At 48.9% G+C, this 115,609-nt stretch overlaps 1 protein-coding gene across 1 annotated transcript; it reads right to left on the bottom strand.

Moving 5' to 3' along the window:
• Positions 1-7,362: 7,362 nt before the first annotated feature.
• On the bottom strand, positions 7,363-113,321 carry ATP6V1B1 (ATPase H+ transporting V1 subunit B1). Its single transcript, XM_060247215.1, has 14 exons — positions 112,996-113,321; positions 66,935-66,990; positions 58,672-58,770; positions 50,121-50,214; positions 33,880-33,957; positions 32,575-32,714; positions 30,313-30,414; positions 23,484-23,581; positions 21,364-21,487; positions 19,337-19,487; positions 16,006-16,088; positions 13,317-13,421; positions 11,188-11,317; positions 7,363-7,759 (listed from the first exon to the last, which is right to left on the bottom strand). Exons 1-14 carry the CDS (start codon positions 113,102-113,104, stop codon positions 7,593-7,595), a joined length of 1,536 nt encoding a protein of 511 aa, XP_060103198.1. The 5' UTR covers positions 113,105-113,321; the 3' UTR covers positions 7,363-7,592.
• Between the last annotated feature and the right edge of the window lie 2,288 nt (positions 113,322-115,609).

Genomic DNA, 115,609 nt, shown 5'->3' with positions numbered 1-115,609 from the left:
CTCACATTCAAAAAGCCAGCAAGTCACCCGCCACCCAAAACCACATAAAAAGTGGAGAAGGGGTGGCACGGTATGCCAGTAGTATGGCAGTAGAAGTGGAGAAAGGGTGGCAGTAGTCTGTGCGGAAAGGATCTCAGGATCTTAGTGGACCATACGCTGAACATGAGTCAACAGTGTGATGCGGTGGCTAAAAAGGCAAATGCAATTTTGGGCTGTATCAACAGCAGTCTAGTGTCCAGATCATATGATGTGATGGTATCGCTTTACTCTGCTCTGGGAAGACCTCACCTGGAGTATTGTTTTCAGTTTTGGGCACCACATTTTAAGAAGGATATAGACATGCTGGAACTGGTCCAGAGGAGGGCGATGAAGATGGTGAGGGGTCTGGAGACCAAGTCCTATGAGGAAAGGTTGAAGGAGCTGGGGATGTTTAGCCTGAAGAGGAGGTGGCTGAGAGGTGATACGACCACCATCTTCAAGTACTTGAAGGGTTTTCCTATAGAGGATGGTGTGGAATTGTTTTCTGTGGCCCCAGAAGGTCGCACCAGAACCAATGGGTTGAAATTAAATCAGAAGAGTTTCTGGCTCAACATTAAGATGAACTTCCTGACCATTAGAGCAATTCCTCAGTAGAACAGGCTTCCTCCTCTGGAGGTGGTGGGCTCTCCTTCCTTGGAGGTTTTTAAACAGAAGCTAGAGGGCCATCTGACAGCAATGAGGATCCTGTGAATTTATGGGGAGGTGTTTCTGAGTTTTCTGCCTTGTGCAGGGGATTGGACTAGATGACTCTAGAGGTCCCTTCCAACTCTGATTCTATGATTCTACGTGCTTCTCCAGGGGTTAACGAGGGCTGCTCTGGGTGTGGCAAAGTCCCTGGTGGCTGGCTGGCTGCCTGTTCTCCTAATCCAGGGATTTTTATGCAGCTGCACCTACTATTCAATGGACAAAGTAGGTAGGGAGGAGAACCCTCAGAAAGGTTCAGGAGGTGTGCTTCTGTGAGCTCCTGCTGAATCCGAGGCCTGGTCATGCTCCTGTAGAAATCTATGGTGCAGCCTCATTTGGAACACTGTGGGCAGTATCTCTAAAGGACATTACAGAGCTGGAAAAAGTACAGTGGAGGACAACCAAGATTATTTCGGGGCTGGAGCACCTGGAGGTCTGAAGGATATTCAGAGAGGTAGCTGAATAAAGCCTGCCCCTGCCTCCCGCCTCTGGTATTTCAAGGAGATGTGCCATCCAAGTACTTGCCAGAGTCAGCCCTGCTTAGCTTGCCTGAGCTATCCAAATCAGGGCTGACTTTATTGTTTTCATTGTTAATCTGCTTTCAGCCTCAGCAAGAAAGATGGATCATGAATTGAGAAAGTACATAAAATGTGCCGCACTTCAAGAGAAGCTGTTGGTTTCTCAGCTCTAGCTCCCCTCAGTGGGTGTCATTTCCTCCCTAGTATATCAGTTCCCCTTCACATTTCCCACAAAATGCCTTTAAGAGAAAAGTGATCCTGGGAGATTTATGAGAACTGGGGCTTAAAAAAAACAAAAAGCAACATTGCGGGGCTTCTGCAAAGAACACAAGAAGAGCCCTGCTGGGTCAGACCAGGGAGGGTCCATCTAGTCCAGCCTCCTGTCTAACACAGAGTGGCCAGCCAGTTCCTCTGGAGGGTCAACAACAGGGCAGGGAGGCTGAGGCCTTCATAAGAACATCAGAAGAGCCCTGCTGGGTCAGACCAGGGAGGCTCCATCTAGTCCAGCCTCCTGTCTCACACAGTGGCCAGCCAGTTCCTCTGGAGGGCCAACAACAGGGCAGAGAGGCTGAGGCCTTCCCCTGAGAAGAACATCAGAAGAGCCCTGCTGGGTCAGACCAGGGAGGGTCCATCTAGTCCAGCCTCCTGTCTCACACAGTGGCCAACCAGTTCCTATGGAGGGACAACAACAGAACAGAGAGGCTGAGACCTTCATAAGAACATCAGAAGAGCCCTGCTGGATTAGACCAGCGAAGGTCCACTTAGTCCAGCCTCCTGTCTCACACAGTGGCCAACCAGTTCCTATGGAGGGACAACAACAGAGCAGAGAGGCTGAGACCTTCATAAGAACATCAGAAGAGCCCTGCTGGATCACACCAGCGGTCCATCTTGTCCAGCATCCTGTCTCACACAGTGGCCAGCCAGTTCCTCAGCAGGGCCAGGGCAGAGAGGCCGAGGCCTTCATAAGAACATCAGAAGAGCCCTGCTGGATCAGACCAGTGGTCCATCTTGTCCAGCCTCCTGTTTCATACAGTGGCCAACCAGTTCCTCTGGAGAGCCAACAACAGGGCAGAGAGGCTGAGGTCTTCATAAGAACATCAGAAGAGCCCTGCTGGATCGGACTAGCGGTTCATCTAGTCCAGCTCCTGTCTCACACAGCGGCCAGCCAGTTCCTCTGGAGGGCCAACAACAGGGCAGAGAGGCTGAGGTCTTCATAAGAACATCAGAAGAGCCCTGCTGGATCACACCAGCGGTCCATCTTGTTCAGCATCCTGTCTCACACAGTGGCCAGCCAGTTCCTCAGCAGGGCCAGGGCAGAGAGGCCGAGGCCTTCATAAGAACATCAGAAGAGCCCTGCTGGATCAGACCAGTGGTCCATCTTGTCCAGCCTCCTGTCTCACACAGCGGCCAGCCAGTTCCTCTGGAGAGCCAACAACAGGGCAGAGAGGCTGAGGTCTTCATAAGAACATCAGAAGAGCCCTGCTGATCAGACCAGGAAGGGTCCATCTAGTCCAGCCTCCTGTCTCACAAAGCAGCCAGCCAGTTCCTCTGGAGGGCCAACAACAGGTCTTAGAGGCTGAGGCCTTCATAAGAACATCAGAAGAGCCCTACTGGATCTAATCCCCCTTTATAGCTGCTTCTTCCTGTGGCCCTAGTGGAAGAGCAGTAATCACATGGATCTCCTTTGGGCCCTGTGAACAGGAGGCGGCTGCTGAGAAGTCTGGTGTTGGCATTCCTGCTGCTTCCAGACTTCGGAGCACTTTCACTCTTGCTATACCATCTGACTGGCCTCCCAACACTGACTACCGTCTGGACTGGGGAAATCGGGCCGATAGAGTTGGCATCATTGGTCACCAGGCTGCAAATTTAAGTGTCCACACTATCCACGCTGTTACCGGTCTAACAGCTTGAACTGTTTTTAACTTTTAATGATGCTCTTGTTGTTTAATTGTTGTATTGTCTTATTGATTATCTATTGATTGTAGTAGTGTAACTGTTGGTTTTAGCTGTTTGATATCTTGGAATCCACTAGGGTTGCCAATCCCCAGGTGGGGGCAGGGGATCCCCCAGTTTGGAGGCCCTCCCCCCGCTTCAGGGTCATCAGAAAGCGGGGGGAGGGGAGGGAAATGTCTGTTGGGAACTCTGTTATTCCCTATGGAGATTTATTCCCATAGAAAATCATGGAGGATTGATCCGTGGGTATCTTGGGCTTTGGGGGGGCTGTTTTTTGGGGCAGAGGCACCAGATTTTCAGTATAGCATCTAGTGCCTCTCCCCAAAATACCCACCAAGTTTCAAAAAGATTGGACCAGGGGGTCCAATTCTATGAGCCCCAAAAGAAGGTGCCTCTATCCTTCATTATTTCCTATGAAAGGAAGGAATTGAAAAGGTGTGCTGTCCCTTTAAATGTGATGGCCAGAACTTCCTTTGGAGTTCAATTATGCTTGTCACAGCCTTGATTTTGGCTCCACCCCCAAAGTCCCCAGATATTTCTTGAATTGGACTTGGCAACCCTAGAATCCGCCCTGAGCCCATTTTGGGAAAGGGCAGAATATAAATCCTCAGAAATAAATAAAAAAATAAAAAATAAACTCTAGACTTCCGAGCACGTTCACTCTCATGCAGCACCGGCCCGAGGGTGCATGGGCAGACCCCCCTCCACAGTGCTCCCCCGCCTCCCCCCCTGCACCTCCTCCTCTCTCCCTTCCCCACCCCAGGTTTATTTCAGTGTCCAGAAGGGCGATCGAGTGCCACTCCGGGCTGTGTAAAGGGGGTCCCCCCCCCCCGCCGCTGATCAACTGATCAGCAGGTAAAACCGTGCTGCTTGCTCACTCAGTGCCCGGGCAGGCCAGTGGCAGCTCGAACGAACCGTGTCCGGAAAGGGCACAGCGGCTGCTCCCTCCTCCCCACTTCCTTCCCATCCAGGAAGTGGGGAGGAGGGAGTAGCCGTGGCGCCCTTTCAGGACACTGTTCGTTTGAGCTGCTGCTGGCCTGCCCGGGCAATGAGTGAGGGAGCAGCACGGTTTTATCCGCCGATCAGCTGGGGGGGGGGGTGCTTTATACAGCCGGGAGCAGTGCTCAATCCCCCTTCCAGACATTGAAATAGAGCTGGGGTGGGGAAGGCTGAATTCAGCACCCCCACCCTGCTGGCGCCCTAGGCAACCGCCAAGTTTGCCTAGTGAGTAGGCTTCCCAATCCCCAGGTCCCAGAGGGGGATCCCCCGGTTTTACAGGCTTCCCCCCTCCCCCAGCCAGCTGGCCAGCGGGGGGAAGCCCCGCCCCCACAGCTATCATGCACCTCCATGAACGATTCCCATAGGGAATGATGGGGAATTGATCTGCGGGTATCGGGGGCTCTGGGGGCGGGGCTGTTTTTTGAGCTAGAGGCACCAAATTTTCAGTATAGCATTTAGTGCCTCTCCCCAAAATACCCCCCAAGTTTCAAAAAGATTGAATCAAGGGGTCCAATTCTATGAGCCCCCAAAGAAGGTGCCCCTATCCTTCATTATTTCCTATGGAAGAAAGGCATTTAAAAAGGTGTGCAGTCCCTTTAAATGTGAGTTCCTTTGGAGTTCAATGATGCTTGTCACACCCTTGTTCCTGGCTCCACCCCCAAAGTCTCCTGGCTCCACCCCCAAAGTCCCCAGATATTTCTTGAATTGGACTTGGCAACCCTCCTAGTGAGTGAGCTGGCCCTGCTCTCATGGACTAGTTTTTCAGGGGAATAACAGCCGCAAAGGTGCCCTTCAGCATCCGCTGCCCCAGCTTGTGTGCATGCTCTCTGCTGCCCCTTCTCAGCTTCTGTACACTGCACATTGATGTGTATGTTTTTAAAAAACAGTCACTCAAAAGGTGGTGCTAGGTTGGTTTGCCTCTGTCTTGTGACCTCTCCCTGGACCACAGGAGTTGATATGGACAACCACGCCCACTGCAACACACTGGCTTTCCACGAGTTCCTTTTGAAAGCTCGGCTCGCATGTTACAGTGCAGGCATCTTGCCTGTATATGTACACATCTGTGTTGTGAGGAAGAGCCAAGAGACATTCAATTCGGAATGAAATGGGGGAATAGCACCTGGATAAATGCGGGGTTTGCATCGCACGTTATGCTGTTCATGCGTTGAATGCAACATGAGAATAACTTGACACGCATAGAAAGAAAAATCAGGGGTATGCTGTACATTTAAGCATAGAGATGTATCTTGGGAAAGGGCAGAATATAAAACTGGTAGGCAATGTTCCCTCCAAGCTATAGAGTCTTGTGAGCAAAAATTCTACTTTGTGAGCTACTGGCATTCAAGTTGTGAGCGCCTGCATCGATGAGTGTGCTCTGGGGTCATCCTTCCTGAGCTAAGACAAAAATGTGTGAGCTGGAGGCTAAAAATCTGTGAGCTAGCTCACGCTAACTCAGCTTAGAGGGAACACTGGCTGAAGCCCCTCCCCTCCCCAACCCCACTCTCTCTCCTAGCTCCACCCCCAAAGTCTCCAGGTATTTTCCAGCACAGACCTGGCAATCCTGATCACTGGCGACCAAGATCAAGTTAATTCATATCACGTTATTCTCTATTACTACGTGTGGCTGAGATAGTTGAACACTAAAGAAAGCTGACATGAAGAAAGCAGATTCATTTGAAACGTGGTGTGGGAGGAGAGTTTTACAGATATGAAGGAATGCCTCTCTCTCTCTCTCTCTCTCTCTCTCTCTAATTTTCTAGAGTAAACCAGCCCTGAACTCTCTCTAGAAACTAAAATGTCTCAACTGAGGGCATCATATTTTGGTTATATGAGAAGAGTCACTGGAGAAGACAGCTGCAATAGAGGAAGATGCGCCATGAGATGAGGGAGTGACTCAGGAAAGGAAACTGCAGCCCCCGCTTTGCAAGACGTGAGTAACAGGACACGTTGGAGGTCATTGATTCATAGGGTCACCATAAGCGAGAAGTGGCCTAACGCCACTTACCACCAGGGGTCATTTCATGGAAAAAGAGGTGCTGGAGCTCATTAGGACAACTCATTTGCGTAGGCCACACAACCCTGACATCAGCGGATGGTGCACTAAATCATATCACCTCAGCATCTCCCTTCAAATGCTTCTTGAATCAGAATGGTCATAATAAAACTCCCATCGTGCTTTTTCAATGACTTTTTCCTATGTGGCCACAGTAGGAAGATTTCCATTTGTCTGCTGAACATATGAACCTATGAAGCTGCCTTCTACTGAATCAGACTCTTGGTCCATCAAAGTCAGTCTTGTCTCCTCAGACTGGCAGCGGCTCTCCAGGGTCTCAAGCTGAGGTTTTTCACACCTATTTGCCTGGACCCTTTTTTGGAGATGCCGGGGATTTATCCTGGGACCTTCTTCTTACCAAGCAGATGATCTGCCACTGAGGCACTGTTGCTCTCCATGAAGCTGCCTTCTACTGAATCAGACCCCGGGTCCATCAAAGTCAGTCTTGTCTACTCAGACTGGCTCTCCAAGGTCTCCAGCTGAGGTTTTTCACACCTATTTGCCTGGACCCTTTTTAATTGGAGATGCCGGCGATTGAACCTGGGACCTCCTGCTTTCCAAGCAGATGCTCTAGCACTGAGCCACTGTCCCTCCCCTAAAGAATGGTGATGTCAGGGTGTGTGGCCTACATATGAACATATGAAGCTGCCTTCTACTGAATCAGACCCTGGGTCCATCAAAGTCAGTCTTGTCTACTCAGACTGGCTCTCCAGGGTCTCCAGCTGAGGTTTTTCGCGCCTACTTGCCTGGACCCTTTTTAATTGGAGATGCCAGGGATGGAACCTGGGACCTTCTGCTTACCTACCACTGAGCCACCATCCCTTCCCTTTATAAGTTTTGGTTGTTTCTCCATTTCTGTGTGTGTGTGTGCGTGGGGGGCGGGGACATTAGAAAATTTGTCCGCTCTTAAGAGTTTAGAAAAATCCTCACAGGGTGCTTGAACAATGGCGCCCAGAACCAATTATTGAGGCAGAGCTGATCACCGTGTCTAGCATCCACCCTCCTATCGACCCCAGTATTTAATAGGGGGCTAAGAAAGAAAGACCGCAATGAAATTTAGAGGTTCCGGAGCTCTCTTCCTGTGAGCTCCTGCACAAAATGAGGTCTGGTTGTAAATTCTGGGAGAAGCTCCCCGTGGTAGCAATGTCAGTTTTATTGGATTATAATGCACCAGAGACTCTTTAATTGCAATGTGACAGAGGCCAGGCGGTTCTGGAGAGAGCTGTGCAGCAAGGCGAGTGGGGGGGCGAAGGCTGCAGCTACTCTCTGCTGGCACAGATGCGATCGTCCTTGGAGGCCGTGTCTCCCGTCTTCTGCTCACGGCCTGCAGGACAGCCGCGGGGCTTTCACAGGGCAGTGTTTGAGCGCTCCTGCCCCATCCCTTTGGCCTCCCGGGGGTAGTATTCAGACAAGATGCTCTCCGGGATCCGCTTCAAGAGCTCTTTGGGGAAGATGCGGAGCAGCTGCCAGCCGATGTCCAGCGACTCAAAGATCGTCCTGTTCTCGTAAGCCCCTGGGAGAGGAGGAGCAAATCAGCCAGTATCATAATGCCCCTGTTTAAATCGATGGTGTGGTCCCATTTGGAATACTGTGTGCAATTATGGTCACTGCACCTCAAAAAGGATATTGAAGCATTGGAAAAAGTCCAGAAAAGGGCAACTAGAATGATTAAAGGGTTGGAACACTTTCCCTATGAAGAGCTTGGGGCTCTTTAGCTTGGAGAATTGTTGACTGCGGGGTGACATGATAGAGGTTTACAAGAGTATGCATGGGATGAAGAGGGTAGAGAGAGAAGTACTTTTCTCCCTTTCTCACAATACAAGAACTCGTGGGCATTCAATGAAATTGCTGAGCAGTTGGGTTAAAACAGATAAAAGGAAGTACTTCTTCACCCAAATGGTGACTAACATATAGAATTCACTGCCACAGGAGGTGGTGACGGCTACAAGCATAGCCAGCTTCAAGAGGGGATTGGATAAAATATGGAGCAGAGGTCCATCAGTGGCTATTAGCCACAGTGTGTGTGTTTGTGTGTGTGTGTGTGTATATATAGGCCACTATGTGACACAGAGTGTTGGAATGGATGGGCCATTGGCCTGATCCAACATGGCTTCTCTTATGTTCTTATGAGAACACAAAGGGGTTGAGATGGCAAAAACATGGGATCTGGGGTTTCACCTCAGGTTGCCAACCACCTGGAGTTCTGGAGGGGCTTTCCAGGATACAGGGATCAGTTTTCCCTGGAGGAAATGGCAACTTCAGAGGGGTGACTTGAGGTATAGTTTGGTGTAGTGGTTAAGTGTGTGACTCTTATCTGGGAGAACCGGGTTGGATTCCCCACTCCTCCATTTACAGCTGCTGGAATGGCCTTGGGTCAGCCATAGCTATCGCAGAGGTTGTCCTTGAAAGGGCAGTTTCTGTCAGAGCTCTCTCAGCCCCACCCACCTCACAGGGTGTCTACTGTGAGGGGAGAAGATAAAGGAGATTGTGAGCCACTCTGAGTCTCTGATTCAGAGAGAAGGGCAGGGTATAAATCTGCAGTCTTCTTCTCTGGGCTCCCTCATTTCCCCAAGCCCCACCCTTCCCAGTTACCACCCCCAAGTCTCTCTTGTTTTCTGTGGGCCCAGAAGGTAGGACCAGAACCAGTGGGTTGAAATTAAATCAAAAGAGTTTCCCGCTCAACATTAGGAAGAACTTCCTGACTGTTTGAGCGGTTCCTCAGTGGAACAGTTTTCCTCCTCGGGAGGTGGTGGGCTCTCTTTCCTTGGAGGTTTTGAAACAGAGGCTAGATGGCCACTTGACAGCAGTGAAGATCCTGTGAATTTAGGGGGAGGGGTTTGTGAGTTTCCTGCATTGTGCAGGGGGTTGGACTAGATGACCCTGGAAGTCCCTTCCAACTCTATGATTCTATGTATTGAAGATTTCTACAGAGAGGTGCTTTCAGGCAGCCCAACACCACATCCCCCCTTTCCCCTTTCATAACCCCCCCTTGCCCTGACCTAGATGGGCCAGGCTAGCCCAGTCTCATCAGATCTTGGAAGCTAAGCAGGGTCAGTCTGGCAAGTACTCGGATGGGAGACCTCGAAGGAAGCCCAGGGATGTGATGCAGAAGCAGGCAATGGCAAACCACCTCTGAAACCTCTCTTGCCTTAAGAAACAAGTCCATCTCTCCAGCTAGTGGTGCATAACGCTAGAGCTAGCTAGAGCTTCTGGCTGCCAGACAGTCTTAGGATCTCCTGGCCATACACAATGCCATACAGTTGTTAGAAAGCCACTATGTAAGTGGTGATAAAGCATTCACGCTATAGTCCTTAATCAATGTTTGGACATAAAGTGCAAAGTTTCCAAAAGCAATCTTGCAAGGTAGTCCTCACAGTGCGTCGGTCACCGGAGAGAAAAAGCCTCAGACGTATCGGAGACCAGTCTTAGGATCTCCTGGCCATACACAATGCCATACAATTGTTAGAATCATAGAGTTGCAAGGGACCTCCAGGGTCATCTAGTCCAACCCCCTGCACAATGCAGGAAACTCACAAACACCTCCCCCTAAATTCACAGGATCTTCATTGCTGTCAGATGGTCATCTAGCCTCTGTTGAAAAACCTCCAAGGAAGGAGAGCCCACCACCTCCCGAGGAAGCCTGTTCTACTGAGGAACCGGTCTAACGGTCAAGAAGTTCTTCCTAATGTTGAGCCGGAAACTCTTCTGAATTAATTTCTACCCATTGGTTCTGGTCCTACCTTCTGGGGCCACAGAAAACAATTCCACACCATCCTCTATATGACAGCTTTTCAAGTACTTGAAGATGGTGATCCTATCACCTCTCAGCCGCCTCCTCTCCAGCCTAAACATGCCCAGCTTCTTCAACCTTTCCTCATAGGACTTGGTCACCAGACTCCTCACCATCTTCGTCGCCCTCCTCTGGACCCATTCCTGCTTGTCTATATCCTTCTTAAAATGTGGTGCCCAAAACTAAACATAGTACACCAGGCGAGGTCTCACCAGAGCAGAGCAAAATGATACCGTCACTTCACATGATCTGCACACTAAACTTCTGTTAATATAGCCCAAAACTGCATTTGCCTTTTTATCCACCGCATCAAATTGTTGACTCTCACCTCCTAGTGGTGTATTATACTAGAGCTAGAACTTCTTGCTGCCAGACCATCTTAGGGTCTCCTGGCTATACTACACACAATACAATACAATACAATTATTATTATTATTCCCAATGCTAAGTGCCAAAGGCCACGAGATTGTGATACTATCACCTCTCAGCCGCCTCCTCTCCAGGCTAAACATCCCCAGCTCCTTCAACCTTTCTTCATAGGACTTGGTCTCCAGACCCCTCGCCATCTTCGTCGCCCTCCTCTGGACCCGTTCCAGAGTTCCCCAGTCCTCCTAGGGTTGCCAATCCCCAGGTACGGGCAGGGGATCCCTCGGTTTGGAGGCCCTCCCCCCACTTCAGGGTCATCAGAAAGGGGGGGGGGAGGAGAGGGAAATGTCTGCTGGGGACTCTATTATTCCCTAGGGAGATGCATTCTCATAGGAAATAATGAAGAATGGGTCCACGGGTATCTGGGGCTCTGGGGGAGCTGTCTTTTGAGCTAGAGGCCCCAAATTCTCAGCGTAGCATCTGGTGCCTCTCTCCAAAATACCCTCCAAGTTTCAAAAAGATTGGACCAGAGGGTCCAATTCTATGTGCCCGAAAAGAAGGTGCCCCTATCCTTCATTATTTCCTATGGAAGGAAGGCATTGAAAAGGTATGTGGTGGTCCCTTGAAATGTGATGGCCAGAACCCTCTTTGGAGTTCATTTATGCTTGTCATACCCTTGCTCCTGGCTCCACCCCCAAATTCTCCTGGCTCCACCCCCAAACCCCCCAGCTATTTCTTGAATTGGACTTGGCAACCCTACCTTCTCCCCGTACCCCGCCACATACCTTGCGCAATGAACTGCTTCTCAAACTTCTGCAGGAACTCCAAGTACAAGAGATCATCCGCCGACAGAGCCTCCTCCCCCACCACAGCCTTCATGGCCTGGACGTCCTTGCCGATGGCGTAGCAGGCATACTAAGTGGGGAAACCACAGAAGAAAATGAGTCACGATTCTGCCCTGGGCAGTGCTGAGAAGAAGCTTGGCTCCCCTGGAGACGACAGAAACCAGAACATCTGAAGTCAACAAGGCCTTCTTATGCTCCAGGGCTGCCCTTTACGATATGGTCACCCCCAGGCCTCGTTTTATGAGCATATGAAGCTGCCTTCTACTGAATCAGACCCTTGGTCCATCAAAGTCAGTATAGTCTTCTCAGACTGGCAGCGGCTCTCCAGGGTCTCAAGCTGAGGATTTTCATGCCTACTTGCCTGGACATTGGAGGCGGAGCCAGGAGACTTTGGGGCAGAGCCAGGAGACATATGAAGCTGCCTTCTACTGCGTCAGACCCTCGGTCCATCAAAGTCAGTCTTGTCTTCTCAGACTGGCAGCGGCTCTCCAGGGTCTCAAGCTGAGGTTTTTCACACCTATTTGCCTGGACATTGGAGGCGGAGCCAGGAGACTTTGGGGAGGAGCCAGGAGACTTTGAGGAAGAGCCAGGAGACGTTGGGGGTGGAGCCAGGAGACTTTGGGGCGGAGCCAGGAGACATATGAAGCTGCCTTCTACTGCATCAGGCCCTTGGTCCATCAAAGTCAGTATTGTCTTCTCAGACTGGCAGTGGCTCTCCAGGGTCTCAAGCTGAGGTTTTTCACACCTATTTGCCTAGACCCTTTTTAGTTGGAGATGCCGGGGATTGAACCTGGGACCTTCTGCTTGCCAAGCAGATGCTCCACCACTGAGCCACCGTCCCTCCCCATTTTGAATAGGAGCTCCCAGGAGCAGAGCTTCAGAACCTCTAAATCTTATTGTGCTCTTTCTTTCTTAAAAATAGATCCAAGTGGGCAGCCGTGTTGGTCTGAAGCAGCAGAACAGGAGTCAAGTGCTCCATTGTTCAAACCACCTCCCCCCCGTGAGAATCTTGCCGAACTCTAAGATTTGACAAACTTTCTAATATTTTTCCCCACGAAAAATGGGAAAGTAACCAAAACCTATAAGAGCCAGTTTGGTGTAGTGGTTAAGTGTGCGGACTCTTATCTGGGAGAACTGGGTTTGATTCCCCACTCCTCCACTTGCACCTGCTGGAATGGCCTGGGGTCAGCCAGAGCTCTCTTATCTGGGAGAACCGAGTTTGATTCCCACTCCTCCACTTGCACCTGCTGGAATGGCCTTGGGTCAGCCACAGCTCTCTTATCTGGGAGAACCAGGTTGGATTCCCCACTCCTCCACTTGCACCTGCTGGAATGGCCTTGGGTCAGCCACAGCTCTCTTATCTGGGAGAACCAGGTTGGATTCCCCACTCCTCCACTTGCACCTGCTGGAATGGCCTTGGGTCAGCCAGAGTTCTCTTATCTGGGAGAACCGGGTTGGATTCCCCACTCCTCCACTTGCACCTGCTGGAATGGCCTTGGGTCAGCCAGAGCTCTCTTATCTGGGAGAACGAGGTTTGATTCCCCACTCCTCCACTTGCACCTGCTGGAATGGCCTTGGGTCAGCCAGAGCTCTCTTATCTGGGAGAACCGGGTTTGATTTCCCACTCCTCCACTTGCACCTGCTAGCATGGGCTTAGGTCACCCATAGCTCTGGCAGAAGTTGTCCTTGAAATGGCGACTGCTGTGAGAGCCCTCTCAGCCCCACCACCTCACAGGGTGTCTGTTGTGGGGGAGGAAGGTAAAGGAGATTGAGAGCCGCTCTGAGACTCTTCGGAGTGGAGGGTGGGATATAAATCCAATATCTTCTTCATCTTCTTCTATAAAGCAGACAGATGGAAATCTTCCTCATGCCATGATAGGGTAATGTTTTATTATGACAATTAAAACTCAAGAAGCATTTTAAAGTAGATGCTGAGCTGATATTAATTTAGTACACCTTCCAGTGATGTCATTGGTGTGTGGCACCTCTTTTTCTACAAAATGAGCCCTGCCTCCCTTTTGTTGTCTGATTCAGTGTAAGGCAGATCCAGTGTTCACCCTGGTGCTTACCAGTTGGTTGGAGACATCTCCGTGGTCCTTCCGGGTCATTCCTTCTCCAATAGCTGACTTCATCAGCCGGGAAAGTGAAGGCAGGACATTTATGGGTGGATAGATCTGGCATGAAAAAGAACAGAGAAGGCTTAATAATGCTTCTCCCTCCTGGCTTGGAAATGGCATTTGGGTTGGGGCAACCACAGAGAATGAAAACAGCAAGAGAAAGAATTCTATGGGAAGAACCCCACAAAGTTCCCCACGAGGAACAAACTTGGAAGGGAAAGAGAACTTGTCCTTTTCGGAACAGTTTTGATGTTTGCAGAGACCTGGCACTTGTTTTTTTTGGCCACTGTGTGACACAGAGTGTTGGACTGGATGGGCCATTGGCCTGATCCAACAGGGCTTCTCTTATGTCTGGGGCAGTGATGCTCTGTATTCTTGGTGCTTGGGAGGGGGCAAGAATGGGAGGGCTTCTAGTGTCCTGGCCCCACTGCTGGACCTCCTGATGGCACCTGGTTTTTTGCCCAGTGTGTGACACAGAGTGTTGGACTGGATGGGCCACTGGCCTGATCCAACATGGCTTCTCTTATGCTCTTATGTGACACAGAGTGTTGGACTGGAGGGGCCACTGGCCTGATCCAACAGGGCTTCTCTTATGTTCTTATGTGACACAGAGTGTTGGACTGGAGGGGCCACTGGCCTGATCCAACAGGGCTTCTCTTATGTTCTTATGTGACACAGAGTGTTGGACTGGATGGGCCACTGGCCTGAGCCAACAGGGCTTCTCTTATGTTCTTATGTGACACAGAGTGTTGGACTGGATGGGCCACTGGCCTGATCCAACATGGCTTCTCTTATGTTCTTATGTGACACAGAGTGTTGGACTGGATGGGCCACTGGCCTGATCCAACAGGGCTTCTCTTATGTTCTTATGTGACACAGAGTGTTGGACTGGAGGGGCCACTGGCCTGATCCAACAGGGCTTCTCTTATGTTCTTATGTGACACAGAGTGTTGGACTGGAGGGGCCACTGGCCTGATCCAACAGGGCTTCTCTTATGTTCTTATGTGACACAGAGTGTTGGACTGGATGGGCCACTGGCCTGAGCCAACAGGGCTTCTCTTATGTTCTTATGTGACACAGAGTGTTGGACTGGATGGGCCATTGGCCTGATCCAACAGGGCTTCTCTTATGTTCTTATGTGACACAGAGTGTTGGACTGGAGGGGCCACTGGCCTGATCCAGCATGGCTTCTCTTATGTTCTTATGTGACACAGAGTGTTGGACTGGAGGGGCCATTAGCCGGATTCAACATGGCTTCTCTTATGTTCTTATGTGACACAGAGTGTTGGACTGGAGGGGCCACTGGCCTGATCCAACAGGGCTTCTCTTATGTTCTTATGTGACACAGAGTGTTGGACTGGATGGGCCACTGGCCTGATCCAACAGGGCTTCTCTTATGTTCTTATGTGACACAGAGTGTTGGACTGGATGGGCCACTGGCCTGATCCAACAGGGCTTCTCTTATGTTCTTATGTGACACAGAGTGTTGGACTGGATGGGCCACTGGCCTGATCCAACAGGGCTTCTCTTATGTTCTTATGTGACACAGAGTGTTGGACTGGATGGGCCACTGGCCTGATCCAACAGGGTTTCTCTGATGTTCTTATGTGACACAGAGTGTTGGACTGGATGGGCCACTGGCCCGATCCAACAGGGCTTCTCTGATTTTCTTATGTGACACAGAGTGTTGGACTGGATGGGCCACTGGCCTGATCCAACAGGGCTTCTCTGATTTTCTTATGTGACACAGAGTGTTGGACTGGATGGGCCACTGGCCTGATCCAACAGGGCTTCTCTTATGTTCTTATGTGACACAGAGTGTTGGACTGGATGGGCCACTGGCCTGATCCAACAGGGCTTCTCTTATGTTCTTGAAAAATATGTGTTGATCCATGCCAGAAAATATGGTCTCTGTGGCTCCGTTCTGGAATGATTGTTTACTAATGAGAGATGGAGCAGAGGAAGGACATCGAAACTGTCTTGAAGTTCCAGAAAGGACAAGTTCGCTTTCTCTCCTGAGTTTGGGCTTCTGTGGAAAAAACTTCTCAGTGCACAGCTCTAGAGCAGGAAGTGGGCTTTGAACCATTTTTATTGAAGCTGCATTTCCTTACACTGAAAGAGCTCTGCAGCATGTGAATTTAGAGATATCTAAGAAGACACTGACACAAAGTCCTGGAAGTTTGGCTATTGTGACTTCTACATGAATTTTGGCACTGTATTGTGACACTGTATTATATTGATAAGAATATACTGTTTGCATTGTGATTCGGTGCAATTTGTTTCCATTTTCTCCAGGGTAGCTGATCTCTGCCAGCTGGAGATCAGTTGTAAAAGCGGGAGATCTCAAGGTCTCACCTGGAGGCTGGCAACCCTATGGAGCCTGGATAGCTGTAATTCTGGGGAGATCCGGGCCCCACCGTATAAGCTGTTACTCCCTGGATGGAAAGAGAAGCCAGGGCCCAGATGAAAGAGCTGTCTGCCCTAGACCTTGGGGAGACACTTCTGGTTAGAGCAGAAGAAGCTGTGACCTCAGGGCGAAAAGAAGGCAGAGATCGATGGATGTGTGAAGGCGCAAGACCAGGGGACCATCCGTGTTGTCTTTTGGGGTGTGCTGGAAGGTTGTAGATGCAGAACCCTTTACCTGTCTGTTGTGGAGCTGACGGTCCACATAAATTTGCCCCTCTGTGATGAAGCCGGTCAAGTCAGGAATCGGGTGAGTGATGTCTGAAAAGCATCAAAGGCATTTGACTCATTAAAAAAAAAATATTATACTCAGTTCTCTTCCATATCTTCGGGACCGCCTCTCCCCATACGAACCGCCCCCCCTCCAGGCTGCTCAACATCTCCTCATAGTCCCTGGTCCTAAGGACGCCTAGCTGGCTTCAATGACGGCCAGGGCCTTTTTGGTCCGGGCCCCTTCCTGGTGGAATGAGCTCCTGTTGGAGATCCGGGTCCTGCAGGACTTATCTGCAGGGCCAGTAAGATGGAGCTCTTTCACCAGGCTTTCAATTAATCCAGCAGGTGACCTGAAAGTCAACTCTTCCCCCAGCATTTCACCATTATGGTGTTATGTTGTGCTGTTAGCCATCAGCCGCGTGCTGTTTACCACCTATGTCTGTAAGACTGTGTGCTGCGCTGTTCCTCTTTTGTAATGTCTGTTTTTATGATGTTATTTTAACTCCGTTGTTTTATCGTTGTAAGCCACCCTGAGCCCGCTTTTGGGATAGGGCGGGATATAAAAATAAAAATAAATTAAGTTACCCCTAGGGTTGCCAATCCCCAGGTGGGGGCAGGGGATCCCCCGTTTAGGAGGCCCTCCCCCCGCTTCAGGGTCGTCAGAAAGCGGGGGAGGGGAGGGAAATGTCTGCTGGGAACTCTGTTATTCCCTATGGAGATTTATTCCCATAGAAAATCATGGAGAATTGATCTGTGGGTATCTGGGACTCTGGGGGGGCTGTTTTTTGGGGTAGAGGCACCAAATTTTCAGTATAGCATCTAGTGCCTCTCCCCAAAATAACCCCCAAGTTTCAAAAAGATTGGACCAGGGGGTCCAATTCTATGAGCCCCAAACTGTTGCCCCTATCCATTATTTCCTATGGAAGGAAGGAATTGAAAAGGTGTGCCGTCCCTTTAAATGTGATGGCCAGAACTCCCTTTGGAGTTCAGTTATGCTTGTCACAGCCTTGCTCTTGACTCCACCCCTAATGTCTCCTGGCTCCACCCCCAAAGTCCCCAGATATTTCTTGAATTGGACTTGGCAATCCTAGTTACCCCATCCGCAAAAACAAGCAGGCTTTTAAAGCAAGAACCAGTGACACGGAATTCCACCCAAAGAGTAGTAAAGTCGCTAATGGGACAGCGACGAAAAGAGAGAGAAGAGGTTTTGAAAAAATGGAAGGAGCAGAGCTCTAATTTGACAATAGCAACAACAAAAAAACCTGCACAGAAATCAGTCTGGGTGGGAGGACGGAGGGCCGTGATGTCACAGAGTCCACCACCCTCCAAAGCTGCCATGTTATCCGGGGGTACTGACCTCTTTAGCCCGGCAATGGGTTAGAATTCTGGGAGATCTCCAGCTCCCCCCTGGAAGCTGGGAACCCTAGAAGTAACCACTGGAACATCTCCCTTGTCATAACCTAACAGATGGGACTGCAGAGAGAAGGCCTTTGGTGACGGACAGGAAGAGACGGAGGGTTCAGAATGAGGCTGCTTCTCCTTTGATCCTGCCAGGGCTTTGATGGGGGCCGCAAGAAATGGGAACTGAGACCCTCCTGGCCATTTTCGGTTCCTCCACAGCTCTCCCAGTTCCCAGGATGGATAAGCCATGAGCAGGGCTTCATTTGGAGCAGGGACTCCTTTGCATATTTGGCCACACACCCCTGATCCTCCAAGAGCTTGCCATAGGCCCTGCACTAAGAGCCCTGTGAGCTCCAGGAGGATTGGCTACATCAAGTGGTGTGACCTAATATGCAAAGGAGCTTTTGCTACCAAAAAACCCCCCTAGCCATGACTGAGGCTGCAAACTGACTTGAGGTTGAGCATTGAAGGTATTCTTGAAGGGAAGCGGATATTTGGAGGGTGCCTGGCAGATTTGAGGGCACAAGCCCAGGGAGGGGGTGGGGGTTTGGGGAGGCGACAGACTTCAGCAGGGTATGGACATATGAAGCTGCCTCATACTGAATCAGACCCTCGGTCCATCAAAGTCAGTCTTGTCTACTCAGACTGGCAGTGGCTCTCCAGGGTCTCAAGCTGAGGTTTTTCACACTTCTTTGCCTGGACCCTTTTTAGTTGGAGATGCCAGGGATTGAATCTGGGACCTTCTGCTTACCAAGCAGATGCTCTAACACTGAGCCACTGTCCCTCGAATAATCCCACAAAGTGCATAAGAACATGAGAGAAGCCCTGTTGGATCAGGCCAGTGGTCCATCCAGTCTAACACTCTGTGTCACACAGAGGCCAAAAAATCAGGGGACATCAGGAGGTCCACCAGTGGGGCCAGGACACTAGAAACCTTCCCACTGTGCCCCCCCAAGCACCAAGAATACAGAGTATCCCTGCCCTTGACATAAGAACATAAGAGAAGCCCTGTTGGATCAGGCCAATGGCCCATCCAATCCAACACTCTGTGTCACATAAGAACATAAGAGAAGCCCTGTTGGATCAGGCCAATGGCCCTTCCAGTCCAACACTCCGTGTCACATAAGAACATCAGAGAAGCCCTGTTGGATCAGGCCAGTGGCCCATCCAGTCCAACACTCTGTGTCACATAAGAACATAAGAGAAGCCATGTTGGATCAGGCCAGTGGCCCATCCAGTCCAACACTCTGTGTCACATAAGAACATAAGAGAAGCCATGTTGGATCAGGCCAGTGGCCCATCCAGTCCAACACTTTGTGTCACATAAGAACATAAGAGAAGCCCTGTTGGATCAGGCCAATGGCCCCTCCAGTCCAACACTCCGTGTCACATAAGAACATCAGAGAAGCCCTGTTGGATCAGGCCAATGGCCCCTCCAGTCCAACACTCCGTGTCACATAAGAACATCAGAGAAGCCCTGTTGGATCAGGCCAATGGCCCATCCAATCCAACACTCTGTGTCACACAGGGGCCAAAAAAACCAGGTGTTCTCCTCACAGCCCAGGTGCCATCTTCCAGAGCATCCATTCTCTTCAGGGGCTGCTGGAAATGGAGACTGGCTGTTGGCCAATATGAATTAACTAGGGCTGCCAATTCCAAGTTTGGAAATTCCTGGAGATCTGGAGGTGGGGCAAGGCAGGGCCCTCTTGCATGCTGAACAGATGCTCTGCCACTGAGCCGCAACGCTGGAACTTTGCATGCCTCGGGCCTTTTCGTGCCACATGGCATGTATCCTTGACATCCCTCCCATATGTTGACATGGGTGTCTCATATCCCTCCCAAAGGAGCTGCCCCCCCCCCCAGCACAGCCCAGCCCTTCCCTGGCCTCTCCTCACCATCATTGGGCATGGTCAGAATGGGGATCTGCGTGATGGAGCCATTTCTGCCTTCCACACGTCCGGCGCGCTCGTAGATGGTGGCCAGGTCGGTGTACATGTAGCCCGGGAATCCCCTCCGGCCGGGGACCTCCTCTCTGGCAGCTGAGACCTAGTGGGGGGAGGAAAAGTGGGGTGGATCCTCAGGATGGAGGGGCTGATGTCTCTTCCCCCAGCTTCCTGGCCCACGGCCATGGATTTCTTTTTAGCTCATGTCTCTTTTGAGACTGAGAAGTCTCCTCTGGCTTTCATTGCAGTCAGAACAGAAGAACTGTCGCTGAGTCAGCATCCCACAGGAGTTAGGCTTACGACACCTTTGATGTCTATAAAACATGTCAGAGAGCTTCCATGTCCAGTATAGCTTTCAAGACCAGGGAGAGGGCTGTTATAGAATCATGGAGGTGGAAGGGATCTCCAGGGTCATCGAATCCAACCCCCTGCACAATGCAGGAAATTCATAAATACCTCCCCCTAAATTCATGGGATTTTCATCGCTGTCAGATGGCCATCTAGCCTCTGTTTGAAAACCTCCAAGGAAGGAGAGCCCACCACCTCCCAAGGAGGAAGCCTGTTCCACTGAGGAATTGCTCTAATGGTCAGGAAGTTCTTCCTAATAGAATCACAGAGTTGGAAGGGACCTCCAGGGCCATCTAGTCCAACCCCCTGCACATTGCAGGAAACTCACAAATACCTCCCCCTCAATCCACAGGATCCCCTTTGCTGTCAGATGGCCATCTAGCCTCTGTTCAAAAACCTCCAAGGAAGGAGAGCCCACCACCTCCCAAGGAGGAAGCCTGTTCCACTGAGGAACCGCTCTCACGGCCAGGAAGTTCTTCCTAATGTTGAGCTGGAAACTCTTTTGATTTAATTTCAACCCATTGGTTCTGGTCCTACCTTCTGGGGCCACAGAAAACAATTCCACACCATCCTTTATAGGACAGCCCTTACAAGTACTTGAAGATGGTGATCATATTACCTCTCAGCCGCCTTCCTTCCAGGCTAAACATCCCCAGCAACCTTTCTTCCGAGGACTTGGTCTCTAGACCCCTCACCATCTTTGTCATCACCCTCCTCTGGACCCATTCTAGTTTATCTATATCCTTCTTAAAATGTCTTGGCCAAAACTGGACACAATACTCCAGCTGAGGTCTTACCAGAGCAGAGTAAAGCGATACCATCACTTCACGTGATCTGGACACTATACTTCTGTTGATACAGCCCAAAATTGCATTTGCCTTTTTAGCCACTGCATCACATTGTTGACTCATGTTTGGCGTATGATCCACTAAGACCTCTAGATCCTTTTTGCACAGACTACTGCCAAGACAAGTCTCGCCCATCCTATAGCCATGCATTGGATTTTTCCTACTGAAATGCAGAACTTTACATTTATCCCTGTTTAGATTCATTTTATTGGTTTCAGCCCAGTTTCCCAGCCTGTTTCTGTCTTGCTTGTGGGTTCCTGGAGGCATTTGGCTGCCCACTGTGGACTTACCTGGGACGAGGGTTTGATCCAGCCGAGCGCTTCATACATTCCATGCCTGCCTGATACCAGGACATATGAACACATATTAACATTTGAAGCTGCCTTCTACTGAATCAGACCCTCTTTGGTCCATCAAAGTCAGTCTTGTCTTCTCAGACTGGCAGTGGCTCTCCAGCGTCTCAAGCTGAGGTTTTTCACACCTATTTGCCTGGACCCTTTTGAGTTGGAGATGCTGGGGATTGAACCTGGAACCTTCTGCTTACCAAGCAGATGCTCTAACCACTGAGCCACTGTGCCTCCCCTAACTGGCAGCGGCTCTCCAGGGTCTCCAGCTGAGGTTTTTCATGCCTATTTGCCTGGACCCTTTTTTGGAGATGCTGGGGATTGAACCTGGGACTTTCTGCTTCCTAAGCAGATGCTCTACCACTGAGCCACCGTCCCTCTTGGCCATGTCAGCTGATGACCTCCCCACGAGATCTGAGCCAAGCAATGCACTACTGACCTCGCGCAGGGCCTCTGCGTATGAGCTCATGTCCGTCAAGATCACGAGGACGTGTTTCTCACATTGATAGGCCAGGAACTCTGCCGTAGTCAAGGCCAAGCGGGGCGTGATGATGCGTTCGATTCTGCAGAGAAGCAAAGCTGTCAGCCGGGGGAGTAGGGCAAAATCATGACTGAAGCCCCCCCCCCCCCAAAAAAAAACCCCAACAACTCCTCCCTTTGCAGGAAGAAGAAATTGGATTTATATCCCACCCTACACTTTGAATCCCAGAGTCTCAGAGCGGTCACAGTCTCCTTTACCTTCTCCCCCCTCCACAACAGACACCCTGTGAGGGGGGTGGGGCTGAGAGAGCTCTCACAGAAGCTGCCCTTTCAAGGACAGCTCTGTGAGAGCAATGGCTGACCCAAGGTAATTCCAGCAGCTGCAAGTGAAGGAGTGGGGAATCAAACCCTCTTCTCCCTGAGAAGAGAGCTATGGCTAACCTAAGGCCATTTCAGCAGCTGCAAGTGGAGGAGTGGGGAATCAAACCCGGTTCTCCCAGAGAAGAGAGCTCTGGCTGACCCAAGGACATTCCAGCAGGTGCAAGTGGAAGAGTGGGGAATCAAACCCGGTTCTCCCAGAGAAGAGAGCTCTGGCTGACCCAAGGCCATTCCAGCAGGTGCAAGTGGAAGAGTGGGGAATCAAACCCGGTTCTCCCAGAGAAGAGAGCTCTGGCTGACCCAAGGCCATCCCAGCAGCTAAAAGTGGAGCAGTGGAGAATCCTCCAACTCAGTTCTCCCAGATAAGAGAGCTCTGGCTGACCCAAGGCCATTCCAGCAGGTGCAAGTGGAGGAGTGGGGAATGCAACCCGGTTCTCCCAGATAACAGAGCTTTGCCTGACCCAAGGTCATCCCAGCAGCTGCAAGTGGAGGAGTGGGAATCAAACCCCGTTCTCTCAGATAAGAGCGCTATGGCTGACCCAAGGCCATTCCAGCAGCTGCAAGTGGAGGAGTGGGGAATCCAACCTGGTTCTCCCAGATAAGAGAGCTCTGGCTGACCCAAGGCCATTCCAGCAGGTGCAAGTGGAGTAGTGGGGAATCAAACCCTGTTCTCCCAGAGAAGAGAGCTATGGCTGACCCAAGACCATTCCAGCAGGTGCAAGTGGAGGAGGGCGGAATCAAACCCGGTTCTCCCAGATAAGAGAGCTCTGGCTGACCCAAGGCCATTCCAGCAGGTGCAAGTGGAGTAGTGGGGAATCAAACCCTGTTCTCCCAGAGAAGAGAGCTATGGCTGACCCAAGACCTTTCCAGCAGGTGCAAGTGGAGGAGGGGGGTATCAAACCCAGTTCTCCCAGATAAGAGAGCTCTGGCTGACCCAAGGCCATTCCAGCAGTTGCAAGTGGGGGAGGGGGGAATCAAACCCGGTTCTCCCAGATAAGAGAGCTCTGGCTGACCCAAGAATCAAACCCGGTTCTCGCAGATAAGAGTCCGCACGCTTAACCACTACACCAAACTGGATCCAATTTTCTCTCATGGATATTGGAAATATGTATTGGTTTTGTATGTCCTCTGCAATGTTCTAAAGTTCCAGTCATTATAGGGTTAACACTGTGCCTGATTCCCTGTTGTTTGCATGACCTGGGAAGAAGATCCTGACTGCTGTCAATCAAGGTCTAGAAGTGGGAAAACCCATTTTGTCTGCTTGGTCAGTTAGTCAGGTGACTTCCTTTGTTCAGGCAGAGAGGTCAAGAAGAAGGAGGAAGTGGTCTTCCATTAAGCACATGATCTTCTAGTGTGAGGATGTAGTTCTATAGTGTTTGTTGTTTCACCTCCCAGTACCCTTTCCCTGTAGAAATAAATATCTTTGCTTTTTCATGTTAAATGCCTCTCAATGATTATTTGATCCAGTGATCCGTCGCACTGTTTGAGATAAAGAAATAGAATTTCAAACAGAATTCCCTAACAATGGAGCCCCTATTATATCAACTCTGTGCTCCCTTCAGTCATGGTCTAAGGGCCTCTCGCAAGTGCCTGGCCCCAGGATAGCTTGGTTAGCTGTCACCAGGGGAAGGGCCTTCTTAGTTGTGGCCCTCACCCTGTGGAATGTACTCTCGGATGGCACCTGTGCCCTGCTGGACTCACGTGGGGTCATTGGCGAGGTTGAGGAAGAGACACACGTTCTCCATGGAGCCATTCTCCTCGAAGTCGGATTTGAAGAAACGGGCTGTCTCCATGTTCACCTGCCGGGCACAGAAGAGAAAGAAGAGTCTTAAGAGAGGAGGAGACGTCTCTGAGCAGCTCTTAGCTGTTTCTCTCAAATGTTTATGCTACAATAACGTTTGTAAGTCTTAAAAGTTCCACTGGTCCAGTTTACCTCTGCCTCTCCTGGAGTCACAGAAGGTGTGCCACTGGTAGAAAGAGTTTTGCTCCGTCCATGGATGGCGAGCCCGGATTCCTTTATGTGTTGGTCCATCAGAGTCAGTCTTGTCTACTCAGACTGGCAGCGGCTCTCCAGGGTCTCAAGCTGAGGTTTTCACGCCTACTTGCCGGGACCCTTCTTAGTTGGAGATGCCGGGGATTGAACCTGGGACCTTCTGCTTGCCAAGCAGATGCTCTACCACTGAGCCACCATCCCTCCCATGAACATCTGAAGCTGCCTTCTACTGAATCAGACCCTCAGGGGTCCATCAAAGTCAGTATTGTCTACTCAGACTGGCAATGGCTCTCCAGGGTCTCAAGCTGAGGTTTTTCACGCCTATTTGCCTGGACCCTTTTTGGTTGGAGATGCTGGGGATTGAACCTGGGACCTTCTGCTTACCAAACAGATGCTCTGTCACTGAGCCACTGTCCCTCCCCAACAGACATATGAAGCTGCTTTCTACTGAATCAGACCCTGGGTCCATCAGAGTCAGTCTTGTCTACTCAGACTGGCAGCAGCTCTCCAAGGTCTCAAGTTGAAATTTTTCACATGTATTTGTCTGGACCCTTCTTAGTTGGAGATGCCAGGGATTAAACCAGGGACCTTCTGCTTACCAAGCAGATGCTCTACGACTGAGCCACCATCCCTCACTGAGCCACCATCCCACTTTGGTGCTGGATCCAGGAGAGGGTGGACTTTGAGGAGGGGAGGGGCTTCAGCAAGGTACAATACCGTAGAGTCCAACCTCCAAAACAGCCATTTTTTCCTGGGGGGGGGAAATCTCTTATTGCCTGGAGAGCAATTGCAATTGTGGGAGATCTCCAGGCCCCAGCTGGGGTTGGCAATCCTACAGCATGTGGCACAAGGGGTTTCCTGGGCCAGAGGGCGTGGCTTCAATACTACATCATCCTCTTTGCCCCTCCCTCCTCCAAATGAGCTGACAGAATGGGCAAGAGAAACACATACATTCTAGCCAGGTTCATTTGTATCATCCGCCTAGTGGCTGAACCATGACTAAATCAGGAAATTCCTGCTTCCCACTTTGCTTCCGCCATGAATGGATGAAGTGGTTTTTTGGCAGACCGCTCATCTGCAGAGCTGACACGTGGCTTGCTGTTGTGGGTTAACTCACAGTTCAGCCTTACGAGAGGACTTTAGTGCGGTAGCGGTTCAGTTAGGAATCCTGAAGTCCTGGGTTCGAGTCTTGCTGCTGTCATGAACTCACTGAGAGGCCAGAGGGAAACGTCTCCATCCCTCTCAGCCTTGATGGGCAATACAAAGGTAATAACACTGTCCTACCTTACAAGGTTGCTGCATGCTGCGCTACAAAATAATGTACGGGAAGGACTTCAAACAATTCTGAGTGCTATGTTGAGAGCCAGTCTGGTGTAGTGCTTAAATATGCAGAATCTTATCTGGGGGAACCGAGTTTGATTCCCCACTCCTCCACTTGCACCTGCTGGAATGGCCTTGGGTCAGCCATAGCTCTGGCAGAGGTTGTCTTTGAAAGGACAGCTGCTGTGAGAGCCCTCTCCAGCCCCACCCACCTCACAGGGTGTATGTTGTGGGGAAAGAAGTATGGGAGATTGTGAGCCGCTCTGAGTCTCTGATTCAGGGAGAAGGGCGGGGTATAAACCTGCAATTCTTCTTCTTAACTCCAGTGAACTTGCAACTGCTGTGGGCCAGAATTTTCTTAGAGCCAAGAGGACGTGCGGGGGAAAGGGGATTCTTGGGCACTTGTCTGCCAGCTGCATAAGATCCAACCTCCATCTTGCAGGATTTGGTCGGGGGGGGGGGGGGCTTGGGTTCCCAGAGCACCTTGGCCATCAGCCAGTCTGGAAAACTTCTGGAAATTTTGCTTCTGGGCGTGGAACTGGTGTCCCTGGGTTTGTGTGTGGGGGGAGGTATTTGTAAGTTCCCTGCATTGTGCAGGAGGTTGGACTAGATCAGGGGTCACCAACCCCCGGGCCGTGGACCAGTACTGGTCCATGGCCTGTTAGAAACCGGGCCATGCGTTGTTCCGCCAGGTGTTTGGATAAGACAGTGGACATCTATTTATCGATCGGCTGTCCCCCCCCCCCATCTGCTCTGCTGCTCTACTGTACTGTGACGCTGTATTGCGGTACTATTTTGTGCTACACCACCTTGCTGCCATGACAGCTCGCTGAATCATCTTGCTGCACTTTGATGAATGTTGCAATTGGTTTTATTATGATTTTATTGTGATTTTATTTCTATTTGCTGCACTCCACTCTGAGCCCCCAGTGGGGGGATGGGCGGGATAGAAATAAACAAGTAGTAGTAGTAATAACAACAACAATAAATGTCATTATATATTACAATGTAGTAGTAGTAGTAATAATAATAATAATACGACATTGGATTTATATCCCGCCCTCCACTCCAAAGAGTCTCAGAGCAGCTCACAATCTCCTTTATCTTCTTCCCCCACAACAGACACCCTGTGAGGTGGGTGGGGCTGAAAGAGCTTTCCCAGAAGCTGCCCTTTCAAGGACAACTCTGCAAGAGCTCTGGCTGACCCAAGGCCATTCCAGCAGCGGCAAGTGGAGGAGTGGGGAATCCAACCCGGTTCTCCCAGATAAGAGAGCTCTGGCTGACCCAAGGCCATTCCAGCAGCTGCAAGTGGAGGAGTGGGGAATCCAACCCAGTTCTCCCAGATACGAGAGCTCTGGCTGACCCAAGGCCATTCCAGCAGCGGCAAGTGGAGGAGTGGGGAATCCAACCCGGTTCTCCCAGATAAGAGAGCTCTGGCTGACCCAAGGCCATTCCAGCAGCTGCAAGTGGAGGAGTGGGGAATCCAACCCAGTTCTCCCAGATAAGAGAGCTCTGGCTGACCCAAGGCCACTCCAGCAGGTGCAAGTGGAGGAGTGGGGAATCCAACCCGGTTCTCCCAGATAAGAGTCCGTGCACTTAACCACTACACCAAACTGGCTCTCTATTGGAGCTATGGCTGACCCAAGGCCATTCCAGCAGCTGCAAGTGCAGGAGTGGGGAATCCAACCCAGTTCTCCCAGATAAGAGAGCTATGGCTGACCCAAGGCCCTTCCAGCAGGTGCAAGTGGAGGAGTGGGGAATCCAACCCGGTTCTCCCAGATAAGAGAGCTCTGGCTGACCCAAGGCCATTCCAGCAGCTGCAAGTGGAGGAGTGGGGAATCCAACCCGGTTCTCCCAGATAAGAGAGCTATGGCTGACCCAAGGCCCTTTCAGCAGGTGCAAGTGGAGGAGTGGGGAATCCAACCCGGTTCTCCCAGATAAGAGAGCTCTGGCTGACCCAAGGCCATTCTAGCAGCTGCAAGTGGAGGAGTGGGGAATCCAACCCAGTTCTCCCAGATAAGAGAGCTATGGCTGACCCAAGGCCCTTCCAGCAGGTGCAAGTGGAGGAGTGGGGAATCCAACCCGGTTCTCCCAGATAAGAGAGCTCTGGCTGACCCAAGGCCATTCTAGCAGCTGCAAGTGGAGGAGTGGGGAATCCAACCCGGTTCTCCCAGATAAGAGAGCTATGGCTGACCCAAGGCCCTTTCAGCAGGTGCAAGTGGAGGAGTGGGTAATCAAACCCGGTTCTCCCAGGTAAGAGAGCTATGGCTGACCCAAAGCCGTTCCAGCAGCTGCAAGTGGAGGAGTGGGGAATCAAACCCGGTTCTCCCAGATAAGAGAGCTCTGGCTGACCCAAGGCCATTCCAGCAGGTGCAAGTGGAGGAGTGGGGAATCCAACCCAGTTCTCCCAGATAAGATGGCTAACCCAAGGCCATTCCAGCAGGTGCAAGTGGAGAAGTGAGGAATCCAACCCGGTTCTCCCAGATAAGAGAGCTCTGGCTGACACAAGGCCATTCCAGCAGCTGCAAGTGGAGGAGTGGGGAATCCAACCCGGTTCTCCCAGATAAGAGAGCTCTGGCTGACCCAAGGCCATCCCAGCAGGTGCAAGTGGAGGAGTGGGGAATCCAACCCGGTTCTCCCAGATAAGAGAGCTATGGCTGACCCAAGGCCATTCCAGCAGCTGCAAGTGGAGGAGTGGGGAATCCAATCCAGTTCTCCCAGATAAGAGAGCTCTGGCTGACCCAAGGCCATCCCAGCAGGTGCAAGTGGAGAAGTGAGGAATCCAACCCGGTTCTCCCAGATAAGAGAGCTCTGGCTGACCCAAGGCCATTCCAGCAGCTGCAAGTGAAGGAGTAGGGAATCAAACCTGGTTCTTCTTGATAAGGGTCTGAGCACTTAACCACCACACCAAAATAAAGTGCACAATTGTATTATCCCAAAACCATCCCACCCCCCAGTCCATGGAAAAACTGCCTTCCACAAAACCTGTCCCTGGTGCCAAAAAGATTGGGGACCACTGGACTAGATGACTCTGGAGGTGCCTTCCAGCTCTATGATTCTATTATTTCGGGGTGCACCTTGGAGAGGCTGGGGACCTCAGGGGGGTATAATGCCACAGAGTCCACCCCCCGAGCAGCCATTTTCCTCTAGGGAAACTGCCCGGCCTCCGTAGAATCATAGAGTAATATGCAAAGTCTGTTCACAGAAGCCGGGCGTTAGAGGCAAGCGTCGCAAGCAACAGAATCCAGATGCGTTCACGAGAGCAGCCGATGTAGGGAGAGGAGGGCACACACCTGGCACAAAACTCAACACCAACCTGTGCGGGTGCCCGGGGCCAACCCTGGGGCTGAGAAACGCAGCCTGCAAGGAGGTGACTGGCCACTAGGGGGGAGCAAGCGGCTGCTGATGAGCCCACCTGGCGGTCCAGAGATGCTCTTCAAGCCTGAGATGTGGCAGGAAAACGGGCCTTCTTGGGCCAGCCTGCTTTGCCTGCATCGCTCCGTGTTCCTCGCTCAGCATCCCACAAGGGCATCCTAGCCAAGCTCTCCTTAACTTGGGAACCAGCAGACGCCTCTGATTAATGTGTTGATGGCTTTGGACCTGGGAAAGGTAGTCCCTTGTATTCTCTGTCTCTGTCCGTCTGTCTCTGTCAAGTCAAGTCAAGTCAGCCCTTATTGGCATAAAATATATATATATATATATATATATATCACAGCAAATCTCTATTTCTATGTCTGTCTGTCTCTATATCTGTCTGTCTCTCTCTGTCTCTGTCTATTTCTATCTTTCTGTCTCTCTCTCTCTCTCTGTCTGTCTCTATCTATCTCTGTCTCTCTGTCTGTCTGTCTCTCTCTCTGTCTCTCTCTCTGTCTGTCTCTCTGTCTCTGTCTGTCTCTGTCTCTGTCTGTCTCTGTCTCTATCTGTCGGTGTCTATCTCTGTCTGTCTGTCTCTATCACTATCTGTCTGTCTCGTCTCTATCTCTGTCTGTCTCTCCTCTGTCTGTCTGTCTGTCTCTCTCTCTGTGACATTCTTGCTTTGAACCTGCACATATGCTTAACAAGTCATTCAGAGGGTAATCTAAGGAAATGCAATCTCCTTGGTATCAAAGTGTGGATTATTTGGGGGCTGTCAGGCATTGAACTCCACAGCATTTTTGGGAGGGGGGGGATAGACTTGGCCCCATGATCACTATTTCGGTTGAGTCAACGGTTTCCCAGATGCAGATTAGTGGCAGGCAGTGTGCCAAGAGTCACTGGATAGACAGGAGGGCAGCCTACATTCCTGCCACTGGATATGGATTGCAGGCCCGTCAGGTGCTGCAAAACGCACGTGACCTCAGGAAGTCTCTTGCTTGCCATAGATGTTAGATAGAGAAGGGGTGGAGGATGAGGGGTGTGGAAAGGTCAGAGATTTGCAAATGACTGGGGGAGCTGCGGGTGCATCAGGCAGAGACGCAGGAGGCTGAGGGAAGGGGTGGGCTTTAGAGAGCCAGTTTGGTGTAGTGGTGAAGTGTGCGGACTCTTATCCGGGAGAACCGAGTTTGATTCCCCACTCCCCCACTTGCAGCTGCTGGAATGGCCTTGGGTCAGCCACAGCTCTCTTATCCGGGAGAACCGAGTTTGATTCCCCACTCCTCCACTTGCACCTGCTGGAATGGCCTTGGGTCAGCCAGAGCTCTCTTATCTGGGAGAAGCGGGTTGGATTCCCCACTCCTCCACTTGCAGCTGCTGGGATGGCCTTGGGTCAGCCAGAGCTCTCTTATCTGGGAGAACCGGGTTGGATTCCCCCTTCCTCCACTTGCACCTGCTGGAATGGCCTTGGGTCAGCCAGAGCTCTCTTATCTGGGAGAACCGAGTTTGATTCCCCACTCCTCCACTTGCACTTGCTGGAATGGCCTTGGGTTAGCCAGAGCTCTCTTATCAGGGCTTTTTCGGTAGCAGGAACTCCTTTGCATATTAGGCCACACACCCCTGATGCAGCCAATCCTCCAAGAGCTTACAATAGGCCCTGTACAAAGAGCCCTGTAAGCTCTTGCAGGATTGGCTACATCAAGGGGTGTGGCCTAATACGCAAAGTTCCTGCTACAAAAAAAGCCCTGCTCAGGTGACACCTCCAGGACTGAGAGAGACTGCTGAGAGCACCCCCCCCCCCTTCCGGACTGTTTCCCACAGACACGCCCGGCCCACGCCCGAGACGCCACCTCCCCACTGACTCACCCCCATAGCAGCAAAGACGATGGCAAAGTTGTCCTCGTGATAGTCCATGACGCCTTTGGACTTCTTCACCAGCCCGGCTTGCCTGCAGATCTGAGCAGCAATCTGCAAGGGGAGAGAAGAGGAAAACAGGGAGGGAGTGAAGAAGAAAAGGACGAAGAAGAAGACTGCAGATTTATACCCCGCCTTTCTCTTTGAATCAGAGATTCAGAGCATCTTATAATGTCCTATGTCTTCTCCACTCACAACAGACACCCTGTGAGGTGGGTGGGGTTGAGAGAGCTCTCTCAGAAGCTGCCCTTTCAAAGACAACTCCTACAAGAGCTATGGCTAACCCGAGGCCATTCCAGCAGCTGCAAGTGGAGGAGTGGGGAATCAAACCCAGTTCTCCTAGATAAGAGTCTGCACACTTAACCACTACACCAAACTGACTCTCACAGAAGCTGCCCTTTCAAGGACAATGTGTGGGCTATGGCTGACCCAAGGCCATTCCAGCAGGTGCAAGTGGAGGAGTAGGGAATCAAACCCGGTTCTCCCAGATAAGAGAGCTCTGGCTGACCCAAGGCCATCCCAGCAGCTGCAACTGGAGGAGTCAGGAATCCAACCCGGTTCTCCCAGATAAGAGTCTGCACACTTAATCACTATACCAAACTGGGGGGAGGGGGGCATCTCCAGAAAAGACCAAAGGGAAACGGGGCAGGAACAGCTCTTCTCGCCAGAGGATGCAGAGTTTCTGTCTGCCTGGAAAGGTGTGTGTGGGGGGAACAATCCCTGGAAGAACCCTCAAGTTGAGCCAGGAGACATTGGGATGAAGGGAGTTCTTGCCATCACATTTAAAGCGACTGCACACCTTTTAAATGCCTTCCCTCCATTGGAAATATTGAAGGATCGGGGCACCTTCTTTTGGAGCTTATAGAATTGGACCCTCTGGTCCCATCTTTTTGAAACTTGGAGGATGTTTTGAGAAAAGGCATCAGATGCTAAGCTGAAAGTCTGGTGCCCTTACCTCAAAGAACAGCCCTTCCCCAGAGCCCCAGATACCTGCAGATCAATTCTTCATTATACCCAATGGGAATGGGTCTCCATAGGGAATAATGGAGTGCCCAGCAGACATTCCCTCCCCCACTTTCTGATGACCCTGAAGCGGGGAGAGGGACTCCAAACTGGAGGATCCCCTGCCCCCACCTGGGGATTAGCAACCCTACCCAGCCTGGGGGGGACATCTTTGTAATATGAGAGTCAGTTTGGTGCAGTGGTTAAGTGTGCGGACTCCTGTCTGGGAGAACTGGGTTTGATTCCCCACTCCTCCACTTGCACCTGCTTGAATGGCCTTGGGTCAGCCAGAGCTCTCTTATCTGGGAGAACCGGATTGGATTCCCCACTCCTCCCCTTGCAGCTGCTGGAATGGCCTTGGGTCAGCCAGAGCTCTCTTATCTGGGAGAACTGGGTTGGATTCCCCACTCCTCCACTTGCAGCTGCTGGAATGGCCTTGGGTCAGCCAGAGCTCTCTTATCTGGGAGAACCAGGTTTGATTCCCCACTCCTCCTCTCGCAACTGCTGGAATGGCCTTGGGTCAGCCAGAGCTCTCTTATCTGGGAGAACCAGGTTTGATTCCCCACTCCTCCTCTCGCAACTGCTGGAATGGCCTTGGGTCAGCCATAGCTCTTGCAGGAGTTGTCCCTGAAAGGGCAGCTGTTGTGAGAGCTCTCTCAGCCCCATCCACCTCACGGGGTGTCTGTTGTTGGGGGAGAAGATATAGGGGATTGTGAGCCGCTCAGAGACTTTTTGAAGTGGAGGGTGGGATATGAATCCAATGTCATCATCTACAATCAATATATTTGGAATATATTTGAATGTGGAAATGATACCTTTAAGAAGTTGATTTGTAACACCTGTAACCTCTTATATAAGGAACTGGTGTAATGATATGGCATTGAGCGAACGCCTATTGGAAATGTGATCAGGTGGTTTCAGTTGACATCAAAACAAAAAACTGAGCAGGTGTGTGTGATGCCTTCTGTATCTTTATATGTTTTGTAGACTCTTTGTTTACTAGGTGTTCCCCTTTACACAACAGATTGGCTCTTCGAGGAAGCATTGCACGCATTTAGCCACTACAGCAACCTGGCTCTCCCCTGAGCCCCAGATACCAGCAGATCAATTTTCCAGGGCCCCCTAGTCCACAGTTTATAATGCTTCATCCCCCACCCCCCGACTTGGTTTGGTCCCTGGCATTATGGTCAAATCAGTCTTGGACTTCCTTACCTCATTGTGAGGGAGGCCGGCAGCTGAGAAGATGGGGATCTTCTGTCCCCTGGCGATGCTGTTCATAACATCGATGGGTGAAATCCCTGTCTGGATCATCTCCTCAGGATAAATGCGCCCGTGGGGGTTGATGGGCTGGCCTGGGGAATGAAGCCGTGAGCTGAGGGTCAATCATGGGGTCCCTGGATAGACAGAAGACCTGGGAAGACCCCAAGGACGACTGCAGATTTATACCCCGCCCTTCTCTCTGAATCAGAGTCTCAGAGCAGCTCACAATCTCCTTTGTCTTCCTGGATTTTCACTGTGTGACTGGAAGTAAGCCATGGCAGCCATTTTGTGGCTGGTTTCACCTTCTGGGGCAGCCATTTTGTGGCCGGTTTCACCTTTTGGGCCATTTCCAGACAGCCAGTTTGGTGCAGTGGTTAAGTGTGCGGACTCAGCTAGGAATCCCGAAGTCCTGGGTTCAAGTCTTGCTGCTGTCATGAGCTCACTGAGAGGCCAGAGGCAAGCGTCTCCATCCCTCTCAGCCTTGATGTGCAATACAAAGGTAATAACGCTGTCCTACCTTACAGGGTTGTTGCATGCTGTGCTACAAAATAATGTACGGGAAGGACTTCAAACAATTCTGAGTGCTATGCTGAGAGCCAGTCTGGTGTAGTGCTTAAGTGCACAGACTCTTATCTGGGAGAACCGGGTTTGATTCTCCATTCCTCCACTTGCACCTGCTGGAATGGCCTTGGGTCAACCAGAGCTCTCTTATGTGGGAGAACTGGGTTTGATGCCCCACTCCTCCACTTGCACCTGCTAGCATGGCCTTGGGTCAGCCATAGCTCTGGCAGGAGTTGTCCTTGAAAGGGCGGTTGCTTGTGAGAGCCCTCTCCAGCCCCACCCACCTCACAGGGTGTCTGTTGTGTGGGGATAAGATTGTGAGCCGCTGTGAGAATCTGAGATTCAGAGTGGAGGGCAGGATATAAATCCAATAACATCTTCTTCTTCTTCCTCCCCCACAACAGACAGCCTGTGAGGTGGGTGGGGCTGGAGAGGGCTCTCACAAGTAACCGCCCTTTCAAGGACAACTCCTGCCAGAGCTATGGCTGACCCAAGGCCATTGCAGCAGTTGTAAGTGGAGCAGTGGGGAATCAAACCAGGTTCTCCCAGATAAGAGTCTGCACACTTAACCACTGCACCAAACTGCTACTGGGAGCTGCCGCTATTTGCCTCCCTGGGAAAACACCTGACTCTAATGCATGCTACAACTTGTGGACCGAATGAACTGCCCAGAGGTCAACCGTGCAGGGGGCTCACCATTGATGTCCAAGAAGTCTTCTGCCATAACAGTTGGCCCTTTGTCAATGGGTTTAGCAGAACCGTTGAAAACCCGCCCTGCAGAGAGAAAAGGCACAGTCCCAAAATTAGGGTCGTCAACTTCTCGATAAGGTCTGGAGAGTTCTCGCAGAACAGCAACTGATCTCCAAACGGCTGAGATCAGGAAACTGCCTTTTCAGGGGGTGGAATCTACAGCATCACGTCTCCACTGAGCTCTCTCCCGACTCCACCACCTCTAGATTCTAGAATTTCCTGAACTGGAGTTAATCCTAAACAGACTGGACAAAGCGTGTGTCCTCACTACACTCAATAATGCATTTTGCAAGTGGATTTTTGCTATTCTTACACAGTAAAAACCCAGTTGCAAAACGCATTATTTAGTGTCGTGTAAAGCTGTACGCAGCCAAAGAAACACCCCAGAAACCGCCATCATGGCTTATCTTTTTTAAATTAGAGTTTTATTTAGGACCAATCACTGTGTGACTCATGAAAGCTCATCTCCTGCCACAGATTTTGTTAGTCCTTAAACAAGGGGTGTCAAACATGCGGCCCAAGGGCCAGATCAGGCCCCCAGAGGGCTCCTAGCAGGTCCGTGAGCAACTCACTGTCATCTGCTTCCTTCTCTCTCTCTCGCTTCCTTCTACGTCACAGCTTGCTTTGCCAGGCTTGCACAATCAAGCTACCGAGCAAAGCTTCTATTTTCTCCGTTCTCCATTTCTCCAGCACATGAAGCAGCTTACATACAAAAGCTCGCAATGCCCAGCCGTTTCATGTTTTCCCTTGGCTCTTAGGCTCAAAGAATTGACCGAGAGATTCTGTAATGAATGTCAATAAATCGAAAGTAGGTTTGCAACGTACACCCCCCCGAACAACACCTGAACAGCATACTCAAGACTGCTACAGCACAGACATTGTCTCCAGATTTTGATAGAATCATTCACAGCAAGAGGAGTCAGTTATCAGAAACTGTTAAAGAAACAAAATATTGCAAAAGGGCTAATCTTTTAAGCATATTTTACTTCAAGTTGTGTTTTTTTTTTTTTAAAAAAAATCTTTAATTGTGTTTGTCTACTACCTGGCATTACATTTTATGACACACATCGTCCAGCCTGACAATGTCTCAGTTATGTCAGATCCGGCCCTCATAACAAATGAGTTCGACGCACTCCTGTAAGTTCTTCTGGACTCTTGTTTTTGTCTACTGTAGCAGTACACTGCCCCATGGTGCAGAATGGTAAAGCTGCAGTCCTGCAGTCTGAGCTCTCTGCTCATGACCTGAGTTCGATCCCGGCGGAAGCCGGTTCAGGTAGCTGGCTCAAGGTTGACTCAGCCTTCCATCCTTCCGAGGTCCATAAAATGAGTACCCAGCTTGCTGCGGGGGGTGGGGAATCTAGATGGCTGGGGAAGGCAATGGCAAGCCACCCCGTCAAAAGTCTGCCGTGAAAACGTTGTGAAAGCAACGTCACCCCAGAGTCAGAAACGACCGGTGCTTGCACAGGGGACTACCTTGACCTTTTTACAGACAGACTAACACGACAACCCATCTTGATATATTTAGGACCTCATTCGGTTAAATTTATTGCCAGTTCTGAGCTGTGCTTTTTAATGTTGGCTTTTATGTGTTTAATTATTTTAGTTTATGTACTTCATCTATGTTGCCCTGAGCTGGCTAACCCAGGATAGCCCGATCTCAGCAGATCTCAGCAGAAGAAGCCCGCTTGAAAGTCACCAGAGAAAGGGCCTTCTCTGTTATGGCCCCCACATGGTGGAACCAGCTGCCGGAAGAGGTGAGGGCCCTGCGGGACCTGGTTCAGTTCCGCAGGGCCTGCAAGACGACCCTCTTCCGGCTAGCTTACACCTAGCTGGGATGAAAACTTGATGGAACTGGCCAGCCATCTGTTTATATGAAATGAAATGTTACTGGTTTTTAAGGTTTAATTGTTTTTATGAAATTGAAATGTTACTGGTTTTTAAGGTTTTAAATGTTTAAGTATCTAATTGTTTATACTTAAAATTGTTTAAATGTTATGCTTGATCAATTGTTGGAAGCCGCCCTGAGCCGCTTGTGGGAAGGGCGGGATATAAATCCCGAATAAATAATAAATAAATAAATAAATCTCAGAAGCAACACAGGTCATGCCCTGGCCAGTACTTTAGCCCTGGTCAGTACCAAGGAAGTCCCGGGTTGCTATGCAGAGGCAGCCAATGGCAAACCACCTCGAAACGTCTCTTTCCTTGAAAACTCTACAGGGTCACCCTCAGCGGTCTGCAGCTTGACAGTGGAAGACCGGCGAAAACAAGCTTTTGAGATTCTCCAAATACTTCATTTGGTTTGAACAAGAAAAGTGGCAGGGGGCGGTGTTTTTGGATTTGCTGGGGGACTCTTGGAATGGCCGACTCTCAAGCTCTGCTGTCAGTATTGTTGCTCTCCTGTTCTCCCCGGGCGATAGGGTTGCCAATTCAAGAAATATCTGGGGACATTGGGGGTGGAGCCAGAAGCAAGGCGGTGACAAGCATCATTGAACTCCAAAGGGAGTTCTGGCCATCACGTATAAAGGGACCGCACACCTTTCCACCTTCCCTCCGTTGCAAATAATGAAGGATGGGGGCACCTTCTTTGGGGGCTCATAGAACTGGAGCCCCTTGTCCAATCCTTTTGAAACTTGGAAGGTGCTTTGAGGAGAGGCATTGGATGCTATGCTGTAAATTTGGTGCCTCTACCTCAAAACACAGCGCCCCCCCGCCCCCGCAGAGCCCCAGATGCCAGCAGAGATCAATTCTCTATTAAACTTTATGGGAATCGGTCTCCATGGGGAATAATGGAGGGCCCAGCAGACATTTTTCTCCCCCTCCCCCACTTTCTGATGACCCTGAAGTGGGGGGAGGGCCTCCAAACTGGGGGATCCCCTGCCCCCACCTGGGGATTATGGTAAGCAAACAGAAACGCGGAACAATGGAGCAGAAGAAAGGTAAATACCTCCGCGAATTCTTAACACTTTGCTAAGAATTCTGAAGCTTAGCTCTCCTGAAAAATGTGTAACGGTTCTTTGAAGCTTGTCGAAGCTCTTCTGTGAAACGGAATTTAGTACAACCCTGTTGCTGCACAATCCCTTATTCAAAATCCATGAAGACATCGTGGAGCTTCGGACTTTTGCCATAACCTGGACAGGGCCTGGATTCCATCATTGGATATATTGACGTTGATTCGTCCTCTATGAGACTTTGGGTGTGGCTGTGGCTTTGGTTTCTCATGTTGCGATGAGGTTCACCTGATGTTGATATTTTGTGCTTTCTTTATAAAACGTTTCCTAGTTTGTACTTTTTTGAGGCTGGTTCTTCGCGGAGGCGTTTACCTTTCTTCTGCCTCACCTAACAGGTAGGCTTCCCAATCCCCAGGTCCCAGCGGGGGATCCCCCGGTTTTACAGGCTTCCCCCCTCCCCCAGTCAGCTGGCCAGCGGGGGAAGCCCCGCCCCCACAGCCATTATGCACCTTCATTAATGATTCCCATAGGGAATGATGGGGAATTGATCCACGGGTATCGGGGGCTCTGGGGGGGGCGTACTTTGAGGTAGAGGCACCAAATTTTCAGTATAGCATCTAGTGCCTCTCCCCAAAACACCTCCCAAGTTTCAAAAGTATTGGACCAGGGGGTCCAATTCTATGAGCATCAAAAGAAGGTGCCCCTATCCTTCATTATTTTCTATGGAAGGAAGGCATTTTAAAAGGTGTGCTGTCCCTTTAAATGTGATGGCCAGAACTCCCTTGGAGTTCAATTATGCTTGTCACAGCCTTCATCTTGGCTCCACCCCTAATGTCTCCTGGCTCCACCCCCAAATTCTCCTGGCTCCACCCCCAAAGTCTCCAGATATTTCTTGAATTGGACTTGGCAACCCTACTAACAGGTGACGTTTTTGTTTTTTCGATCTGAACAACCAGACCAACGAAAATTTCTGTCAAATGCACAAGCTGGCACTGGATTTGACACTGTTCTTGGAGTCCTGGCTGCTTTGGTTTCAGACCCTGCCTGGAGACTCAGCCTCAGGCTTCAAGCTAGGCTGGGGTTCAGCCAGGCCTGCCTCACAAGGTTGTTGTGAGGATAAAATTGAGGAAGGGGGAGATCTTTGTAGGCCCACCTGTGCTCCTCGAAGGAAAGATGGGACACGTCACAGCAGCACAGGGTTGCCAGCTCTGGCTTGGGAAATACCTGGTGATTTTGGAGGTGGAACCCAGAGGGGCGGGGTTTGGGCATGAGCTCATAGGATCCAACTTCCAAAGTAGCCATTTTCTTCAGGCAAATTGACCTCTGCCACCTGGAAATCAGTTGTAACAGCAGGAGACCTCCAGTCCTCACCTGGGGGTTGGCAACCCTACAGCTTCTTCCGCCAGCTTTGAGTGGTGCGGAAGGTCCCAGCCTAATGAAATCAGGATGCAGAAAGTTCTGGATGCCAGGAGCCCTGGGTGTGCAATAACCACCATCCCAGGCCACCAAGATCTGGAAATGCTTACGGCCTTGGGTTGCCACCCTCCTGGTGGGCCTGGAGATCTCTGTGAATTACAACTGATCTCCAAATGACAGAGATCCCTTCCCCTGGAGGAAATGGCTGCTCTAGAAGGTATGCTCTATGTTATCATGTCCTCCTCCTCCCACACTCTGTCCTCCCCAAGCGCCACCCCCAAACCTCCAGGAATCCCCCACCCAGGAGTTAGCAGCCCTGCTTACCACTGTTGTTCTCCCTAGCAGATGACTTCTTCTTCTCCTCCTCCTCCCCTTCCCCCTCTCCTTCCTTCTTCTTCCTCTTCCTTCTTCTTCTTCTCCCCCTCCCCCTTCTTCTTCCTTCTTCTTCTTCTTCTTCCTCTTCCCCTTCTTCTTCTTCTCCTGCTCACCTTCCCCTTCTTCTTCTTCTTCTTCTTCTTCGTCCTCTTCCTCCTCTCCTTTCTTCTTCCTCTTCTTCTCCTCCCCCTCCCCTTCTTCTTCTTCCTCCTCTTCCTTCTTCTTTTCCTCCTCCCCCTTCTTCTTCTGCTTCCTCTTCTCCTCCTCCCCCTCCCCTTCTTCTTCTTCTTCCTTTTTCTTTCTCTTCCCCTCCTCCTCCCTCTTCTTCTTCCTTTTTTCTTCCTCTTCCTCTTCTCCTCCTCCCCTCTCTGTCTTCTTCCTCTTCTCCTCCCCTTCTTCTTCCTCCTCTTCTTCTTCTCCCCCTCCTTCATCCCCCTTTTCTTCTTCCTCTTCCTCCTCTCCCTTCTTCTTCTTTCTCTTCCTCTTCTCTTCCCCCTCCGAAGTCTCTTCATCTCTCCACCCCCTTTTATAGATTGGTTATCAGGCCCCCCCTAAACAAATCAATACAGCAGCACTCATCCCCCCCACCCCGTCCTTCCCCCCATTAGCAAGTCCCCCCAATTGCTGATTTCTTCCGATCCTCTAATCCAAAAGCTTTGCTGTTGTCACCGATCAATTCTGAAGTGGGAATGTGAAAAAGGAGCCGTGGACCATGAAAGGCCAGGAACTTTGGCATTCAGGAGGCCTTCTCTTTGCCTTAGACACACATCACTGAAGCACAGCAAGGGGAGGGGGTGAAAGGAACAGGAGGCGGTAGAGGGAACCTTCAGCAAACAGAAGCTCCTACATAAGGCAAGAGCTCCTATCATGTGCTGGACAATCTGCAGGTCAATCTGTACTTTATTTATTGTCCTCCATTTTATCCTCACACCAGTCCCATGTAAGGTTGCCAGTCCCCAGGTGGGGGCAGGGGATCCCACGGTTTGCAGGCCTTTCCCCCGCTTCAGGGTCATCAGAAAGCGGCGGGGGGTGGGGTGGGAGGGAAATGTCTGCTGGGCACTCCATTATTCCCTATGGAGACCAGTTCCCATAGGGTATAATGGTAGGGTTGCCAATCCCCAGGTGGGGGCAGGGGATCCCACGGTTTGCAGGCCTTCTCCCCGCTTCAGGGTCATCAGAAAGCGGCGGGGGGTGGGGTGGGAGGGAAATGTCTGCTGGGCACTCCATTATTCCCTATGGAGACCAGTTCCCATAGGGTATAATGGTAGGATTGCCAATCCCCAGGTGGGGGCAGGGGATCCCACGGTTTGCAGGCCTTCTCCCCGCTTCAGGGTCATCAGAAAGCGGCGGGGGGTGGGGTTGGAGGGCGGGATATAAATAAAAAGTATTATTATTATAAATGTCTGCTGGGCACTCCATTATTCCCTATGGAGACCAGTTCCCATAGGGTATAACGGAGAAGTGATCCACGGGTATCTGGCACTCTGGGAGGGACTGTTTTTGAGGTAGAGGCACCAACTTTTCAGCATAGCATCCAGTGCCTCTCCCCAAAATACCCTCCAAGTTATGAGCTCCCAAAGAAGTTACCCCCTCCATTATTTCCAACGGAGGGAAGGCATTTAAAAGGCATGCGATCCCTTTCAATGTGATGGCCAGAACTCCCTTTGGAGTTCAAGTATGCTTGTCACAACCGTGTTCCTTGCTCCACCCCCAAAGTCTCCTGGCTCCACCCCCAAAGTCCCCAGATATTTCTTGAATTGGACTTGACAACCCTATACCATGAGGTAGCTTAGGCTCTGCACGGAAGCTTGCTGGGGTGACCTGGGGATGGACACACACTCAGAGCATAACCTTGGAAGAAATCAGCAATTTGGCGGACCTGCTATTGAGGGGGAGGGTGGGGGGAGGATGAGTGCCAGTTTGGTGTAGTGGTTAAGTGTGCGGACTCTTATCTGGGAAAACTGGGTTTGATTACCCACTCCTCCACTTGCACCTGCTGGAATGGCCTTGGGTTAGCCATAGCCCTGGCAGAGGTTGTCCTTGAAAGGGCAGCTGCTGTGAGAGCCCTCTCAGCACCACCCACCTCACAGGGTGTCTGTTGTGGGGGAGGAAGGGAAAGGAGATTGTGAGCCGCTCTGAGACTTTTCGGAGTGGAGGGCGGGATATAAATCCAATATCTTCATCTACCTCACAGGGTGTCTGTTGTGGGGGAGGAAGGGAAAGGAGACTGTGAGCTGCTCTGAGACTCTTCGGAGTGGAGGGCGGGATATAAATCCAATACCTTCATTTTCCCTGTAGGGTGTCTGTTGTGGGGAAGGAAGGGAAAGGAGATTGTGAGCCACTCTGAGACTTTTCGGAGTGGAGGGCGGGATATAAATCCAATATCTTCATCTACCTCACAGGGTGTCTGTTGTGGGGGAGGAAGGTAAAGGAGATTGTGAGACCCTCTGAGACTCTTCGGAGTGGAGGGCGGGATATAAATCCAGTATCTTCATCTACCTCACAGGGTGTCTGTTGTGGGGGAGGAAGGTAAAGGAGATTGTGAGCCGCTCTGAGACTCTTCGGAGTGGAGGGCGGGATATAAATCCAATATCTTCATCTACCTCACAGGGTGTCTGTTGTGGGGAAGGAAGGTGAAGGAGATTGTGAGCCTCTCTGAGACTCTTCGGAGTGGAGGGCGGGATATAAATCCAATATCTTCTTCTTCTTCCTCTTCTATATTGATTTGTTTTTTGGGGGGAGGGCAATAACCAATCTATAAAGGAGGTTGGAGAGCTGGCATTAGTAGACTTCACTGCCAGAGCAGGACTGGCACACGGAGAGTCAGAACAAAGTTTGAGCCCAATGGCACCTTTCAGTCAGTTGTGGAGTAGTAGTTAAGAGTGTTGGGTTAGGAAAGGAAACACCCAGTGACAGGGGGAGAAATGGTGTCCTGTCACACTACAAAGAAAAACAAAGAAGGGAAAGAAACGTAACCCAAAAACTGGAGTAAGAAACCTAAAAAGGTTAATATGCAATTAAAGTGCCGAACATTTAAAAAAAAAGTGTAAAAAAAATCATAAATCAACATACATGTATTTATTGTTGAAAGCTAAAACCATTTGGGCTGTATCAACAGCAGTCTAGTGTCCAGATCATGTGATGTGATGGTATCGCTTTACTCTGCTCTGGTAAGACCTCACCTGGAGTCTTGTGTTCACTTTTGGGCACCACATTTTAAGAAGGATATAGACAATCTGGAACGGGTCTAGAGGAAGGCGATGAAGATGGTGAGGGGTCTGGAGACCAAGTCCTATGAGGAGACGTTGAAGGAGCTGGGCATGTTTAGTCTGGAGAGGAAATGGCTGAGAGGTGATAGGATCACCATCTTCAAGGACTTGAAGGCTGTCCTGTAGAGGATGGTGTGGAAGTGTTTTCTGTGGCCCCAGAAGGTAGGACCAGATCCAATGGATTGAAATTAAATCAAAAGAGTTTCCAGCTCAACATTAGGAAGAGCTTCCTGACTGTTAGAGCAATTCCTCAGTGGAACAGGCTTCCTCGGGAGGTGATGGGTTCTTGTTCCTTGGAGGTTTTTCAACAGAGGCTAGGTGGCCCTCTGACAGCAATGAAGATCTTGTGAATTTAGGGGGAGGTGTTTGTGAGTTTCCTGCATTGTGCAGGGGGTTGGACTAGATGACCCTAGAGGTCCCTTCCAACTCTATGATTCTATGATTTAAGAGCCCATCATAAACCTCTATCCTATGTAAAATCATAAAACCTCAATGGGAACCCACTCAACTTGACCTGACCTAAATTGGTCTTCTTCAGAGGTCAGAAAGGTAAGTACACATATTGTCTCATAATACAGAACAGAATAAAACAATAGAACAATTCTGGACCACAAGGAAATTTAGTGACGTGACAAAGGCTTAGAGATATTCTTCAGGCCTCTTGTTCTATAGTACATAGGCTCTTACTTTACTCGATCAATTCTTGACCACATGGCATACAAAAAAACACTGAATGCTATAGGTATGACATAAGGCTATAGAACAAGAGGCCTCAAGAATATCTCTAAGCCTTTGTCACTTCACTAAGTGGAGGAGTGGGGAATCCAACTCAGTTCTCCCAGATAAAAGAGCTATGGCTGACCCAAGGCCATTCCAGAAGCTGCAAGTGGAGGAGTGGGGAATCCAACCCAGTTCTCCCAGATAAGAGAGCTCTGGCTGACCCAAGGCCATTCCAGAAGCTGCAAGTGGAGGAGTGGGGAATCCAACCCGGTTCTCCCAGATAAGAGAGCTATGGCTGACCCAAGGCCAGCAGGTGCAAGTGGAGGACTGGGGAATCAAACCCGATTCTCCCAGATAAGAGTCCGCACACTTAACCACTACACCAAACTGGCTACCAATAGTGTACCGGATTCGTTACAAGGTGCTGGTTATTACCTTTAAAGCTCTATATGGCCAAGGACCCATTTACCTGAGGGACTGTCTGTCCCCACACATTACCCAGAGAGTACTAAGATCTGGATCCCAACATCTCCTTGTGATCCCCAGGCTGAAAGAGGCGAGACTGTCGACCACCAGGGACCGGGCTTTTTCAGTGGCAGCCCCCTCCTGGTGGAGCCAATTGCCAGAAGAGGTTAGGGCCTTGCGGGACCTCACTCAGCTCCGCAAGGCCTGTAAGACCGCTCACTTCCGGCAAGCCTTCAGTCGACCGTAGGAGAACTCTGGAACAACTGTTGACTTGTGAATATGAGTAACATCTGGTTTGTTAGCACCAACTGTAGATTGTTTTAACTTGTACTGTTTAATGGTTTTGTTGATTTTATTACTGCAATCATAGAATACTATGATTTGATGCAAGCTGCCCTGAGCCTGCCTTTGTGGGGAGGAAAGGAAAGGTCCCCTGTGCAAGCACCTGTCATTTCCGACTCTGGGGTGACGCTGCTTTCACAACGTTTTCACGCCAGACCTTTTTACGGGGTGGTTTGCCCTTGCCTTCCCCAGTCAGCTACACTTCCCCCCCAGCAAGCTGGGGACTCATTTTACCGACCTCAGAAGGATGGAAGGCAGAGTCAACCTTGGGCCGGCTACCTGAAACCAGCTTCCGCCGGGATCGAACTCAGGTTGTGAGCAGAGAGTTCAAACCACAGTACTGCAGTACTGCTGCTTTACCACTCTGCGCCATGGGGCATAAATTGAATTAAACATAAACATAAACATATATAGCTCTACTTGGTGAGAATAGGTTAGCATATGTAATGAGAAACCAATATCCCTGTTCAGTCCCGGGATGGTGTTTGTTCCAGGTTTCATAACAACTTATAATTTAGCAGTTTCCCTTTCCATTCTGTTCTTCTTCATTCCATTCTACTTCAGTTTACCCTAGACTATTCTCCGCTCTGATACATCATGGGTGAATCTCTAGGTTGAGCCTGTAGATAATCCAGAATTACAATTGATTCCTCTGGCCAAGAGAAAAACAGTCCCCCTGGAGAAAACAACTGCTTTGGAAGGTGGACTTTATGGCAGAAGTCCCTCCCCTGGCTCCACCCCCCTCCCAAATCCCCAGGCATTTGCCAACCTGGAGTTGGCAACTCTAGGTGAACACAGACGACTGGGCGGCACATGACGGCAGAGTGCACGCAGCCCCTGAGTAAGCCAGTCACCTGAAGGGGCTAGGAGACTCTTGACCACCCACGCCTTCTTAGAAATCAGGGATTTGGCAGGATGATACAAACTGTACTGACCTCTCGCTTGGCAATGATGTCTGCCCTCATCTCTGCACTGAGCCGGAAAACACAGGAATTGTTTATCTGCCAGCACAGTGCCTGTGACGTTTGCAAAGGCAAGCCTGGGGGAGAGGTGCTGGGGGCCGCCGTCCTCACCTTCCGGGCTTTCCCGCGAGCACTTTGGGAGCTTTTACACACCTCGAAGATTGCACTTTCAAGCCACGGTGCAAAACGGAACACATCACTTGCAAACAATCACTGGAAGTGCATGGACAGTGGGCGGAAAGTGCACTATTACAGTGCGCGCGGCGTGATCGTCTGGCATGTGTGCGATGCAATTGCACACGGCAGAACATTTCTTTCCCTTCTGGGACTAAAAGCAACTCACCCTGTGTGCAGATGGGAGAGTTAACATTCAGTCAGGGAAACAGAGCGGGGAGTGGGAAATTAACACCCTTTCCCCAGGACTATGGCTTTAATCCAGGGGTGGCCAACGGTAGCTCTCCAGATGTTTTTGGCCTACAACTCACATCAGCCCCAGCCATTGGCCATGCTGGCTGGAGCTGATGGGAGTTGTAGGCAAAAAACATCTGGAGAGCTACCCTTGGCTACCCCTGCTTTAATCCATATTTTTGAGGCTAAATATATTGGGAGGGGGACGTTTCTAGGATCCCTCAGTATCAGGTGTATTTTGGCTCCTTAACAGAGGTGCCAAATGCATGTTTTATGGCGTTGTTAAAATAGAAGAAGATATTGGATTTATATCTTGCCCTCCACTCCAAAGAGTCTCAGAGTGGCTCACATTCTCCTTTCCCTTCCTCCCCCACAACAGACACCCTGTGAGGTAGATGAAGATATTGGATTTATATCCTGCCCTCCACTCCGAAGAGTCTCAGAGCGGCTCACAATCTCCTTTCCCTTCCTCCCCCACAACAGACACCCCGTGAGGTAGATGAAGATATTGGATTTATATCCCGCCCTCCACTCCGAAGAGTCTCAGAGCGGCTCACAATCTCCTTTCCCTTCCTCCCCCACAACAGACACCCTATGAGGTAGATGCAGATATTGGATTTATACCCCGCCCTCCACTCTGAAGAGTCTCAGAGGGGCTCACAATCTCCTTTACCTTCCTCCCCCCCACAACATACTCCCTGTGAGGTAGATGAAGATATTGGATTTATATCCCGCCCTCCACTCCAAAGAGTCTCAGAGCGGCTCACAATCTCCTTTCCCTTCCTCCCCCACAACAGACACCCTGTGAGGTAGTTGCAGATATTGGATTTATATCCCACCCTCCACTCCGAAGAGTCTCAGAGGGGCTCACAATCTCCTTTACCTTCCCCCCCCCAACAACAGACACCCTGTGAGGTGGGTGGGGCTGGAGAGGGCTCTCACAGCAGCTGCCCTTTCAAGGACCACCTCTGCCAGAGCTATGGCTGACCCAAGGCCATTCCAGCAGCTGCAAGTGGAGGAGTGGGGAATCAAACCCGGTTCTCCCAGATAAGAGTCCGCACATTTAACCACTACACCAGACTGGCTCTCCAGTTAATAATACATTGAAGCACATAAGGTAATGTTGCTTGGGAAAGAGAGAAGAAGTAGAAGAAGGAGGAGGAGGAGGAGGAAGAAATTGGATTTATACTCTGCTCTTCACTACCCAAAGGAGTAACAGAGCAGTTTACAATCTCCTTTCCCTTCCTCCCCACAACAGACACCTCCCTCTAAGCTCACCCTCTTGTGAGCAAAAATTCTACTTTGTGAGCCACTGGCATTAAAGTTGTGAGCTACTCAGGGCTGGCACACGGGAGTAGGCCAGGTAAGCCGCTGCCTAGGGCGCCACCTGGCCTGGAGGTACCATGAAGTGCCCCCTCTCTTCACCCGCCACACCTGCTAACTTCCCGATCTCGTGAAGCCGGGAAGAAGCGGACGTGCTCAGAGCGTGCTCACTGCGACGTCCCTCCTTGGAAAGCCTTGGTGAAGTCAGGGGGCGTGGCAGCATCTGGACTTTGCCGAGGCCTGGGAAGCCTTGGTGAAGTCGGAGGGGGCAAGGGCGGGCCAAGCTCAACTGTTTCTGGCTCAACATTAAGAAGAGCTTCCTGACCGTTAGAGCGGTTCCTCAGTGGAACAGGATTCCTCCTCGGGAGGTGGTGGGCTCTCCTTCCTTGGAGGTTTTGAAACAGAAGCTAGAGGGCCATCTGACAGCAATGAAGATCCTGTGCATTTAGGGGGAGGTGTCTGTGAATTTCCTGCATTGTGCAGGGGGTTGGACTAGATGGCCCTGGAGGTCCCTTCCAACTCTAGGATTCTATGATTCTAAGCCATGTGTTCTTGAAAAAATGTAAGAAAATAAGAACATAAGAGAAGCCATGTTGGATCAGGCCAATGGCCCATCCAGTCCAACACTCTGTGTCACATAAGAACATAAGAGAAGTCATGTTGGATCAGGCCAATGGCCCATCTAGTCCAACACTCTGTGTCTCATAAGAACATAAGAGAAGCCATGTTGGATCAGGCCAATGGCCCATCCAGTCCAACACTCTGTGTCACATAAGAGAAGCCATGTTGGATCAGGCCAGTGGCCCATCCAGTCAAACACTCTGTGTCACATAAGAGAAGCCCTGTTGGATCAGGCCAATGGCCCATCCAGTCCAACACTCTGTGTCACATAAGAACATAAGAGAAGCCCTGTTGGATCAGGCCAATGGCCCATCCAGTCCAACACTCTGTGTCACATAAGAACATAAGAGAAGCCATGTTGGATCAGGCCAGTGGCCCATCCAGTCCAACACTCATGTCACACAGTGGCCAATATATGTGTGTGAGGAGGGACACACACATACAGCCTGCCCTGTGCCCAGCCCTCTCCAGAGGCTAAAAAAAACTGTGAGCTAGCTCCCATGAACTCAGCTTAGAGGAAACATTGCCTGTGAGGTAGGTGGGGCGGAGAACTCTGACAGAAACTGCTCTTGAGTAGAACAGCCTCTGACAGATTTATGGCTGACCCAAGGCCATTCCTACAGGTGCATGTGGAGGAAGAGTGGGGAATCAAACCCGGTTCTCCCAGATAGAAGTCTGCACAATTAACCACGGCACCAAACAAGGCAGTTTGAGTTACGTGATAAAAGCCCTGACTTCAGATATTCAAAATACTTAAATCATCAGATCCTGGCCTTTTTGGTATGATGACCCAGAAGTCCAAATTTAGATAACCCATCCAGGGATAGCCCAAGACAAACTATGACCTTGGTTCCCATCTAGTTAAACATTCCATCTTCTGCAGTGGCAAACCAAATGTTTTTGAGAATCCTAGAGTTGGAAGGGACCTCCCAGGGTCATCTAGTCCAACCCCCTGCACAATGCAGGAAACTCAGAAATACCACCCCCTAAATTCACAGGATCCACATTGCTGTGAGATGGCCATCTAGCCTCTGCTTAAAAACCTCCAAGGAAGGAGAGCCCACTGTTTAAAAACCTCCAAGGAAGGAGAGCCCACCACCTCCCGAGGAAGCCTGTTCCACTGAGGAACTGCTCTAACAGTCAGGACGTTCTTCCTAATGTTGAGCCGGAAGCTCTTTTGATTTCATTTCAACCCATTGGTTCTGGTTCTACCTTTTGGGGCCACAAAAAACAATTCCACACCATCCTCTAGAGGACAGCCCTTCAAGTCCTTGAAGATGGTGATCCTATCACCTCTCAGCCGCCTCCTCTCCAGGCTAAACATCCCCAGCTCCTTCAACCTTTCTTCATAGGACTTGGTCTCCAGACCCCTCATCATCTTTGTCTAACCAACACTGCTCAAAGGGGGCAGCTGCCCTTACTCTGGACCCCAAGCTAGTGGCATTCAGACACATCCACTCACAGCCTTTCAAATGAAGATTGCATCCCAGCCTTGGCCATCCTCTCTTTCTCCATTACTCCCTCTAATCCAGGGGTGTCGAACTTATTTGTTATGAGGGCCGGATCTGACATAAATGGAACCTTCTCAGGCTGGGCTGTGTGTGTCATAACATGTAATGCCAGGTAGCAGAGATATAAACTTTACAAAGGACATGGGCAAACATAATTAAAGATTTTTTTTTAAAAAAAAACTTAAAATAAAATATGTTTAAAAGATTAGCACTCTTGCAATCTTTTGTTTATTTAACAGTCTGATAACTGACGCCTTTTGCTCTGAATAATTGCATCAAAATCTGGAGACCATGTCTGTGCTGTAGCAATCTTGAGTATGCTGTTCAGGCATTGTTCAGGTGTGTGTCTGTAAGTTGTAAAACCTACTTTTGATTTATTGGCATTCGTTATAGAAATCACATGGTCAATGCTTTGAGTCTAAGACCCAGGGGGGAAACATGAAATGGCTGGGCATTGCAAGCTTTTGGACGTAAGTTGCTTCATGTGCTGGTCAGCCCAATGGAGAAAACAAAGGTTTTGCTCTGTAGCTCCTGTGCAATTGGGGAAGCCTGGCAAAGCCAGCTGTGATGCAGAAGGAAGCAAGAGAGAGAGAAGGAAGCAGATGACAGTGAGTTGCTCACGGGCCTGATAGGAGCCCTCCGGGGGCCTGATTCAGCCCTCGGGCAGCATGTTTGACACCCCTGCTCTAATCCTTCCTAAAATTCTCACTCACTCTAGTGACCTTCAAGATATGCTTTTACTTGATCAACATGCAGTGAAGGAAAAAAAATAGAAGGTAACATAAGAACATAAGAGAAGCCCTGTTGGCTCAGGCCAGTGGCCCATCCAGTCCAACACTCTGAGTCACATAAGAACATAAGAGAAGCCCTGTTGGATCAGGCCAATGGCCCATCCAGTCCAACACTCTGTGTCACAGAAGAACATAAGAGAAGCCCTGTTGGATCAGGCCAGTGGCCCATCCAGTCCAACGCTCTGTATCACATAAGAACATAAGAGAAGCCCTTTTGGATCAGGCCACTGGCCCATCCAGTCCAACACTCTGTGTCACATAAGAACATAAGAGAAGCCCTGTTGGATCAGGCCAATGGCCCATCCAGTCCAACACTCTGAGTCACATAAGAACATAAGAGAAGCCCTGTTGGCTCAGGCCAGTGGCCCATCCAGTCCAACACTCTGTGTCACAGAAGAACATAAGAGAAGCCTTGTTGGATCAGGCCAGTGGCCCCTCCATTCCAACACTCTGTGTCACATAAGAACATAAGAGAAGCCCTGTTGGCTCAGGCCAGTGGCCCATCCAGTCCAACACTCTGTGTCACACAGTGGCCAAAAAACAAACAAACACCCAAGTGCCAAAGGTAGTGTTTCTAGGGCCAGAAGAGAACAACGGAAAGGACAGAGGTGGCCATTAGGGAAGCTGGGTGCAACCCAGTTTCGGGTCCCAACCTACAGGCTGGGAAATACTGATTCAAACGACTGCATACCAGTTAACATGGGAGTCTGTGTGTTTCTATAAAAGTATGTTTGGAGCTAAGTGTAGTGTTGCTCCCCTATGTACCAAAGGAGCTTGCCATTGAACAACCGTGCCCTCACATGGCTCATAACTGTCTGGCACCCCAATTCCACTGCCTGCCTCAGATTTCCTAATGTCAGGGCCGCTTCTGGCCCTCCTCTGACCTTTTCCCTTTCCCCTCTTTGAAACAATCTGGCTCTTTCATCCTCTTTTGTAGCTGGATTAACTTGCACTTCATTTGGCGAGAGTAATCGACATATTATCAAGACGAATTTGCGCTCCATCCATCTCCGGCCCTGACTGGGAAGCCACGTACCGAGCATATCCTCCGAAACAGGTGTGCGCAGAATGTCCCCGGTGAACTCGCACGAGGTCTTCTTCGCATCGATCCCAGATGTGCCTTCAAACACCTGCAGAGAAAGGGCGGCCGGAGCAAGGACCCAATTAGTGGCAATTAGGAAGGATTAACAGCAAATGAGGGCAAGCAGATAGTCAGAGAGGACAGCAGTGGGGGGGAGGGATGTCTCTCGGCCTGTTCTGGGGAGCTGCAAATCTGGGGGAGGTTCTAAAAACACGTGGAACTTGAGCCACCTTCTTGTCTTTCTCTCTGTGCTCCTCCCTGGACATTTTGCTCGGCTACCAATTTCTAAGTTTACCCTGATGTCTATTGCCTGTCAGAACCTTCTTCCTGTCTTCAGACACCCAACTCCATCCCTCTGTTGCCATATCCAAGCGCTTCCCAAGACTCCATGTTTACTGACTGACCTGACTTTCTTACTGCTTACTTTCTTACTACTACTACCACCACCTACTACTTACTTCCTTACTACTACTACTACTTACTTTCTTACTGCTACTACCACAACCACTTACTAACTTTCTTACTACTAGTAGTACTTGCTTTCTTACTACAACATCATATTTACTACTACATCATCATCATATTCACTTTCTTACTACTTACTTTCTTACTATTACTACTACCACCACCTACTACTTACTTTCTTACTACTACCACCACCTACTAACTTTCTTACTACTACTACTTACTTTCTTACTACTACCACCACAACCATTTACTACTTACTTTCTTACTACTAGTAGTACTTGCTTTCTTACTTCAACAACATCATATTTACTACTACATCATCATCATATTTACTTTCTTACTACTACTACTAACTCTTACTACTACTACCACCGCTACTGCTATTTACTTTCTTATTACTACTACTTACTTTCTTACTACATCATCATCATCATCATCATCAATTCAAACATTTCTTTGCCACCTTTCTCCCTTATAGAACATAAGGCGGTTTGCAATATAAGTAAAAAGGTAAGGGCAGTCCCTTGTGCAAGCACCAGTAGTTTCTGACTCTGGGGTGATGTTGCATCACAACATTTTCATGGCAGACATTTTTACGGGGTTTGTTTGCCATTGCCTTCCCCAGTCATTTACACTTTCCTCCCAGCAAGCTGGGTACTCGTTTTACCGACCTCGGAAAGATGGAAGGCTGAGTCAGCCTGGAGCCGGCTACCTGAACCCAGCTTCCGCCAGGATCGAACTCAGGTCATGAGCAGAGCAGAGTACTGCAGCTTACCACTCTGTGCCATGGAGCTCCTTACAATATAAACAGGCCATTATAAAAACACAATGTAAAACCAAGAATCATAAAAATGGCAACAATACCTTCCCTTTCTGTCCTTCTTGACATGACTTAGCATTGATTAGATTAGAGACCAGTAGGGCGGGCCTCCCTTTTTCTTACATTTTTGTGCCCTGCCTGGTGGTTTTGGCAAATGAATAATAATAATAATAATAATAATAATAATAATAATAATAATAATAATAATAATAATAATAAGAAGAAGAAGAAGAAGAAGAAGAAGAAGAAGAAGAAGAATGAGGAAGAAGACGATGACGACAATGGATTTATATTCCGCCCTCCACTCAAGAGTCTCAGAGCAGCTCACAATCTCCTTTATCTTCCTCCCCCACAACAGACACCCTGTGAGGTGGGTGGGGCTGAGAGAGCTCTCCCAAAGCTGCCCTTTCAAGGACAAGCTCTGTGATAACTATGGCTGACCCAAGGCCATTCCAGCAGGTTCAAGTGGAGGAGTGGAGAATTAAACCCGGTTCTCCCAGATAAGAGAGCTCTGGCTGACCCAAGGCCATTCCAGCAGCTGCAAATGGAGGAGGGGGGGAATCCAACCCGGTTCTCCCAGATAAGAGAGCTCTGGCTGACCCAAGGCCATGCCAGCAGGTGCAAGTGGAGGAGTGGGGAATCCAACCCAATTCTCCCAGATAAGAGAGCTCTGGCTGACCCAAGGCCATTCCAGCAGGTGCAAGTGGAGGAGGGGGGAATCCAACCCGGTTCTCCCAGATAAGAGAGCTCTGGCTAACCCAAGCCCATCCCAGCAGGTGCAAGTGGAGGAGTGGGGAATTCAACCCGGTTCTTCCAGATAAGAGAGCTCTGGCTGACCCAAGGCCATTCCAACAGTCGCAAGTGGAGGAGTGGAGAATCCAACCCAGTTCTCCCAGATAAGAGAGCTCTGGCTGACCCAAGGCCATTCCAGCAGCTGCAAGTGGAGGAGTGGGGAATCCAACCCGGTTCTTCCAGATAAGAGAGCTCTGGCTGACCCAAGGCCATTCCAGCAGGTGCAAGTGGAGGAGTGGGGAATAATAAGAATGAGGATTGTGTGTGTATATGAGAGTAGGCAGGTGGGGGGGAAAGAGAAAAAGCAAGCTCCTTTAGTCTTGGAGCAGGTGCTATGTCTGGAGGAAAGTGTGATGGAACCGGGTTTCCTTAGCCTAGGAAGAACATCAAAAGAGCTCTGCTGGATCAGACCAAAGAGCCATCAAGTCCGGCTTTGTGTCCACACAGCAGCCAATCAGGTGCCTCTAGGAAACCCATGAGCAAGATAACTGCAACAGCACCCTTTTGGTCGTGCTTCCCAGCAGCTCTTCCAAAGAAGAGGCATCCTGCAACCTCTGGTACTGAAGGGAGGAGATACCCATCATGGACTAGTAGCCACTGACAGCCCTGTCCTCGGTGAACTTGTCCATTTCTCCCTTCAAAGCCTTCCCAGTTGGCAGTCATGACTACCCCCTGTGGCCATCAGTTCCGCAACTTAGCTACGCACCGTGTGGAGAGGCACTTCCTTGTGTCTGTCCTGAGTCTCACATCCTTCAGCTTCAGTGGATGACCCTGGGCTCTAATATTATGGGAAAGTGGGAACAGCCTGGTTGGGTTCTTATGCAGAAGAAGGAAAGGAGTCCTGCTGTTCCAGAGGACAAGATTAGGTTCAACAGGCTTAAGAAAAGGAAAGGAAAGGTCCCCCATGCAAGCACCAGTCGTTTCCGACTCTGGGGTGACGTTGCTTTCACAACGTTTTCATGGCAGACTTTTTACGGGGTGGTTTGCCCTTGCCTTCCCCAGTCTTTTACACTTTCCCCCCCAGCAAGCTGGGGACTCATTTGACCGACCTCAGAAGGATGGAAGGCTGAGTCAACCTTGGGCCAGCTACCTGTATCCAGCTTCCGCTGGAATCGAACTCAGGTCGTGAGCAAAGAGTTCAGACCACAATACTGCAGTACTGCTGCTTTACCACTCTGCGCCACGGGGCAGAAACATCTGAATTGTGGCTGGCCTAGTAAACTGGATGGGTGGGTGAGCTCCCCAGACACTTATCAGGGATGCTCTAGCTATGGATTTCCTACAATTTGGACCTAGATTAGATTTCCTTCACTAAGTCTCCTTCCAAGTTTAGGACTCGGGTTCTTCGCTATCCAGAGCTGACCCTTCCTCTGCTGCTGGATGCCAGGAAAGTGCCTTAGCTGTTTTGTTGGGCTCTTATAAAGTTTGTTGCTTCCCCACCCTCAACAATGCAGGTGATAAGATCCACTGGATCTTGTTTTGTTCCAGATAGCCAACTAGCTTGTAGGGTGCCAGGAAAGAACAAGACGACAGAAGGAGACAGCGAGCAGGGGGTGACAGAGAGCAGCTGGCCGAAACCAGCTATTTCAGCACCACGGAGAGCTCCTCAAGGAAAGCAAGCGTTGCTCCAAGCAACTCCAAAGCCCAGGTCACAGCTCCACACGCACAGATTGACAATGACAACTGACAGAACTCTGACCCTCAAGTCAATGTGATAAACAATGTGAAGGGGAAGCTTCCTGGCTTTGTAGTTGTCAGACCCAGAGTCCAGGAAGAGACAATTGACGTTCAAGATCTTTATTCCAGCTCATGGGCATACACACACATTGTCGAGACGGACCTCTCTGTGAGTTCCTCCAACTTATAAACCTTTGCCCTGACCGTTATAATTCAAGCCAAAGCGCGCCAAGCAAAAGCGGGGGTTTTGCGCGGGGTTTTGCAAATCTCTCATCATTGCAGGTGCTCACTATGGTTTGCATCTCCTCCAGTTCTTTAGCCTTGGCCACCTAGCAACTAGCCCATGCCCAGACATGCCATCCTCCCTCCAGATAAGCAACAAGTGACAGTTATATCAAAGGCATAGCCAAGCACAGCAGAGCATTGAGACACAGACTAGCATTGTATAACTGAATACACATGACAAGAGGGACGAGATGGAGTGACTCTCGACAGTAGTGCGATGCCAACGAAGGACTAGAAGTTATGCCTTTTGTGTCGTCCGTTGGGTCACATGATGAGAGCCCAGGAACTTCAGGTGGTCTGATTCAGCCTCCTCTTCTAAAAGACACGAGCTGGCATTGCTGGAGTTGGAGACTGGTAACATCCCTCTCCTATTCTATACTGGATTGACCCCCAGGCTCCATCTGGCAGGATCAGGACCACATCCACAAGGCCATTTCAACCCAGATCTGAGCCCAGTCGACCTTAGAGACCAGCAAAATTTGGGAGGGGGGTGTCAAGTTTTCAAGAACTACCTCCCTTCATCAGACACTTTGACTTTTGTGAACGTCTATGAAAGAGTTCTCTCAGAGCTCTCTCAGCCCTCCCACCTCACAGAGTTTCTGTTGTGGGGAGAGGAAGGGAAGGATTGTCAGCTGCTCTGTGGCTCTGAGTGAAGGGTGGGCATGAATTCAATCTTGTCCTCCTCCTCTTCCTCTTCTTAGAGCAAATTTGGTGTAGCGGTGAAGTGTGCGGACTCTTATCTGGGAGAACTGGGTTTGATTCCCCACTCCTCCACTTGCAGCTGCGGGAATGGCCTTGGATCAACCATCGCTCTTGTAGGAGTTGTCCTTGAAAGGGCAGCTTCTTTCAGAGCTCTCTCAGCCCCACCCACCTCACAGGGTGTCTGTTGTGGGGAGAGGAAGGGAAGGAGATTGTCAGCTGCTCTGTGGCTCTGAGTGAAGGGTGGGCATGAATCCAATCTTGTCCTCCTCCTCTTCTTAGAGCCAATTTGGTGTAGTGGTTAAGTGTGCGGACTCTTATCTGGGAGAACTGGGTTTGATTCCTCACTTGCAGCTGCTAGAACGACCTTGGGTCAGCCATAGCTCTTGCAGAGCTGTCCTTGAAAAGGCAGATTCTGGGAGAGCTCTCTCAGCCCCACCTACATCACAGGGTGTTTGTTGTGGGGAAGAAAGATAAAGGAGATTAGTGAACTGCTCTGAGACTCTGAGATTCGGGGTGGAGGGCGGGACATAAATCCAATATCATCATCTTCTTCTCCCCCTTCTCCTCTGAAACTCTTGCTGGTCTCTAAGGTGTGAATGGACTTGAATCTATTTGTTCTACCGCCAACCAACACAGCTCCCCTCTGAAAACAAGGGTCTTCGAGTTGGATCCCAGCTTCCGTCCAACTTTACAATCCAAAAAGCAGCTGCATCCAAAGCCTTATGCATGCAAGAAAGACCACGGTCAGATGGGGGCCAAAAGGGGCTTTCTAATTGGATCCTATCAGAGGCCGCCGAAACCTCCCCCCCCCCCCGGAGGCCCTTTGATCGGAATAATATTTGACACTGAATTAATTGACCTCTGGGCCGCTGCTTTAACGAGATCTGTGTGGCCCCTTGCGAAAGAATGTTCACACATCTGCCAGCTGTTGCGCCCGGGGTGGGGGGAGTGGAAATAAGCCCTTCCCCTTCCCCTCCAGCCCGGCTCAATGTACATCGAGCTTTTCCTTAAGCTGCTTCTGCCAAGGGCTGGCAAGGCTTGCCTCCCTAATAGGATTAGAAGGGCACTGCAGAGGTCTCCGCGGCATTAGAGGAGTGAAGTTTTGCAGCTTGCCAGCAGAGGTCCCCGACAGGTCATCTCTGCTGCTACCTTTTCACAACAGGACTGCGCTCCGGGCATCCCTAATCGGAGCAGAGAGGGCGTCCCGGATGAACACAGAGGGCGGCCGGCTGAGTGACAAAAGGTCAGGGCACTCTCGGAGACGAGCCTTCCCAGAAAGAGGGCATCTTCTACCCTCAGAGGGGCCCTGTGGCGTCCCTCCCCTGCTGTAGCCCTGAGTTACATGGGGCCGACCTTGTCATGATAAACATCCGCTTGCCACCTGCTTCCAGTCATAGAACCGCAGAGCTGGAAGGGGCCATGGAGGCCATCTTGTCCAACCCTCCGCTCAGTGCAGGATCAGCCTAGAGCAACCCTGACAAGTATTTGTCCAACTAGGGCTGCCAAGTCCCCGGTCCGGGAGGGGAATCCCCTGCCTGAGAGGTTCCCAACCCTCTGGCCCACATTGAGGCAGCAGGGGGAACCTCCCCCTACATTGCTAGCACGATGACAACACCTGGAAGTGATGTCTTCAAAATGGCAGCACCCATGCAGAGATGCTCTAGGCATTTCCGGGAAAACTCTATGGTTGGATCAGACCAATGGCCCCTCCAGTTCAAAATTCTGTGTCACATAAGAGAAGCCATGTTGGATCAGGCCAATAGCCCATCCAGTCCAACACTCTGTGTCACATAAGGACATAAAAGAAGCCCTGTCACATAAGAACATAAGAGAGGCCATGTTGGATCAGGCCAATGGCCCATCCAGTCCAACACTCTGTGTCACATAAGGACATAAAAGAAGCCCTGTTGGATCAGGCCAATAGCCCATCCAGTCCAACACTCTGTGGCACATAAGAACATCAGAGAAGCCCTGTTGGATCAGGCAAATGGCCCATCCAGTCCAACACTCCGTGTCACATAAGAATATAAGAGAAGCCCTGTTGGATCAGGCCAGTGGCCCATCCAGTCCAACACTCTGTGTCACATAAGAACATAAGAGAAACCCTGTTGGATCAGGCCAATGGCCCATCCAGTCCAACACTCTGTGTCACATAAGGACATAAAAGAAGCCCTGTTGGATCAGGCAAATGGCCCATCCAGTCCAACACTCTGTGTCACACAGTGGCCAAAAAAATTATATATATATATATATATATAATGGTACAATAGGTACCATAGAGTTTTAACCTCCTGAATGGCTAGAGCATCTGAGAAAACCATAGTTTTTTCCTGGAAACGCCTAGAGCGGCCCCATTTTGATGACATCACTTCCAGGTGACGTCATCACGAAGCGCATGCATGAAAGCCCCCTGCTACGGGAAGCTGGGGACTTGGCAGCCCTAGCTTGAAGACTGCCCGTGAGGCGGAGCTCACCACCCCCTTTGGTAGCTCATTCCACTGTTAAATAACTCTTTCCTTAAAAAGTTTTTCCTATGATCCAGCCCTTCATTTAAACTCGTTATTTTGAAACCTCTCTTCTGCTACTAACAGCAACACCTCCCTGCCCTCCTCTAATGATCCTTCAATTACTTAAAGAAAAAAAACCCTTTCCCTTCTCAACCTCCTCTAGACAAAACTCTGCGCCCCTGAAAACTGCAAAGCACTCTATGCAGGATGTGGGCAGAGATGTCTGAAGGCAGGGGTGTCGAATGTCTGGCCCGCAGGTCAGAACTGGCCTGCCAGGGCTTTAACCAGGCCCCCGGGGCTCTTTTCTCCCCTCTCCTCCTCACAGCATTTCAAGCTCAGAGGCTGATGAAAGAGTGAGATCATTCAAGAAGAAGAAGAAGAAATTGGATTTATATCCCACCCTCCACTCCGAAGAGTCTCAGAGTGGCTCACAATCTCCTTTACCATCCTCCCCCACAACACACACCCTGTGAGGTGGGTGGGGCTGAGAGGGCTCTCACAGCAGCTGCCCTTTCAAGGACAACTCTGCCAGAGCTCTGGCTGACCCAAGGCCATTCCAGCAGCTGCAGGTGGAGGAGTGGGGAATCAAACCCTGTTCTCCAAGATAAGTGAGCTCTGGCTGACCCAAGGCCATTCCAGCAGCTGCAAGTGGAGGAGTGGGGAATCCAACCCGGTTCTACCAGATAAAAGAGCTCTGGCTGATCCAAGGCCATTCCAGCAGGTGCAAGTGGAGGAGTGGGGAATCACCCGGTTGTCCTAGATAAGAGAGCTCTGGCTGACCCAAGGCCATTCCAGCAGCTGCAGGTGGAGGAGTGGGGAATCAAACCTGGTTGTCCCAGATAAGAGAGCTCTGGCTGACCCAAGGCCATTCCAGCAGGTGCAAGTAGAGGAGTGGGGAATCACCCGGTTGTCCTAGATAAGAGAGCTCTGGCTGACCCAAGGCCATTCCAGCAGCTGCAGGTGGAGGAGTGGGGAATCAAACCTGGTTGTCCCAGATAAGAGAGCTCTGGCTGACCCAAGGCCATCTCAGCAGGTGCAAGTGGAGGAGTGGGGAATCAAACCCGGTTCTCCCAGATAAGAGTCCACACGCTTCACCACCGCACCAAACCGTCTCTCATGAAGAGGACGAAGCACGGGGCAGCTCACACCGAGTGCTTCTTCCCAAAATGGAGGAGAAGTTTGCAAAGGTTGGGACCGGGACAGGCCCTAGGTGGTCCTCCTGGGGGCAGTCCACAGCACCCCCTTCTTCACCTACCTGGACGATGGCTTTGGAGCCCACGACTTCCAAGACCTGCCCGCTCCTGTGTGTTCCATTGGGGAGGGTGAAGTTGACGATCTCGGCAAACTGGGCAAACTGCCAAGAGAAGAAGAGGCAGGGTCAGAACCCCAGGAAAACAAGAAAGGGAGGAAGAGGAGAAGGAGGAGGAGAAGGAGGAGGAAGTTAATTGGACCCCATTGCTACAGTGCCCCCTAGAACAATAAGTCCCTGGGAAGCCTCTAGGCTTGGGGGGGCAGAGTGTCTTTCCTCTTTGTAGAGGGGGAAGAAAGACTTATTTCCCATGCTGCCAGCAGCTCTTAGGTGAGACCAGTCATGTCTGCTTAGTGTCTGTGTTGCAGATAGCGGTGCCAGCTTCCAGGTGGGGCCTGGAGGTCTCCAAGAATCCCACCATTTTCTGTGGATAAAAATGGCAAGTTTCAGAGGGCAAACCCTACAGTATACCATAGGTTCTTGATGAAATCCCTCTCCAAGTGCCCTGTTCCACAGACACTCTCCCCCCAAAAAAAAATCTCCAGGAATTTCCTAAACCAAAGTTGGCAACTCTAGCTGCAGCTAACAGATCCCTAAACCAAATAGCTAACACGAGCATCCATAAACAATAATATAATAATAACTTTTAATTTCTATCCCGCCCTCCCCGCCAAAGCAGGCTCAGGGCGGGGAACAAGTTAACTCTTTCATGACTAAAGGATGAACTTGCAAACTCCCAACGGTTTCACCGCTCCTTTCCCCTGGGCTTCCCACCACGACCCCACGATCTTTCTCCGAGTCAGTTCAGACCGCTTTATTCTAGGTCGCGATTCAGTTCCAGCGTACACATTGCTTTCTTTTTTGATTTCCGTGGAAACTCATTTGCCAGGTTGTCGGATCCTTTTGTAGCCCTTTGAAACCTGTTTAGGTTTTCACCATCCTCAATAACTCAGCTAGGTTCAAATTCAGTAGCACCTCAGAGCCCAACAAATTTAGGGGGGGGGGGGGGGCTGAGCTGTCATAGAACCATAGAGTTGAAAGGGATCTCCAGGGTCATGTAGTCCAACCCCCTGCACAATGCAGGGAATTTACAAATACCTCTTCCACACACATACATCTCCAGTGGCCTCTGATCCATGCCCAGAAGATGTCAAAAACCTGCCAGCGATTCCCTCGCCAAACCAGTCTGGAAAAAAATTGCTGACTGACCACAAAGTGGAGAAAAACATTTCCCTGGGCATGTACGAAAGGGCAACGAGAACTAAGCACTGATGCAACCCTTCCTGCCCCCTTCTCTGTTTTTGGAATTTTGTATTTCTATGTGTGTGTGTGTGTGTATACATGCACCTAGAAGTCATGGCACCTCTGGTGACTAACCCCCCACTAGGGAGCTGGGGGCTATTCAGGGAGATGGCTGACTAAAGCCTGCCCCTGTCTCCTGGCTCTGGTATTCCTTGGAGGTCTCCCATCCAAGTCCTTTGCTTGGCTTCCAAGACTGACAAGATCAAGGCTTGCCAGGGCTATCCAGGTCAGGGTGGAGGGATGAGTTTTCAAGAGTCAAAACTCCCTCAACAGAAATAACTAACTAACTAACTAAATAAATCAATTTCAACTGTCGCAAACTTATTCCCTGAAAACCTGGTTGGTCTATACGGTGCTACTGGAATCGAATCTAGCTGTTCTACCGAAGGCCAACATGGCTATCCTTTGAAACGGAAGAATTTAGTCATCCTCTGCAAATTTGACCCCCTTCCTGTTTGTTCCTGGTTCCAGATCACATGAGTAAAATCAATACAGATGTTTGGGGAGGCCATGGAGGCCCCAGTGTCAATGAGACTGTATGGGATACCTATTGTTGCCAATCTCCAGGTGGGGGCAGGGGATCCCCCAGTTTGGAGGCCCTCCCCCTGCTTCAGGGTCATCAGAAACTGGGTGGGTTGAGGGGGAGGGAGATGTCTGCTGGGCACTGCATTATTCCCTATAGAGACCGTTCCCATAGGGTATAATGGAGAATTTATCTGCTGGTATCTGGGGCTCCAGGGGGCCCTTCTTTTTGAGGTAGAGGCACCATATTTTCAGCATAGCATCTGATGCCTCTTCTCAAAACATCCTCCAAGTTTCAAAAAGATTGGTCAAGGAGGTCCAATTCTATGAGCCCCAAAAGAAGGCGCCCCTATCCTTCATTATTTCCAATGGAGGGAAGGCATTCAAAAGATGTGCAGTCCCTTTAAATGTGATGGCCGGAACTCCCTTTGGAGTTCAACCGTGCTTGTCACACCCTTGCTCCTGGCTCCACCCCCCAAAGTCTCCTGGCTCCACCCCCAAAGTCCCCAGATATTTCTTGAATTGGACCTGGCAATCTTAAGGGCACAGAGAGAGCTTATGCCTCAGGCAGCGTCATCCTAAAAGTAGCCCTCCCTGGTGGTTGCTTGTCCCCATTTTCTGGTTCTCAAGGGAACACTGCCTCTGAGCATGGAGGCTCCATTTGGCTCAGTTCGTCCCCAGGATGTGTCTGTTGCTCAGCGTGAGCTCCCGCTGGCAAGTCTAGCCCAGCATCTCCTTGGAAGCACGCCTCATTTCTCCTGAGCCGGCACTTTGCACCTGAAGCTTTGCCAGAAGGGGGGGGAGAGAGAAGTCTCTGTGATCCAGCTCTTTAACTGATCTTATTAACCCTCCATTTAAAAAAAAAACAACAACCCACAGTTGAAATGATACCTTGTGGCTGCCACTGCCCACCCATGCCCAGAGCGTGCGTTAAGTCGACTGGGTGCACATGCCTTGCTTCCGCGTGGAATGCTTGTTCAAGCGGGCACACAGCCCATGCACAGGCCTGTCACGCTCACTTACGGTGGGCAGCAGGTGCCAGAAATTAGGCTATGGGCTACATTTCCACTGTTTCTCGCTCCACGTCTGAACTGATTTATTTGGAAATTAAGCCCCGTTGATTTTAATGAAACTTATTCTCCCAAGAAAATAAGCTAAACTTGCCACCCCTCTGGTGCGTTCCATTACTGGTGGCCAGTCAAGGGCTAACAGCTAGGATAACAAAATGGAGCCTCCACATAGAGCTGCCAAGTCCCCGGCTGGACTGGGGTTCTCCAGCCCTGGAGGTTGCCAACCCACCGGCCCACATTTGGCTGGTGATGGGAACCTCCCCTGACATTGCTGGCGCGAGGACGTCACTTGTGGGAGGGAGGGCTGCCACTCTAGGCATTTCTGGGAAAACTCTATGGTTTCCCCGGCTGCTCCAGCAATTTGTACCATAGAGTTTTCCTTTCCAAATTGCTAGAGCATCCATAGAGTTTTCTTGGAAATGCCTAAAACGACCGCGCACGATGTCGCCGGCGTGATGACGTCACTTCTAGAGGCAGGGGACTTAGCAACCGTACCTCCACATCAACAGGCAGTATATCTCGACATACCCGACGATGGGTACTAACCCTGTTGCTCTTCTCCTCTACTTGTTGGTTTCCAGAAGATTATGGGGGGGGGGGGGATATCAATATGGAGAGATAAATTTGTGTGAGAATGGAGTCACTATTTTGTGAGGATATTCTATATATGGACTTTTGTAAATAGAATATTATAGAGTGATTTTTGTATTTTAAAAACTGGTGGATTTGTATTATATGAAGATTATTGTTTTAAAAACACACAAATTGTATATAGTGGCGTTCTTTAGTTATTTGGTTACGATACCGTGGGGGTTTTGTTGTCGTCATCGTTGTTTTAGGCTATTTTGTGTAAAAAAAAGAAAGAAAGAAAGTCAAGGTAGACCCCAGCGCAAGCACCAGTAGTTTCCGACATCACATTCCAATATTCTCACAGCAGACTTTTTGACGGGGTGGTTTGCCATTGCCTTCCCCAGAGTTGGAAACTTTCCCCCAGCAAGCTGGGGACTCATTTGACCAACCTCAGAAGGATGGAAGGCTGAGTCAACCTCGAGCCGGCTACCTGAACCCAGCTTCCACCAGGATCGAATTCAAGCAATGAGCAGAGCTTGGACTGCAGTACTGCAGCTTTACCACTCTGCACCACAGGGCTCATTTTGTGTAACCTTCCCTTTTTTCTCTGTCTCACCTGGAGTTGGCAAACCTAGAAAGGCACATTTAAGTTATTCGATTACAGGGTTGTGCATCTGAGAACAGACAGAGAAGAAAGGCAGAGGCCCATGTTCTTTCCTGGCCTTTCTGTCCGCTGGTAGCTCTTCCTTTCTTCCCTCCCTCCCACTAAGCAAACCAACCAACAAACCCATAACTACTGCTTGAACGCCAGGAGCTGGTCTTTACCCTTTAACTGCCTCTTACAACAAATGGACAGTTCTAGCTAAGCTCTTGGAGTCAAACGAGAGACACTCAAGGAACGAAAAGAAGTTTAAAGCCACGGAGCTCTTTATGAAACAAGAACTCTCAAATATGACAGTCAAAGGTTGTTGGATTGGCAGGTATCCATCGCACCAAGTTTAATTACGTCCTGACTTAAGTAGGCAGCCGTGTTGGTCTGAAGTAGTAGAACAAAATAGGAGTCAATAGCACCTTTAAGATAGGGTTGCCAATCCCCAGGTGGGGGCAGGGGATCCCCCGGTTTGGAGACCCTCCACCCGCTTCAGGGTTGTCAGAAAGCGGGGGGAGGGGAGGGAAATGTCTGCTGGGAATATTATTCCCTATGGAGATTTATTCCCTTAGAAAATCATGGAGAATTGATCCGTGAGTATCTGGAGCTCTGGGGGGGGCTGCTTTTAGGGGTAGAGGCACCAAATTTTCCGTATAGTATCTAGTGCCTCTCCCCAAAATGCCCCCCAAGTTTCAAAAAGATTGGTCCAGGGGGTCCAATTCTATGAGCCCCAAAAGAAGGTGCCCCTATCCTTCATTATTTCCAATGGAGGGAAGGCATTTAAAAGATGTGCCGTCCCTTTAAATGTGATGGCCGGAACTCCCTTTGGAGTTCAACCGTGCTTGTCACACCCTTGCTCCTTATTCCCTTAGAAAATCATGGAGAATTGATCCGTGGGTATCTGGGGCTCTGGGGGGGGGCTGCTTTTAGGGGTAGAGGCACCAAATTTTCCGTATAGTATCTAGTGCCTCCCCCCAAAATGCCCCCCAAGTTTCAAAAAGATTGGACCAGGGGTTCTAATTCTATGAGCCCCGAAAGAAGGTGCCCCTATCCTTCATTATTTCCAATGGAGGGAAGGCATTTAAAAGATGTGCAGTCCCTTTAAATGTGATTGCCGGAACTCCCTTTGGAGTTCAATGATGCTTGCCCCAGCCTTGATCTTGGCTCCACCCCTAATGTCTCCTGGCTCCACCCCCAAAGTCTCCTGGCTCCACCCCCAAAGTCCCCAGATAGTTCTTGAATTGGACTTGGAAACCCTACTTTAAGACCAACTTAGTTTTATTCAGGATGTAAGCTTTTGTGTGCTCTAAGCACATTTCATCAGAGGAAGAATCCGACACTGAGCAGAGCCGCGCATAGCTGATAGGCAATAGTTCAGAATGTAAAATGCTACAGATTTAAGATCCAATGACATAATAGTGAAATTATCTAATAGGCAGTGGTTTAGATTGTAAAATGGTACAAATATAAGATCCAATGACAGAATAGTCAAATGAACAAATTGAGCAAACCTATGATCTGAGTGGCATGAGCATGCGAAAGCAACAAAACAGGAGTATGTCAAAATGTGAGAGCGTCTGTCATTAAACCACTGCCTGCCAGATAATTTTGCTATTCTGTCGTTGGATCTTAAATCTGTACCATTTTACATTCTGAGCCATTGCCTACCAGATATTTCACTATTCTACCAGCTATGCTCACTGTACCGGATTCCTCGTCTGATGAAGTGTGCCTAGAGAGCACACAAAAGCTTACGTTCTGAATAAAATTAAGTTGGTCTTAAAGGTGCGACGACTCCTATTTTGTTCTACTACATCCTGACTTGACATAACATTTGGTTTATTCTGGGCTCCACCCCCCCCCTCACACTGAGGATACGTTTGGCCACTAGAGGTCACTCTTTGAAGCCAATACAGCTTGGCTGGCCTATTGAAATCGAAGAGGTGGTTAGAGATGTCCCCCCACTCTGGGTAATCTCTCTTTCTAAATCAGGGGTGGAAAATATGTGACTCTTTCACATATATTCTGTGGCTCTCAAAGCCCTCGCTGCTCCATTGGCTGGCTTGGAGAAGTCTTTTCTCTCTTTAAATCACTTCCCTGTGGGATCTTTCACAATTCTGCAGGGCCTGAAAAACTGAACTGTTTCGACAGGCTTTCGACATCTGAATCCAGGATAGAACCACCACCTCTCACCGCTGAGAGGAGCTACGAATGTCATGGGGCCATCAACAGAAAAAGAAAGATCCCGCCATATTAAAACGCATAGCACTGCAAAATGTTTTACATGTATTTTATTGGTTTTAAATTGTTTTATGTAATTGATTGTTAGCTGCTCTGAGTCCGCTTGTAGAGAGGGCGGGATATAAATTTAATGTAATAAATAATAATACATAAATTCTCTAAGCCAAGCCAGACAGCAGCTTGGAGAATGCATTTAAAGTTGCTTTTTCTCCACCTCTCCCCTCTTCTCCCACCCCCATATATTTGCTTTCTTTCCAACTTTCTTTCCATTTGTCCTCCCTCCGTCCCTCTCTTTTGGCTCTCAAACATCTGACAAATCAGCCAGTATCATAACGCCCCTGTATAAATCGATGGTGCGGTCTCATTTGAAATATTGTGTACAATTCTGGTCACCACACCTCAAAAAGGATATTATAGCATTGGAGAAAGTCCAGAAAAGGGCGACTAGAATGATTAAAGGGCTGGAACACTTTCCCTATGAGGAAAGGTTGCAGCGCTCGGGGCTCTTTAGCTTGGAGAAACGTCGATTGTGGGGTGACATGAGAGAGGTTTACAAGATTATGCCTGGGATGGAGAAAGTAGAGAAAGAAGTACTTGTCTCCCTTTCTCACAATACAAGAACTCGTGAGCATTCAATGAAATTGCTGAGCAGCCAGGTTAAAACAGATAAAAGGAAGTACTTCTTCACCCAAAGGGTAATTAACATGTGGATTCACTGCCGCAGGAGGCGGTGGTGGCTGCAAATTTAGCCAGCTTCAAGAGGGGATTGGATAAAAATATGGAGCAGAGGTCCATCAGTGGCTCTTAGCCACAGCGTATTGTTGGAACTGTCTGGGGCAGTAATGCTCTGTATTCTTAGTTCTTGGGGGGGGGGCAAAGGGGAAGGGCTTCTAGTCCCAATTGTGAACCTCCTGATGGCACTTGAGTTTGGGTTTTTTTCTGGTCACTGTGTGACACAGAGTGTTGGACTAGATGGGCCACTGGCCTGATCCAACTTGGCTTCTCTTATGTTCTTATGTGACACAGCGTGTTGGACTAGATGGGCCACTGGCCTGATCCAACAGGGCTTCTCTTCTGTTCTTATGTGACACAGAATGTTGGACTGGATGGGCCACTGGCCTGATCCAACAGGGCTTCTCTTATGTTCTTATGTGACACAGAGTGTTGGACTGGATGGGCCACTGGCCTGATCCAACATGGCTTCTCTTATGTGACACAGCGTGTTGGACTGGATGGGCCACTGGCCTGATCCAACATGGCTTCTCTTATGTTCTTATGTGACACAGAGTGTTGGGCTGGATGGGCCACTGGCCTGATCCAACATGGCTTCTCTTATGTTCTTATGTGACACAGAGTGTTGGACTGGATGGGCCACTGGCCTGATCCAACATGGCTTCTCTTATGTTCTTATGTGACACAGAGTGTTGGACTGGATGGGCCACTGGCCTGATCCAACATGGCTTCTCTTATGTTCTTATGTGACACAGAGTGTTGGACTGGATGGGCCACTGGCCTGATCCAACATGGCTTCTCTTATGTTCTTATGTGACACAGAGTGTTGGACTGGAGGGCCCATTGGCCTGATCCAACAGGGCTTCTCTTATCTTCTTATGTGACACAGAGTGTTGGACTGGATGGGCCACTGGCCTGATCCAACAGGGCTTCTCTTATGTTCTTATGAGACACAGAGTGCTGGACTGGATGGGCCACTGGCCTGATCCAACATGGATTCTCTTATGTTTTTATCTGACATTTATTCTATGTGGCTCTTACATTAAGCAAGTTTGGCTGCCCCTGCTCTAAATGCTAAATGGTGCCCTCTAACCCCCCCCCCCCCAATTCCTGGCTATAGTGTTAGGTGTAACCAACCTTCACTATGCTGAATTTCATTTTTTAAAAAAGATTCAGCCTGTACCTTCACATTGTCCAGTACCACCAGCGGCCCGTTCACACCACACACGGTCTTGTAGGCTGTGGAAAGAAGAAGAAAAGGGAGAAATTATTGGCTCTCCCTGAGAAAAAAGACAGCTGAAAGGAAAGCTTGAGAACACCCAGGGAGGAGGAGAAGATATTGGATTTGGATTTATATCCCACCCTATACTCTGAATCTCAGAGTGGTCACAATCTCCTTTACCTTCCTCCCCTCCCACAACAGACACCCTGAGAGGTGGGTGGGGCTGAGAGCTCTTGCAGCAGCTGCCCTTTCAAGGACAACTCCTACGAGAGCTCTGGCTGACTCAAGGTCATTCCGGCAGCTGCAAGCGGAGGAGTGGGGAATCAAACCCAGTTCTCCCAGATAAGAGTCCGTGCACTTCACCACTACACCAAACTTGAAGTGATCAAGGAGTTGGGTGTGTCTCTGAGTCAGGCTTACCGTGCTGGAAGAGTTTCCACAAGAAGAAGCACCCTTATACTAGCGAGACCCTTAGCCAGGACGTGAGTTGGACCAATGCATAGAGAGGACCTCCTCTCTGACATGTTTGATGGCAGGGTTCCTGAGCTATTCCCAGCCTGCAGACATCTTTGGAATTCTGCCACAGGGTGGTGGCGGGGCAACAACAAAATGGCTGCCACGGGAGGTAGAACCAACTGCAAAATACCAGGGAGTGAGGAGAGATATCCTCCGAACTCTGTTTCCTGTGAGCCTTCACCAGCTGGAGTTTTGTAATCGGGACCTCAATGAGTAATATTAGAATTTTGGATTGATATTAATCCCTGAAGAAGGTTTTAATCCTAAAATGTTGGATTTATCCCACAGTCGCATTGGATGTTACATTGTTACAATTTGATCTACAGCTTTCTTCCTGGGCCACACCCTCCATTTCACGAGCTACTTTGATTTGTTGCTTGGACTTTCATTTTCTTAGGCTGTACTTACACCAGGGGTGGCCAACAGTAGCTCTCCAGATGTTTTTTGCCTACAGCTCCCATCATCGTCAGCCATTGGCCATGCTGGCTGGGGATGATGGAAGTTGTAGGCAAAAAACATCTGGAGAGCTACTGTTGGCCATCCCTGTTCTACACAAATAGGAGTATTAGTATATTTCCATTTGGTCTATTCATAGAATCATAGAATTGGAAGGGACCTCCAGGGTCATCTAGTCCAACCCCCTGCGCAACTCACAAATACCGGCCCCCTAAATTCACAGGATCTTCATTGCTGTCAGATGGCCATCTAGCCTCTGTTTCAAAACCTCCAAGGAAGGAAAGCCCACCACCTCCTGAGGAAGCCTGTTCCACTGAGGAACCGCTCAGTCAGGAAATTCTTCCTAATGTTGAGTTGGAAACTTCTGATTTAATTTCAACCCATTGGTTCTGGTCCTACCTTCTGGGGCCACAGAAAACAATTCCACTCCATCCTCTATATGACAGCCCTTCAAATACTTGAAGATGGTAATCCTATCACCTCTCAGCCACCTCCTTTCCAAGCTAAACATGCCCAGCTCCTTCAACCTTTCCTCAAAGGACTTGGTCTCCAGACCCCTCACCATCTTCGTCACCCTCCTCTGGACCCCTTCCAGCTTGTCTATATCCTTCTTAAAATGTGGTGCCCAAAACTGAACACAAGACTCCAGGTGAGGTCTTACCAGAGCAGGACTGCGGTTATTCAGGAAAGTGGTGATGAGAAACGTGGCTATGCATGTGGTTATGATATAAAGATTTTTATAGCATCTCAGAACACAGATTTGTTTTTTGTTCCTTTGGTCTTTTTCTGTGTTCTCCAACCTTTGCATTGCATTATAGGGAGTAAAGTTATGCAAAATTCTGATAGCAGCAACAAAGAAAAGATGCATGGAAAAAAAGGCTAAATACATGATTCTGTATACTATCAATTAAATTACTAAAAACAATAATATTGTCATTAATTTTAGTAACTTAAAAATAGAAACGTCCAGAAATCAGGTGCAATGTGCAACAAATTCTACTGAATTTTCTTCAAGTACACTTCTCAATACCATTCATACTGGATGGACTAAGAATATTTGTGGTGATTGGGATTACCCTGGGCATAAAAGAGAGGGCCACAAGACCTGAGTTCTGGCTCATCTCTTCTTGCCCTCCCTCTCACAATCTGCCTCAGTTCCCAGAGCCAGCATCGCTGTCAGATGGCCATCTAGCCTCTGTTTAGAACCTCCAGGGTCATCTAGTTCAACCCCCTGCACAATGCAGGAAACCCACAAACACCTCCCCCTAAATTCACAGGATCTTCATTGCTGTCAGAGGGCCATCTAGCCTCTGTTTCAAAACCTCCAAGGAAGGAGAGCCCACCACCTCCCAAGGAGGAAGCCTGTTCCACTGAGGAACCGCTCTAATGGTCAGGAAGTTCTTCCTAATAGAATCCTAGAGTTGGAAGGAACCTCCAGGGCCAACTAGTCCAACCCCCTGCACAATGCAGGAAACCCACAAACACCTCAGCCTAAATTCACAGGATCTTAATTGCTGTCAGAGGGCCATCAAAACCTCCAAGGAAGGAGAGCCCACCACCTCCGAAGGAGGAAGCCTGTTCCACTGAGGAACCGCTCTAATGGTCAGGAAGTTCTTCCTAATAGAATCCTAGAGTTGGAAGGAACCTCCAGGGTCATCCAGTCCAACCCCCTCCACAATGCAGGAAACCTACACACACCTCACCCTAAATTCACAGGATCTTCATTGCTGTCAGAGGGTCATCCAGCCTCTGTTGAAAAACCTCCAAGGAAGGAGAGCCCACCACCTCCCGAGGAGGAAGCCTGTTCCACTGAGGAACCGCTCTAATGGTCAGGAAGTTCTTCCTAATAGAATCCTAGAGTTGGAAGGGACCTCCAGGGTCATCTAGTCCAACCCCCTGCACAATGCAGGAAACTCACAAACACCTCCCTCTAAATTCACAGGATCTTCATTGTTGTCAGATGGCCATCCAGCCTCTGTTGAAAAACCTCCAAGGAAGGAGAGCCCACCACCTCCTGAGGAAGCCTGTTCCACTGAGGAACCCTCTAATGGTCAGGAAATTCTTCCTAATAGAATCCTAGAGTTGGAAGGAACCTCCAGGGTCATCTAGTCCAACCCCCTGCACAATGCAGGAAACCCACAAACACCTCACCCTAAATTCACAGGATCTTCATTGCTGTCAGAGGGTCATCCAGCCTCTGTTTCAAAACCTCCAAGGAAGGAGAGCCCACCACCTCCCAAGGAGGAAGCCTGTTCCACTGAGGAACCGCTCTAATGGTCAGGAAGTTCTTCCTAATGTTTTCTCAAAAACTCTTTTGATTTAAATTCAACCCATCGGTTCTGGTCCAACTTTCTGGGGCAACAGAAAACAACTCCGCACCATCCTCTAGATGAAAGCCCCTCAAGTATAGGTGGGATTGTTTTATCATATGTGGTGAGAAGGCGAAAGACTATTGGAACTGGAAGATGTTACATGAACTATTGCAGAAAATGTTGAAGGTGCAGATTCCTCTTAAAACAGAACTGGTTTTGCTGAACATGCATCCTAGTGATTATACAAGAGACAAGACATTTAATGGCACATATTAATACCGCAGCTAGGATTTTCTTTGCTCAGAAATGGAAGTTCCAAGAACTACCCACGAAACAGGAACTGATCAGGAAAATACTGGAAGCTGCAGAGATGGGCTATTTATCGCTATTGTTTGCTGGGAAATCCAAGGAAGAAGCAAGAGAATATTGGAAGAAGTTATATGTATGGCTAGACACTTAAATTGCTTTGGTGTGAACTGTGGTTAATATTCTTCAGTTTATATGGTTGAAACACAAGCTAAATTGATAACCTTAATGGGAACTTACAGTATAATTCTATATGATTACTGTGATGGAGGCTAAGTATGATGAAATTTTCTTTTATTTGAATTCTACAGCGACATGCCGAATGTATTCCATTTTTCTTTACAGATGCATTATTACTTTTCTATTTCCATTTTCCCTTTTCCCTCTTTCCCCCCACCTTGAAAATAAAAAATTCATACTCTGAAAATGGGCATCCTATTATCTCTCAGTCCTCTCCTCTCCGGGCAAAAAGATACAAAAGTGCGTTTCTATTTCTAGAGATGCAGCCAGGATATTTATATGTTCTGTTGTTCAGCGTGAAAGGAGCCAGTCGTGAAACCGGGTTCTCTTCCATTTCAGACCGAGTCCGTTCCCCCCCCCCCAGCTCTGCGTGTTGCTTTATCGGCCTCCAAAAGCACCAGGAGGAAAGAGAAATCCCACCCCTTGGCGGGGCTTTCTGGGAGGACGGGCCTTGTCCTCTGGCTCCAGCATCCCCCAGGCCCACCGCCTGCTTCTCTCTTGGCTCTCCAGAGAAACAACATTTCAAAAATCCCAGCTGCATCCCGGAATTTCTGCTGGTGTTCCAGAAGAGGCGCCCTTCCAGCCTCCCTCGTCTCCCAGCAGTGGCCCACATCTCGCCAGGCCAACTCCATTGGGCCTGACAGATACAGTCACCCTATCTGTAAAGGTCACAACCTCCCCAGTAGGCCCGGTAGAGCTCACACATCTGCGATCCGGGGCCAGGCCTGCCCCTGCTGGGAGGGGACAGAGGGCATCAGCAGTGGGGGAGGGGTGGGTGTGTTTGTGTCTCATCAAGGGACGATGGTGCTTGTTGCTGGGTGTCTTTATAAAACCGGCAACACCCGCATTTCACAAAGGCCTAGACAATGTCCATGCCGGGTTGCGCCAGGTGCGCAGCTATTCCCATGTGCTCCTCGCACACACTGATTGGCCAAACTGCTTGATTTGTAATTAACATGGGATTAATCTTCTGCGCATGCCCCGCACCAGCATGCGCATACGGCCCCCGCCCAACATGCACACACACACACACACACAAACCCCCTTCCAGCTGCACAGAGAGGTCCAGTGACATCATTCGCTGTGACAGCAGAGTGACTGGGTGAAAGGTTAGCTTAGCACATTTCCAAATGTCACGGTGTTTGTTCCGCCATCGTAATCGACGTGGGATGGCACAGGGAGTCCTTTCTGCTGGGCGCTTTCCCGGGTGCTATGCCAGCGCCTACAGTTTGCAAGCATCACAGGGAAGAAAGAGGTTCAAAATGTAGGGGGGATCTTCTGGGGGAGACGCAGGGCTTTTTTGAGCAGGAACGCAATTCCGGCTGACTTGGCATCCGGGGGTGTGGCCTAATATGCAAATGAGTCCCTGCTGGGCTTTTTCTACAGAGCGTCTCTCTGCTAGGGTTGCCAAGTCCAATTCAAGAAATATCTGGAGACTTTGGGGGTGGAACCAGGAGCTAGGCTGGGACAAGCATAACTGAACTCCAAAGGGAGTTCGGGCCATCAGATTTAAAGGGACTGCACACCTTTTAAATGCCTTCCCTCCACTTGGAAATAATGAAGGACAGGGGCACTCTCTTTGGGGGCTCATAGAATTGAATCCCCTGGTCCATAGAATCATAGAAACCTAGAGTTGGAAGGGACCTCCAGGGCCATCTAGTCCATAAGAACATAAGAGAAGCCATGTTAGATCAGGCCAATGGCCCATCCAGTCCAACATTCTGTGTCACACAGCGGCCAAATATTTGTTTTCAATTCCCTTCCTAATAATTCCCAGCATGGTGTTGGCCTTTTTTATTGCAAACGCACACTGTCTTGACATTTTCAGTGAATTATCTACCACGACCCCAAGATCTCTCTCATGGTCAGTCTCTGCCAGTTCACACCCCATCAACTTGTATTTGTAGCTGGGATTCTTGGCCCCAATGTGCATTACTTTGCACTTGGCCACATTGAACCGCATCTGCCACGTTGACGCCCACTCACCCAGCCTCAACAGATCCCTTTGGAGTTCCTCACAATCTTCTCGGGTTTTCACCACCCTGCACAATGCAGGAAACACACAAACTCCTCCACCTAAATTCACAGGATCTGCATTGCTGCCAGATGGCCATATAGCCTCTGTTTGAAAACCTCCAAGGAAGGAGAGCTCACCACCTCCCAAGGAGGAAGCCTCTTCCGCTGAGGAACCGCTCTAACGGTCAGGAAGTTCTTCCTAATGTTGAGCCGGAAACTCTTTTGATTTAATTTCAACCCAATCCTTTTGAAACTTGGAAGGTATTTTGGGGAGAGGCACTGGATGTCATGCTGAAAATCTGGTGCCTCTGAATCAAAAAACAGCACCTCCAGAGCCCCAGATACTGGCAGGTAAATTTTCCATTATACCTTATGGCAGGTGTGGCCAAACTCGCTTAATGTAAGAGCCACATAGAATAAAGGACAGATGTCTGAGAGCCATAAGCAGAGCTGGATTAAAAATTAGGCCAAGTAGGCAGTGGCCTATGGGCCTCCACGCCTTTTAGGCACCCCGGGCTGGCTTTCCCCCCAGGTTTCCCCCCTGCTTGCAGCCCTCCCAGCCTCCACACGCAGCCAGCAACTGAGCCGCTCTTTGCCCGTCTTGCCTGGGAAGGCTGCTGCTGGTGTCATCACCAAGTTTGCCTCTCTCTGCCTCTCCCCCGCAGCTTTGTCAAAGGGGCTTTTGAGAAGGTGTCTGCAGGGTGCAGTGGGGGCCATGGCCATGGCGCTCCAACTCTGAGATAATCTGCGAGGCCCCCCCCCCAAGGTTTCACTGAGCAGGGGCCTCCACAGGGTTTAATCCAGTATGGGCCACAAGCCATGAATGTCAGATGAGAGCCACAAACGGAAGGAAGGAAGGAAGGAAGGAAGGAAGGAAGGAAGGAAGGAAGGAAGGAAGGAAGGAAGGAAGGAAGGAAGGAAGGAAGGCAATTTGAAATGCATTCTCCAAGCCATCAGCTGGTTTTGCTTGGAGAAGTGATTTAAAGAGAGAAATCCCTTCTCCAAGCCAGTTTATGGGGCAGTGGGGGCTTCAAGAGCCACACAGTGTGCATAAAAGAATCACACGTGGCTCCCAAGCCATAGTTTGGCCACCCCTGCCCTATGAGAATCAGTTTCCATAGGGAATAACGGAGTGCACAGCAATCATTTCCTCCCCCCCCCCATGTTTTCTGATGACCCTGAAGTGGGGGGAGGGCCTCCAACCCGGGGGATCCCCTGCCCCCACCTGGGGATTAGCAGATCTTAGCGTACAGCTGTGTAAATAAAAGAACCGCTAAGAGACACCATAAATTTTAAACAACCAGACAGTGTAATGTAGAGGTCAGTGGTGTTCTGACCAAGCTTGCACGTAGAACTAGACTAGAACTAGACAAGAGCACGTAGCAGAAAGACATTGACAGAAGACAGTTCAAAAACAGTCTTTCCAATCACAAACGAGTAACAATATGCTCTGAACCTTGTTGGTCTTCGATGAATGTATTGTAAAGATTGGGTCCCAGTGATAAATAAGCCTCCAAACTGAAGAAAGACAGATGAAACGTCTTGATATCTAGAACAGACGTCTTTGGAAGGGCATCCTTTAGTTCTTTGGACTAAATACTGGAATATTTTTACTCCTTTGTAGTCAGAACACCACTGAACTCTACGTTGCACTGTCTTGTTTAAAATTTATGGTGTTTTTAAGTGGTTTGAAGAGCCCCATGGCACAGAGTGTTAAAGCTGCAGTACTGCAGTCTTAAGCTCTGCTCACGACCTGAGTTTGATCCCCGGTGGAAGCTGGGTTTTCAGGTAGCCGGCTCGAGGTTGACTCAGTCTTCCATCCTTCTGAGGTCAGTAAAATGAGTACCCAGCTTGCTGGAAGGAAAGCGTAGATGACTGGGAAAGGCAATGGCAAACAACCCCGTAAAAAAGTAGCTTTCGCCTGCTCGTGCTACTCAGATCAAAGGTTTGCACAGTTTGTTAATTTTACTGCATACTGCTGTTTTGTTGCTTTCACATGCTCATGCTACTCAGATCAAAAGTTTGCTCAATTTGTTAATTTTACTATTCTGTCCTTGTACCATTTTACATTCTGAACCACTGCCTACCAGATAATTTTACTTCACCGTCATTGGTTCTTAAATCTGCACCATGTTGCATTCTGGGCCACTGCCTACCAGCTCTGGATGGCTCTGCTCAGCTCTGTATGGCTTCGCTCCCTGTGCCGGATTCCTTGTCTGATGAAGTGCTCTTAAGAGCACACGAAAGCTTATGTTCTAAATAAAAATCGGTTGGTCTTAAAGGTGCCACATGACTCCTGCTTTGTTCAGCTGCTTCAGACCAACGCGGCTGCCCGCTTGGATCTAACCCCGTCAAAAGTCTGCCTTGAAAACGTTGTGAAGGCAACGTCACCCCAGAGTGTTTTATTTATCCGCCTGGGGATTGGCAACCCTATGGCAGGCCCAGCCATCTTCAGGACTGGCTTCTCCGCTCACCCTTACTGCAATCCTTGCAATGAAATTCACATTAGGCCGCAGAGCCTTTGCCATGAAGGGACTCCCCAAAATAAAGGGTGGGCTGCCAATTGAGGAGAATTCCCTTTAATGAAGGCCTCGGATACAAAAAAAAAAGAGGGAGGGGGGGGGATGATAGAAAATCAGATGGAGGGCCGGGCGGCCCACCACCGGAAAACACCCATTCAGATCATTAAGGGCTTGAGTAGTTTTGCAAAAAGGGGACTTTAACTCTTCGTGGGCTGGGCCGAGTGGGTGGGCCAGGGGGGTCCCTGGGTGGAGGTGAAGGGAGTCAGGGGGCGAGGGGAAAAGGTGGATGAAAAGCTGTTGGGCCTGATTGCTGATGCCGCAAATTAAGCGACAGCAGCCAGGGAGAGAAGGCAGCCGAGCGAGAGGGGCTTTGAGCCCACGCCACCGCCGCCACCACCAGCAGCCCCCTCCCCAAATTCGCAGCTCCCATCCGAGGCCCTCTGAATTAACCCTTGACAATTGGGCCTGATTAACTCCCATGGGGCAGGAGGGAGGGGGAGGCTGGGGGGGGCAAGGAGCAGAGGAAATTGACCGTGCTGACAAAGGGGGCGGCCGGCCCAACTCCACCAAAGCGCTAATTGCTTCCCCTCCCCGGCCCCCCTCCCTGCCCCGGCATCTGTCCCCTTCCAAGGGGCGACCAGAGGCAGGGGTCCTCTGCAAAGTGTACATTTCCCCAGCGGCGAAAGCATCACTCCCTCTTTTCACAAGGCCTAACGACACGGCCAAGCTGCTGGGAGGGTCTCTAACCATTAGGGATGCTGGCTGAGCCCCAAGGCTTCTTCCTCTGTCCTCTCGCCTCTAACCAATGCGTGGCTTTACTTTGGTTTTCATTGCTTTCGAGGGTTTCGGGATCGCCTCGGTATCGAAGTTCGCCGAAAATCAAAAGTTAGCACAACGAACAGCTCAAAAGTTAGACGACAAACTTAAACAACAAACTGCATGTATTTCAGCCCACAATACCTGATCCCCTCGTCTGATGAAGTGTGCTTAGAGAGTGTTAAAGGGTGATTATAGCGTAGCCAAGTCCAATTCAAGAAATATCTGGGGACTTTGGGGGTGGAGCCAGGAGACTTTGGGGGTGGAGCCAGGAGACATTAGGGGTGGAGCCAAGTTCAAGGCTGTGACAAGCATAATTGAACTCCAAAGGGAGTTCTGGCCATCAAATTTAAAGGGACGGCACACCTTTTCAATTCCTTCCTTCCATAGGAAATAATGAAGGATAGGGGTACCTTCTTTTGGGGCTCATAGAATTGGACCCCCTGGTCCAATCTTTTTGAAACTTGGGGGGTATTTTGGGGAGAGGCACTAGATGCTATACTGAAAATTTGGTGCCTCTACCCCCCAAAACAGCCCCCCCCCGAGCCCAGATACCCGCAGATCAATTCTCCATGATTTTCTATGGGAATAAATCTCCATAGGGAATAATAGAGTTCCCAGCAGATATCTCCCTCCCCTCCCCCCGCTTTCTGACGACCCTGAAGAGGGGGGAGGGTCTCCAAACCGGGGGATCCCCTGCCCCCAACTGGGGATTGGCAACCCTAGGTGATTAACATGTGGAATTCACTGCCACAGGAGGTGGTGGCAGTTACAAACATAGACAGCTTCAAGAGGGGATTGGATAAAAATATGGAGCAGAGGTCCATCAGCGGCTATTAGCCACAGTGTGTGTGTGTGTGTGTGTGTGTGTGTGTGTATTGGCCACTGTGTGATACAGAGTGTTGGACTGGATGGGCCATTGGCCTGATCCAACATGGCTTCTCTTATGTTCTTATGCGACACAGAGTGTTGGACTGGATGGGCCACTGGCCTGATCCAACATGGCTTCTCTTATGTTCTTATGTGACGCAGAGTGTTGGACTGGATGGGCCACTGGCCTGATCCAACATGGCTTCTCTTATGTTCTTATGCGACACAGAGTGTTGGACTGGAGGGGCCACTGGCCTGATCCAACATGGCTTCTCTTATGTTCTTATGTGACACAGAGTGTTGGACTGGATGGGCCACTGGCCTGAACCAACAGGGCTTCTCTTATGTTCTTATGTGACACAGAGTGTTGGACTGGATGGGCCATTGGCCTGATCCAACATGGCTTCTCTTATGTTCTTATAAACTTACGTTCTCAATAAAACTTGGTTGGTCTTAAAGGTGCAACTTGACTCCTGCTTTGTTCAACTGCTTCAGACCAACACGGCTGCCCTCTTGGATGCAACTCAAAAGTTAGCACAACTAACAACTTTTCCTGCCAGGCAACAGCAAATCTGACATAAATGAGACCTTGTTGTGCCGGGCCGTGTGTGTCATAAAATATAATACCAGGTAGCACAAATATAAACTATATAAAGGACACAGACAAACACAAGTTAAGATTTTTTTTTAAAAAACCCTTAAAGTAAAACATTAGCACTCATTGGTCTTAAAGGTGTTTTCTTTGTATCTCTCCCATGGGATCCAGGGAACTGGGCAAAGGAAGCTCTGGCTCTTTCCTTCCTTCCCCAGAGGACTAGGAGGGGAAGGAGCCTCAGCCAATAGAAGGAAGAGAGGCTTGGCTCAGTAGCTCTTCTGTGTGATTGAGAGAGCCTGGCAAAGTAAGCTATCCCCCCCCCTTCCTCCCCCTCAGCCAATGGAGAAAATAGAGGCTTTGCTCTGTAGCGCTTGTGCAATTGAGCAAGCCTTACAAAGCAAGCTGTGATGCAGAAGGAAGCAAGAGAGAGGGAGAAGGAAGCAGACGACAGCCGGTTGCTTGGGGGCCTGATTCAGCCCCTGGGCTGCATGTTTGACACCCCTGATTTAATGTGTCATGTTAATGAGTCGCATTGACACTTCTGCTTTGCTGCAGTTCTGTTTTTAGAGTTCTGGTTGGCTCTACAATCCAAATCCCATTTCACTGTTTACTGGCCGTCCTGTCCTGTGGATTGTCTTCACGCAGTCTGCAGACTTGGCCTTGAGTCCATGTGAGAAAGGCGGGCCATAAGGAACATAAATACATGAATAAATAAATAACTCTAAAACCGGTAAAGTGACGACTGCTTGTTGCAACTGCTAAATGTAGGAGCAACACTCAGAGGCAAGGAAGAAGCAGTCGACACAACTTAAAAGCAGCTGACTGCATAAAGGAATTAATAAATGCATCTCAAAATTAATAAATGTTTCTCAAAAGCTCATGCCACAATCCACGCAGCTGATGAAGAGAGCTGTGTTTCTCAAAAGCTCATGCCACAATCCATGCATCTGAGGAAGAGAGCTGTGTTTCTCAAAAGCTCATGCCACAATCCACACATCTGAGGAAGAGAGCTGTGTTTCTCAAAAGCTCATGCCACAATCCACGCATCTGAGGAAGAGAGCTGTGTTTCTCAAAAGCTCATGCCACAATCCACGCATCTGATGAAGAGAGCTGTGTTTCTCAAAAGCTCATGCCACAATCCACGCATCTGATGACGAGAGCTGTGTTTCTCAAAAGCTCATGCCACAATCCACGCATCTGAGGAAGAGAGCTGTGTTTCTCAAAAGCTCATGCCACAATCCACGCATCTGATGAAGAGAGCTGTGTTTCTCAAAAGCTCATGCCACAATCCACGCATCTGAGGAAGAGAGGTGTGTTTCTCAAAAGCTCATGCCACAATCCACGCATCTGCCACGCTCCTCTGATCGTTCGGGGAAGGGCGGGCGGGGTATGGCAGAAGGGAAGGGAGGGGGGCTGGCAGCAGCAGGGGGAGAGGCAAATTTAGGCATTTGTCTTCGACATGGGAAGGGGGGAGCACAATCCAGCACCCCCTCCCAGCGCTCTAGGCAACCGCCTAGTTTGCCAAGTGGGCGAGCTGGCCCTGCTTTAATGGCATAACAATAGCTTCCAGAAAGAAATGAGCATACAATTTGCCCATTTAACATATTTTAACAACTATATTTTTGTTGTTCAGTCACACAGTCGAGTCCGACTCTTTGCGACCCCGAGGACAAAGTCACGCCAGGCCCTCCTGTCTTCTACCATCTTCCGAAGTCTGCTCAGATTCATGTTAGTTACATCAGTAACGCTGTCCAGCCATCTCCTCTTTTTCCGTCTCCTTTTTGGCCTTCTGTCTTTTCCAGCATCAGGGTCTTCTCCAGGGAGTGCTCCCTTCTCATTGGGTGGCCAAAGGATTTGAGCTTCAGCTTCGGCATCTGACCTTCCAGGGAACAGTCTGGGTTGATTTCCCTTAGGACTGACTGACTGGATCTTCTTGCAGTCCAAGGGACTCTCAAGAGTCTTCTCCAGCACCACAGCTCAAAAGCATCTATTCTTCTGTGCTCTGCCTTCCTTATGGTCCAGCTCTCACAGCCATACATTACTACTGGGAATGCCATTGCTTTGACTACATGGACTTTTGTTGGCAGGGTGATGTCTCTACTTTTTACTATACTGTCCAGGTTTGCCATAGCAGTCCTCCCAAGGAGCTAACGTCTTTTAATTTCATGGCTATAGTCACCATCTGCAGTGACCTTGGATCTCGGAAATGTGAAGTATGTCACGATTTCTATATACAGCAATATAGATACATCAAATTATAACACCAATTGATAATTACTAACAATAGGGATAAAAAAGGACAATCATCTTAATCCTGAGCATCACAGTAAATATATATATATATATATATATATATATATATATATATATATATATATTGCTGTAGGTGTCACTTCTTCAGGGGAGACAAGGTGGGATAAAATGTGCTTCGGAAAAAAATTAACAAAACTGTCAGTCTCATTCTAGAGAGCATCTGAGAGGAGTAAATTGTTTTAGCAGACAGGAGAGAGCTTTGGTTCTTGTTGGTCTCCAAGTTGCAGATATCAGAGAATCCTAGAGTTAGAAGTGACCTCCAGGGTCATCTAGTCCAACCCCCTGCACAATGCAGGAAACTCACAAATCCCTCCCTCTAAAGTCACAGAATCCACATTGCTGTCAGATGGCCATCCAACTTCTGTTTAAAAACCTCCAAGGAAGGAGAGCCCACCACCTCCTGAAGAATCATAGAGTTGGAAATGACCTCCAGGGTCATCTAGTCCAACCCCCTGCACATTTCAGGAAACACACAAATACCTCCCCCTCAATCCACAGGATCCTCATTGCTATCAGATGGCCATCTAGCCTCTGCTTAAAAACCTCCAAGGAAGGAGAACTCACCACCTCCCAAGGAAGCCTGTTCTACTGAGGAATCGCTCTAACAGTCAGGAAGTTCTTCCTAATGTTGAGCCAGAAACTCTTTTGATTTAGTTTCAATTTAATTTTTATTTGTTCTGTTCTATCAGAGGCTGCAGCAATTCCTCACAAGAGCCAAGTTAAGGAGGCTGGTCTGGGGGGGGGGGGGGGGGCGGGGTGCAGGGCTGAGATTAGCATTCCCAGCTCTGGTGTGAGAAATTCCCAGAAATTTGGGGCTGGCCAATGCTATGGAGGGAAGTTGCTCAGCAGGGATGTGATGCCAGAAAATTAGGGTTGTCAACTCTGGGTTGGGAAATTCCTGGAGATTTTTTTGGGGGGGGGGTTGGAGCCTGGGGTAGGCAGGGTTTGAGGAGTGGGGTGTGACAGAACAGAGTTCACCCTCCAGATCAACCAGTTCCTCCGGTGGAACTGGTCTCTGTTGCCTGGAGATCAGCCGTAGTTCCCAGAAAACTCCATCCTCCACCTGGAGGTTGGCAACCCAAGGTGATAGCCTTGCCTCCTGGTGAATGTGTGGCAGAGGGGGAGGCTGCTCAGGGGTCTTGCCCGTGCCACCCTGCTTGGCAGCTGCTGCAGCTGCAACATCCTTGCCAGTTAGCATCAAATCCACGTCCTTCTCTTCTGATTGACAGGGGATGTTTTCATCGCTGCTGTTTGAGAAGGAGGTAAACACAGGGAAACCCCACTGCTTTCAATGGGCCTGAAGCACTCTTTACTTCTTTCGCGGCTCTCCGCAAGCGTTCTCGCTGGGCTCACAACGCACTGAGCATTGCAGAAGGCTACAGACGCATTACTGTCAGTGTGTCCGGGGGCTGGTGGCAACATCTACGGAGACCTTGGGTGTTTTTACACTGACAGTTTGTGACTCACTGTCACCACATTGGAAATTCACCTTTTACATTACCTCATGTTCTCACGACTGTTTTGCATCGTTGCTGCCCGAAGCATCTACATTTGTTTCGGTGAGATGAGTTCTGGCGCTGCCTCTGCAACGTTTTTCTCAAAACTAGTTTTGATCGGGCCATTTCTCTACAGGCATTTCAAACTTGTATTGTAGAAGTTTTCATGCATTTTAAAAGACTCCTCCAAAAGCCCCAAGGCGCAGTCATTTGCAAGAGAACTGACAGCACTTGAAATTTTTACATATCGTTGCCTGCCTCATCTTGTAATTTAAATTTGTATAGTTTTTGCAGCGTTGACACGATTTCCAAGCAATCGTATACATTTAACTAAGCGCTGGTATTCCGGCTGCCCTCTGGTCAGAGACCCCCCCCCCCACACACACACACATTGAAATGCATTTCAGCAGGCAATATAGAACTTTGGCTATGCAAAATGAGCAGAGCAAATCCACAAATGTAGAAGGAAAATCATTGAAGCGGAACGGTGGCAGGCTATTTGAAGGCTCTAAAACTCTGGATCAAACTGAATGTAAAAATACCCCTTCTCCTCCTTTCACTTATTTCTGATTTGTAACACATTTCCACGGCTCTTGTCCTCTGCGAAGGAGCTCTGTGCTGTGCCCCTAAACACCCATTTCCTAAAGATGAGGGAGGTTTATTGTTGGGTAGCAGCTCACAGGAGCCGAGCTCTGGAACCTCTATGTTTTATTGTGCCTCTTCCTTTCTTATCCCCCCTCCCCACAATACTTGTTTCTGGGCTCCATTGTTCAACCCTCCTGTGGGAATTTTGCTGAACTCTAACATTTGACAAACTTTCTGATATTGCCCCCCTTTAAAAATGGGGAAAGAACCCTTTCTCCCTTTCTCACAATACAAGAACTCATGGGCATTTGATGAAATTGCTGAGCAGTTGGGTTAAAATGGATAAAAGGAAGTACTTTTTCACCCAAAGGGTGATTAACATGTGGAATTCACTGCCACAGGAGGTGGTGGCGGCTACAAGCATAGCCGCCTTCAAGAGGGGTTTAGATAAAAATATGGAGCAGAGGTCCATCAGTGGCTATTAGCCACAATGTGTATATATATATATGTGTGTGTGTGTATATATATTAAAAAAACACAATTTTTGGCCACTGTGTGACACAGAGTGTTGGACTGGATGGGCCATTGGCCTGATCCAACATGGCTTCTCTTATGTTCTTAATCAAAACCTATAAAGCAGACAGATGGAAATCTTCCTCACGCCACTGTGGCCACGCAGGAGAAAGTCATTGAAAAAGTATGATGGGAGAAATGTTCCCTCTAAGCTGAGTTAGTGTGAGCTAGCTCACAAATTTTTAGCCTCCAGCTTGCACATTTTTGTCCTTGGCTCAGGAAAATTGACCCCAGAGCACACTAATTTATGCAGCAGCTCACCATTTTAATGCCAGGAGGTCACAAAGTAGATTTTTTTGCTCACAAGACTCTGCAGAGAGGGAACATTGGATGGGAGTAAGGTTTTATTATGACAATAATTATTCAAGAAGCATTTGAAGGTAGATTTCTACATTTTTGTGCATTCAGGTATTGCTGGGTTGTTGTTTTTTTTTTAAACACACCAGTTTAGGCATAGAAATGCAATATAATTTCTCCAAGCCAAGCCAGCCAGCATCTTGGAGAAGGCACTTAAAGTTGCTTTCTTTCTACCTCTCTCTCTCTCCCCAATCTATTTTCCTTCCTCCCTTCCTCCCTCCCTACATCTGACATTCATGTCTTGCAGCTCTCAAACATCTGATGTAGCTCTTACGTTAAGCAAGTTTGGCCACTCCTGGGTTAAACCAAACAAACAAATCAAGAGTTGCATTAAAAGCTATATCCCATCTCACCCTAAAAGGAGGTCACCAGGAAGGAGTCCAGCTTTCACTTGTCGGAGCGCCTCTCTCAACAGAGTTCCGCACTTCTGCCTATACGTGTGAATGGCAGATATTCAGTCTGTCTAAAACGTTCCTTTTGGAGAGTGCACGAGGGTGGGGGCAAAACTCTGTCCTCTGGACCCCTGGAGAAGGGGGCCCCCTTTTCTGTGAAGGACTCTTTGAACTCATTAAATCTACAAATAAATACATATTAACATTTGTTATCGGATGAGCACTTGTTGGTATTTTAACCATTATTCTTGCTTTGCTTTAGCTCCTTGAAATGACTTGTAGAGTACAAATATTTGGGTATAAACCTAGTTTTAGCATATACTAAAATATTTCATCACACACACACCACGATACATTGGCCTCTTGCTGGGTTTGGATTGCTTACAATCATTTTGGTATCTTAAAGCTGTTTCGCAATGTTTGTTCTTAGGAGTATTCCTAATCGCCATTCTTTGCATTATTATTATATCTGTTCTAAACATAATATTTGTTCAAGAGTCAGTTTGGTGTATTGATTAGAGTGTCAGACAAGAAACTGAGAGACTCGAGTTCAAATTCCCACTCTGCCCCGGAACTTTCTGGATGACCTTAGGTCAATCACATATTCTCAGTCTAACCCATCTCACAATTTGTTTCAAGGATAAAATGGAGGAGAGAATGATGTAATTCACTTGGGATCTCCATGAGGAGAAAGGTAGCGTGTGAATGAATCAAATGCATAAATAATGGGATGTCTGGCCCCTTTGGGGTTTCAGGAATATCACAAGCTTCGATGTTTCCTTCCCCCAAATTGTGTCTCACCCCATGTATCATAGTAGCAGGGACCGCACAATAAATCCAACAACAAGCCCCCCATTTATTCACTTAAACATATGTGTGTGAAGTGCAATCCAGTTATCTCTGAGAGCCAGTTTGTTGTAATGGTTAAGTACACAGACTCTTATCTGAGAGAACCGGGTTTGATTCCCCACTCCTTCACATACACCTGCTGGTGTGACCTTGGGTCAGCCACAAGTTCTCTCAGAGCTGTCCCTCTCAAGGGCAGTTTCTGTCAGAGCTCTCTCAACCCCACCTTCCTCACAGGGTGCCTGTTGTGGGGAGGGGAAGGGAAAGGAGATTGTGAGCAGCTCTGAGACCTCCATTGGATATTAAAGGGCAGGGTATAAATTCCCCTTCTCACCCCATGAATTAATATCCTTCAAAATGTCCTCTCCTTAACAGACATTCTCAGGTCTTGCAAACCGAGGGCCTTTGAGGCTTCCTTGACAGAGTCCATCCACCTCCTGATAAGACTGCCTCAACGGGGAGGGCAGGGTATAAAAAAAATTATTATTATTATTATTATTATTATTATTATTATTATTATTATTATTATTATTATTATTATTATTATTATTATTATTATTATTATTATTATTATTATTATTTTCCTGCTGCCTTCCACTTTTCCTAACATTATTGTGACAGAAATACAACAGCCTCAGTTTAAGAAGAAGAAGATAGATGATATTGGATTTATTTCCCGCCCTCCACTCCGAAGAGTCTCAGAGCGGCTCACATTGGGGCCAAGAATCCCAGCTACAAATACAAGTTGATGGGGTGTGAACTGGCAGAGACTGACCAAGAGAGAGATCTTGGGGTCATGGTAGATAACTCACTGAAAATGTCAAGACAGTGTGCGTTTGCAATAAAAAAGGCCAACGCCATGCTGGGAATTACTAGGAAGGGAATTGAAAACAAATCAGCCAGTATCATAATGCCCCTGTATAAATCGATGGTGCGGTCTCATTTGGAGTACTGTGTGCAGTTCTGGTCGCCGCACCTCAAAAAGGATATTATAGCATTGGAGAAAGTCCAGAGAAGGGCAACTAGAATGATTAAAGGGCTGGAGCACTTTCCCTATGAAGAAAGGTTGAAACGCTTGGGACTCTTTAGCTTGGAGAAACGTCGACTGCGGGGTGACATGATAGAGGTTTACAAGATAATGCATGGGATGGAGAAAGTAGAGAAAGAAGTACTTTTCTCCCTTTCTCACAATACAAGAACTTGTGGGCATTCGATGAAATTGCTGAGCAGACAGGTTAAAACGGATAAAAGGAAGTACTTCTTCACCCAAAGGGTGATTAACATGTGGAATTCACTGCCACAGGAGGTGGTGGCAGCCACAAGTATAGCCACCTTCAAGTGGGTTTAGATAAAAATATGGAGCACAGGTCCATCAGTCGCTATTAGCCGCAGTGTGTGTGTATATATAAATTTTTTTGCCACTGTTTTTTTTTAAGCGCAAGTCTGGTTGCGTAATGACGTACTAACGTACTAACGTAACATCGAGCTGTTCCCTCCCCTTCATTTCGTGGACAAACCGCATCACGTGTGCTGCTGCTGCTCATGGATTGGCTGCAGCTGTAGAGTCCTCCACAGTCCTTTATGTATTAACAGAAGCATTCCTAGCACTATATTCCCCCCCCAAATTCTGAATTTGCGAAATATCGCAATAACGAAGAGAGAGAAATCGAGGGGTTTGTGTGTGTGTGTGGCAGCTTCTTCCCTTCGCTCCCTCCTGGGTGGCGAAGCTGGGATTTCCTCCGCTCTCTTTCCCCTCTCCGGCTGGCGCTTGCAACGGGGGACCTGACTGATTCCTGCTGCCAGAGCTCCCCCCCCCCACCCCATTCTCTCCTTCCCCTTCTGTGGCGGGTGTGAAGAGCGAGCTCCGTCTATTTTCTAACCGAGCGGAATGTAGCCAGGGAGAAGAATGCAGGACTCCAACTTCCCATTTTATACATGGCGATTTTGTGCAGGTCCAGAAATCCTGGTGGCACAGCTGAGGGAGGCATTCCGTTTTTAACACACACACATGAACGCTTTGGCCCGCACCGGCACTAGATTCCCCCCCCCCAACAATGGAGAAGCGCCGCCGCCGCCAAATGTCTCTGGGCGGCTGGGCTCCCTTTGCCAAGGCGGCGGCGGCAGCGGGAAGCCGGCGGGGTCAAGCGGGGCGCAAATGGAAGTGAAGTGGGGGGGTTTGAGCTGGGGAGAGTCGAAGCTGCCGGGGCCCCTCCGCCGGCCCGCTGAAACCTCCTCCTTCCCGCTCGCCCTCCCCAAACTAGACCCGAAATGAACTGGCTGGAAAAGGCCTGCTGGGGGGGCTGCCGCGGTCCCCACACCGGGGCCCCTAAAGGGAGAAGAGGCGGGGGATAACGCAACAGCGAAATAACGCAACTATTCCAGGAGGGTTTTTTTTTTTTCCCTTTGTTAATTTCGAAATATCGCTATTACGCAAAACTGTGAAGTTTAAAAAAAAAAATGGCCGCGCCGGCACTTCGGGGAAGCGCCGCGAAAGGCTGATGATTGGCCAAGGGGGTGGATGGGGTGGGAGGATGGAAAGGGAGAGGGTGCCGCCCACAAAGCAGTCGATCCGGCGTGGATGGATTTCCCACAGCAAACTCCGCTGAGTGGATCCGGAGTGGATCCGGAGGTTTTCGGAAACTCCGGCAACATGCTGAAAAACATACTCCGGCGTAAAATCCCTGTAGCGCCGGAGCAAACCGCAGCGCCGGAGCAAGATGTGCGAAATCCAAGAGAAGATCCGGAGGTAAATGGGGCGCTACGACGGAGCAAACGCTAGTGCGAAAACGGCCAGAGTGTTGGACTAGATGGGCCGTTGGCCTGATCCAACATGGCTTCTCTTATGTTCTTATGTTCTTACCTTCCTCCCCCACAACAGACACCTTGTGAGGTAGATGAAGATATTGGATTTATATCCCGCCCTCCACTCCGAAGAGTCTCAGAGTGGCTTACAGTCCTCTTCCGGTTGGCATAAAACTGACTGATATCTGAACATCAGAATATTTGAACATCAGAATATCTGAATATCGGAATATCTGAATAGCTGAATTTTTAAGGAAGACTTAGCATGGCATACTGATAATTGTGTTTTTACTCTATTTTATTGTATAAATTATTAATGTATTTTAAATTGATCTATTGTTAGAATTTTGTGTTGTGAGCCACCCTGAGCCTGCTTTGGTGGGGTAGGGCGGGATATAAATCGAAATAAATAAATAAATAAATTACAATCTCCTTTACCTTCCTCCCCCACAACAGACACCCTGTGAGGTGGGTGGGGCTGGAGAGGGCTCTCACAGCAGCTGCCCTTTCAAGGACAACCTCTGCCAGAGCTATGGCTGACCCAAGGCCATGCTAGCAGGTGCAAGTGGAGGAGTGGGGAATCAAACTCGGTTCTCCCACATAAGAGTCTGTGCACTTTACCACTACACCAAACTTTAGCTTCTAGGAAGACTTCAAGCTTGAGTTGATTTGTCTTTTGGGCAGTCCACAGTATACATAAAATTCCCCTCCAACATCACCTTTCAAAGGAATTTACTTTTCTTCCCTTCAGCTTCCTTCATTGTCCAACTTTTGACATCCTCAACAGTAAGGTGAAATACTGTGGCATGGAATAAACATATACACCCTTCCTTTATCCCTAGCCTCAAGGTGTGAAGTCCTCCACGTTCTTCACCAATCAGCACTCCTTAATGTTATAAAGGTGTTTATTGAATAAGCAAAGACGTTACAGGCAGACAGGGCTTGCTGAAACTAAAGTCAATGCCCCCTGCGCATACAGATATACCTGGGGTCTGTCTGTTACATACTTCAAAAGCTAAAGTGCCAAAATCTACCAATCGCATTTCTCCCCTAAACATTCCAAACCCCCCTGATCATGCAGAAACGGAACCATGAGAGTCTCTGGGAGCTAGATAACACTGTTGGCCTTGGAGCAGGGTCGCCAATCTGCAGGTGGGGGCAGCGAGGGAAGTGCCCCAGTTTGGAGGCCCTTCCCCCAGGTCATCAGAAAGCGGGGGTGGGGAAATGTCTGCTGGGCACTCCATGGAGACCAATGGTGACTGTAGCCATGAAATTAAAAGACGTTTGCTCCTTGGAAGGACAGCTATGGTGAAACTGGGCAGTATAATAAAAAAGCAGACACATCACCCTGCCAACAAGAGTCCGTATAGCCAAAGCGATGGCATTCCCAGTAGTAATGTATGGCTGTGAGAGCTGGACCATAAGGAAGGCAGAGCGCAGAAGAATAGATGTTTTTGAGCTGTGGTGCTGGAGAAGACTCTTGAGAGTCTCTTGGACTGCGAGAAGATCCAATCCGTCAGTCCTAAGAGAAATCAACCCAGACTGTTCCCTGGAAGGTCAGATGCCAAAGCGGAAGCTCAGATACTTTGGCCACCAAATGAGAACGGAGCACTCTCTGGAGAAGATCCTGATGCTGGGAAAGACAGAAGGCCAAAGAAGAAGGGGACAGCAAGAGAGGAGATGGCTGGACAGTGTTACTGATGTAACAAACATGAATTTGAGCAGACTTCGGAGGATGGTGGAAGACAGGAGGGCCTGGCGTGACTTGGTCCAGGGGGTTGCAAAGAGTCGGACTCAGCTGTGAGACTGAACAACAAGATAATGAAGAATTGATCCACAGGTATCTGCGGCTCTGAGGGGGCTGGTTTTTGAGGTAAAGGCACCAAATTTTCAGAATAGCATCCAGCGCCTCTCCTCAAAACACCCCCCCTGTTTCAAAAGGATTAGACCGGGGGGTTCAATTCTATGAGCTCCCAAAGAAGGTGCCCCTATCCTTCATTATTGCCAAATGGAAGGAAGGCATTTAAAAGGTGTGCAGCCCCTTTAAGTGTGATGGCCAGAACTCCCTTTGGCGTTCAATTATGCTTGCCACACCCTTGCTCTTGGCTCTGCCCCAATGTCTCCTGGCTCCACCCTCAAAGTCCCCAGATATTTCTTGAATTGGACTTGGCAACCCTACCTTGGAGGCATGCTGTGACTAGTTCTCAGGGTTGACATGGACCCTTCATATGTTGAACATAAGAGAAGCCCTGTTGGATCAGGCCAATGGCCCATCCAGTCCAACACTCTGCGTCACATAAGAACATAAGAGAAGCCCTGTTGGATCAGGCCAATGGCCCCTCCAGTCCAACACTCTGTGTCACATAAGGACATAAGAGAAGCCCTGTTGAATCAGGCCAGTGGCCCATCCAGTCCAACACTCTGTGTCACATAAGGACATAAGAGAAGCCATGTTGGATCAGGCCAATGGCCCATCCAGTCCAACACTCTGCATCACATAAGAACATAAGAGAAGCCCTGTTGGATCAGGCCAATGGCCCATCCAGCCCAACTCTCTGTGTCACACAGTGGCCAAACTTTATATATATATATATATATATATATATACACACACACACACACACACACACTGTGGCTAATAGCCACTGATGGACCTCTGCTCCATATTTTTATCTAAACCCCTCTTGAAGGTGGCTATGCTTGTGGCTGCCACCACCTCCTGTGGCAGTGAATTCCACATGTTAATCACCCTTTGGATGAAGAAGGACTTCCTTTTATCCGTTTTAACCTGTCTGCTCAGCAATTTCATCGAATGCCCACGAGTTCTTGTATTGTGAGAAAGGGAGAAAAGTACCTCTTTCTCTACTTTCTCCATCCCATGCATTATCTTGTAAACCTCTATCATGTCATCCCGCAGTTGATGTTTCTCCAAGCTAAAGAGTCCCAAGCGTTTCAACCTTTCTTCACAGGGAAAGTGTTCCAGCCCTTGAATCATTCTAGTTGCCCTTTTCTGGACTTTCTCCAATGCTATAATATTCTTTTTGAGGTGCGGCGACCAGAACTGCACCATCGATTTATACAGGGGCATTATGATACTGGCTGATTTCTTGCAGACATAACAGGCCAGTGTATAAGAACAAAGAGACAATAGCCAAGCAGGACTCAAAGGTTATTACAGGTTACATACAGGCCTAATTTTTATCCCCAGAAAACCATGGCACGAGGCACTCTTGACCCAAGGTAATTTAACACAACACAACCACTGATAGAATGCTGGGCTTGCCCTGTGTTGGAAACTCTCACAACATCCCTGAAAGGCAGGGCGTGGTCACCACGTTGGGTTGGGGGGCAGGATGAGAAAGAGTCACTGAGGAAGTTCACAGTGGATGCTAGATTCAAACCAGGGTCTTTCAAAGTCTTATGTCTCTTTCACATGGGCTCTTCAAACTTGCTTTGGCTTAGGACATCAGAAGAGCCTTGTGGGATCAGACCAGTGGTCCATCTAATCCAGCCTCCTGTCTCACACAGTGGCTAGCCAGTTCCTCTGGAAGGTCAACTATTTATTTATTATTTTATTTTTTTCAACTTATATCCCACCCAGACCCACAAAGCAGGCTCAGGGCAAATAATAATAATAATAATAATAATAATAATAATAATAATAATAATAATAATAATAATAATAATAATAATAATAAAAAATTGTATTTATATCCTGCCCTCCCCGACGAGGCATTGCATCAAAGAATCAAGACAGTTTAAAACAAGATAAAATGCCAATATAAAATGACTAAAGTACAGTCTAGTTCAACAAGGCAGAGAGGCCGAGGCCTTCATAAGCACATCAGAAGAGCTCTTCTGGATCAGACCAGTGGTCCATCTAGTCTACACAGTGTCTCACACAGTGGCCTCACACAGTGGCTTCTGAACATGGAGGTTCTCTTTAGTCACTGTTGGTTAGTAGCTGTTGATGGGCAGCCTCTCCTCCGTGAATCTATCCGATCCCCTTTTAAAGTCGTCAATGCCAATGGCCATCACGACATTCTCTGGTAGGGAATTCCATGTTTTAATTACTCACTGTGAAAAGAAATATTTCCTTCTGCCCAGCCTTTTGTTTATTTCTCAGCATGGCATCAAACAAGCCACATGCAACTGCTCTAAGACATGCACACGCATGCAGATGACTCACTGGGGAAACAGAGCCGCTGGGCCAACCCTACAGGGCCCTAGACCAGGGGCGGCCAAACTAACGTAAGAGCCACATACAATAAATGGCGGAGGGAGGGAGGAAGGATTGCTGTGTAAAAATATATTCCTGTCTTAATAGAAGCTTTAAGAGATATTAATGATTATAGAATTGCTGAATTATAAGATGTACTTGCAGAGAATGTTATAAGATGACAGATATTGATGACAATACGAAATGAACAATGTATAAGTAGAAATATTACAAAACTTTAATTCATGTACCCTGCCCTTTTCCCTTTCCTTCTATTTCCCATTCCTTCTTACCTGAAAATCTAATAAATCCATATAAATCTGGAAGGCAGGAAGAAAGAAAGAAAGAAAGAAAGAAAGAAAGAAAGAAAGAAAGAAAGAAAGAAAGAAAGAAAGAAAGAAAGAAAGAAAGAAAGAAAGAAAGAAAGAAAGAAAGAAAGTTTGGTCGCCCCTGCCCTAGATGTTCCGTGGCAGAGGCCTAGGGGGCCATTCCAGGGTTAGGCCTCCTCTCCCCCCCCCCTTCCCCATCCCCTGCCCAACCTCTCCCTCCCTGAGCCTCCCAAACTTTTCCGATGGTCCCTAGGAGAGCCCAGTTTCCCTGTCTCCCCCGGCCAGCGGCCCGCTCTGCCCCTTGCGCAACCTGCCCATTGTGCGATGTGTCAGTTTGTGCAGTGCTGTCAAACACATTGGCCCGTCCAAGCCGAGGGGGCCTCGTGAAAAGCTCAGCGGGGCCCCGCGCACTATGCCACTAATTAGCGCCTGCAGCAGAGGGTTCCCAGACACACCTGCAAGGTCATGTGACTCGAGGGGGGGCCCCCAAGAATGACTGCTCCACCCAAGCGTGAACCAAAAATGAGTTGGACTCCGCACACAGGACACAAAACAAGTGTCGGGCTGATGGTCACAGTCCGCGGCAGACAAAATGCTCTTGGCCTCTCTGTTTGGGGGTGGGGGACGGAGACCCCCATCCCAGCACCTGGCTCCAAGGAAGGCCCTAGTTGGCCCCCTCTGGGAATTCTACCTTGAACTAGCTGGACAGTGGAGGAAGCTTTTGGCTACCGCTGTTCACGAGCGAGCACAGAAAACCGTAAATGAAAAATATTGCAACCTTGACAGCGCATTGCTCCCTTGCCCGAAGAGATGCTCTGCAGTTGTTCCCATTTTGCAGATGGGGGGCCCTGAGGCTAAGAGACAGTCGCTTTTTTAGTCCCGGACAACATAGAACTTTTTAGGATTTGGGGAGAGCACGCAAAGCTTTCTGAAAAGCCTTTGGCTACATTTTATCTTGAACAGCACTCTTGTTTTTATGTAGTAGTTTAATGTGACAAAGCGGCCCCGTGGGGGCAGAGTGGTAAAGCAGCAGTACTGAGATCTGAACTCTCTGCTCGCGACTTGAGTTCTATCCCAGCGGAAGCTGGATTCAGGTAGCTGGCCCAAGGTTGACTCAGCCTTCCATCCTTCCGAGGTCGGTCAAATGAGTCCCCAGCTTGCTTGGGGGAAAGTGTAGAGGACTGGGGAAGGCAATGGCAAACCACCCCATCAAAAGTCTGCCATGAAAATGTTGTGAAAGCAGCGTCACCCCAGCGTCGAAAACGACTGGTGTTTGCACAGGGGACCTTTCCTTTCCCCCCATGCTTACAGGGCTCTGTGGCACAAAGTGGTAAAGCTGCAGTTCTGCAGTTGGAGCCCTCTGCTCATGACCTGAGTTTGATCCTAACAGCGGAAGCTGGTTCAGGTAGCCAGCCCAAGTCTGACTCAACCTTCCATCCTTCCAAGGTCAGTAAAATGAGTCCCCAGCTTGAACATCAGAGAAGCCATGTTGGATCAGGTCAATGGCTCATCCAGTCCAACACTCTGTGTCACACAGTGGCCAAAAATTATATACACACTGTAGCTAATAGCCACTGATGGACCTCTGCTCCATATTTTTAGCCAACCCCCTCTTGAAGCTGTCTATGCTTTTAGCCGCCACACCTCCTGTGGAAGTGAATTCCACACGTTAATCACCCTTTAGGTGACGAAGGAGTTCCTTTTATCCGTTTTAACCTGACTGCTCAGCAATTTCATCGAATGCCCACAAGTTCTTGTATCGTGAGAAAGGGAGAAAAGGACTTCTTTCTCTACTTTCTCCATCCCATGCATTATCTTGTAAACCTCTATCATCCCGCAGTCGACGTTTCTCCAAGCTAAAGCGCCCCGAGAGTTTTAACCTTTCTTCATGGGCTTGCTGGGGGGAAAGTGTAAAAGACTGGGAAAGGAAATGGCAAACCACCCCGTAAAAAGTCTGCTGTGAAAACATTCAGGGGACCTTTCCTTTCCTTCCCTTAGTATGATAGGTTAGTCATAAAAGGTTTTGATGAATATGGAGGGTAAACTGCCTGGGATCCATGTCTAGTGGAAATGCAGGGCATATATATTTCAAATAAAGAAACAGATTTAACCTGACATTAAAGTTGGGTCACCAGTTCCAGGTTAGGACAATCCTGGAGATTTGGGGGTGGAGCCAGGGGAGGGGTAAGGTTTAGAGGGGAGGGACCTCAGAGGGGCAGAATGCCACTGCAGTTAACCTCCAGAGAAACCGTTTTCTCCAGGGGGATAGATCTCTCTTGTCTGGAAACTGGTTAGGGTTGCCAATCGCCAGGTGGGGGCAGGGGATCCTCCGGTTTGGAGGCCCTCCTTCCACTTCAGGGTCATCAGAAAGCAGGGGAGGGGGGAGTGGAGAAGGGAGTGGAGGGAAATGTCTGCTGGGCACTCCATAATTCCTTATGGGGACCAGTTATGGAGAATTGGGTATCTGCAGATATCTGAGGCTCCAGGGGGGGCTGTTTTTTTAGGTAGAGGCACCACATTTGCAGCATAGCATCCAATGCCTCTCCCCAAAACACCCCCCAAGTTTCAAAAGGATTGGACCAGGGGGTCCAATTCTGTGAGCCCACAAAGAAGCTGCCCCTATCCTTCATTATTTCCAATGGAGGGAAGGCATTTAAAAGGTGTGCAGTCCCTTTAAATGTGATGGCCAGAACTCCCTTTGGAGTTCAATTATGCTTGTCACAGCCTTGCTCCTGACTTCACCCCCAGTGTCTCCTGGCTCCGCTCCCAGTCCCCTGGCTCTGCCCCCCCCCCAAAGTCGCCAGATATTTCTTGAATTGGACTTGGCAACCCTAGAGTCAAAGGATGGCCACTGGGCATTAAAGCTCAAGGTCACCATCCAACAGGAAATTCTTCTGCACAAGAAGAAATTGGATTTCTACTCCACTACAAGTTTCAGAGTTTCAGAGCAGATCACAATCTCCTTTAACTTCTCTCCCTCGCAATAGGCACCTTGTAAGTTTTTTTTGGGGGGGGGAGGGGCTGAGAGAGCTCCCAAAGCAGCTGCCCTTTTAAGGACACCTCTGCAAGAGCTATGGCTGACCCAAGGCCATTCCAGCCACTGCAAGTGGAGGAATGGTGAATCAAACTAAGTTCTCCCAGATAAGAGAGCTATGGCTGACCCAAGACCATTCCAGCTGCTGCAAGTGGAGGAGTGGGGAATCCAACCCGGTTGTCCCAGATAAGAGAGCTATGGCTAACCCAAGGCCATTCCAGCAGGTGCAAGTGGAGGAGTGGGGAATCCAACCCAGTTCTCCCAGATAAGAGAGCTCTGGCTGACTCAAGGCCATTCCAGCAGGTCCAAGTGGAGGAGTGAGGAATCAAACCCGGTTCTCCCAGATAAGAGAGCTCTGGCTGACCCAAGGCCATCCCAGCAGCTGCAAGTGGAGGAGTGGTGAATCAAACCCTGTTCTCCCAGATAAGAGAGCTCTGGCTGACCCAAGGCCATCCCAGCAGCTGCAAGTGGAGGAGTGAGGAATCCAACCCGGTTCTCCCAGATAAGAGAGCTCTGGCTGACCCAAGGCCATTCCAGCAGCTGCAAGTGGAGGAGTGAGGAATCCAACCCGGTTCTCCCAGATAAGAGAGCTCTGGCTGACCCAAGCCCTTTCCAGCAGGTGCAAGTGGAGGAGTGGGGAATCAAACCCGGTTCTCCCAGATAAGAGAGCTCTGGCTGACCCAAGGCCATTCCAGCAGCTGCGAGTGGAGGAGTGGGGAATCCAACCTGGTTCTCCCAGATAAGAGAGCTCTGGCTGACCCAAGGCCAGACCAGCAGCTGTAAGTGGAGGAGTGAGGAATCCAACCCTGTTCTCCCAGATAAGAGAGCTCTGGCTGACCCAAGGCCATCCCAGCAGCTGCAAGTGGAAGAGTGAGGAATCCAACCCGGTTCTCCCAGATAAGAGAGCTCTGGCTGACCCAAGGCCATTCCAGCAGCTGCAAGTGGAGGAGTGAGGAATCCAACCCGGTTCTCCCAGATAAGAGAGCTCTGGCTGACCCAAGCCCATTCCAGCAGGTGCAAGTGGAGGAGTGGGGAATCAAACCCGGTTCTCCCAGATAAGAGAGCTCTGGCTGACCCAAGGCCATCCCAGCAGCTGCAAGTGGAGGAGTGGGGAATCCAACCCGGTTCTCCCAGATAAGAGTCCACGCACTGAACTCCTACACCAAACTTGCTCACAAGAGTGTCAGGAACAAAAGCCGCAATGCAGGTTAAGTAGCCTTGTCTGGCCTGGCTTGTGGCATCGGTCCATCCTGAGAACTAGAATATTACCTTTCAAAACAAAACGAACCAGCTTCCCAGCATCTTCACCATGCTCAGGGCCTCTGCCCTTAAAGTCAGGTGGGTTTCCCATTGGAAGGGGGCCGGTTCTCGCTGCTGTTTCCGCCTGGCTCTTAAAAACATCATCTCTTCTTCTTCACGGCCATTTCCCCTGCAATCCCCTGGAGCCCCTTCTAAAAGTTGGCACATCCATTAATGGACCAGAAGCTCTTCTCACCTTTGGGCGTCTGGCTTTGACCGGCTTAGGTAATATCAGGGATGGCAGGGATTGGACCGGGGGTGGGGGGTGGGCAGAGGAGTTTTGCTGTCATTGCAGTCTATCAGATCAATGTCCCCCCCCCTAAACACCCCCCCATGTTAAACAGCTCAAGGGGCAAGGGCCATTTAGAGCCATTAGGCATGAGAGGTTACGCTGGGGTCTTTGCCCGCCTCAGAAGTCTCTGAGCTGCATGGCCGCTCTCTCTGTTTCCAGAGCCCGCGGCCCTGAGAACAGAAAGTGTTGGCATCCAAGATGGAGTCCTCCGAAGTGAGCCGAGACCCCCATGTGGTTCTTGGCAAGAAAAACGTTCTCACCCTTGACATAAAGTGAAGCTAAGACCCTGTGCCATGACTCAAGGGGTCTCTGGATCCAAGTGGGCAGCCGGGTTGGTCTGAAGCGGTAGAGCCAGGCCTCGGATTCAGTGGGAGCTCACAGGAACGCAGCTCCGGAATCTTTTCGAGAGTTCCTCCTCCTTCTGAGAGTTCCACCTCCTGGTCCACTGAAGAGTTGGTGCAGCTGCATAACAATCCCTGGAGGAGCTCCACCACCTATTTTTCTACAAAACGACCCCTGAGTAGAACAAAGTAGGAGTCCAGTAGCACCTTTAAGACCAACAAAGTTTTATTCAGAATGTAAGCTTTCGTATGCATGCATCCTTCTTCAGACGAGAAGGACTCTATCCCCTCGTCTGAAGAAGTATGCATGCATACAAAAATTTACATTCTGAATCAAACTTTGTTGGTCTTAAAGGTGAAACTTGACTCCTACTTTGTTCAAGGGGTTTCTAAGAAAGTCATTTAAAAGGGAGAGGAGTAATACTGTTTATGGCTGCTCACAGGTCAGATGGTCTAGGGAGGGGAAGAAGGAAGGACCTCAAACTCAGCAGCCCATCAGCCCAAATTAAGCCAGACAGTTTTCTCCCTTTCCCAAAATACTAGAATTCAGAAGCATCTAATTAGGGCTGCCAATCTCCCGCTGGGGCAGGAGTTCCCCCGGTTTGGGGCCCCCGAACCCACTGGCACAGAGCAGGCCACAGGGGGATCCCCGCCCCCAAAGAGCGCTGTCATCGCATGTCACATGGAAGTGATGTCACTGCAACAGGCATGTGTGGGGGACGCTCTAGCATTCGGGTAAAAACTCTATGGTACCATAGAGTTTTAACCCAAATCCTAGAGCATCCCAGGTGCAATGTGACTAGCACGATGATGTCACTTCTGAGTGATTTCATTGTGCTGGATTTTGCACAAACTCCCTGTCAGGAGAGCAAAGTTTGGTGTAAAAACAATTTTTGTTATTCTACAACGTATTATATCACTATTTCATTTTCTTCTCTCAAATAAAAGTCAATATGTTGCATCACATTTCCATCTCCCCTCCTCCCTTTCAAGACTTCCCCAGTGTTACTTGCAATATAAAAGCAATAAAGGTAATTTAACATTTTTTTAAAAAACTGTTTAAAAAGAAAAAAGGAACTTATACTTCTTTATGGTTATTACCTCATTCGATTAATGATCCAATATATTACTAAATTAAGTCATATTATCTATCTTATTATAATCTTTTAAGAAAGAACAGAATGTTTTCTCATACTCTCATTTTAACTATCATTCTTGTCTCAGTAAATTAAAAATAGCTGATAAACAAGTTATCCATTATCAAATATCACCAAGTGTCCTTTCACTCTCCAATGTTCTTCCACATAGTTCTGAAACTTTCGCCATTCATTATTAATTTTTTACATATCAAGTTCCTTTAGTGTTCTTGTTAATTTGTCCATTTCACTCCAGTGCATCATTTTCATAACCCAGTCCCATTTTTCTGGAATTTTATTTTGCTTCCACAACTGCGCATACAATGTCTGTGCAGCTGAAAGCATGTGCCAAAGTAATGTTCTGTCTTGCTTCAGAAAATTTTCTATTTGTAATTTCCTGTAAACAGGCATCTATTTTCTCTTTTCCCCCCACATGACTTTTATACAAATTTGCATAATACTTATAAAACTCTCTTTTGATTCCTTCCTGGTCAACAATGTCTTTGTTGCCCAAAGGAATTTTATTAACCATTTTATTTTCCCTTTTTCTTTTCATTTGCCAGGCCAAGTATTTTCCAGCTTTATTTGCACTCTCAAAAGATTTTTGTTGAAGCCTTTTTAAGTTCCATTCTACTTCTTTATTTAACAAGTGTCTTAGTTGGTCCTGTAGAATTCCAATTTCTTTTAAAATCTTCTTTTCCCCCAGTCTCTTTATAAACTCTCTCTCCTTCTTAATCTCCTTCTGTATGTCTGTCATTTGTTTCTCTTTAGCTTTTCTGTCTTTATTATTCAATGTGATTAAAATACCTCTCATCACCGCTTTATAAGCATCCCACACCATTTGATATTGAACGTCCTCATTTTCATTTACTTGGAAAAAGGCTTTAGTCTCTTTTTGCAGATATTCTACTACCTCATCTTTCTGCAGTAAATCTTCATTTATTTGCCATCTTAAAGTCTTTTTGGTAGGTTTCGCAGACCACATTATTGGATTATGATCTGCTCTTATTTTCGGAAGAATCTCTATTTTTTTTTGTTGTAAGTCCCAATTTTTTTGTACTCCATAACATATCAATCCTTGAGAAAGAGTTATGTCGAACTGAGAAGAAGGTATAGGCTGTTTTCGCACTGACCTTAATCAGCAGCGACGCCCCTCTTCACCGCGCAGGATCGGCGCGGATTTCGCACTAATTGCTGCGGAGCACCCGGAAGAGCCGGAAAGTCCCGTGGCTTTTGCGGTGCAAACGGAAACCACCAAAAACCAGTTTCCATTTGCGCTGCAAAAGCCGCGGGACTTTCCGGCTCTTCCGGGTGCTCCGCGACAATTAGTGCGAAATCCGCTCCGATCCTGCGCGGTGAAGAGGGGCGTCGCTGCTGATTAAGGTCAGTGCGAAAACGCCCCTAGTCTCTAACTGTAGGATTTTTCTCCCTCCAAATGTCTATAAGATTTTCTTGCTTGGCTAATTCAAAAAAAGACTTTGGTAGTTTACCTTCATTATTCTTCTTCCCAGATCTTTCCAAAATATTTTTAGCTGTACCATTAAAGTCTCCCATTAACATGATTTGCTCATATGTCTCTTGATCAAGTTGCTGCATAATGTCCTTAAAAGAGGAATCTTTTGCTCCATTAGGAGCATACAGTCCCAATAGCGAAGTCTTCTTGTGGTTCATCATCACTTGCACTGCAATATATCCACCATCATCGTCCTTAAAAATCAATTTTGCTTCCAATTCCTGTTTTACATAAAAAACAACGCCTCTTTTTTTCTCCTTAGCCAATGAAAAAAATTCCATACCAAATTGCTTATTCCACAAATATTTGTAATCCAATCGTTTAATATGTACTTCTTGTAGACAAATTATATTACATTTTTGCTTCCCAATCCAGGAAAAGTTGCCTTTCTATTTTGTGGTGAGTTAAGTCCATTTACATTCCAAAATAATAATTTGTAATCCATCATGGTTTTCTATTTTAATCTGAACCTCCAAATTCTTTATTCTCCACCAAAAACTTTTCCATCTCACAAGTGCTTATAATGGTAATCCTCTTCCCCTTGTATTCAAAAACCAATCCTTCTGGGGTTGCTCAATCAGTTTTTTATATAATCTTCTGTCACTTAAGACTTTCCTTGGTAATTCTTTCATAATTCTAACATCACTGCCTTCCACAATCAGCTTGCCTTCATACTGTTTACTTAGAATCCTTCCCACCAAGTCTCTTGTTACACATCTCACCACCACAACTCTTGGTAGTTTATTTTTCCTTGCATATTCTGAATTGACCCTATAAATATAGTCATAAACGTAATTAGTCTCCTCAGGATCATCTCCAACATATTCAGCAATAATCCTTATTATGTATTTCCTTAAATCACCATCCTTTTCAGGCATACTTCTCAAACGTATCTGATTTTCCATTGATTTGCAGTACTGCTTTGTCCTGCAATTTTTTAATAATAATAATAATAATAATAATAATAATAATAGTGGAATCCACTGTACTAATTCTTTCATCATGGTCTTTCACTCTCTCTTCCACCTCTTGGATTTTTTTGGATACTGATTTAAACTCTTTACTGAGAACTTTAAAATTCCTTCTTACAATCACTTATAGAATCTTTAATCTAGTTGAGACAATCTATCTTCCATGGCATCCATCTGTTTTTTTTTTTATCAGCCTTTTTGCCCTCTTCTAGTGTTTTGGATCTTGTCTGTAATGGTTTTTGGGCTGACATTACTGCCTTCCCATTATAAATATAGGCTTTCCAATTGAAGTCACCAAGTTCTTTTTAAATGGTCTAGTCTTATAGATTAGGGCATGCCCTTTCAGAAAAGACCAAAATCGCCATCTTCCTATGCCCCTGTGTCCAGATATTAATTTTTAAAAAGTTATAATTTCCCAAAATGGTGCTCGATGTTTCTCCATGGTTTAGTCCTAGAGGGGCTTAAAAAAACCTGTAGTTTCCCCTTCCCTTGATGGCCTCTTCCGCCCACACTTGCCACAAAGTCTCGTTATCTATGGTTGTGAAGTCTCACGATGTTCCCAGACGTCATTTCCTGTAATGACTTGTTGATCTGCAATTCTTCCACTCTCAGGGGGAGTGACCACAAAAATTCCAAACAATATCAGCTTTTGCCTTTTTTAAGCCTTATATCTGTTTAACTCAGTCCAAGATTTCCCCCTCCTCTTTCTTCTTTATAATTACAAGTTGTTTGTGTGTCCAGACCTTCGTTTGCCTTCTAAATATTTCCCAATTTAGTCCCGGAGCAACAGATAAAAATCTCTTTACCTTGACATCAAACACTCTGGTCTGTTTCTCATCCACGATTAATTAGCCCTTAAGAAGCTTGACGCACGTTGAATTTATGTCGATTTAAAGACCCCAGATACCCTCTATAGATGTTGGAAGCGGTCCTTCTCCGGAGACTCTTCAAAGCCAAAAAGAAACCCCCCTTGGGATTTCTCATTAGCCAAAGTACCTCTCCTCAGAACTTTAAGCATATCTTGGCCATCATCTTGCCTAGATGATGTAGACAGCAGGTATTAAGACACCTTCTCTGTCCAGAATAGAGGGTCTGGTGAGCTGCCCCACTGGAAAGCTCGTCAATTCTCCATGAAATCCAAATTGGAAGCCCAGGAGAGCAAAGTTTGGAGCAGCGGCACCCTTAAGGCCAACAGAGTTTTATTCTGAGTATACCATTCATGTGACAGAAGTGTGCATGCACACAAAGTTTATACTCAGAATGAGTATTTGCTTTGGGGCAATCGCTACTAGAGACTAGCAAGAAACTAGCTTCTAGGATGTTGATTTCAAGGACACTTTCTTAGTAGCCAGTAAATTTCCTGGCACGAGTCCTAGATTTTAGCTTGCATAATGCTCACACAACCATTTGCAGATCAATGGTTTGTGTTAAAGAAGAATTTCTTAGTCTGTGAATTTGGGGAGAACTGGTAGTGGGTAATTAGGTGATCACCCATACCGGTTCCTTCTCTGTTGTGGCCCCCACCTTGTGGAACGGCCTGCCCAAGGAGATCAGGAAAGCTCCTAATCTCTTGGTTTTGTGAACTATGCAAAATGGAGTTATTCAGGAGGAATTTCTAGGTAATATGGCTATACTATAAAGCAGTTGTTCAGGATGGCTGTTTCATAAATGGAACAGGGCCATGGACTATAATAATAATACTACTTTTTATTTATATCCCGCCCTCCCCGCAAAGCAGGCTCAGGGCGGCTCACAACACGTAAATACAATGTACAGTAAAACCATATACAATAATTACAATTTCAATTATAAAATCATCCTTAAAATCATTAAAACTTGCATTAAGATTAACATTATGGTGCTATAGTTAAGATCTTCCATAAAAACACTGTGTCTAGGATGTGTTATCTGTTTGTTGTATGTATTATCATATTCTCCCTGCTTTGTTTTTATACTTTAAAAAGCTGGAAAGAACTCCAAGGGCCATCAAGTCCAACCTCCTACACAATGTGTGGAGCAGAAGTCCATCAGTGGCTCTTAGCCACAAGGTATAAATGGAACTCTATTGTCTGGGGCAAGTGATGCCCTGTCCTCTTGGTGCTGGGGGGGAGACAACTGTGGGAGGCCTTCTAGTGTCCTGGCCCCACGGATTGACCTCCTGATGGCACCTGTTTTTTGGGAGGCCACTGTGTAACACAGAGTGTTGGACTGGATGGGCCGCTGGCCTGATCCAACATGGCTTCTTTTATGTTCTTATGTGACACAGAGTGTTGGACTGGATGGGCCCCTGGCCTGATCCAACATGGCTTCTCTTATGTTCTTATGTGACACAGAGTGTTGGACTGGATGGGCCATTGGCCTGATCCAACAGGGCTTCTCTTATGTTCTTATGTGACACAGAGTGTTGGACTGGATGGGCCACTGGCCTGATCCAACATGGCTTCTTTTATGTTCTTATGTGACACAGAGTGTTGGACTGGATGGGCCATTGGCCTGATCCAACATGGCTTCTCTTATGTTCTTATGTGACATGAGTGTTGGACTGGATGGGCCATTGGCCTTATTCAACATGGCTTCTCTTATGTTCTTATGTGACACAGAATGTTGAACTGGATGGGTCATTGGCCTGATCCAACATGGCTTCTCTTATGTGACACAGAGTGTTGGACTGGATGGGCCATTGGCCTGATCCAACAGGGCTTCTCTTATGTTCTTATGTGACACAGAGTGTTGGACTGGATGGGCCATTGGCCTGATCCAACATGGCTTCTCTTATGTGACACAGGGCGTTTTCGCACTTACCTTTTACTGGCGCGAACACCCTCCTCACGCCGGCGGATCTGCAGGGATTTCCCACCAGAAGCGCCAGCGCAGCCAAAAGAGCCGGCAGCTTCCGTTGCGGAGCCAGCTCAAACGTTTTCCTGCTTCTTGGCGGTTTCCGTTTGAGCTGGCTCCGCGACGGAAGTTGCCGGCTCTTTTGGCTGCGCCGGCGCTTCTGGTGGGAAATCCCTGCAGATCCGCCGGCGTGAGGAGGGTGTTCGCGCCAGTAAAAGGTAAGTGCGAAAACGCCCACAGAGTGTTGGACTGGATGGGCCATTGGCCTGATCCAACAGGGCTTCTCTTATGTTCTTATGTGACACGGAGTGTTGGACTGGATGGGCCACTGGCCTGATCCAACAGGGCTTCTCTTATGTTCTTATGTGACACAGAGTGTTGGACTGGATGGGCCACTGGCCTGATCCAACAGGGCTTCTCTTATGTTCTTATGTGACACAGAGTGTTGGACTGGATGGGCCACTGGCCTGATCCAACAGGGCTTCTCTTATGTTCTTATGTGACACAGAGTGTTGGACTGGAGGGGCCATTGGCCTGATCCAACATGGCTCCTCTTATGTTCTTATGAGACACAGAGTGTTGGACTGGATGGCCCATTGGCCTGATCCAACAGGGCTTCTCTTATGTTCTTATGTGACAGAGTGTTGGACTGGAGGGGCCACTGGCCTGATCCAACAGGGCTTCTCTTATGTTCTTATGTGACAGAGTGTTGGACTGGAGGGGCCACTGGCCTGATCCAACAGGGCTTCTCTTATGTTCTTATGTGACACAGAGTGTTGGACTGGAGGGGCTATTGGCCTGATCCAACATGGCTCCTCTTATGTTCTTATGGGACACAGAGTGTTGGACTGGATGGCCCATTGGCCTGATCCAACAGGGCTTCTCTTATGTTCTTATGTGACACAGAGTGTTGGATTGGAGGGGACATTGGCCTGATCCAACATGGCTCCTCTTATGTTCTTATGTGACACAGAGTGTTGGACTGGATGGGCCATTGGCCTGATCCAACAGGGCTTCTCTTATGTTCTTATGTGACACAGAGTGTTGGACTGGATGGGCCATTGGCCTGATCCAACAGGGCTTCTCTTATGTTCTTATGTGACACAGAGTGTTGGACTGGATGGGCCAATGGCCTGATCCAACATGGCTTCTCTTATGTTCTTATGTAATGTAGGGAGTTCACAGCTGCCTCCCCACTTCACTCCCCCACTGACCTCTGCTCTGGGCCCAAAAGAAGGCGAAAAGCCTAGAGGAACATCCTTTCCTGGCCCCAGAGTGGCTGTCGGCATTGCCCTGAGCATATTAAGAAAGGGCCAGAAGAGCTAGCACTGGATCATCCCCTCCTGCGCTCCCTTTCACGTTCAGCCTAAATTCGTAAGAACCTCAGAAGAGCCGTGCAAGATCAGCCCAGTAAGTGCTGGATTTAACCCTGTGGAGGCCCCTAGGCAGTCAAAATCTCACCCCCCCTTTCAAATTATCTCAGAGCCCGTGGCCCCCGCTGCAGCCTGCAGGCCCCTTCTCAAAAGCCCCTTTGACAAACCTGTGGGGGAGAGGCAAACTTGGTGAGTACACCAGAAGCAGCCGCATTGGGCAAGTCGGGCAAAGAGAGCTCAGGTGCAGGCTGGGAGGGCTGCAAGCAGGGGGGAAAGCCAGCCCTGGCCCCCTAAAGGCGTGGGGGCCCATAGGCAAGTGCCTACTTGACCTAATTGTTAATCCGGCCCTGAGTCCAGTGGCCCATGGAGTCCAGCTTCTTGACTCACAGAGTAACCAACCAGATCTTCTAAGGGGTGGGGAGACAACAAGGCAGATCGGGAGGCTGAGGCCTTCCCCCTGATAAGAAAATAAGAAGAGCTCTACTGGATCAGTCCAGCATAGGATTGCCAAACCCCAAGTCTGGGCGGGGGTTCTCCCGCCTGGGAGGTTCCCAAACCAGCCCACACTGGGCCGGTGGAGGGAACCTCCCCAATGTTGCCGGCCACTCTAGGAGTGTCCAGGAAAAACAGAGTTTTTCCAGAAATGCCTAGAGCGGCCGGCGACATTGGGAGAGGTTCCCCCCACCGCCCAGTGTACCATAGAGTTTTTCCCTCCCAAAATGCTAGAGCGTCCGGGAAAACCATAGAGTTTTCCCCGAAACGCTTAGAGCAGCTGTTGTGCGATGTGGGCGGAGCAATGACATCAGTCACGGGTATCCCTCCCCCCAGAAAAAACAAGTCCCATGCCAGAGGCTGGGGGGGGGCGGGATTTGGCAATCCTAGTGCAGCATCCCATCTTCACATAGTGGTCAATCAATTAACCCTTGAGGACCAACAGCAGGACATAGAGGCTGAAACGTGAGGCCTTCGCCTGATGTCGGCTCCTGGCTCTGGAATTCAGAGGATTAGTGCCTCTGGATGTGGAGGTTCCCCTCTGCCACTGATAGACCTATCATGGAGGTAGCCATTGATAGACTTATCCTCCATGAATCTATCCAATGCCCTTTTCAAGCTCCTGATTCCTCTGCCCATGACAACATTTTCAGGCAGCAAGCTCTCAGCTGCTAGGACATCGTATGCGCAGTTGTGGAAGCAAGAAAAAATACCAGAGAAATGGGATTGGATTATAAAAGTTATGATATGGAGTGAAATGGACACATTAACAAGAATATTAAGAGACTATGATTTGGAAGTTTTTAAGACAGAGTGGAAAAAGTTTAGAAGATATGTAGAAAAAGAGTGGAAAGTAAAAGGACATTGGACAATTTTTGATACTGATTAAGTTTTAAAAAGAAGAAGAATATAAATTTTTGTTTTAATAGTTAAGGGTACCTTTAAATATATGCTTTTTAAGTAAATAACACTGGCGGGGGTCAAGTAACGGGGGGAGGGGTGAGTAGAAATTAATATATGGAGTAGATAAAAGAAGTTTTTAAAGATGTAAGATATAGATTTATTACCATATGTTACCAATAAAATTGTTTTAATAGGAAAACATTTTCAGGCAGCAAATTCCACTTTTCAATCGCTCTCTGTGCAAAGCTGTATTTCCTTTTGTCTGTCGTAAAGCTACTGCCCATCAGTTGGGAGATGACTTGTAATTCTGGGGGGACCCCCAGGACCCACCTGGAGGTTGGCAACCTTATCTTAAGCAGGGCCTTTCTCATAGAAAAAGCGTAGCAGAAACTCACTTGCATATTGGGCCACATCCCCTCATGTCACCATTGTTCCACACAGGACTTTGTAGGAAAAGCCTAGCAGACACTCATTTGCATATTAGGCCACACCCCCTGATGTCACCATTGTTCCACACAGGACTTTGTAGGAAAAGTCTAGCAGAAACTCATTTGCATATTAGGCCACACCCCCTGATGTCACCGTTGTTCCACACAGGGCTTTTTTTGAAGAAAAAGCCCAGCAGAAACTCATTTGCATATTAGGCCACACCCTCTGATGCCATGCCAGCTGGAGCTGCATCCCTGCTAAAAAAAAAGCCCTGGTTTTAAGTAAAAATTAATAAATTGAAATATACGCTTGAAATACTGAATGTGCTAGAGATCCCAATCCTAAATCTCTCAGAAATGATGGGCCCTCCCTGGGAATCCCAAATAGGGTTGCCAAGTCCAATTCAAGAAATATCTGGGGACTTTGGGGGTGGAGCCAGGAGCAAGCTTGTAACAAGCAAAATTGAACTCCAAAGGGAGGTCTGGCCTTCACCTTTATAGGAACCTTCCCTCCCTTGCAAACAATGGATAGGGGCACCTTCTTTGGGGGCTCATAGAATTGGGCCCCCTGGTCCAATCTTTTTGAAACTTGGAGGGTATTTTGGGGAGAGGCCCTGGATGCTATGCTGAGTGTTTGGTGCCTCTACCTCAAAAAACAGCTTCCCCAGAGCCCCATATACCCCCCAGACCAATTCTCCATTATACCCAATGGGAATCAGTCTCCATAGGGAATCATGAGTTCCCAGCAGACATTTCCCTCCCCTCCCCCCGCTTTCTGATGACCCTGAAGTGGGGGGAGGGCCTCCAAACCGGGGGATCCCCTGCTCCCACCTGGGGATTGGCAACCCTAATCCTGAATCATTTTTCCAGTGCCAAGATGGCCCCCCTTTCAGGTGTTGCTGGGCAAAGGTTGGTGCAACAGACAGTCGGAGGTTGCTTCTCCTCCTCAGCGTCTCCTGTGGGCCCCCCCCCCCAGGTTTGCCAAGTCCAATTCAAGAAATATCTGGAGACTTTGGGGGTGGAGCCATGAGGCATTGAGGGCGGAGCCAGGAACAAGGGTGTGACAAGCATAATTGAACTCCAAAGGGAGTTCTGGCCATCACATTTAAAGGGACGGCACATCTTTTTAAATGCCTTCCTTCCATAGGAAATAATGAAGGATAAGGACACCTTCTTTTGAGGCTCATAGAATTGGACCCCCTGGTCCAATCTTTTTGAAACTTGGGGGGTATTTTGGGGAGAGGCACGACATGCTATACTGAAAATTTGGTGCCTCTACCCCAAAAAACAGCCCCCTCTCATAGCCCCAGATACCTGCGGATCAATTCTCCATGATTTTCTAAGGGAATAAATCTCCATAGGGAATAACAGAGTTCCCAGCAGACATTTCCCTCCCCTCCCCCCGCTTTCTGACGACCCTGAAGCGGGGGGAGGGCCTCCAAACCAGGGGATCCCCTGCCCCCACCTGGGGATTGGCAACCCTAACCCCCCCCCGCTCTCTGGCCAGGGTCTCTCCTAGGGTTGCCAAGTCCAATTCAAAAAATATCTGGGGACTTTGGGGGTGGAGCCAGGAGACTTTGGGGGTGGAGCCAGGAGGCATTAGGGGTGGAGCCAAGATCAAGGCTGTGACAAGCATAATTGAACTCCAAAGGGAGTTCTGGCCCTCACATTTAAAGGGACGGCACACCTTTTCAATGCCTTCCTTCCATAGGAAATAATGAAGGATAGGGGCACCTTCTTTTGGGGCTCATAGAATCGGACCCCCTGGTCCAATCTTTTTGAAACATGGGGGATATTTTGGGGAGAGGCACTAGATGCTATACTGAAAATTTGGTGCCTCTACCTCAAAAAACAGCCCCTCCAGAGCCCCAGATACCCATGGATCAATTCTCCATTATTTTCTATGGGAATAAATCTCCATAGGGAATAACAGAGTTCCCAGCAGACATTTCCCTCCCCTCCCCCTGCTTTCTGATGACCCTGAAGCGGGGGGAGGGGCCTCCAAACCGGGGGATCCCCTGCCCCCACCTGGGGATTGGCAACCCTAGTCTCTCCACACACCCCACTTCTATGCTGGCCTTCCTGTGGATGGGGTTAGTTTGCAGCGGTGTGAAATGTGGCCCCATTAGGAGGGGCTGAGCAATTGGAGCGACAGATTCTGACACAGTGGGTAACCCCCTGACCCTGCCGTGCCTGGGCCCATTAAGGGCGGTGGGTGCCTTCACACTGGACAGAGGAAGGGTCTTGGAGGTTAGGAGGAAGGGGGTGGAGGGAGGGGGACTCAGGCCCGAGAAGACTCAGGGAGGGGCTGAGGGAGGCTTCTTTCACTCAGTAGGGAGCGACCAAGACCACGCAGCAGCTTCCTGGAGAAAACTCTCTCTGGTCTCCTCTCTCCCGTTCCTTCTTCCAGCTCTGGCCAGCCCAGCCGCCTCTCCTTGCCAACTCCAGGTTGGGAAATTCCTGGAGATTTGAGCATGAGGAGAGTGGAGTTTGAAGAAGGGAAGGTCCAAAGCAGCCGTAGGCTCCCGGGCAGGGGTGGCCAAACTTGCTTAATGTAAGAGCCATATAAAATAAACATCAGAAGTCTGAGAGCAGCAAGACAGGAAGGAAGGAAGGAAGGAAGGAAGGAAGGAAGGAAGGAAGGAAGGAAGGAAGGAAGGAAGGAAGGAAGGAAGGAAGGAAGGAAGGGAGGGAGGAAGGAAGGAAGGGAGGGAGGGAGGGAGGGAGGGAGGGAGGGAGGGAGGGAGGAAGGAAGGAAGGAAGGAAGGAAGGAAGGAAGGAAGGAAGGAAGGAAGGAAGGAAGGAAGGAAGGAAGGAAGGAAGGAAGGAAGGAAGGAAGGGAGGAAGGGAGGAAGGGAGGAAGGGAGGGAGGGAGGGAGGGAGAGGTAGAAAGAAAGCAACTTTAACTGTATGTGCATTTCCCAAGCTGCTGGTTGGCTTGGCTTGGGTAAGGGATTTAAGAGACAAATGCCTTCTCCAAGCTGGCTGAGGGGGTGGGGTGTGGCTTTGAGAGCCACACAATACGTGTTAATGAGCCACAGTTTGGCCACACCTGCTCCCAGGCAATGGATGGCTGGAGTCTGGAGTTGATCAGGAGATCTCCAGGCTACACCTGGAGGTTCAAGGGGGGGGGGGAGGGGAGGCACAGCCCTTGTGACAAGTAGTCCTTTAACTAATAGTTAAAGATTCCATGAGGCTACAAGCATATGAAACACAAAAATTCTAAAGTACATTCCTATAAAGACATTCAGATAAATTGATGACAATAATCCGTGGAACGGATAATATGTCAGAAAGCCCTTAATCACAGTTCAGAATAGAATAGAATAGAATAGAATAGAATAGAATAGAATAGAATAGAATAGAATAGAATAGAATAGAATAGAATAGAATAGAATAGAATGATTAAAGGGCTGGAGCACTTTCCCTATGAAGAAAGGTTGAAACGCTTAGGACTCTTTAGCTTGGAGAAACGTCGACTGCGGGGTGACATGATAGAGGTTTACAAGATAATGCATGGAATGGAGAAAGTAGAGAAAGAAGTACTTTTCTCCCTTTCTCACAATACAAGAACTCGTCGGCATTCGATGAAATTGCTGAGCAGACAGGTTAAAACGGATAAAAGGAAGTACTTCTTCACCCAAAGGGTGATTAACATGTGGAATTCACTGCCGCAGGAGGTGGTGGCAGCCACAAGTATAGCCACCTTCAAGAGGGGTTTAGATAAAAATATGGAGCACAGGTCCATCAGTGGCTATTAGCCACAGTGTATGGAGCACAGGTCCATCAGTGGCTATTAGCCACAGTGTATGTGTGTATATAACATTTTTTGCCACTGTGTGACACAGAGTGTTGGACTTGATGGGCCGTTGGCCTGATCCAACATGGCTTCTCTTATGTTCTTAATCCAAAGATGCTTCTCTCTATCCACAGAAAGTCACGTCCTGTTCCAACCACTGAATATGAGGATTCCACTTGGGACAAAGTTCTCACTCCGGGCATACAGCTTAACAAGTATTTCCAGGATATCTAGGACCTCATTTTTGCAGAAAACATTTTATGCACCTGGAGGTTGGCAACCCTGATGGCTGCTAGCACACTGACAGAAGCCGCCAAATGCCAAGGGACCCTCAGAGCAGCAAATCCATGACTTTTTTGCCCACAGATACAAACACACACAAGCCTTTATTGGCATACCTCAGATTAGAAATAAGGCAAAAAAGAAATAACAAAATAAACCAGTCGTATACAGCTACAGAGTGGACAATCGGTCCTTGATTACCAGACACAAGAATAAAGCAACCTTTTCAGTTATTTCAGATGACAATTCGTTCAGAAGATGGCATGCCTTTGTAGCTTCTGAGCAGCTTGTCATATTGAGCAGAATTGGGTCTAGAAACCGAAGGTGCAGAGTATCACATTGGGAGCAGCACAGAAGAAGACGGGACAACGAACCAACTTGTTTTAAGTTGCATGTGCAAAGTCTTAATGAGAGTAAGATTTTTTTTACACCTACCGTAGGTAACTGCTAATGGGATAGCATTACATCTGGCAAGAGTAAATGCTCTGCGCGATTGGAGAGTTGACAGATAAGGAGGCAGATGACCAATAATTGAGGAAATTCCAAAATTCAAAGGGAGGGCCACATATACGCATGCATGCATCTGCCCAGCTCACTTGAAGAAGAAGAAGATATTGGATTTATATCCCGCCCTTCACTCCAAAGAGTCTCAGAGCGGCTCACAATCTCCTTTACCTTCCCCCCCCCCCCAACAGACACCCTGTGAGGTGGGTGGGGCTGGAGAGGCTCTCACAGCAGCTGCCCTTTCGAGGACAACCTCTGCCAGAGCTCTGGCTGACCCAAGGCCATGCTAGCAGGTGCAAGTGGAGGAGTGGGGAATCAAACCCGGTTCTCCCAGATAAGAGTCCGCACACTTAACCACTACACCAAACCGGCTCTCCTTGGTTTGTTTAGCAATGGAAAAACACTCTTTTTTTGCATATGTCATTGTTTCAGTTAATAATAAACTCTGGCGGCAGCCAGAGGCCGCATGGCAGAACGAGGCTCAGGCAGTTTGGAGCTGTTGTGGCTAGCTGGTTCATGGAGCTCGCAGATGGGACCGGACATGGAACTGGAAGACCCAAAGGCAGCCTTCTCAGAGATCACCTTTCAAAGGTCATCAGGGAGTTTTCCCCAGTGAAGATGTGTGTGTGTGTGCGCCTGAAAACTTGCTAGCCTGTGACTCACGCCCATGCTGATTAGCCCAGGCTAGCAAGTCTTCAGGCACACACACACACACACATCTTCACTGGGGAAAACGTGAGTTTCTCCAAGCAGGGTAAGAAAAGAGGGAGTCCATGGCTTGCTACGAGGGTTGTCAGGTCCAATTCAAGAAACATCTGGGGACTTTGGGGGTGGAGCCAAGAGACTTTGGGGGTGGAGCCAGGAGCAAGGGTGTGAAAAGCACGACTGAACTCCAAAGGGAGTTCTGGCTATTGCATTTAAAGGGACTGCACACCTTTTCAATGCCTTCCCTCCATTGGAAATAATGAACGAAAGAATGAAACACCTCCCCCCTCAATTCACAGCATCTTCATTGCTGTCAGAGGGCCATCCAGCCTCTGTTTGAAAACCTCCAAGGAAGGAGAGTCCACCACCTCCCAAGGAGGAAGTCTGTTCCACCGAGGAACCACTCTAACGGTCAGGAAGTCCTTCCTCATGTTGAGGCAGAAACTCTTTTGATTTAATTTCAACCCGTTGGTTCTGGTCCTTCTGATTTAATTTCAACCCGTTGGTTGGAACTTCCGGGGTGACCTGCGGATCCCCTGGAATTCCAACTCATCCCCAGACTGCAGAGATCAGCTCCCCTGAAGAAAACGGATGCTTGGGAGGGGGGACTCTGCGGCCTTGGACCCCGCTGAGGTTCCATTTCTTCTCAGGATCCAAGAGTCTTCCAATTTGGATCTGGATACCTTGCTTCCCCCTACCCCCCTCTGGGGTACCTGGCAACTCTACGTCCAGCCACAGAACCAAAGCCAAGAGGGAACGCATAGTCAGGAAGAAGGCAGAGAACATTAGCAATGAGGGCTAGAAGCTTGGTCTTGTGGATCACATTTACTACAGGGTTGCCAATCCCCAGGTAGGAGCAGGGGATTGTCCGGTTTGGAAGCCCTCCCCCCGCTTCAGGGTCATCAGAAAGCCGGGGGGGAGGGGAATGTCTGCTGGCCACTCCATTATTCCCTAGGGAAACAGATTCTCATAAGGTATAATGGAAAATTGATCTGCGGATGTCTGGGGCTCAGGGGGGTGGGGTGGGGCTGTTGTTTGAAATAAAGGCACCAGACTTTCAGCATAGCATCTGATGACTCTCCTCAAAACACCCCCCAGGTTTCAAGAGGATTGGACCAAGGGGGGTCCAATACTATGAGCCCCCAAAGAAGGCGCTCCTATCCTTCATGATTTCCAATGGAGGGAAGGCATTGAAAAGGCGTGCAGTCCCTTGAAATGCAATGGCCAGAACTCCCTTTGGAATGCAATTACACTTGTCACAACCTTGCTCCTGGCTCCACCCCCAAAACCTCCTGGCTCCACCCCCCACAAAGTCCCCAGATATTTCTTGAACTGGACTTGGCAGCCCCAATAAATTACTTATTGAAAACATTTGTAGCCCACCTTCCTGCTTCAGCAGTATTTGCAAAAGCCTCGAAATATTTAAATGCAGATTCTTCTGTTTCAAAAGACAGCCCAGCTAAAGGACACAGGGTTAAAGGAGCTGCTATGCATGCCTGTGCCAGCCCCTAGGCCAGAGAGCATGTTGATTAATTGACACTCCAGAATACTCACTCAGCCTTGGGTGGGTGAGATAATTCCTAGTCACGGCTTGCATGTGCTCGCGTGTCCCTGCGAGAGTCCCAGGGAGCCCTCCGCCCCTCAGCTCCACCATGGTAGCCATGTCCTTTCAAGGGCCTGAGGACGAAGGAGAAAACCAGGAGCCCGGCTCTTGGGAGAGGTTTTATACCAGATCGCAAGGACACGCTTTGCCCTGCCTCGCCGGTGTTGAGTCTGCACACAGTGGGAGGTGTCGGCTGGAAACTGCCGGAAGCCTGCAGGTTACAGCTGCTAATGTGGCAAGATCTTGTCTGATCTGGCTCCTCTCTAACCCCAGGAATGTTCTCCTGCCTCCCATTCAGCTGTAGTGTGTTTCTTGTTTCAGCTGCTACTGCTTTGATGGAAAATAGGTGCTAACTCAGTTGCTGTGAGGTGTGTGTGCGAGAGAGAGAGAGTAGAGGTCCCAGGTTCAATCCCCAGTGTCTCCAGTTAAAAAAGACCAGGAAGAAATGAGATTTATATCCTGCCCTATACTCAGAATCTCAGAGCGGTCCCAATCTCCTTTACCTCCTCTCCCCCCACAACAGACACCCTGTGAGGAGGGTGGGGCTGAGAGAGCTCTTACAGCAGCTGCCCTTTCAAGGACAACTCCTATGAGAGCTATGGCTGACCCAAGGCCATTCCAGCAGCTGCAAATGGAGGAGTGGGGAATCCAACCCGGTTCTCCCAGATAAGAGAGCTATGGCTGACCCAAGGCCATTCCAGCAGCTGCAAATGGCGCAGTGGGGAATCCAACCCGGTTCTCCCAGATAAGAGAGCTATGGCTGACTCAAGGCCATCCCAGCAGCTGCAAGTGGAGGAGTGGGGAATCCAACCCGGTTCTCCCAGATAAGAGAGCTCTGGCTGACCCAAGGTCATTCCAGCAGGTGCAAGTGGAGGAGTGGGGAATCCAACCCGGTTCTCCCAGATCTCTGGCTGACGCAAGGCCATTTCAGCAGGTGCAAGTGGAGGAGTGGGGAATCCAACCCGGTTCTCCCAGATAAGAGAGCTCTGGCTGACCCAAGGCCATTCCAGCAGGTGCAAGTGGAGGAGTGGGGAATCCAACCCAGTTCTCCCAGATAAGAGAGCTATGGCTGACCCAAGGCCATTCCAGCAGCTGCAAGTGGAGGAGTGGGGAATCCAACCTGGTTCTCTCAGATAAGAGAGCTATGGCTGACCCAAGGCCATTCCAGCAGGTGCAAGTGGAGGAGTGGGGAATCCAATCCGGTTCTCTCAGATAAGGGAGCTCTGGCTGACCCAAGGCCATTCCAGCAGATGAAGGTGGAGGAGTGGGGAATGAAACCCGGTTCTCCCAGGTAAGAGTCCGCACACTTCACCACTACACCAAACTGGCACCAAACTGGTAGGTGATGTAAAAGCCCTCTGATGAAATCCTGGAGAGCTGTTACCAGCCTTAGTCAACAATATCGATTTTGATGGACTGGAAGTCTGATTCAGTTTGCTTTGTGTTGTGTAATAGAAGGTAGGAGTCCCGTAGCACCTTTACAACCAACAAAGTTGTATTCAGGATGGAAGCTTTCTTATGCCTGCACATACTACATCAGACAACGGCATGGGGGACAGTGAGCAGAGTTGCATAGAGCTGTTGGGCAGTGGTTAAGAATGCAAAGTGGTACAAAGAATCCACTTGCAAAATGGTGAAATTAACAAGCTGAAAGAACATTTGGTCTAGATAGCATTTGCGCGGGAAACCAATAAAACAGTAACATGTCAGAATGGGAGAACGATGGTGAGAGTGTGGCAAGGCGATAAATACAGACTGTCAATTGCTCTATTGCTTGCAAATCTGGGTTAAACTATGTTGCTCTTCAAGGTTCTGCTGGACTCCTACTTTGCTCTGTTGCGTCAGTCCAACATGGCAGCCCCCCTGGATCTTTGTGTCGTGTTTTCATATGTTCATGAACACATATGATCCTTCCGAAGGATCCTGATTTAGACCCCTGGTGAAGCAAGACAAAGCCAAAAAAGGCTGACGTGTGAGTTCTCACACCCCAGGGTAGCACCAGAGGTCAAGGGCCAAGCTTCCTCCAGCCCTCCTGGAACTATGCTCAAGAAAGTCCCCTTTTGAAAGACAGGATGCTTATGAGGGCAACCTTCACAAACCAATGCATGTGGTCTCTGCAGCCAGGATCCTTTGGGAACAGTCATAAGGCTTTCAGGGGCATGGAAATGGGTATATAAGTGCAGGGCTTTAAAAAATATATATAGAAAAAGCCTAGCAGGAACTCATTTGCATTTTGGCCACACCCCCTGATGGCACCATTGTTTCACCCCCTGATGGCACCATTGTTTTGTCGGAAAAACCCAGAAGGAACTCATCTGCATATTAGGCCACACCCCCTGACACCAAGCCAGCCGGAACTGCGTTCCTGTGCATTGCTGCTCAAAAAAAGCCCCATGGCGCAGAGCGGTGAGGCTGTAGTACTGAAGTCTGAGCTCTGCTCACGAGTCACGACCTGAGTTTGATCCAAGCGGAAGCTGGGTTCAGGTAGCCGGCTCAAGGTTGACTCAGCCTTCCATCCTTCCGAGGTCGGTCAAATGAGTACCCAGCTTGCTGAGGAGGAAAGTG

The sequence above is a fragment of the Heteronotia binoei genome, chromosome 9, assembly GCF_032191835.1.
Source record: "Heteronotia binoei isolate CCM8104 ecotype False Entrance Well chromosome 9, APGP_CSIRO_Hbin_v1, whole genome shotgun sequence".
Taxonomy (NCBI): Eukaryota; Metazoa; Chordata; class Lepidosauria; order Squamata; family Gekkonidae; genus Heteronotia; species Heteronotia binoei.
Note: the sequence above shows the minus strand (reverse complement) of the source record. Positions and strands in the feature narration are given on the sequence as shown.

Excerpts from the sequence above, each read along its gene's own strand:
- ATP6V1B1 (XM_060247215.1), bottom strand. The coding sequence starts at position 113,104 with ATGGCTACCATGGTGGAGCTGAGGGGCGGAGGGCTCCCTGGGACTCTC. Across the intron at positions 33,958-50,120 it reads TGTTTCGGAGGATATGCTCG|GGCGGGTTTTCAACGGTTCT; the intron begins GTACGTGGCTTC and ends TTCTCTCTGCAG. Across the intron at positions 16,089-19,336 it reads TCTGACCATGCCCAATGATG|ACATCACTCACCCGATTCCT; the intron begins GTGAGGAGAGGC and ends GATGCTTTTCAG.